The following is a 140,584-nucleotide window of genomic DNA, read 5'->3' as shown; positions in this document are numbered from 1 at the left end:
GAGTCCAACCTATGACTGAACACCACCATGTCAACTAGACCATGGCACTCAGTGCCACATCCAGGCTTTCCTTACATACCTCCAGGGACAGTGATGCCACCACCTCCACTGGCAGCCCATTCCAATGTCTGATCACTCCTGTAAAGAAATTCCTCCTAATGTCCGTCCTGAACACTCGCTGGTGCAGCTTGAAACAATGTCCTCTTGTCCTATCACTGGTTGCCTGGGAGAAGAGATGACCCACACCTGCCTACACCCTTCTTTCAGGGAGTTGAAGAGAGTGATAAGGTCTCCCCTGAGCCTTCTCCAGGCTAAATACCCCCAGCTCCCTCAGCTGCTCCTCATGCCCATCTCTGGACTTGCTCCAGTACCTCAATGTCTGTCCTGAATTGAAGGACCCAGAACTTGGATGCAGGACTTGAAGTATAGCATCACCACTGCTGAGTACAGGAGAATAATCACTTCTGTGAGGCTTGGGGCACTTGGCATCATCTGCAGTGCAGGTTCTGCTGATAACTGGTGAAGGGCAGCCTATTATGCCATATAGGACCAGCTATAAGTGGTTTTGCCCTCCTCTGTATGCTTCCTCTTTCCACCATCACTACAGTATTCATCAACACCACGTAGCACACAATAAGTGTCCTGGATAATAGCTCCATACATCAGCCTTCCAGGGAAGAATAGGCAAGAATTCACCTATCTCCACATCAAGAGCTCTTGCTCCATGTGCCTCTCTTGGATGTGTTTTCCTAGCTTCTGTGTATTTCCTTGGGTAGAATTGTAGAATGGTTTGGGTTGGAAGGAGCATTAAAGATCACGTAGTTCTACCCTTCCTGCTATGAACATTCTCCACTAAACCAGGTTGCTCAAAGCCCCATCCAACCTGACCATGACCATTTCCATGGATGGGGCATCCACAGCTTTTCTGGGCGACCTTTTTCAGTGCCTCACCACCCCTACAGTAAAGAATTTCTTCCTTATATCTTATCTAAGCCGACTCTCTTTCAGCTTGAAGCCATTCCCCCTTGTCCTGTCACTATATGTCACTCTCCATCTTTCTTGTAGGCTCCCTTCAGATACTGGAGAGATGAAATAAGTCCCCCTGGTAGATCAATGCTTTTCCTGCAGTACACTAACAAAATTGCCTCCAAGCTGCTTCAGCTTCTGGAGGGCATGTAACAAATGCCATGGTCTCCTGCCTGACCTTTTGACTACCTGGTCTGATTTAAATCCTGCTGAGATGGCAATCCACTATTTCATATATTTCTGTCATTCTTAATTTATGTTTATTTTCTTTTTCCACTTCACCTTCCTTCACAACTCTTCCAATGTTTCTCTTTCCTGATTGCTGTTGCTGACTTCTCTATTTCACTTAAGCGTCTCATCCTTTCTGTCTCTTAGGATAGTTACATTTTGAAATTAAAATAGACATTCATCTTTCTTGCTATTTGAAATACACAGTTAACTAAAGTTTTCTGCTAACTAAAGTTTCTGAAAATCACAGATACATTAGCTTATACTTAAAATAATAGATAAAAGGTTCTTCCCAGAAATGTACCATTATCAAACTTTTGGAGTTTGTCAACTCCAATGACACTAATGATGAAACCAAACACATTGATCATGTTCTCAGTTAAAATTCCTCAAAATAGCCTATATTAAAGAAACAACATTTTTTAAAATATTATATCTAATTATAATGATTTTATAGACTTAAGGCAAATTTAGCATGATCGGTCACTTACTTGGAGCTATTGTCACATCAGTATCTCTGCAAGTAAAATGATTGTGACCCCCCTCCACAGCTAAATTGCATATTGTGATTCTATTAGTTACACAGAGGCATGTGTAGAAGAGGTTTTTAAACAACTTATCAGTAAGTGTTTGGGTTCGAAGTCCCTTTGCTTTTTACAGTGATTGTGTGCTAGTTCAGGCATTGGAGTTTGAAGCATTAATATATGCACATATCTTTACTTATAAGTTAGTGTAAGAACCCCAAAATACTTTTATTGTCAAAATAGTTTTGAGGTTTATTTGTAAGAGTAATCTGGACATCTTATTATTTTGAGTGAGTAATCTGGACATTTTCTTATTTTAATTGAGTTGCTCTTTTATTATTTGCATCTTTGCAGCAAGAACTCTCTTTATACATTAATGCGGATCACTTGGCTGCAGCAGTTTGTACAAGACACAGAGACTAATACAAGGAGGAAGTTCCCCAGCATGGACTAATCCCACCTATCCAAGTGTCAAACAGTTCTGAAATGTGTTCAATAACTGTACATTTCACTAAATCCATTATATGTCATGTGAAAATGTCACAACATTGCTTACTGGAGAGATGAATGCTTTCCCTGTGGTACAGCATCTCTCTGAAGCTGTTCAGGTCGATAGTCTGGGAATCAGGTTGTTGGGTCTCATTTCCAACTCCTGTACCATAAACATACCTACTTGCTTTGTGCCAGTTCAAAGACTGAGCAGAAATAATAAAAATTACATGACATGTAGCAAATTAATTTCTGCTTCCAAAGATCTACATGTGGAAAAAGACTTTTGCCTCAGAGAGTCCCACTACAAGGTTTCTGTGTTTGACTATGGTATTGTCCTTCCCTCTCCTGATCAGCCCTGAAAATCTCCAGCCCAAGGAGGGATTTTCTGTTCAGAACTTTACTGGTGCCCCTCATGCCAGACTTAGCATCTATTGAGATAAAAAATTAAATTTTTTCAGTGGCTTCTCAATGGCAATTTATTTTATTTGTCTGGAGAATATGCTGTTTGCTACAGGATGAACTGAGGAAAACAATATTCATGCATATTAGTAAGACGTGAGTAACTTTGTAGTCAGTGTACTTTGGGTCAGTGCAACTGATCCAAACAATTTAGACTTTTAGGTCTTTTGGTTTGGAAAGATTTGTATCACAGCATTCCCCAGAGCTCCTATTAGATACACAAAGATGGTTTATGGTGAAATACCCACCAAAATGTATCACTAGTGATACACTTTCGATACAGTAGATTCAGCCTTCAGTACATGAAACACTTGATTCAAGTATCTTGATTTATGTTTTAAACAGAAGAAGGAAAGGACCTTTTTGTCCTGGATTCTTAGGTATTGTACATATTCTTCTCTTTTTAATGTACCTTCTTAGAATTCAGAGTTCTGAATGGCTAAGAGTTAAACTATTCTCCATGTGGTGCCTAATTTTACTGTCTAATTTTATTGTCTGTGAAGAAACTGTTAGATTACATATATTGATATCAAAGGATTCATCCTTTAAGAGATCAGAATTAGAGAAAATCATCATTGTCACAGGAAGGCCAAGTCCAGTGACCCAAGGGGATTGAAGTGCAAGGTTGTTTTGCTGCCCATAACTCTTGGAATCAGACCTAAATTATACATCAATAATACATTATTCTTAGAAAAGACATACTTTTAAAATTTGATATGTGACCAGAAGTATGTGTGTTCATTAGTATTAAAAACCAAAAGGAAATTTATTTGTTTAAGGGCAATACCACTTAAAACTGGTTTCAGTGTCTTTTATCAGCCGTGAACTTACTATTGGTTTCTGAAAACTAGCTGTTACACATGTTGAGACTAATTTCTAAAAATAAATACAACTCATAAACAGATGCAAGGCCTGGCGCTCATCAGGTGGTGAGCCATGTCTACAGTCTACCTGCTTTTGATGTTCTTATTACAGTTAGTGGGTCTCATGTACCACCTGATTTGCATTGAAGTAAGATATATGCTTGGATTATTTATTTTTTTTATTAAAATGTCTTCAAATAACTTTCAGCCTTATAAAGTATGTATTCAGGTCCAGTTTCCATTTTGCATCCGGTTCTCCAAGTTTAGAAAAATGGCCCTGAGGTTATTTGTCATTGCCTTTCTAAATTCTTCCACATACATAATGCTGTGGAGCAGGTTTTACAATCTCTGTCAATATACTCCCTTTACTTGCAGCTCATCAGGAGTTCTGGGAACTTGTTCTATCCTGATTCTTTAGTGTAAGGACAAGTAGATTAGGTCTAGAAATGAATGGGAGATGTTTAAAAATATTTGCTGTTTCAGACTTTAGAACTGGTTTGTTGTTACTGCCTGATTTTTTTCAAAAAGAAGATACCTTTGGAAATAAGGTACTTTATTCCACACAGAAGATTTTGAGAACAGTGTTAACTATTACAAATGAAAGAAGTTGCTTTTCTGCTTTTCTAAAAGCATATGTATTTCCTTTTCATAGAAGCAAAATTTTAGTAGGAATATAGCCATTTTACAGACATTGTACCCATACTTTAGTAAATTTCTGCATGTATGTTCTGTGTTACACTTTACAACCTCTTTACAACTGCAATTTTGAAAAACATCCATTTCATCATGTGCTGGTTTTACCCTCTGTGAAATGGTATCCATATTTCAAAGAACCTACTAGTTCTAGCAGTCTTGTTGGGATTGTTTCTCCATCAAAAGGGCATCCTACATTTAAGGCTATGAGATTTTCCATGGTGAATGTAAAAATCCTTTCCACACAGAGCCAGGTGGCAGACAATTGTAACAACAATGGGGGTTTGTTCTTTTCCTTCTATACAAGGAGAGCACCTTTGCAAGGAGCATTTGTCACGTGAACACTGGATCTAAAGCAATGTGGTTACTCACCAAACTGAGTGTGCAGGCACATCCTAGAAGGGAAAATAATAACTTCTTTCTCAGCAGCCTCCCTAGAGTGTTGTGTCAGCACTGAAATATGCATGGGATCCTGGCTGAAGACATCTACTGTCGCTAAACCTCCTCAGTACAGAATGAATAGTGTCCTTTCCATATCATTCACTATTGCACCAGTTTCCCCCCAGTCTCTCCTTTAAACATTTAATTTGTATGTGTCTAGCAGGGTCCTTGTAAAAGTTGCCCATATTTAAAAAACTGAATTCTTTTCTCTTTCATCCAAATACTTAATGTGATTGAAAAGAGAAAGCAGTCAAAAGAAAGCTGTTAAAGGAAAGTGTTTCCAGTTAAAGGAGCCAAATGAAAGATATTGGAAAAGAGCAACTTTTACTCCTTATCATTTGGCAGATTTCTACAGGAGATTTCATCTCTGCATGTCAAAAGGTGATGAGCCCCCTACCCTTACCCTGCCAGACCTACATGTGTTTGGTAGTTTTCAGAGAGGCATTCATTTACAGAATATACTGAAGGCAGAGTGATTTTTTTTTTATATTTACCTGCCTGAGCAGCTGATTGAATACCACCTCTCTTTAGATTTTAAAACTATCCTTGTTTCTTCCAAAAGAAAAGAATGTCTCTTGCTTGTATGATACTATCAAATAAATCTGATACTGAAATTAAAACTCCTTTTAGATCCTTACAGTATTTAACTGTAAATTCATCTGGTCTTGCTGTCATATTTATTTACAGTTTATTCATAACAATGTCTACATCCTCTTTTATAAATATATTCTCTATAATTTTCTGGAGTCAGGAGGGATGAGATTAAATTTCTTTGTACTTTTTAACACTAACATATTTATTAATAGAATTATTTATATATTGATAGCAACTGCCTTGAAGGCATATATATATATATATATATAAGGCTATATTCAAATTACTTAAAAAAATTATTTGGAATACCTTTGTAGTCCTTCAATTTCTTTTTTTTTAAGCTCTAGAATTTTCATTACTGAAGTCCCAGCTAGTCTGAAAACAGTCTTAACCTCCACTACCCTTATTTACTCAGCTTCTGTCACCCTGGATTCTTGAGCCATTCTCATTGTTCTACCTTTCACTCTTTGTTCTTGCTCCCTGAATGTGGAAGTGCAGTGTAACTTGATGATGAAACAGGATGTTATCCCTTCCTGATAGGATTATTCCTCATTATTCCTTCCTGATTATTCCTCATTATTCCACTGAATAATGCTCTCCATCTGGGAGGGCTGTTAATAGCTACTTCAGGAAACTTCTGGCACATTACTGAATTTGTCAGAAATTGGTTACGAGGTGGGAAGAAGTGCTGAAAGCAAAATTTCACATCTCTCCCATACTCAACCCTCTCTTCTTTTTATATTCCCTGCTTTTAGCTGTATATATAAATGCATCTGTCCTTTTCCTTACAGTTACATTACTTCACTTACAGTTTAGTTTCCATCTTACTGTTTTTTACCTAAATAGTTTTCAGTTATAATCAGTTATGCAAAATTTTTTTTTCCCCCTTCAACCTTTCTTTCTGCATATTTTTTCCTCACCCACAGCAATACAATCCTGCACAATATTGATAGTCATGGGGTTTGTATTCCAGCTTGCCCATTCCTTGTGCTTTGGCACCTTGTCTATTCTGGATTCATGGGTTGTTATTTCACAGACCAACTCTCCCTCTTGGCCAGAATTTGACTCAGCCTGTTCTTTTTGCTGTTTTCCATTAATATCAGTTTCCCAAGGATTTTTTCGCATTCTTTTATTTTTTTTTTCCACAGTGATGTTCTTTGTATGTTAAGATAAATAAAATATAAAACCCCCTCTGTGTCTTATATTTTTTAAGATAGGTATAATCTAGTGTATTTCTTAAATTCTTCTAGAGCAAAAAACACCCCCATGTACTTTCAAATATGCTTCATTTTTTAAAAACAACACTGTTGTGACATTTCTCTGATGTTTCAGTCAGGTATAGGAAGGATATTAAAATACTGTGAGCTCCATCTGTGGTGGCTCTAGGAAGGAATCTGATAATTAAAGGTCTTCCTCTCTATATATAGCTTTGCTTTAATGTGTTTTACAGACTCTCATATCTTCACACTTTCTAATTTTTATGCAATTTTTTTCTGTCCCCTGTCTTATGTTTTTCTCTTTTTTCCCTTCTGAACATCTTGACTTATTTTGAAGATCTACTTCCAACTGCATCACTTTATCCACATTTTTTGTGAGGGATTAGCAAGGGAAGCTGGGATCCATGCATGATCACAAGACAGGCATTGGCCACCTTTACTGGCAAAAACCCCATGCTGCCACCCCAGCCCGGGCAGTGGGCAGGACAGCGGGGTCTGCACCAGCAGCCCACAGCCCATGCAGGGCAGCAATGCAGAGGGACTGCAGCTCTGGCCAGGTCCCGCAGCAGAACCTGGGATGAAGGCAGCTCCCTTGGGACAAGGTTGGCCCTGGCTGTGGCTGCCTTCCAGCAGCTGACCAAGACCCCCACAGCCAAATTCCCATCTCCTTTGATCATTGACCTCACCTATACATCCCCAGCTCATGTGTATTCTTATAAAATCTAGGATAATTCCATCACATTGAGGAGCATAACTTTGTACTTACCTCGGTATACTTGACAGCAGAACTTGATTTCAAAACACAGTGGCATTTTCATTGTACTACACAGAAACCATTCACAGACCCCATTTTTTGAATTTGACAGTAAAATATGTAAAATAGACACAGAACTGAAACTTCTTCTGTTTTCATTGAGACTCTCAAGATGTCAGAGAAGAAGGATGTAGTTTTCCTGTCAGTGTATAAATAATTCCTGAAGAGAAGCTATTACCATCTAAACTTGACGCAGTTAGCAAATGCTAATGACAGTCCTGTAATGTAAAATCAATAAAAGTTATTTGAACTAAACCCATGATTTGAGCAGAGTGGAAATACACTTAATTAACACACATTCAAGTGTTCCAAATAAATGCAATCTCTTTATTTTTGAAACATCATGTTCTGTTCCAGTCATTTTAGCGGCTCTATATTTGGTACAATTTGGCCTAAGCGTACATAGTGCTACAACTTTCTAAGTGGATTCATTGCCAAGTACTTTATTTCTCCCTGTTCCTTTAGGAAAATAAAAAAAACAAAAGTTCAGATCTTACAGTCCTTTAAATTAATCATAAAATGAGTCTGTTATAGACTGGCAGGATGTAATGGATATATGTGCATAAATACAGAGAGATTATTGCATCTTTTGCTATCCATGCATTTTTTCATTGAACTGTCAACTTGTGTGTGCTTTCCACCAAAGTAATTTTCCAGAATTTGTGTCTTTGACAGAGGAGAGAGAATACTCCTGAGTGCATATATCTCTCTTATACTGGAATATGAAATAAAAGGTGAAGAAAAGCAGCACTTTGCATCATTATTCTTCCCATGTGCCTTTTCTTTTAGGCTAAAGCAGTTTTGACTCCCTTATAGAAATAATTAAATCAGGAAGCTATTAGAATGTACAGTCACCTCTCTGACTGAAGGGCTATGTCCTGAATTCTTATCTCTTCTGTACTCCCCAGTAGATCAAAAACCATTTGTGATAAAAGGCAATGCTGATTCTTTGCAAGAACCTAAGCACTGTTGCTACCTGGCTAAGGTAGCAGTCTAGATCTCTTAGCCTGAACAGAAACCAAAATGTTGCAGATTATCTCAGCCTCCTCATCCTCTCATGACCCATGGACTGATGTACTAGGGGGTTTCTTCATGGGAAATGTCTGGGTAGTGCTTCTTTTTATAGGTGTCTTCCAAACGGCTGAGAGACAGTGAGGGCAAGCCTCAGGCACGATCCCTGCAATTCATTAGTAGAGGATGTCATAGAGATAGGAGGAATAGCACTGGAGAGCAAAGCAGGGCTTGCCAGGAGCACACAGTGGGCTCATGCTTGCTTCCCCACATCTCCATCTACAGCTTATCTACAGAGTGAGAACAGAAATTTCTTGTTCCACTCCCCAGTCCATTTCAAGAAGAGTTGTTGCAGCCCTGGTAAAAAGCCTGGGACTAGGGTGGCCAAGAGTGCACCAAATGTGTTTTGTAATGATGGACTTGAAGAACTTAGAGGTCTTTTTCAACCTAAATGCTTCTATGATTCTAGAACTCAAAACCTTTCTCTTGTTTATATTTAATCATAGTACTCTAGCCCCTCAATTGACTGAAGACTTAGGAAAAACAGCTGAGAAAAGGAAACCCAAAAATAGTTTATTGATATTTTTGGTCAGATTATTTATTTGTGTAGTTTGATCTTATTAACTTGGAAGAAAGAGAACACTTTTAATGCAGATCTACAATACTTTACATGGAACCCCTCCAACAAACTCAGAAGCTACCTTTCACATACAACCTTTTTATCAATAAGGGTTTTTCTGATATTGTCAATGTACTGGAAAAACCACATATATATTATTAGATATCCAAATACACTAAATCAAGATGATGCACTCAAAGTGGCAAACCATTGCTTTTTTTGAATGAGGCATAGTGGAAAAGGATGCAGGAAACTGTAAGAACAATAGGTCTGGTCCTCTTTTCCTCTTCTCTTTATATAGAGATTATGAAGGAAGTGAAATGGTTCTGTTTCCTCACATCTGACCCGTGAGAAAAATAGCCTGTGCAGTCAGTTTTAACTTGGGAACATATACAAGCTCTATTTCCCAGTAATGAAATAAAGGATATGTATTCCTCAGAAACTGAGTAAACAAAACAATGCCTTCATTTCTTCTGGTGGGAGATACTAGTCTCAAGCCTTCTGCTTGCCTCTGTGATGGAAACATTTTGATCTGTAGTAACCAGTTAACCAACATACCAAGTCTTTATTGATGACTATTTGCTATATGCAAGCAGTTAATACTGAGCCTTTGTATTTGTTAACACTGTTAACTAATTATTAGTTAACACTGACTCACTTTGCTAGCTCTGTGATACAATCGATTGTTTGAAGAAAAAAAACCAAACCTACCCCTCCAATTTCTGTTTCCTGTTAGCACTGTAATTACAGTTATTTCTGGATTTTAGAGCAGCAATAGAGACACAAATTCTGGAATCATCAGCCTCCTCATCACCCTCATCATTTCTGCCAAATTCACCAATCAACAGAAGCCTACTTTCATGTCATCTAATAATGTTTTACAAGATTCCATTAAAGTCAAAAGGGAGATTAACTGTTCACAGTGGAGTAATGTGCTGGTTCCTAATACACTGCATAGTGATGATGCACTCCAAGTGGCAAACCCTTGCTTTTTTGAATGATGCATTGTGAAAAACGGAGGCAGGAAACTGTAAGAACAAGTTGGTGTAAACTTACTTAAGGAAGGCTTGGATTCAGAGGAAGTGCATTGAGAAGTTTCTGTAACTATTCACAGAGAAAACACTTGCCTGTGTGCAAGACAGCTTTTGTGCATCTTTCAGTAAACATAAAGGAAGTGGGATCCATCTGTGTTATTTGTGTGACAGAGAACAAATAATATTGGCTTCAAAATATGACATCACAATACCTTCAGAGGCAAATATTATTCATGTACATGTAACACAATCACATAGGATAACTATAAACTGAACAAAAGGATGGTCATATATTTTCCTTACCTGTATTTTTAAATCTAAGCTTCTGCTATATGTCAGATATCCTTGGACATAATTTCCTCTAGGAAAATAAGAAAGAATAAGACTTATCCCAGAAGCTTGGGATATACAATTGCAATTCACTTTGCAGATGAAAAATTCATAAAACTTAGGTGTTAGATGCAGGAGAAAATTGTCCCATTTATAATCAAACCATGTGGCATAGATAAAAGCACAAATTAATTTGATATTCTTATAGTACTTCCCTGGTAGATATTTATCTCCTCTCTGAAATCAACACACAGTTTAACCTTCTTCATCATCACAGAAATCCTCCTGGGCTATTAGGTCAATATGCAAGACCGCTGCCAGTGCTTCCTGGGAAACCATGCTGGGAGTCTGATCGTTGTTCTCTCTTGCAGTTTCACACAGCAGGAAATCAAATTATTTAGGATCAAATGACTTGTGGCTGCAGTGCCAGTGAAAATTAATAAAATTTGATGACACGTGAATTTGAACCTCATTTGGATTCCAGTGCTGGCATTGTATCTTGAAGCCAGAAAAGAATTCCTAAAAGGCAGATTGTGCACAGATCTTACCCTAAAAAAAATACACTTCCCCATATGCAGGAAACAATAAAGTGTTTCTGTATGTGACTTAAAAATATAATATAAATTCAGTGCAGTTGCAAATATTATCAGATTCAAATGGTGTGATTTGCACTATAAGCACTGTTTTTCAGCTAAGTACCTGGAATGCAGATAAGCAAAATTACAAACCTTAAAAATGCTTATGAACAGGAATCTTGAATTAAGTGATCATTAACTGTCATGAATCCAGCAATAAAGAAAGTTTTCTTCCCTGTTTTTAGCCAACTGTAAACTTCTGTGAACCATGATTGCATGGTCAGCAGGTCTTGACATTTCACCAATTAAAAAAAACCTGCTGTGATGACTTTTGCCATGACACAATTTCATATGCTAAGTAAATGCATTCTGACAAATGCAAATCCACAAATGCAAATCCACAGTTCCATTTCAATAAGATTTCCTTCAGGAAAAGATTTGATGTACGTCTGTCATGACTCATGATAAATGCCTGAGCTTTAGGAAGGAAATTTATATGAAACCAATAAATAAAGATATTACAACTACAACTGTATTTGATATGAATGTGAACAGTAATTCCATATTAATGTAAGTGTCATCTCTGCTGCCATTATTTGACATCTTTTGTGGAAAGCCTGTATTTTTGGTTTTCTGAAAAACTCCCGAAATATCAGTATATGTATGTATATATGTAGAGGGAAAGGAGAAAGGGAGGTGATTTTTTTCATGATGCATACCAAACAAGAGGACAGAGGGTCTGAATGATTCAGCTGTTCCCATGCTATCTGGAGATCAGGAGATGTGCTGCTGTTTCCTTGCCAGATTTTTTGACACCAGGAATATGAGAAAGTATTTAGTCTTCATGTAGCTCTCTCTCAAATATTCAGCTCTTATAACAAAGAACAATCTAAAGCACAGTACATAAAATCAGCTGTTTATACTTTTTTTTTCTCTTTGTAAACTGTCTCCAAACACTGTTTGATACGCTGCTCTCTCAAAACATTCATGCACATACTCTTTACTTCATGTCTGGTGGTGCAGAAAAGCATCACCCCCTGACTAATTTTGACTCTGTGCCTGTTTAGAAAGGCTTTGGCTCAACCTTACAATTTTCAAGTAACTGCTCTCAGACACATAACTAATGTTGTACAGCTGTCTTTTAGCTTGTATTGATACAGCATCTTTCTGTCATTTCATGCAGAGGTTTACTCTTGGTTTAGGGGTGGAACAAGTAATTTCAGTGATTTACTTCAAGATTTTAACTACTCCTGTTTTCTACTCCACTGTAGTAGAGGTCTACATGCTAAATTTAGGAAGCAGAAGCATTATATTGTTTGAGGCACCTAGTGAATAATAAGAAGGCTGTGACGCACTGAGGCCATTCCTGAAATAACTCCTCTCTCTTGGACAGACATCAGTGAGCTTAAGTGAATCATTCCATCTACCTCAACTGAAGTACTCATTCAAGAACCAACATTGTCAGCAGTCACTGTGTTTATATTTGTAGTTTCTCTTGTTCTAAGGCTGGTCTGGCATATTTGCTTTTACATTAAAAGAAATATTTATGTTTTGCTAAGTTACTTTTTCAACTCATAGAGAGTAAAAAAGATAAAGTGCTGATGTTTTTTTCTATTATTCTCTTTTGATTTGGTCTTTTTTGGTCATTATAGGAAAAGTAAAGTTAAGAGCCTGTACAATTAATATTTCTAAATGTGGCTCTACATGAAAATTCATGGAAAGTTTTCCAGAGCATCACTATTCTTTTCATTTTGGTTAAATTATTTTCTCCCTTGAAACAACTGCTGACTTATGGCAGAGGGAGTAGTCAAGGAAGACAATGATTGGATCAAAAACTATGAAGATGCTTTGGATATGGAGTGCTGTTTTCCTCATTGATTGGCTTGTCTCAAAAAATACGGCCATTCTTCTGACTGCCCCTAATATCCATATTACCTCAGCTTTCTATAACAGCATTGACTTGAATTTTAATTTTGATTGTACCCAAGGACCCTGTCATGTTCAAGAAACAGATATCTTACATTTTCTGTGGGGTTACAAAGTCCACAGGAATAAGGGACGTAGTAGGTCCTCTACCACTTGAAATCTTTAAATCATATGTAGACTTTTAAGACCTGGGCTGATGTAGCTTTTGAGTCATAACCCTACAGCACACCCATGCAATGGGTGCAATACACCCATGGTGAGAAGAGACTCAGGCCAGGTCGATGGCACAGTGACCTGACGGGGCTGGGCTAAGACCGGACACATCCACACGCTCCTGTTTGAATCACAGCACCACAGTTTCCATCCACCTTTGGAGACAGTAAGGAGAATCTGGCACTTTGAAGAGGTACAAGTTACTGGTGTTAAAGCAAAGGGATGGGACACAGGCACATGCAGCAGGAATTGATGTCTCTACTAAATCAACATGTCAAACAAAAATGTGTTCTAAGACGAAAGTAAGACCTGGATTATGTAAGAAGGCTGTTAGGATGATCTCATCTAACAGTGAAATCTGCAATCATGGTGTCAGTCCTGATGGTTTTTAGCTGGGGAGGATCTCCACAGAAAATACTGTGTGTGCACGTGATGCATATGCCTGCCTATGCATAAGCACATATAATACAACAAAAATGAAAAAGAACATTATTATACAAAACAAGAACAGTATGGGTTATCAATATGTACTAGTAAAGTGACACTGTCTAGTTAATATGTGCTGGAAAACAATATAAATGGCCATTACCTAGCAAATGACATTGTAACTTTCCCCTCAATTTTTCAGGCTTGGCCCTAATGGTGTTACACACCTGTCTCTAGACAAACCTGTAACAACAAATATGTTTACCACATGTTTACTGTAAACATTAAGTACTTCTATAAAGCTAATTTCTCATGGGGTGAGAAGCTATTCAGATTCCATTCTGAATCAATGAACAGCTGAAAGGTAGAAGGAGACAAAGAGGTAAAGCTGGTAGTCAACTGATAGTCATGACTGAGAGAGGTTACTAATTACCAGTGTGCTCTTAGTACCATTTCTGTTGAGACCTTCTGTGCTGTTCAAAGCTGCCATTGAAGACATGGGAAAAGAGGTGATGAAGTTTGTGTGATCCTATTTTAAATTACACAGTAAAATACCTGATGGTACTGAAAAATGCAAAGTGGGGAGAGTAATCCTAATTATCTGTAACAGAACAATTAATTACTACCACTCTGGAAATAGCTTTTGAAACCATTGTGCATATTGCTTAGGACTTTTCAAAAAGTCAAGTAAAATGTTGGGAATTTTTATTATTGAGAGTGAGAACAAAACAGAAAACATCCTTACATCTTTTGTATATACTATACTCACATGCTGAGTAATACTGACAGTTCTGCTACTTCAATCCCAGAAACTAACACAGAATTGTTTGAAAAATTATAAAGAGAAACAAGAAGCATCAGCAACATGGAGACACATTCATCCTATATGAGATCAAATTAGAGAGTGTGATGGAGAAAGGAGAAGATAGAATAATTACTTGCTCCAGTAAGTGCCAGGAGCCAGGAGAAAAACCGATAGTTTTCATTGATTGCACTGTTTTCCAAATGCCTTCTCTTGGTCCCTGCTGGAGGCAAAATGTCCAGTTAAATTGATGGTTTGATCAGATGCTGCATGTCTACTGTATTGTTCTCAAGCGATGTTTTTTACGTCGTGCATAATTCCTCTGTTTGGCTGCCTTCATGGGCATCTGGGGGGACAGCAACAATGAAGTGAGATGCCAAGGAAGGTCAAATCAGAATAGTCTGTTTTAAGGCAGAATCTCTTGAGTTTTAGGGAGCACTCTTACACAGCTAAAATGCATAATGAATAATGAGTCGGATGATGACCTTCACCTTCAGTTATATGAAATATGTATGAGCAATATTTCCATGTCTGTCCTGTGAGGTTGTAAAGGACAATTTTGCACTTCTTTCATTTTTAAAACAGCATCAATTTGTGGAAACAGAATGATGAGAAATCACCATCTCCATAATTATCATGTTTCCTGCTCACTGCTGCTGCCCCTGTAATGACACAATCAGTCATTGAGTTCTGATGTTGCCTAGCCAATTTTTGTACTTTGGCAGTATCTGTTACCTTAACTGTCATGGTAACAGATGGTTTTGATTTCTTATCAACCTATTTTAACATTACATGACTAGGAAGGGTCATGACAGAAATAGTAACAAAACTGCTTCAATAATCTCCTGATGCCTGGAGACAAATACTTGGGTATAACACTTCCTTTTCAAAAGACAGTATTAAAAAATATATTAGGCTTACTCAAAAACATGTGCTAAAAGAAAATAAGATGAGGAATTGCAGAGTTTTGTTCATCTTTCTCAGATATAGAGTTGATGCTTCTTATAAATTAGGGTCTATAAGTCAAAACTGAAAAGAATGTTTAATGTAGATTTCATCATCAGTATAATAATGTTACGTTTAGTCTGAAAAGTCACAAACTATTACTTGATTAAACAAATTATCCATAATAAAAATCACATTATGCAAAGGCCTACATTATTTGTGCAAATGTAATGAGGTTTTTTGATGATTAAGAAATCTAGATTATGCGCAACTGAAAGCATGTATTTAACAATAAAACCAGAAGATAAGCACTTTTATTCTATATTGCTAAATAACTGGAATCTTTGATGTATTTGGTAACATACTAATCAGATTCACCTTTAGAAGCTTTATCTCAGATCTACCTTTAAAAACTACTTTTTTTTTTTTTTTACCATAGCATTTAGCATTTAGCAGCCAATTTAGCATTTTGTCAGCCAATATAACAAAGACCTTAGAAAAGCAGTAGGCACATATGGTATCATATGCAAAGAGCATCAGTGCTCTTCAGATACTACATTCTCCTGGGAATTTTCAATGTCTTTCGATCCAATTCAGATAGATTTAAATTTAATTTATTTTCTTAGCAACTTAGGAATGTAACCTTTTAATCTTGTTTTCCTAACTATCAAGGTTTGTTTTTTGCAAAGAGCACCCCTTACTGATGTGAAATCATCATAATATCTAATCTGTTCCAGAAAATATTTTGATGGCATATCGAAACCCGAAAGCAGTATGGTTTTGGGGTTTTTTTTAACTACCAAAGATTCTGTAACTGATCAATAGTGATTATTCAATGGAAGAGTTAATCTTTTAATGAAAACACCATCCAAAAAATCCCTTGGAAAAGAAATGGGCTCGGACTACAATCCCTGGAGTGATAAAAATGTGAACTTCTTGGCACCATTTCCACTGTGCAAATCAATTTATCTAGCTGCAGGTTTGAGCCCTAGCAGTTTTCTGCAGTGGTTTGAGGTGCCATCACCTATTTATTCTTCCTCACTCCTGGGATGGGAGAATGTAATAAGGGACCAGCCCCATATGGCACAGCTCACAGTCTGAGAAAGGATCTGAGCCCCACCTTCAGAAACTAGAGCATGAAAACTGTGAATTGCCAGGGCTGGAAATAGTTTTTTTTATCGAGTCTGCTCTAGGGGCAGTCATGCCTGATGAAGAGGTGGGAGAGACAGCCGGCAACGGCAGTGCCTTCAGCTGTGGCAGTGAGAATTTTTGGGAAAGCCTCGGTAAGAGCCTTAACTCTGGCTGGGGGCTTGACGGCAGCTTCATTGCTTTGTAGGAGTTGGTGCAGCTCTCAGCTTAAATGCCTGAGTCCTTGAGAGAGGACATAAACGCTTCTGTGAGGGAAAGAGAGACAAGAGTAGTAGTGAATGCCATGATACAAGACAGAAAAAATTAAGTGGCATCCTTTCTGCAGCGTAGAGTGCGGGGATATGGGTGCTGAATGGCAACACAGATAGACTGCAGCACAACTTAATCGACGGTAAATTTAGCTCGTCCATTTTCTTTGGAAGGAGAACTAGTTTTCTAGGAGAAAATAAATGTGGGGGGGGGCAGAAGGAATGTGGCATGATGTCACCCGGGGAAGCCAGCGGAGATGGGACGGTGACGGAGAGTGACTGAGGCAACATGCCAAATTACAGAAAGCTGGCCCACGGGAAGAGGAGTACCTGCCGAAGGGGTAGCCTTGGCAGGCTTTTTACCTAGCAAAATCACTAACGTCGGTGCCGCGGGAAGAATTTAACCCCGGCACGGGGAGAGAAGTCCCGGCAGGGCAGAGCAGCACCGCACCGCCCTCACGGCATGCCGGCGGAGCCAAGATGGCCGGGAGCGCCGCCCCGGGGCGGCGGGAGCTCCGCGCGGGAGGCGGGGGGCAGAGCCACCTCCGCCCGCCCCTCGCCGGCCCCGGCCCCGCCCGGCGCTGCCCCACGGCTCCGCCGGCTCCGAGCGGCCTCAGCAGCGGCAGCGGGTGAGTGCCGGCGGGCGGGAGCGGGTCGGGGACAGCCAGCCAGCCAGTCAGTCCGTCCGTTCGTTCGTTCGTTCGTCCGTCCGTCCGTCCGTCCGTCCCTCGGGCCCAGGGAGCCGTCCTTCCCTCCCTCCACGCCGGGGGCAGCGGGTGCGGTGCCGCTCGCCCGGGCGGGGCCCGCTTCCCGGTGCTCCCTGCGCGGGCGGCGGCGGGAGCCGGATCCCGCCGGGATGTGGGAAGTGAGCGGCGCTCTGCCTCCCGGCGCGGTCCGGCCCAGGGGCCATCGGTGCCTGCGAGGGGACAGGCGGCGCGGTGGGTGACAGATGTGTGTGTGCCGGTGTGCTCGCAGCGGTTCGGCGCGCTTCTGCCAAAAAAGGAGAAGTTTAGTTTCCATACCACCAATATATTGCCTTGCGGCAGTGTATTGGCGTCAGGAGTAGCAGAGACTGATAGCTGGCGTGCGCTTTTGAGAGTTGCCGTGTTGAGCGTCTACAGTATAAAGTATTTAAGTTTTGAAATACCGAGCATCCCTACTCCTTGCTCAGCCACGCTCCTCCGATCTCAAAAGTCTTGCCTAATAATGTAGAATGTAACTTTTTTTATTTTAAATAATGCTGTTTATATCGATGATGTGCATGTATGGAAATTATTAGAAATCAACGTGATTTTAAAGAGCTGAAAGTAAAAAAGAGCCTTTAAAGCCATAAGAACGTTTTAAAAGAGAAGATAATGATGCCGTTGTGATGACCAATATCAAAACTGGCAGGCTGACAAATAATGGGAGCGTAAGCTCTCTAAGAGATGGGTCATATTTTCCTTGCTGACATGATCTGTTTAGTGCGGAGTCCAACAAAATCCGGACGTTTGTGGAGTTCACCCAAGGCAGTTGCAGCTGTGCAGCCTTGCTGCCCTGCCCTTCGCAGCGGTGATCCCATGGCACCATGTCCAGTTTCAATGTCACCTGTTGGTCTGCAGCCGATACCCTCTGCAGTGCTGCTGGTACCATGCACTAGGGATGGACCTGTGGTTCACTTGGGGCTTTGCCTGAAACCCATGCTGACAATTGAGCTTGCTCAGTTTTGCATCTTAAAAAGAAACAATTTTTTTGCATGTGAATTTTGGATCTAGAAATCAGACTGCTGCAAAGGTTTTTTTTGCCTCTTGGGTAAATCATAAGGAGTCAGGAAGTGGAACTATGTCACTCTTGCCTATTTTAACTCAATAAAAAAAAGTAAGGAGGGGAAGTTTTTCTCTTAGGCAGAGTTTGTGATGCATTCAGATGTCTATTTTTTAACTCCACTTTCATACTAGTGCAGAAATCCCAGTTTCTTGAACAACAGAGTGGGTCTCAGTGCTCACTGAGCCCTTCTTAGCTCGTGCTCAGCTCCAGAAGCTCTCAGTGGCTTTTGTTCCAGCTGCATTGTTGGCACGCATGGAGGCTGCATTTCATGCTTTGCTTTGTCTGTGATGTGCAGTTTCTTGTGCTTACCTCAATGTCAGTTTTTGCTTAAGGAGTTCAACACCTAAAGGTTTCATTGTGTTGATGCTGCTTTGCACACAAAACACCGTTCAGGCATCTGCAGTTGTTAACCTGGGGTGCTTTGCTTTGTAGCCAGGCAGTGTTGTGTGTGACTGTAGTGCTGCCGTATGCTGTGCCACATATGGCTGAACTGTTGCAAGGCATTGGTACACGTTGGTGCAAATTGCTGCATTTCACAGCAAAGAGGTGCCCTGGATAGGTTTAGCAGTGTAGTAAATTCTCAGGATTATTTTGAATGGCAAAAATGTTGACTGCCTTAGGTCATTTGCATAGTTTGGGTCAGTTCTGCTTTCAGTAGCCAGTATGCAGGAGCTGCTGTCCTTTCAGACACCATGTCTGCAATATCTTCCCAGCATATGTAGAAAGCTGTGGTGTGGTTTAAGAAAGCAAATCTACCACATATTCCAGAGAGAAACTTAAAGGCAGATGTTCCATTTTGATTGAGGCCATCGATGGAAAGTTGCAATGCCCCTGAAGATGTGTGATGTTAGTGAGTTGCTCTGATTCTGTGGCAGCTTAAGCTCATTCCTTAAAAGAAACAACCCTCCTCTTCCTTGACCTTCCCTCATCTGTCATACTTGAGATTGGCTCCTTATATTTGTGTATGGAATGTAACAAGATTGTAACTTCTGTTCTCTTCCCTTCAAAATGCAGAGGTGCAGAGGCTCTTTATCTGTTCTAAACTAAAATCCTAGATTATCCTGTAGTTATGCATTTCCAGGCTACTGGGATTTATGAAGTGTTCTGACATTCCTGAAGAACTGAGAACACGCCAGAATGGTGCAAAGGATTTACAGGATTCCTAATAAGTTTGTAAATTTTTTTTTTCCTTTTAGATCACAATGAATGTGGAACATGAAATTAGCCTCTTAGTTGAGGAGATTCGGCGGCTGGGAACCAAGAGTAAGTACTGTAGTATCTCTGTATGGATGTGGTCACATTGTAGGTGGGTGTATGTACATACATGTCACCATGCATGCATGTCATACACATGTAGTCATGTTACATCAAACTGAGAGCTTGGCAAATTCAAATAAGCAGGTAACCTGAAAACCTGCATATGCACTTCATGTTGGACTGTAAGGTACGGCCTGTGTTCCATCCTTTAAAACAGTTCTGTTATAAAGTTAAACATTTATAAAAATAAAAATGTCTATAAAGTTATAACATTCTGTTATAAAGTTAAACTCTGCCTCTGCAGCAGAGAGGATGTAGGCTTGAAATCCTGCTCCCTGAATCCTAAATCAGCTGCAGGAGTCACCTTTTCTTTAGGCTTTCAATATTCACTACAGTCACCACAGAAGAAAGTTGCACCTTCTCCTTCCACCTCCTTCCTTGGTAACTTCTTTACTTCAGAATTCATGCATTTCCATTCTGTTCGTGATCTTGTTATTTGGAAGAAATTGGTCTATATGCCTAAAACTAATACAGGAGTTATATGTGTAGTTCCAAACTTCCTTACATTTGCTAAGAAGGTACCATTTTCTCTTAAGATTGTCTTTCATTGCTAAAGCTCCTAATTCTTCACAAATATTTGTGCAGTTTGTGGATGTGCTACCTGCTCCTGTATATCAGTTCTGTTGCCATTTGTTCAGTTCCACTTGTTTTTCAAAACCTAAATGCATATGTACATCTTGCATTTTGTATGACTGCATCTGCTTTTTAGGAATAACATAACTTTAACATATATTTTATAATTTTTGCTTTGTGTAAAAATTCACATTGCAGCCTTTTCAATGTGACCCTCAAAGATTAACCAGTGAAAAAAATTGTGAAAAAAATATTTTAATGTATGGTTTAGATTTAGGTTGGAGGAGCAGGGTGTTGTACTTGATCCTTATGGGTCTCCCTCAACTTGAGCTATTCTAGGATTTTAATTATTTAAAATTAATTTCTTCCAAACACTGTGAAGAGGTTCAATAGCCTGTGCTTGTCATAGATTTCAGAAAGCCATCAATAAAAATAAACAGAGCACTTATATGGCCCTTGATACAAGTCTCTGGAAGGAAAGGCAAAGTTAGATTAGGCAGGAGTTCTGCCTGATGTTTGTCATCAGCATTCATAATAAGATCCCAAATAAACTGGGAAACACAGTGGGGTTTGCTTTCAGTGTTCTCTGTGCCGCCTTATCTTCCCAAGAATCTCCTAACTTGAAGGAAATTTATATTATGTCTTTATTTAGATGCTGATGGACAAGTGAGTGTGAAATTTGGTGTGCTGTTTGCTGATGAGAAGTGTGCCAACCTCTTTGAAGCCCTGGTGGGAACGCTTAAGGCGGCAAAACGACGCAAGATCGTCACTTACCAAGGAGAGCTACTTTTACAAGGTGTTCATGACAACGTGGATATCATGCTGCTGCAGGACTGATGCAGTGTTTCAGCTATGGGTTAATGGAATTTCTTGAAACAGTTTGATCAATCAAACAATTGTTTGATTTGCCACATACTCTTAATAAGGCTGATCATTCCAAGGTGTTTTGACGTATTTTCTATACCTTTATAGTCAAAAGAAAACTGTCCTATTTTGGAAAACATTCCCTTTTGTAAGTCTTCCTAAAATGGTACTGTATGTGAGTAATGTAAAAGATGCCAGATCTTTTTCTCTCTTTTCTTTTTTTTTTTTTTATCTCAGGTAATTCTCTCAAATGTCTGTTGAAAATGTATTTTCAACATATGAAGAAGAGGACTGGTAATTTAATGTTTACAAATGAAAATGTGCCATGAAAGTATAAAATAAAAGCACATACTTAAATTTGTGTTATTCTTACTGCTTTGGTTTCTCTTTTTATTTGCAATCTGAAATGAAAGCAAACTGAATTCCTGCAAGGAGCATATTTAGGCAACTGTTCAGAAATCAAAGCACGACAGTGAGATAGAAATAATTTTGCAGCGTGATTCAGTAGAAGAATGACCGCCCTTTGGATTGACCAGATTGTGCACAAAAAGCCATCAATGTTAAATGTACCTCATTCATCTGTGGCAGGGTCATATGCTTTTGTTTTCTTGTCCTCCAGACTTGTGAAGGAAGTGGGTGAGGAGCTCTCTGAATGCATTCATGCAGAGTTAAATGGGAGTTAGTACAGCAGCTTCAGGCTGTGGTTCTTTTCCTCATAGAAGTCCTACTTTCTCTAAATCTCTCCAGACAGAAGGTGGCAGAGGAGGGGAAGAAAAAAGCCCTTTTGATTGTTTTCTAGCTTACTGCCAATTCTTTTTATCAGGTAGAAGTGCACCCCTCAGTAGGGAGAAAGAGTTGCTGCATGAGGAAAGCAGCCGTGGGTAAGCTCCACAGCTTAGCTCACACACTCCACAGCTTAGCTCACACACTCCACAGCTGCAGCTCTTAAAGTTGCAGGACAGGTGAATTTCCCTTAGCAGCCTTTTACAAGTGCAAAATGTTTGAAAAGTGTCTCCTCATTTACAGATCCAGCAAAAGCATGCATTGTTATGGAATCTCTACAAAGCTGTGCAGTTCCAGCTGCTACCCCTTTCGTCTTGTTTTGCTCTGCTTTGTGCAACAGGAAAACAACTTAGATCCTGTGTGCAAATAGATCTGGGCTTCCTCTGCTTGTGCTGGCCCCAGAATCTGGAGAGCAAGGAAGTGATATGCAGAGAAACTTGAGCTGTCTGGGTCCAAGCCAGCTGGAGTGGAGGAGCAGAGCAGGAGCTCAGCACAGCTTACTGGCTCCAGGGTTCTGCCACTCTGGTGCAGCTCTTCTGCTTCCAGACCTGAGCTGGCAAGGGCCTGCACCCCTGTACTCCTCAGGTAGAAGGAAGGGGGACAGAGACCCACGCCTTCTGGCAGAGGGGTGAGACAGCTGTGAGTTGCCAGATAACTACAGCTGGATTTTCTGCTGCTGCTTCTGCTTCTATTTTGCTGCAAGAGTCTGGATTGTCTGGTTCACAGAATAGCCTGACTATGCTGACGGATACCAAGTGCTTTATGATTGTCTGAGATGCCAGTTTTGGTACAGAGGGTATCAACCTATCCCAGGCAGGAAGTAGCTCTCTGTGCAATCTCATGACAGCTCTTTAAGCACTGAAGGGCTCAGCCTTGAAAATTCAGTAAAAACCAAACCAGTAAATGTAAGGCACAGTGCTGAGTTGGAGCCAAGACAGGACCATGAAGAGACCTTTATGTCTCTTACTTTAGATTTATCTTAACAATACTAATAAAAGTGCTCAGGGCTTCTGGGAACACCATGTAGAAAGAGACAGAGAAACTGGGAATTAAAATAAATCTGTAAAATAAATCAGAGGAGAATGTGGCTTGTGTACTGCCTGGGGCAGTTGAGTTTCATTTTCTCTCTGATTCTGAAAGCAAGAGAGGAACAATAGGAACAAGGATGTGTATCTAAGAATTTGCATCCAGAGCAAAGTTTAATCCAGTATCTACTGGCCTGAGAATTGTGTAGGGTTTTCACTTCAGGTTATATACAAGCACTGTTAACTTTCTAATTTATTTTTTCCCCAGAGAAAATCAAATACTAACATTTCTTCCCATGCATGGGACAACACATCTGTTAAGGAAATAATTTCCACAGCAAATGGCCTGGATATGAGACATAGTTCCTGGAGCACTTGATACAATAATAGAAAGCTGGGGGGAGGAATTACCTATTTCTATAAACAGCAAGCAGCACTCCTCTGCAATGGATTTGTGATTGTGCCAGCTATGGCTCTGAAGGAAGTTTGCAGGGCAGCCAGGAGCACCAGTCATTCCAAAACAGAAAGTAATTCTGACTGTGGGGAAGTAGAAAGAATCAGAGATTTTTGACAGCAGTGTAAGAGCTATCGCCAGCTGTCACCTGCCTGCGATAATGCTGGGAAATTAGTGGAAGTGTAGCTTGGCCAACTCAGTCTCCATAAGATCTGAGAGCATGGTGGAAACTTGAAGAGAGGTTGGGTGAGCTCCAGGCAAAGCTAACTGATACAATTTAGGATGTCACCTGTGCATGTCTTCAGCTGGGACTGTTAGAGTAGATGATGGAGTGGAGTGCGTGTACTCACACTCGCGCATCTCAGCTGTTTCCATACAAAATCCAGTGAGTGGAGATAAATGTGCTTTTCAAAGGAGTTTTAACTAAGCTGTGAAGGTGCTGAGGTGCAGGCCTGTATAACCTCTTGTGGGAGGTGGTGACATTTTAAACTTTGCAGCTATTTCTCTTGTGAGCATAGAGGGGTTTTTGTTTGGGTTTTTTTGTTTGTTTTTTTTTAATTTTTGCTAGGAGCATGAGCAAAGTAAGGATTGAAATATATGCAACACTATATTTTATGTGCCTCTCTTTATGGCTTTATGGCTTCATACCAAAACACTAACCCTAAATGACATCTTTGCATCATCTCCACCTAGTATGTAAAACAGTCCTAAAAGTTTGTTCCACAGTCTCCAGCAAAAGTAATGTTCAGCATTACTTGAAAATCCTTTGTCTGATAACATGATAGGAATCATGCTTTCAACTGGCAAAGTTAATAATCTTGCGAAATTCATGTGATCTGCCGTTTCTCTCAGCAGCAAAACCCATACCAGTTTAGATCTCCTAGTGATTTGATTTTCAATGCAAGATATCTTCAGCATTTTGATCTGAAATGGCACTCTCAAAGAAAGTCAAGAGCAAGTTGAAGAGTTGCTTCAGTGCAATGATTTCCAGGATTCTGTATGGTCAGTATTTCCAGGTACCTCTGGTTTAAAAATAAGTCAAATGGGTTATTTGAGGATAAGTGCTTGACAGTGTTTCTGGAAAGCAGTGTTTTTAACAGCTAGTTACATAAACTGCCTAATGTGAAATTATTCTAATAAAGTTTTCCTGAGGGTGGCAGTTCAGTTTAGTTCTGCCACTCTGAGTACAGCTTTAGCCACAAATGCACTGCAGTGCGTATTTAAGCAGTCGAGACCAGTCTGCTGGCACACATTTTGAATAATACTCCAGAAGCAGCATTATCTTCTGGTGTAGCCTAGATGTCATTGCAGATTATGCTTATCTCTGCCAGAGCACCTGAGTGATTCAAATATCAGCCTGGTAACCTAGAGAGGGAGTAGTTCGACCTACAAATGCTCTCCTGAGTCTTGTCAGATCAGATCCAGATCAAAACTCCTTTCAGAGAAATGCTTAGAGTCAGACCTGAGCATTTTCCAGTAGAGCATTTTCACAAATATAGCAGCATTATGTCCATGACCTTGTTCCTTTTTGGAGCTTCTTCCTGCACAACCACTGAAAGCTGAGTGACACTAAGGGTTTTGCTGCCACCTTGCCATGCTTAAAGCTCTTCTCCAGAGAGGACAATGGTAATGCCATGTTATTGTATATGCATACTATGCATGCTTATTGGTACGACAGGTACTCAAAACCTGACCATTTTTTCCCAGTGGGGAAACAAGCAGTAAAATGGCAATTATGTTTGAATGGGAATATAGTGATCTGCATTTTCTGATCTTTGCTAAGTCTGCTAAATGTCACAGAAGATCGTGTTAGTAAAATTGATAGTCTGTATCTTCCAGAATTAGGTATTCTGAAAAGTATTGGTAATAAAAGACATATTACTGCCAGGTCTTTACTAGTCAGGAGGCCTTGGTCCCTCTGCAGCTGATGTTCTAAAAAGCTTCCTTTATAAATTCCTATTTTGGAGCACAGTATGATTTTCTTGGAAATCTGCTTTCAGTTTTCTTAGGGGAAAAAAAGAAGGTTAACAGTTGTTGAAAAGACTCACCACCATTCATCAGGACTTCAGCACCATGAAGCACTTCACACAGAAGCCAAGAAACAAACATGGAAATAACTGTGTTGCAGGTAACTTCAGTGGCATTGGAATATTTAAATTCAAGTATGTGACGTCTGCAAAGTACTCTGGTAGTTCCAAGTCCACCAAAGGTTTCACTGGAAAACTTTGCTGGGAACCTAAAATCATGCCAACCTCCCTATACACAGAGGCATTGCCTCTGAACATTGCCCACTGAACACCAATGTGCCTGTCTCAGACACATGACCACAGGCAATCAAGACACACACACATGCCTAAAGTCAACCAAGGATGTGTGCTGGGAAGCAGGGAAACTGACTAGTCCTTAGCTTTATACAAAAATATCTGTAATTTTCTCCTTAAGCACCCACTCAGACATTTTTCATTATCCTGACATACGGGTTCTGGCCTGAAGGGGTGGGAGCATCAGCAGCAGGTGGGTGCAGGCTGCTGCCAGGCCCCTGCATGGCACGTGGTGTGCCAAAAAACGTCAGCAGGCAAAGAGAAATTGCTATGTGAAAAGCTGTGCCTCAGGCTCCTTGGGAAGCTGGTCTGTGCTTCTGTGTCAAGTAACACTGAGGTTGAACAGTTTGCTCAGTGCCAAGAGTGGATTCCCTAACCTGTGTCTTTGTGTCTGGAAAACAAGGCCCCTCTGTGTGCTCACATTTACATTGTGTTCCACTCCAGCACATCCAGCCAGCTGGCCCCATAGCAGGGAGCTGCTGTAGTGGGACTTCTCAGAATGGTTTTCTTCTCTATGAACACTTTTGGCAGTTTATAAAATTACAGAATGTTCAAATTGGAAGGCACCCATAAGCTTGTGGCACACATTGCTTGGTTCTCTCCTAGACACCTTGCATAGTGAGAAAAAGAGCTCCCAGTCATGCTTGGGACCCCATTCACAGATGTGCACCCTGGTATGGGTCTTGACAGCTTTGTTGACATTACTGAACACATCTTGTCTCAAAGTATAAGAATACGTGGACCAGAGAATGAAGGGTTAAAACATGGCAATACCACAGTCCCACTGCTTTTACTAAGTTTAGGCCTGTACACAACGTGCTTCCCCTACATTTTGAAAGCAGCCAAAACCAGCAGAGTTTGCATTTGGGTGTAAAAGTCAAACCTTCCTCTCTGTGGTCTGCAGCCCGAGTGCTGGCAGGATGTTGTGGTGGGTGACAGCCAGGGGTGAAACCCTTCTGCAGAAAAGAAAACAAAACCAGCTCATGTCAGCAGAAGCAAGAGGGAGTAAATGGTATAAACACAGCAAACTAAATGATACTGCGAATTTTTGCTTTATGGCAATCCAGACTACTCGTGATCATGCAAGCACATATTTTAAATTGCTACGTTTTGAACAAAAAAAGAAACATCACTAAAACTGTCTAGAAAACTCCTGACTTGAGCTGTTCCTTGCAAGTTGAATGTGCTGCTGTCAAGTCTTATGACAATCTCCTTTAAATTTAAGAAACAAAACTAATCATCTTTGCATTGTTAGTTACAGACTATGGCAATAACCTTGGCCAGTTAATGATGTCTTTAGGGTAAAATGCAGACAGTTGGCATTTTATCCATTTATAATTATTTTTTTAAATGGCAGTGCCATCCCTTCTCTCCCCCTCTGCCTCTCCCACACACACTCAGTATTTTATGAGTCAGGCTGCAAGAATATCAAGAGGCTGATGCAAAAATTAGATTTTGGAAAGTTCTTTTTTAAAGAGTGCTTGAGATGCTTTTTCTTTGCCTTCCTTACTTTTCTGGTCATATTTCCAAGCTGCTGTCTGCAGTACAAGAGTAATGTTTTCATTAATCTAAAATCTTGAGGGTATTGTATGGCTAAGGTGAGGCCACAAAAGAAATACATTCTCTTTGCATCAAATTTCTAAGAATGCTTGTGTACCTTATAGAATCTTCATTTTTGCAAGCATCTAGGAGCCAGTGGGGCAGTTCACATGAGATCAAACCATGTATTAGGCTGTGGACATAGAAGCAAAGAAGCAATCAGCGTGAAAATCATGAGTTTTATTACTGCACTCCCTATCTAAGCACGTTCCCATCCTCAGCACAGGTAGTGTGTGAGCCACCCATGTGTTACATCATGATCCTGTGCCTTCACAACCACAGTAGTTAGGGTTACCACACCACTAAACCAGATGGTACCAAGGCCACAGCTTGGACATAAAATCATACTCTAGGCATATCTGTCTCATGAAGATGGTTTGTATTACCAGCTTAACCCATTACCATCACCATTTAAAAAAACCTACCTGCCATGAGTTGTGTTTCAGGTTTAAAGGTTCACTGGGGTGGTACAGCTGTGAAGGCTGCTGGGTGATCTGGTCATCTGGCTGCTGGAAGGCAGCAAGCCTGGGGCAGAAGCCCGGGATGAAACTTCTGAGAAAATCTGAGGTTCTACCGGATGCTCTGCCCAGGCTTGCCCATGGTTATGAGAAGAGGCTCTGCTCTGGAGACACTGTTGTCTCTACCATGGATACAGCTATATAGCTCCTTCTTATCTGGAGGTCCACAGTCTGAGGGGTGAGCATGGTACTTCCACCTCCCAACCTGAGATGTGCCTTTTGGGGTGACTATCCAATGGGGTGACTATCTCTGCCCTTGCTGGGGAAGGTAAGGTGTGAATTTGTGCCTTTATAACACCAGCAGGTACCTATTATCTTCTGTTTTAGTTTGTATCTCTAGGGTATGCCCCAGCAACATAACTGTACCTGTTATGTTACAAAATATCTCCATCTTTGCATAAGGGGTAGACAAAACCTTTTGAATTCTTAGCCCATAAGTCCCAGAAGATGTTCTCATTAAGGCATCTGATCACAGATCCTATCCCTATGGCTTTTCTGGTAGCACCAGGGCTTTTTGGTGGAAAATCTCCAGAGTAAGTATTATTCCTTTGAATTTGTCCAATTATGCACCACAAAGCCACTCCTGACTGGAACATCTGTTTTACTGATGTAATGGTGCAAAGGACAGTATCATCTAGACTTTCATTTAGCTGATTTACAAATATTTTTTTGTCAGACATTTTTTCCGCTATTACAGCAAAAAGCTTTTTAAAAATCCATGTAAGACATCGTTTTGCACTGGGCTGGTGATAAGGTGAGAGAGAGAGAGATGAAGAGAAATACAGTGCAGGGCTCTTTCTGGATTTCAGAAAGAATGGCTGAAAACAAGTAGATTAATAAAATAGCCATTTGAATAAGAGGATAAAGAGAGAAACACAGTAAGTAATTCTTAAGTCCTCACAGAATCAGACAGACCCCATATGTATTTTCTCAGGGCAGAACCTTCTAAGGAATGGTTCTTCCTTTATGGTCCTTTGAGCTAGTAAATAATTTCCTTATAGAAAACCCAACTCTTTTCCTGAAGTATGTTTTCACGAGAGCTTCTCACAGCACTTTCAGATGAGGCCAAGGCCAAACGGGATGGTGTAATTGCTGGTACCAAGTGCAAGCTGCCCACAGGCTCCTCTTTGAATAATGAGGTGGCCAAGTTTGTCCCATGGTCAAGGGGTCAATCGGTGCAGCACAGCTGAGGCTGAGGGCCCTGCTGGATGTGCAACGTGGCACAGCACAGGCCTGGAACTGCTCAGGTTTGCTGTGGAGGGTGATTGATTCCTTGATGCACAGCATCCTTCTGGCCAGGATCACTACACAGATGAATTTTAGTTGATTCCTTCTAATACTCCTATTTGTCTCACTTCTGAAATGAAGTCATTTAATGTACCAGTGAAAATGGGAAGAAAAATTGGGGAAGTACATTCTGATGTTGTTTTCAAGTAGAGTAACTGGTCTTCATGAGAACTTACGAGTGTTTCATGTGTTGGAGTGGACTTTAAAAATTGTCCCAATGGGAATTTTGCCAAATAGACATTTCCTATAATGTAAGAACTACATTGTATCACATAGGATGTTAAAACGTACCTAATTTTGCTTGGTCTCATGTGGTGTTTCTGGGCCTTCCTCTCACAAAATTTTGGGCTTTTCTGATTTCCAGAGCTGCCAGGTAATGTTAGCCTATTTTATACAGACCCAGACACTTCTTCTCCACCCTGTCATGTCTAAATGGTAAATTCACCACCCATGGACCAGACTGAGGGAGCTGTGGTTACAGTCAGGGAGGAAGTGTGCAGCAGTAGCAGGGTTTAATTTTGTAATATTCACTTGCTTTATTCCAAAAGACATGCTCTCTCCTTTAGTTTCCTGCCTTTATTTTCCACAAAAATTTAATTTCTTACATGGTGGAACAAGTGAAGCAAGGAGCCTCGTTAATTCCCAAACTTGCTTCTTTTTCTTATCATTGTTCTCCCTGTATGACAAGATACTTGTAGGAAAAAAAAAAGAATAATGGGTTATCTTCCATTGTACATACACTAGGATCCAAATTAAGGCTTTATGGAAGATGCTTTTTATAATTCTAGAGTGTTTAACCTCATTAAAGCATATCATGTATGTGCTGTATGATGAATCTATGTGCTCACGGATAAGCATTATCTCCATGTTGATAAGCATTTCTACATATAAATCCTTCAGGAGGAAGAAGGAAAGCAGGGTCTCACTCTGGATCTGTGTTATGAGTTATTGGTAGCCCACTCTGTTCCACCCCTCCACAAAGGCTTGTGCTCCATTATTTTGGGAGGATTTTGATGGGGCAAATGCAGATGGCCAAAGGACTGTAGCAACCTGGAAAATGCTTGTAATCCAGGCTTGAATGGAGCTCCATGGGAGGCAAGGCAGTGCCCATATCACCACTCCCTGCTCCAGACTTGCAAAGGCCTGCCACAAGGCAGAGTTGGCAACTGAGCTCCTCCAGAAAAGGCCAGATATCTTTTGCAATAGCAAAAACTAATCAAGCTAAATATGTAACTCCTCACAACCTGCACTTACAAGTTCAGTTTGCTCTCTCATGTCATTCTTATTGTTAAATTAAGTCATGGCAAAAGGCAGGGAAACTTCTTCAGAAGAATGATTTTGGTGTGCTTATAATTTGGTAAACTTATAAATGTGTTTTATTCCTTTTTTTTCTGTGGATACACAATGGCTTTTAGAAGCAAGTGTAATCTTCAAACACACCCTGTCTGATCCCGTGTCACTAATGACATCTTACTGAGCATCACCAATTGACAGCTGTTTGTTCTCAATCCTTTTTTAGAGATTTCCTTTCTTAGCATTTCATATTAGCACAGTACAAGATCTCAGAGAATGCAAGACTTTTATAAATAATATGTAAACTGGATGAAAGGTGTGTTTTCCCTCCAGTCCTCGAGACTGCCTATGAGCAAGGTCAGAGGATGAGATGGTGAAGATTATAGTTTTCCTACACTCTGGCTGATGTTGCTTATAGGAATGAAGCTGCTGTGCTCCCACTTTTTTTCCTCTTCCATTCCATGTAACTTACACAATTTTGTAAGTGTGCTTCATCTTTCCATATTTTTTTCTACTTATTACAGCAGGGCAGTCTTGTGCAAGCAAGAATGTTGTCTCTCCAGCTTCTTTTCCCTTGCAGAACAAAGCACTCCCCCATTGTGGCTTTGCATTTCACACAGATGGCAAAATGATGTACAATATTACTAGATCAGAAAAGGTGTTTGAGCTCAGTTTGCACAACAGCAGGTGATTACATCAAATGCAAACTGCTGTATGATTAAACCCAGTATTTCTAAACATATGCTGATCTAGAAAGGGTAAGTTTTATTGGAAGTTTTCCAGAAGAAAATATTTGATTTTGCAGCTTGTATTTTGATGTTTATTGAAAATATCTCAATCAGAGTTTTAAGATTGGGCTCAGTATATTCAAAGTGGTTTGAATCTTTCAAGATCATGTATTTTTTCCATTTCCAAACCCAATGGCTTCAAATCATCACATTCCACCACAGCTGAAGTGATTTATATGTCTTAGCAGTGCTGCAAATTGCAGTCTTCTATCCTGGAACTCTCTCCACAAAGTATTAACGTTCCCCAAAGATTTCAAACCACTTCACACACTATAAAAAGGGCTAGGTGATTAACACTCTTAAAAACTCCTTATGCTTGGCAGAGATTTACATTTATATCCTAGGCATGTAGAAAACCAGGTTGATACTAACCAAAAGATGTATTATTTTGTACCTTTGAATGTAAAAGGTATTTCCTAAGCTTCTTTGCTCTGCTAGTCAGCTAAATGTGTCAGAGTCTGTAAAATTACACTCTGCCTCTCAACTTCAGCAAGTTCTCATAAAAAAAGCCAAGAAAACTGGTGGGATTTTTTTGGCATAAAATGCAAACTCTACCACGATTAAATTATATTTCCCTAAGCTAAATACTCTTTATCACTACCCTTTCTTCTCTCCTTTTTCTTCTCCATGAGCTGTAGAGAATCTCCTGCTCAGCATGGGATATTGTTTATGTAAATAAGGGGATGGCTCTGAGACCATACAAAGCAGATCCAAAGCTGCCATTCAAGGATTAGAGTAAATCCACTGGATTTCTCCCTCCTCCTCCCTTTCTATGATCTGGTAAAATGAGGGGACACAGAATAAGTGCATGTGAGGTGGGATCAGTGGGTGTTGATGTGTTGGCTAGAAGCAGATGGACCTCCCAGATTTGTTGCCAATGGATACAAAAGTATTTGCACAGGTGGAGTAAGAACAGTCCACTGTGGCAATTCTCCTCCTTTTTTTTTTTTTTTTTTTTTTTTTTTTTTTTTTTTTTTTTTTTTTTTTTAATTGCAGAACAAGATATCTTTTCACTTTCTGGAAAGGAAAAGGCAGAGCTTATTGCCTTCCCTAACCAGCTTTGAGCACACATAAAATCTGCCCCCTCTGTCCTCGTGCACATAAATAAAACCTTCACTCGTGCTGGTTCTGTCTTGGAGATGAACTCCTCCGGTTGGTTCAAATTATTTTCTCTTCCTTATTTTCCTTTTGCTCTACCACACTTTTTGGTGTTAGCCCTTCCTGAATGGAAGTGCCAAAATCTGTGAGTTTGCCTTATCTCATCAGGCAAACTGGAGCTAAATTCACATTGCTGCCACTATGGTCAGTCCCATCCAAGGCTATAATGAAGGGCAGTATCAGGCACATACAACACTTGCAGTGCAAAGTGCAAAGCTTCTTGATGAAAGGATTCCTTCCTGAGTATGTGGCTAGGGGATTTCAGGCTAGCAGCAACCCTGAGAGCAAACAAGCTGAACCATATATTTCCTTTGTAGCACAGAGAATTACTGATGTTTTAGTAGGGAAAATCAAATGTCAGCCCCTCCAGAGCACTAGGTTTGTCCAAGCATCTTATTTTCTTTGCTAAGTTTGAAGGTTTATTTATTTATTTATTTGTATTGCCTTTCTTTGTCCTGTAGGGAGATGAAAATTCTGCAAACTGAACCACATCTGCATGTGTATATCAAGACAGGCAATCTCATGGTCCTACAAACAGAGAGTCTGTAGGATGAACTGAGCTATAAAAACAGGAGCAAGAAGCCTGTGTTGGCCTGCCTTTGAAAAAAAATAGTCAGCTATGGGATCTGTGAAGATCTCACCGTGATGCCTCTTAGATTAAGGAAATTCCAGGCTGTTGGTTTTATTTTTTAATGGGAAGCTTTTAATCTTCATCTGTGTTTTGGATGCACACATAGGAAACTTGGAAAATTAGATGGAAACGAAACATTAGCTGGTCTTCAAAGTTTGTCACTGTTACTTTTTTGTGTCTGCTATTTTGCCACTATAGAAGTAATCCCCCTAGAACTACTGCATGGGGCTCCTCATTTCCTCTCAGCGCAAAACAAGTTACAAGTATCCAAAAGTTAGGAAGTGCCATCTGTTCCTCCCAGAGAGGGTGCAAGGGATACCATGACAGGTGGGCTGCCACTTTCCCCTGCTCTAGAGGAGCTAACTTGAGTTTGACTCTGATGGAGATCAGTTGTTTTGCCTGAGGGAAGCAGGATGAAAGCTAGTGCACTTGAGAGCCTGGATAGCTATTTCCTGGTCCTGGCACCAGCCCCAGCTCTTTCTGTGACAGCTTGATGACTCGTTTTTCCTGTATGCAAGATGAATGTTTCAGTATTTACTTGGCAAAGAGAAAAGATGATTAATTTGTCTTGGTTTTTGCAGTCTGATGTACAGAGTGTGATTAGCTGCAATGTGTGCACACATCACCCCCAGCAGCATGAACAGGAACCTCAGCAGGAGCAGCTGCTTTCAACTCCTCCTCAACCATGGAGGGAGGTGCCTGGATTTTCCCTTCCTTGGGTGCACAAAAAGGTTGTGGTTTGTCTTTTATCTGAAGGTTTAGTGGAGTTATGGGTGTTTTGAAATCCCATGGTTAACCATTCCCCAACTTCTGGGCTGGCCCTATGCGTGGTGATGAAGATGCAGTGAATGTCATCTGGCAGTCTTAAGGGGCCAATTGTATTACAGATTGTCCTCATCCTTCTGTCAGGGTAATCCCTCCCATGAAGACAAATTTCAACCTAATTGTAACAATATTCTTTGAGTACAATGAGAAATGATACAAGAAGTTTGTGATGACAACAATATAAATCAGCACAGCAGTCAGCGGGAACACCCCACAGGCCATTCATCCATACACTTCCATTAACTGCTGTTCATTCTGGGACTTCATTATTTTTCCCTGCTTTACTGCAAAGGATTTACAGGTCTGGACATTAAATCTATCTGACTTCCCTAACAGAGTAGTAAACAACACTGCAATCTAAATTTAAACTCAATATCTGAGAGACCTACTCTTTCAGATTAGAGATAAGGGAATTTAGGGGGAAAAAAAAAGCTCAGCTCTTCCAAGACTCTTAATCTCATCTCAGCGTTTCCAAAGACTAAATATCACCTTCACACTTTCCTCCCTTTTCATCATGTGCCTGGAGCTCCATAAATTTCATATGGATTCACTAGAATTGCTTGTGGTTCCAATACCAGCTTTTCCTTTCTGTAATGCTGAGGCCTGTATCACATAAAAGAGAGAAGGAGCCCAAATTATCTGCTCCAGAGCCCTCAGTCTTACTCAGAGATATCAAGGGATGATGGCAAACTAGAGAATAAAAAAGACATCTTAATTTCTTTTCCAGTGTCTCCTTTCTGGTTGGTAGCAGATTTTTTCTGCTGGAAATTACATATATACTACAATTTCATTATTATCATTTACAGTGATTTCATGCACATTCCCTGGTGTGAAACTCTGTGATATCCAACACACTCTTCTTTTGGAAGTTGAAAAAGACTTGTTACAGAAAGAGAGACCTTTCAGCCTGTGACAGGAACAGCGATGGCTGTGCCAAGTGGAGATGCTGATGGCATTTGTGTACCACCTTTGTGTTATTTATGACTTTTACCCATCCTCATCCTGCTCAAGTCATCCCAAATACTTCTTGTGCCAGAAGGGTACTGAATTGTTACCTAATGGAGTCTGCTCCTGAAAAAGCACAAACCTCAGATATTCAAAGCAGCAACCAGGCCCAGAGTAACGAATACCCTCATATTAAAGGTGTGTTTCTGTGGCAAAGCAAGTACATTGGGCGTCCTCTTCTCCCTTTTGAGTTTTCAGGTTGCCATGCAAGCTTCTTTTTCAACTTTTCACCAAAATTATCTGCAGTGGCCTCTTCCATCTTAATGCTGTGCCCAGCAGTGGGGGCTTTGAGAGAGGCCTCGGTTTGCAGCACCCACTGCCTGGATTGTGTCTCCATGCAAGCAGCCCAGGGGGAGCCAGGACGGAGGGCGTCAAGCCAAACATAAGCTACAGTGTGAACAAGCACAGGGAAGATGGTGCTGAGAAAATCTCCTGGGATCTTGCTGTTCTGAGTGCTGGCGGGTGGCCATGCCAGACCCCCTTCTGAGAAGCTGTCTCCAGCTTGCTGGTTTTGCCTTGCTGAAGGAAGTAAAGTTTTGTACGTTATTTGTAAACAAGTGGAGCTCTGTCAAAACCACCCACTTCTCTGATCATTACTCTTCTTACCAGAAAATTACTACAGAACCTTGAATTTTGGCTAGGCATGGAGGTTAATACACAAAAAGAAGATAAATACTAATTTAAATACACAAGGTTTGCTTGGTTCTCTTCAGGCATCCTGCAAAACTAATTTTCTTTTCCTCCTTACCCCCTGCCTGAGGCACTCATTGTCTATAATTCAGGATTCACTTGGGAATGTCATTTCTCTGGGAAGCCATCCTTCCTTGTTATTATTTTTTTTCCCCTGGAACTTGCCATTTGTGGGAAATACTAATGATTTCTGAGTTTGATATAATTTGGGCCAAAGCTGGAAAATGAAAAAGAGAAAAAAAATATTGTCCTTGAACTGGGAATATGGCATTTTCAGACAGCTTCATGTAACTAGGACACTCCTGAATTACTGTATACATTTTTGTGTAATTTCAGGATAGCATTCTGAGAAGGTCCTCTGTAAATGCATAATGCATTTATTGGTGATTTTTCAGTGTAAGGCTTGATTTTAGCCATGGATTTCAAGGAATTTTACAAAGAATATCCATATAATGGCCCTCATTCTAAGGAATGTGAGATTTTAAACTCATGTGAGAGGATGATTTGCTCAACATCATACCATTGACGTGTGGAATTGTTGGGAAGAGAAGGAGGATCTCCTGTAAGGAAAGTCAATAATTCACAGAACATAATGCAACAGACCCCATCCCCATGTTAGCATGAACTGATGGGTAATTTGCTATGTACACCATTTTGAGTCACTAATACGGAGTCTATTGGAATTGAAGCTATTTCTGAATGACCTCTTTCAAAGCTTGCAGTTCCACCTATTCATTAATTTTAGTTGTTTAGATGTTTAGATGTTTACAGCATCCCATTTGTCTTGTTCTGCTGGCCTGTAAAAGAACAAAATGTACTATTCTTCAGACCTGAGTCTATATAAAGAATGATGTCCTATTGGCATATAAAACTGGAAAAATGTGAAATAACTAAGCTGCTTTTGGCATCTACTGATTCAAGTTGGATTAGTAGAAACAGAAAGGTCAAAGTACCGGCAAATTTCTTCTCTCATTTGGAGGGAAGTGAGCAGAAATCTCAGAGGCAGAAAGTACACTCTTCGATGTGGGATTTTGACTGATAATATAACAGACTGAGCTGAGAATGTGGGGGAGGAAAATCCAATCAATTTAAGTAAAATGTAACAGACATAGCTATGAGTAGGTTTTGTCTCTATTTAATAATAATAATGCAAAAAGTTTTAAAGTAAAGCAATTAGTTGAAAATTACTAATTTAAAGATAATTAGTTGCAAGAGATCTGTGAATGACATCATCAAGGCTAAGAAAATATTTCTGAGTTTATTTTCTCTTTTTTTTTTTTTTTACATTGTTTTCATACAGCTGCAAATTATATCTCTTCCTTTGCTACAACACATCTTGTTCAAAGCCATTTTTAAAAATGTCACAGTTAATGTTTTGGTGAACAGTAGGACTTGAAACCAGAATCAGAAACTCCCTGAAAACTCAGACGGTCTTGTTCACTTTTTAAATGGGAAATGATGGATTTCATGCTTCGGAAAGCAAATGACTAGGACATGGATCCTCAGTCCAGGCTTCAGAGGCCTCACAACTTTTAGTATGCAAATTTTCTGTTTTTTCCTATGCCATCAGTTCATTATGAACCTCTCCTCTCCTCTCCTCTCCTCTCCTCTCCTCTCCTCTCCTCTCCTCTCCTCTCCTCTCCTCTCCTCTCCTCTCCTCTCCTCTCCTCTCCTCTCCTCTCCTCTCCTCTCCTCTCCTGTAGTAAAAACCCATAATCAGCACTGTCCTAAGACCTCCAAGCTGCCTGGTGCAGACCAGTTCCTGTGGTCACAAGCAGACCCAATGGAATGGGCTCCCTGCTGGTTCCAGGATCTTTGTAGGCCTGAAATATACTGTGGGCTCCTTTTTGGCATCCATACATTTTTTATCAGGCACTGGCTATTGCTGGTGCAGTCAGTCACTATTTGACCTATGTGCTGGAACACAGATTTTTGTGGATGCTGATGGCAGGGCAGTGATTCAATACCTGGCATTATCTGACTGCACCAGTCAGCAACTCCCATGAGTCTGGGGGAAAAAACCCTAAAAGTTCACCCAGAGCTATAAGCTATTCTGTGACAGATTTAAAGCCTGGAACATGTCTTTCTACAAAATATACTTACCCCTCGCTACACTTAGGCATGCTCTCAGAACAATCACTCGGGATTAGCTCTTGAAATAAAATTAGAGCTGCAGCAGCAGCCATACCAGGGCTGTTACCAGCAGGACCCAGACTGGGTGCATGCTGAGGGTAACAGCTGGTGCAGAGGAATGAATGGCCAGCCATTGTCCCTGCACCTGGCCGGTACCATCTCCCACAGCCAGAGACGACAAACAGGGAAGCCATGGAGACGATGGGTGTATTCTTCTGGAGAGAAATGAATTAAATGGTAATTGTGCCAGAAGCATATGATGTGTAGGAATTATGTATAAATGAGATGCGATGAACAAGACCTTCCACTTTCCCCCATCAATGAAGGCATTTCAGCTCTCTTGTCTTAGGAACGGAACAGAAAGACCTTGGGGACAGGGTCCTTTCACAAAATGGAAAAGAAGGGAATCGCCAGACCAGCAATGCAAATGAGCCTTCCCGCACTCTGGATGAGACTCTAATCCTCATTATTCCTTGCGGGGGCAGTGGAGATTTGGATTGTTGCTTTTGTTAGCTAAACGCAACCGAGACATGACTTGTACAGGAGGGCCATCTGTTTATAAGGATGAGGATGTGGGAGAACGGCAAGTGCTGAGCTCAGCCTGCCCTGCTGCTTGCAGAGGTGGGCATGCACAACTGCTACAAACCTCCGTGATGTTTTCAGACATGGAATGTGGAATGGCTGACTGTTATCAGCACAAAGGGCTTTGCCTGGCGACTGGGAAGGGACAGGTAAGCCTGCTGCAAGGGCTGTGGTTAGGAGGCTGGAGGAAGAAACCTTGTCCCTGTGCTGCAGCTGCCCTGGTCCCATCACCAGGAAATAAGGTCTGGGTGAGTGGGACTGAGTTTCAGCACAAGGAGAACATCATGCTCATGCTTTGCTTTGGAGTTAGGACCCTCACCTTTGATCACAAGTGCTCAAACTCCCTTGAGTTCAAGGGACTCCATACAGCACCACTTCCCAAATTTCATGTACAGCTCTGCAGTGCTTTACAGCATCCCTACCACAGATATCTAAACCAATCTTCCCATTCAATTGATTAGCAGCAATTAGCAATAGCAGAACCCATCTCCTGAGATCTCATTATAAATCCCCAAACCCAGGCGTTTACACATAATTAGTGATAGCAGGAGAGACTAATCCCCTGCCTGTTGCTCATCCCAGGGATGACAAATGTTTCCCTACTGGATTTTTGGAAACTCAATTGATTTTTTCAAAAGTAAACACCACAAAAGTGAAATAAAGACTTTCCCATCCCTTCTCCTTCAACAACTGTTGCTATATCACCTTCCTACATTTGCAGAGAAAACTTGCCCATGTGTGTCTTGGAGCCTTTGCACAAAATAGCATCCATTATTCAAAGAATGAGTAACAGCTGACACATTACACGCTGTGTTTCCTTTTCCTTTTCTTAAGAAATAGCAGGAAGAAATGCTAACTATCAACTTCTTTGTAGTAAACACTCATGGAGAACTGGGAAAATTTCCAGGTTATGAATAATTTTGTGTTTTGCAGCTTCCCAAAAATCAGGTGTTTTTCACAGGCACGTGATACTCTCATGGAAAATCTGTGCCCTGCCTGTAATTTCAGCAAGAACTACATGAGATTGATATATTTTTCTTCAGCTTCATCACCTACCAACTTCTGAACAGCAGCAGTGAAGGTGAGAAATGCCACCAATTTTCCCTCAGTAGTTGCAAAAGCCACTGTGATGATCTGGAAGCAAAGCTCCCAAGACTTGAAAAATACTTGGGGCTTCACAAGAGTCTACATTCAGTCTGTTGTCACAAATTACTTCTGAGCTGAGAAGTTCACATTTTCCCTGACAAACTTCATTGGCCAACTGCAACGAGCCTGTCTGCCACTATTCCACACTAGGGAACTCTAGAGAAAGATGCTTCAGGAAACCCAGCTTTTATTGTCTTCAAGGTTGGAAGGCTTCACGTAACACTACTTAATAAAAATGGTAAGTGACTTCTAGGACCAAAACTACTTACTGAGACTGGGTTGAAGAACCAAAGTCACCTCACCTATTGATTTTGGAGTTTGGGCCAAAGCCATTGAGGAGAGGGGAGCTGCAGCACAGATATGTCCAGGCACTCAGCGAGGGGCTTCACTAACAGGGGATGGGAGGTGAAAGTGGCACCAGTGGAAATCACAGATGGGGGTGACAGAGTGAGAGGTTGAGGGACTCATTTCTCTTCAGGACAGGTATTTGTGAATGGCAACTAACTGGAGGCGAGATGTGAGTTTTTAGTCATCTCAAGGAGCTGGGTGAGCAGTAATCTTTTATCTGGAGAGGTGACAGTAATAGCTAGCAATAAATCAACCAAAGTACTCCATTTTATCTCCCACAAAGGATGTTTTACTTTTATTTCTTTGTTATAGGTAGTTCTATTTGATCAGCTTGAACCTGGATGTGAATGAACATTTGTTGTTCAATTCATTGTTAGGAGAACTGCAGAGGTCTGAGCTGAGTCTTCACTATTTTAATCTAATAATTTCTTTTTAAACTTATGCTTACAAAAAAGCACCTACATAGAAAGTTTAGAATACAGGGTTTTTGTACTAAATATTTCTGAGAGGAAGATTCCAAAATGATTCACAACATCTTCCCATTAGCTCTCTCTCACACTTTTTGACAGCCATGGAGTGGACTATGTCTCTCTGTCAGCACTTTAAGTAGAATGGCACTATTTTATCTTCTCCCATTTCTTGTCGATTGACCCTGATTTCAAGTGTCTTGTTTGTGTCTATTGAGAAAGTCTTGTTTTTTCCTATACCATCATGCTGATTAGGTGCAGTAATTTATTTCTGTTATTGATGTTTTCAAGCTCATTTTTTAACCTCAAAGGAGATTACACCAAGAATGAAATATCGGCCAATACCTGTAAACCTAAAATATATTGCTTTGGGGAATTTTTATTCTCTGTAGAAAACAGACTTGGCACATTCTCTCAGCCTCTTGATTCTTTCTATGTGCAGCTCTTTTGAAGTGTACAAATGTGATGCTGTTTACACAGCTGCAGCTGCATCTTAAGGTGTCTTCTATGTTCTAAATCAAAATTCAGTGAGATTTAACAATTTATGAATGGCTGCAAATCAAGTATGCTAAGGTCAGCTTTCTGGGAGTGTTGCTAGGTATTTGTATAAAGAAATAAAATATAAAAAATTACAAAGAATAAAATGCAGTGAAAGGTGGGATGTTTTGCTAACATTTTTCTTGTTTACTTACTGAAGAGATCATATCTATTCTGATAAAAGAACTTCTGAGGAAGTCTGGTAAATGGAAAAGATCTAAGTGTGAACAGAAATCAGAAATCTGGTTAAGTTTTCCAAAATGTGTGTGGATGATATAATGAATTACCTGTTTTTTAAAATACCTAATTTCAGAGTGAACTGGTCACAACTACTCTTTTTCTACTCTATAGAAAGAAGAAGAGATACTTATAATTGAGTTATAGAAAAAAAGGCTTCTGCAAGGGATTGGGTTGTGGAGACATAATTTGCTGATAATTTGCAGCACAGGCTGGCATCAGAAAGATGCATCTCCAGGACAAGTCCTGGCTGATGATGTGCAGTAAGGACTTGCAGACCCAAGCAAAGCCACCTCACTTCCATGGGACAGAGAAGGGGAAGGCCTCTGTGGAGAGGCTGGTGGAGACCCCTGATGTGTAGGGATCCTCATTACCCCACAACCACCATGGGTGTAAGCAGGACAAGTTCCAGGGGGACCGTGCCAATCTCGTTCCCCTACCGGACCAGGCAGGGAAATCAGGCAGCATACGTGGTAGCATCAGTACTTGCCAGCCAGTGGAAGAATTTTTTCAGCCCCAGAACATTACAGCAGGTCTCTGTGACTACTGAAACTGCCAGGAATGACTTGATCTCTGTGCTTGATGTCTGTGATGTCACTCTGAGAAGGTCTTCCCCGTACATGGCATGACCCTTGCAAGGGCGTAAAGGCCGGCTAGACAGCACCAAGATTTGACCTTCCAAACCAGGAAGCTTAAATTTTGCAAAACTGATGCTTGAGATATTACACTCCTGTACCCAGCCACAGATGTTACTCCTCCAGCTACTCTGAATCACAGTAAGGAGCTACTGTCTTGGCTCAAACAGAACCATTTAGTCTGACACTCCACACCTACTCTGGACATGTGAATCAGGCCCCTATTTGACATCCATGGAGTTTTCACCATTTTATAGGAACTTGAAGACTTGAAAAGTTTTTCTTGGAGGTCTGACCCCCTGTTACAGCAGGCAAGCACATTTATGTGCCTGTGAAATAGTAGAAACGTTCTTTTTTCTTTCTTTTTTTTTTTTTTTTTTCCTCGTAAACCTACAGGTATAAAATTTGCTCTTGCCAAAACAGGCTGAAGACCTGCAACTCAGGTAGCTGGAATCAGGATTTGCCCAGACTTGTGACCTTAGAAACTGGCCACTATGTCTGCATTTCTCTAGTTTCCAGATAGAAAGGCAATTTAGAAGCTTCAAAACTGTGAACTAAGGTAGGCAGGGCATTTAACTACAGGAATGCAAGACACTGGAAAGCATATAATTTCAGAGCATTTCCACCAACACAAGGAATTTTTTAAAGATATCTCTGAAATGCTGACATCTGCAGGCAAAGAAACTATGCTATTTCACTTGAAAACTTCTTGTGATAGCTGCTTCAAGAGTATTTGAAAATACAGCTGCTAATTTTGTTGGGAAGCCAAAGCCCTGGCTACAGGTACAAGATGATACAGAATGCATGCCATTTTTAAAAGGAAAAGATTTGGGAACTGTTCCCGTCAAACAATTTGCCCAGTTACTTCAGACAAAATTGTTATTTACAAAATGTGGCAGATTCCTATCAGAGAGATCTCACTTATTTTTACCCATCCACTTTGATTTGATCTCTAGAGCCCAAACAGCTCAGGCATGGTTATGTCCTGCCAGCCACAGACCAGTAACAAAACTGCTCAATTTCTTGCTTGCCTGTCTACTTCTTCAGCAAAAAAGCCATGGAAACCTAACCTCCAGGATCTGGATGAGAAGGGCAAAAAGTTAATTTATGTGCAAGGAAAAGCTTGCCAAGCTCATCCTGGGAGCTGGTATAATGTTCCTATGATAGGCTGCAGTTTTTTATTCCCAGATTGGATAAACTGGTAGGTACAACGTGAGCATACGGGCAGATGACACCAATGAGCAGCGAGCTGCTGCTCGCCAGCCAGGAAAAGGCATGCCACCAGCGCTGCTGTTTTGCAGCTGACGGGCAGCATGTCGCGTCGCTGGGCGCAGGAATCCCCGCGATTATCAGTTCCCCATTTTCCGCAGTGCCTCCCACCGAGCCCGGACCCCTGGAGGAGATGAGGCTGCTGCTCCTGACAACGCCTCTGCCGAGGCACGGCGCTTCCAGCTCTGCTCCAGAGGAGCGCAGCAGTTTGGGTCTTCCTGTAACTCGTATCCTAGAGGCTCGCCCCCGTAGTCCGTCACCCCCGGAGCTACCCCCAGCAGGACCCACATGAGCTGAGAAATCCAAAGTCAGGGCTGTGCAGCTGTAAGGTTTTCTGCTCCCTAACCCGCCCCCATTCCCCACGAGACCGCATTGTTTTGGTTTCCTTCCCTCTACTTTTTATTCCTGTACGTTCAGGTGACATTTTCCAAGCGTTCCCCGCTGCTTGGACACTCACAGCGCCCGGGACACCGCTGCGGGAGCGCGGCCCGAGGCGCACGGCCGAGACCGGAGCGGGGGCTGCGGCGAGGGCCGCGCACGGCGACCCCCGGCCCCGCTCGCCCGTCACCCCGCCCCGGCCGCGGGGGCACCGGCTACAGCTCCAGCTCCCGGCGGCAGAGAGCGACCTCCCCTTCCCGGGAGACGCAAATGCCACCCACCCGTGCCGGCGGGAGCAGGGCTTTCCCTCTCCCGATAAGCCCCTCCCGCCGCCCGCGCCTGGCTCGGCCCCAGCCCCCCCGCGCCGCGCACGCCGCTTCCCGCTGCCGCCCGCGCCTGCTCCGGGAGGAAGAGGGGCGGCGGCAGCAGGCGGCCGAGAGGGACCCGCCTTTCACCCTCCCCGGCCCGGCCCCCCGGGCCCCGCCGCCCACCGCGGGCGCGGCGCAGCGCAGCGCGGCCGCCGCCGCCCCGCCATGAGCCGGAGGTAGCGGCGGCGGCGCCTTCCGCAGCCGCCGCCGCCCGCCCGCCCCGCCGCGGCGGCGGCCGGGCCCGCGATGCCGAACCAGAAGGGCGGCAAGGGCAAGAAGAACAAGCGCGCCAACAGCAGCGGCGACGAGCAGGAAAACGGGGCGGCGGCGGGCGGCGGAGCCGCGGCGGCGGCGGGCGGCGGTGCCGCGGGCGGCGGCGGAGCCGGAGCGGCGGCCGCGGGCGGCGGCGGCGGAGCGGGCGGCGGAGCGGGCGGCGCGGCGGCCGCGGGCGGCTCGGCGCCCGGAGACGTCAAGAGCGGTGAGCGGCGGGCCGGGCCCCGCGGCCTCCCGCCGTGGCGCAGGCGGCGGCGGGGACCGGGGGGGCGGCGCGGGGGCACCCGCGGGGCGGCGGCGCGCCCGGAGAGAGGGGCTGTGCGGGCGGCTGCCCGGGGCCGCGGGGGGGTGTCGACCGGGCCCTGCGCGGCTGCCGCCGGCGGGATCTCCCCGAAACACCCGGCGGGGCGGGGGCTGCGGGCCGGGTGTCCCCGCCCGGTGACCCGCCGGAGGGCGGTGGTGCTGAGAGCGGCGGGAGCCCGCGGCACCCGGGTGCCCTGGCTGCGGGCGGCCCAGGGGCAGAGCGCATCCCCGGCGGGCGGGAAGCGCGGCGCTCGCTGGCAGCGGCTGATTCGGAGCTCCGTTGAAAAATGCCCGCTTTATTCCGTCACGATTAAAAATGGAGTCCTGCTTCTCGGTCAGTTTTGTTTGCCGTTGTACGGCACTTTGTCAGGCAACGTGCTCACTTCGCATCAACCATTTTATGCTGCCTTTGGTCGGTGGGTTGGGTTTTGGTTCGCAGCGGTTTTGGTAAGGTGGTGCCGTGGAGAAACTTGAATTGCTATTCGTGTTTGTTTCGCTGCAAAAGCATGTGTCAGGCTAAAACTAAAGGCAGGCAAAGATTTTATTACAGTTTTGCAAAGCCAAAACCCCCCACCTCTTAGTTCTGCTGCTGGGTTTGCAAACTGCTGTGCAGAGTTCCTGCTCTTGACTTTTTTGCTCTCCCAAGTTCGATTTCAGCTTTTTACTCTCCATGCTTTTCAAAAAGTGGGAGGGTGGCTACAACTGATATTATGCTTTGTGACCGTAGTTTTGCCTATGGCTGTTAAAAAGGCACTTCCAGCTGTCTTAGTTTAGTTTTCAAGATGTCTGATTCCCGTGTATTATTTAATGGAAATTTTCCTTGGAAATATTATCAATTTATTACGAATCACTTTAGCAAGCAAGGTCTTTGCCAGACTGCTTTTCTGAGAGTATTACTCCAGAGAATCATGGACAATGATTAGAATTTCCTTTTTGGGTTTGTTTCAGGTTTTTTCTTTACTATTTGCCTCAAGTGAGTGAACAAGGAAAAAAACAAAAAAGAGAGGTTAACAGGAATTATAATATTGCTATAGTATTTTTATCATGCCTTCAGCATGGTAATATAATATGTCCCACATTGCAGGTGGTGGCTTACGCGTTGGCTTTTCTCTGGATAGGGAGAAACAATATTTTGAATTTTTGTTTTGCTCAAGCACAAGTGGCAGCAGTGCTGCGTTTCTGGTGTGGCTGTATTACCTGTGGATGATGAGGTGGTGTTTCATCTGCAGGTGCCACAGGAGGTGATGCCAGTGAGTGCTGGTGGTGGTACAGCTCGCTAGCTTGCACTGGTTATCAGTCTTCTTCTGCTGTAGGGCTGTGTGTCCCACATGCTTGGCATAGCCTTCCCCTGTGCTGGCCAGCTTCCTCAGAAGCTGAGGCTGCCTTTCTGATATCTAAGCTAAGGTGCTCCTTTTTTCTCTCTCTCTGCTTCTGTATGACTTCAGTGGTCAGAAGCATCCCTTGACTCTTTCGCCAAATCCCTCACTTCGCTTTTTTTTGCTCTCTCACCACAGAGGTGCAGCCTTGGCTTCAACATTTGCTGTACGCTGCCTGGTCAGCACACCTGATCTTTGCCTTGACAGGATCATTGCATCTCATCATACCCTTATTTTCAGATGAGCATAAAGGCTGGAGGGGTAGATAAGATTGCTAGCTTTATTTTACACTTGCTACTGCCCATCAGATAATCCTGAGCTGTAAGTTTCGTAAATTGTATTCTGTCTGGTAAGTGCAAAGCTTTCAACAGTTTTGGTTCAGGTTGTGCTGCAGAACTGGGGATCTGACACATGTGTAGGGAGAAGATTAGACAATGATAACGGATTCCCTCAAGTCTTTAAGCCAAATGAATCTGAAATGAAGCTCTGTACTGTAACCACAGCCCTGGAGGCAACTAGCCCATTACTAGACTCCAGACATTTGTAAGAGGCTGTGCACTCGAGGGTTGCTTGATCACTAAGCAGTTTATGGAGGATGTGGCCTGCTGCAGTGAGTGGTGGGGTTAATAGAGTTCTGCTGTGCACAGTCAAGTCTTGACTGTTTGTGGGAGACTGTCTGGGTTGTGGATGAAGTCTGCTGGGCAGCAGGAAAGCTACTAGCTGTGCTGCTTTTGCACTGTGCAGCAGCATGCTGTGACTCGTGCTGCCCAGGCTCACTGGTCCTGTGAGACCCCAGGCTCTCTCTCCTCTTCTGCATTGTCACCATGTGCTGCTCGAGCGTAATTTGTGTGTGTCTGGTGTCGCTGCTCTCCTACTCCACCTGTACCCTGGGAATGCAGTGCATGATCATAATGACATAACCTGCTTGCTTTCATTAATGTGGCAAGACAGAAGTATGCAGAGATGAAAGCAGCAGATGTAGCAGTTGAAAATGTCTGTGCAGACCTTGGCTTTGCATTGTGATGTCAGTATGATGGTCTAATCACACAGTCACATCAGGACCCTACTTTGCTCGTGAAGAGACAGTGATTCAGATATGTTGTTTTTTTTTTAAGTCTTCACAGTTCATTGTGTGGTCCATGTATTGTTTCTGCCCCTCATCCATGTGGCCTAATGAAACAGAATTTTTAATTTCCTCTGGGCTTCTCTGTGCAGCCCTGACTAGCTGTGCCGTGTGATTGGGAGCTGCCATTACAGCATCCCTTTATCGTGGAAAGTTCTTGTTCACTTTTACATTTTGATAAATTCTACCTCAATCAATCCCTGCACAATTTTTTCCTTTAAACTATCAGCCAATTTTTGGCATTATGACTGAGAAGTGTCAGCAGACTTTTCCCCTGCCCCAACAGGGCGTTTGTTTATGGTGGTTTGGTGGTGTTTCAATTTTTGTATGTTCAGAACTCAAACTGCTTTTGGAGGGTTCGAGACTCCCACAGGGGAATTGGGAAGGCAGAGAGCATAACCACTGACCAGATGGGATGGCTTTTCTTGCCTTGCACTCTCAATTTCTCAGCAGGTATTGGGATGATGCTTACAAGGGGGATTCACATTCTCTAGCTATGTCCTCTGTTCCTATATCTTCCATCAGACCATATGATAGATTAATCTTTCTTGATGAAAGTGCATCTGTTTTCTGCACTAAGTGCACAGGTCATGGAGAGGGCGTTATAGGGTGTGGGTGGACTGGTTTAACAGTATCACAGTGCACAGGGAAAGTGAGATGTGATGTCACAGAAAGTCTCATTTCTTAGGTTACCTCTCTTCAGAGTGATGCTTCTATAAAAGATTTTATTTTTCTGATTTTCTAGCTAGTGTTCTGGGTTTACTTTGCATAAAATCTGAGCTGTGCTCGTGTAAAATTATACCAGCAACTGCATGAGATTTTGCACTTGCCCCATTGATGGCAGTGTTCCTGATGGCAGTAGATGGTTACCTTCATCTGAAGGCATAAACGAGTGTAACATTTTGTGGACACTTTGCCCCATCATCAGAAGAGGAAAATCCACAGAGTTTACTTTTAGATCTGGGGCTCTGAGGAACAAATTCCTATTCTGTCTCTGCCTTGCTGAGGCTGGACACTTTCAGACTCTGCTCCAGCTGTTTTACCCCTTTATCCTCTAAAAGTCTTGCTCTAGTTATGACAGAGTTGTTTCTGCCCCTAATATTCCTTATTCTATCCATTTTCTTTGCCTTGTTTCCCTTCTTCATCTCATTGTCCAGTAGAGCGAAGTCCTGTTTTTTATGGCTTGGTGATCCCTGTCTTAACATCTTGCTGCTTCATCCCCTTGTCATTGTCACTCTGTTCTCTCCAGCACTGTTGGTGTGGGAAGACTAGAGAAAAGAAAAAGCTGTGTCTCCTTAGCTGTGGTTTTTCCCTTTAACATGTAATTCAGTAAAGCCAGCCAAATGAAACTAAAAATATCCGCACAGCATAACTGTCTCTAAATCACTGTCCTACTGGCCACCTGTTTTAAGATCTTTTTTTTTTCCTCCCCCTGCCATAGGTGAGCCCTTAAGATGTACAAGTGGCAGGGCTGGTGAGTTGCTTGGTTGGCAGGTGGAGCTGCTGGCAGTCAGATTTGTGTGCTTTTGAACACTTTGCCTGGGTTTCACAAATTTGTAAGACTGATTTACTTTCAAATAAAAATGCTAATGTAGGAAAAGTACATGGAGAGGGAAATCAGTAAGCACAACAGTGACTAATGTGTTGAACAGTGTGGCCAACAATTATGATTTATTAAAAAAGAAATAATTATATACTGGATGTGGATAGTTAAAGATGGACATAAAATTCATCAATGCAATGTTTAATTTAAAAATGTGTTTTCAGAGGGTGAATTGTTCTAGTATTTAAGCTTGGATTAATATTTGCTGTTAAATGTTCCCTGCTGCATATAACATCCAGGTCCAGTTTGGCACTCTAGTGATGTTCAATATTGGCACCTTCTGATTATTTAGCCTGAAGGAGTCCCATTGGTATCAGTGAGACCACCTGGAAAATTAAGTTTCTATTCTGTTACAGTGACTACAAAATTTAATACCTATTAATTTACTAAGGGAAAATAATTTTGCCTTATACTACCATTGTGTTCTTCTAACTGCAGAAATCAATTGAATGCAAATTTCACTGTCTCTGTCAATGCAAATCAGGTTCAAAAGGACTTTCATGTTAGTTTTAGGATTTGAAAACTATGCAATTACATGCTTTGGTAGCAAATGCAGTTCATGTTTTGCAAATCTTTGCAAATGGAATCATGTTCATGGTGTTACTGAGTAAAATATTATCCTTTCGTGCAAGCAAGTACACACCCATTTAAGTTTGGGTTTTTAAGTTATTTGCTATCAAAATGGTTATCAGTGCCCTGACAGCATTCTGTGTTCATGTGATTAGTTATTGCTCTAGTGTAGTGCTTTCATGAGTAAGGATTAGGTTTGATGTTTGCTCTGTTTCATACAAGGAAATACAGTTTTTGAACTCACTGCTTTGCTTTCTCTTTACTCATCCCGTATCTTACTCACAGTGATCTAACAAGTAGTGACAAAATGATTTCTAGCCCTTGGAGACATTTGTAAGTTTTCTTCAGCCTTGCTTACAGCCTTGCATATTGAGACATCCTTTGATATTAAAGTACTGTCATGGCTGGCAGAAGTCCATCCTTCTCTGCTTTTCTTCCTGCAGCATGTGTAAGGGAAAAAAACAGAGGAAAACCTTGCATTCAGCTCAGAGTAAAATACTACAGCTAATCTTCAAGGTGTCTAAATTATAACAGGATTAATAGAGCATGGGCTTTCTTTAAACTCTTTTGATGGAAATTCAAATAATTTCAAAGAGGCCTCTTGAAGCAGTAATCTAGTTACTGGAGTGGGTAATTCCATTTTGAAAGCTTGTGGGATTTTGAGTGGAGCACTGGCATTTCCTGGTAGACTTCAGTGACATTTTCTTGAGAGCATTCACTTCAACCTTAATGCCTTTCTGTCTGTCTCTCAGAGTCTATCAGTCCTCCTTCCTGGCCTTGAGAGGGATATTGCTGCTGTTCCTGTCTCTCAGGATGCCTGCTGGGAGAGGAGGTAGCTTCTTTTGGAGCCTGGCTATTGAGTGTGCCTGGCAGCCCCCATCTCCCCTTGTGTGCTGCCAATATCCTCAGTATCCATTATGGGAGCAGTGTTCAGCTGAGGTCCCTGTGTGCCACACAGATGCCAGGGATGGTACATGACAGGGCTAGGAGCCAGCCTGGCATCTTGAGGGAGATGTCTGTGGGAACCAACAACTTCACATCAGGAGCTGCTGTCTTGAAGAGATGCTGGGTACTGCATCTCCTGTTTCCCACTGAGTTTCTACCAGCTTCTTTAGCCATTAAAATAAATTAAAAAAAAATACAGTCTGGAAAATAAAAATACAGTGGAGAATAAAATACAGTCTGTTGCACTGAAACTTGAGAAGGATAGACCAATGACACAAATACCCCTAGACTTGAAAATATAAGAGGTGTTGGTACCCCTTGATTCAACCTGCTTTCCTTTCTCTCTTGCCTTCTTGTGCTTTTGGACTGGGTGTGGTGGCTAGCTGGCTCTCAATCTGAGCGAGTCCAGCCTGCAGTGTTTACATCTGTGCTTGGCATTAGGGCATCTACTGCATGCCATAGTTATCTCTGTTTCCAGCATGAGTTGGGGTTTGCCTCTGAAAACTTGCTAAGGTAGGTACAGTAGAATCTGCTTTGGTTATTATTAGAATGACTCTTTCTTGAAGCACCAAGGTTAGTTCTCTGTAGCAGTTCAAGTTATTAGAAGCCCTTGGAAGGCTAAAGTGAGAGTATTTAATGGTTGTGGTACTTTTCTTTAGGGACAATTCATGTGCAAACTAAGCAACGGCTGTGTTTCAAACACATTAAGGCCCACCAGTCTTGAGAGTCATTAATCTCTGCATTCACCATGATAGAAATCATCAGAAAAATCCACATGATGCTAAGGAGTCTTCCTAGCTGGGGCATGATTGCTTGTGGCGCAGAGAACCAGTTGTCTTCTGACCTGGTTAAACCAAATCAGAGTTCACAAGGGAGTATTGGGAGTGCATAGTTGCCCTGGTACTGATACAGGTAGAGGTTTAGGTCTGTTCTCTGGGGATATTTCCAGTTGGATTCAGATGTCACAGCACAAGCTAGGGCAAGATTTCTCCTATACAGAGAGGGTCTACACATCCCAAGCAAAAGTCAAAGCTTTTGTTTGTGATTGTTTTCTGTATTTGTACAACACATATTAAATGGAAAGAAACTGGCTAAGTTGGCTAGATGATAATTGTACAAATGATGGTGATTTCTACAAGACCATATGAATTCTTGTGTTGGGTTTCAGCAGTGTAGGCAGTGGGTTCATCTTGGAGCACAGATGGCTGTGTAAACAAGCTACAAAATTATTGTGCACATGTAAATGCCTATCTTTCTTAGTTTGTGCAGTTTCAGTCTTGATTTTCTGCCTTACTTTGGTGAGGTGATGGTTGAGCTGGGAGTGGGTGGTTGAATGAGAGCTGTAGATAACTGTATCACATGCTGGTTGCTGATTTCATAAACAGGCATTAGCTCAGACTGTGCTGTTAGTTAGAAGGTGTTAATGTGGCAGGTATGAGTTAAGCCTTCATGATTTCCATGGTATTTTCCTGCTGCTGGGAAGTTGCTAGGTGTGTTTTTTAAAATTTATTTTTTATTGTGAAGAGATTGCCTTGGAAGTCAGATATGAAGTTAGCGTGAGTGAAGTGCATGGAGATGCTTCTAGTAGCTACTGAGCCCTCTGGGAGTTTCATCACCTACATTCTCATCTGAATCAGGGTTTAGCAGCTCCAGATTACTGGAAATCTTTTCTAGGGGAAGGTGATCACTTCATGATACTACTCACTTAATAGAATTAGTGACATCTTGCACATGGAGTAAAGCATGAGGGAAGGGGCTGCTTATGGCTTTGTTCTCCTTAAATCCCTTCTGAGTAGGTGTTGTCTGCAGCTGCGTGGTCCTTGGGGGCAGGATTGAGCTCTGGATTGGCAGCTGCTGACAGTGTCAATCTGTAGGTGCATAACAGAGGTACAGCTATCAGCCAGACTGCAGACAGCTCCTCATTGCAGTGGCACTGGCTCTCTCTGTTGCTTACTGTGAATGGACTGCTGGCCTTCGCTTCTCTTTCCAAGAGCCTGAGGAAGTCTTATGCCACAGAAAAAAGCCTGTGATGAGTGGCTTACCAGGTGCTGCTGTCGTGTTTTTTTTCCCCTTCCCTCCCGGAAGCTTTCATCTTGATCATTCAGCAAAGATTGCTTAAGAAGTTTTGAAGAGATATCAGTCATCATCAGTGAGTGCTACCAGTATAAGCCCCGAGCTGAGCTGTTTTAAAAGACTTCTCTTACTGTTTGTCAGCTGCTATTTGTTGTTGCCGCTGCACTGAAGATCCAAGCCTGCCTTTTGGATCAACTTTTGAAACGTTTTTTCTTATTGCATTCTTCTGCTGCACTTAGGCTCTTAGGGAAGTGGCCAGTCATTTCTGTATTGCCATATAATTTTTACTATTTAACCAGTTATGTGTATGACAATACCATTTTTTGTCACATCTTGGTAATCTTTGGAATATTAAATTGTGCATTACAAGGTTCAAAGCAAATACATCAGACAATTCAAGTTTTTTCTTTCTGTCTGTTTTGTTGTTGTGGTGGTGGTTTATTTTCTACAGCTGCATTACAGCATTACTGCAGTAACATTGTATGACTTCAATTAAAATAAAGCTATGCTGATGGCAGAGGAAATTCAGAAGATTCATGCAGATGGTTGGTAGGGAGTGGCCTTCCCCAGGAGTGACTCAGCTCTGGTTCAGGCTGGCAGGGTGAACAATTCCTGGCTGTGTGAGGTTGTGAAGAGAGCAGTGTTCATGGGAAAGCAGGGTAGAGGTTGAAGTGCTTGGTTTGCAAGGTATGTGTCCCACAGGAACCCTTCTGGCCTAGGTAATGTGCTGGCAACTACTGTGTCCTTGGCACAGGTGAAGAGATGCTAGAGTAACAGCAGACCAAGAGCAAGCCACAGCAAGTGTTTTGCAACCAATCCAGTGCCAAGACCTTTCCCTTTTTTGGGGATAATTTCTTTTTCCAGATCCCTAACAACCTCCTGTTGCCTGACAGTTGTTTTAAGATGACAGTAGGGCTGTCTCGTCCAGCCGCCACCGCACTTCCCTCTCCCTCTGCCCCCAGCCTCACATGTTTAACACCTCCCCTGAGTTTTACCAGAGATGGCAGATCTGTGCAGTGAGCTGAAACCTATGCTGACGAGTAGGGGAAATAATTATCTGTTTCTGTCCATTGGCTGAAAAACTCTGGTGCTTAACACAGTCGGTAATGTGGGAGCGGAGCAGGGGAAGAGCGAATTTTGCTTTAGGCACCTGCATTGAGGGCCTGGAACAAATGAGAGCAGTCACGAAACTGAAGCCATGGAATCATTGCATTTGGCTTGCTGGGTGCATCTTTGGTTTTATGATGGGTGTGTAAACAGAAGTAAACAACGTTCTCCTTAATATACTGCACCAGAGGGGGGTTCCTCAGGCAGCTGTTGTTCTGCTGCTTTCATTTGGGTCATAAAATGGGGAGGATGGTCTTCATATACTGCCTTTCCTTTTTATTAAAAGGTAGAACTAGTTCGTGTGGGAGGATTTTTTTTGTTTTGGTTGAAAGAGGTATTTCTCAGATGTTTTGTTTCTATTCCTGTTCCTGGCTTTTATGGATGTTTATAAACCTGAACAGAAAAAAATGAGAAAAAGCCAGAAAAACCAATCCAGGTTCCTTGCAGTCTTCTGTCATATTCTTATTTTCAAAAGATAAGTTAATTTTTTGGTGACTCTGTCAAACATAAAACTCAACCTTGTTTAAACAGTCAGCTATCTTTGCACAAATGTATGTGTGTTTGGAATGTCATATGTTATTTCTGCTTTAGAAGACATTTATGTACTGCTCCTTCCAACTATTTTCAAAATCACTGTTCCAAATCACTACAGAGGAATATGAGAAAACATTTATTTTTTAATGTGGAAACATAATGTATTGAAAGAAGCAGGACACGCTTGTAGTTGCAGCTTGACAGCCTACGTTGAAGCTGTTCTGCTCCACAAAACTGCACACTGTCTTATTTTGTTCTCTTAGGCTGTGAAACCCATCTTGAAACTGAGAGTTAAATAGAAATTCTTTTATCGTTATTTTGGCATTCTTTTGAAAGGAGCTGCTGGGAGATTAGATGTTGCTCTGATACCGTGTAATCTTTCATTTTCCCTGGAGTTCAGTTTCATAGCTTTGGAAACCAGAATCTTGTTGAGCTGTTAGCTACTTGGAAGCAAATTATATTTAGGTGAAAAACCATCTTGGGGCTATAGGTGTGGATGGGCAGTTTGGCCATGTAATTTCTGTTTACTTCCCATCATAATCTCTCTTGACAGTACTTGTTAACACCGTCACCACAAAACATTAGGACAGTGATTCTAGCTCTGACCTTTTGAAGAATATCTTAAAATTTATTTCTAATTATGGGAAGTAAAAGGGCTTGATACCAAGAATTTTTAAAGTCTTCTAATACTGAAAAGAAGTGCTCTATCTCATTTATAAAATGGTGATTAAATAACCCAGACCATTTTCAAGGGTGTGAATTGATGGGAAGAGCTCTTCACATTACCTAAAAGGAGGCTCCCATGATCTCAATGCTGCCTCTTTTGCTTCTAAGGCATATCTGTTGCCATGAACCGGGAAAGTTGCACAAAAATTGCTGTTTTCTGTTTCTCATTTATTCTTTATGGAGGAACATGTGGCATGGTTATGTTTGGCAGGAGACATGAGTACAGAGAAGTCTGCAAGGGATGTTCGGTCCTGCACAGTCTGTTTTGTACAAATAATTTGAAGTGTGTGGCAAAACCAAATGCTGGCTTGAGGTTTTCATATGCTTTTCAGGTAGTGGAATTTTCTGCTTTCTTAAATACAGGAAAACTACAGAAAATAACAGAACTTTCTGCTGAGACAACTTAAATTGGCCATGCTGGGCATCTCAGTTTCTGTTGTGGAAATACTGCAGCAGTTTCATCAAGGCCTTCTCCAAAGCAGCAGACTTGATAAAGCAAATTTGCATCAGTGAAAGCACGTGCTTAGACTAGCATGGCATAACCTGTGCTGTGGAGCCTGGCAGCATGGCAGTGAGAGCTCTTAGCTTTCTGGAGTATTTCCTGTGCAGCTGCAGTGACAGTAGTGAAATGTCAGATGAGTCCCCAGAAGAGGTGAGTAGACACCAGCTTCTTCTCTTAGCAATGATGTTTTCCAAAGCAATCTCAGTGCTACCATTTAACAGTTTATTGGGGTCTCTTGCATGATGGAAGGCTTTTGTTAATTCTGTTGCTGTGTTCCAGCTGCTCTGGGCCTGCTTTTGCTGTGTTGATTATGTGACCAGCCAATTCACACTGTGTGGATAGCAGATCAGATGAGGGAATGTGTGAAAACTTTGTAATCATCTAGTTAACTTAAATATTGAAGAAGACATGTCTGTCCAGAACTTGCAGCTTTGCCTTTTCTTGCCCATAGTTCTGCTGTGTGGGAAGTTCCTCAGGTAATCTGGTGTCTGTAAATTCTTAAGGAGAAGCTGTAGAAGATCTTATTCCACAGTATTTCCATTGATTGACTAGGAAAAGGGGAAAAAAGTGTCTTGAAAGTCGCCTTTATTTTAGCCTCTAGACACTCAGTACATGATCATAATTAAGTAATTGCAGACATCGTCTGTGGAGATAGTTTTTGTATTTCAGTCACTTATTTTATTAATGTCATTTTTTGTCCACGTAGTGAAGAAGAGTCTGTAAACTTCTCAAGGAACTAGAGATCATATGTTTTTGCATACTAACTCAAAAACGTGTTCAAAGGGTGATCAAGGAAACACTTTCCTTTTTTAGTCAGGTAACTATGTCGGTGTGGATGAACAAGTATAGTGTCTGTATTCAATTCTAGACTTGTCTGTGTAGTACTTTCTCAGCTGTCAGCTATAATTATACCTGCAACTGTTGGAACATTTACTCTCTGAAACACAGTGAGAGCGTAAGTGGATTTTTGGCCTACCTTTTTGGATTTTGCTACCTTCTTGTGATGGTGGAAAGGGATGTCTACCAAAATAGATGAATAAAGGAAATGTGTAAGTGAAAATTGTTCATATTGGTGCCTCTGGTACCTTGCCTCACACATGACTTCTGACAATTTGCCTTTCATGGGTTCAGTTTAACTGGCCTCTCTGAGGTCAATTGCATAAGGATGCTGTAATTGTGAACTATACTTTCAGACCTTAAATATGATGAAGGAAAGACTGACAAGGAAAAAAAGCTTTTCAGAGATGCTTGCTGTGGGAGTGTGACTTGAATCGAAGTCTGGGAGAATGGGTGGGAAAACTCTCTGAACTGGTAAACTGACAGATTTTGTTTCAGAGCAGGTAAGTTATCGCTTACTTCTGCTCTTGGCCAGCAACATTATAGTAAATAATAGCAACATTATACTTAATAACACTCAGTGAAAGAATGAAGAAAAATTAGTCACTGGTATCGGGCTTTTCAGAGACGCGAGACAGCCAATAACAAAATATTTGTCACATTATAGAAGGAGCTTCCAAAGAGTCTCCAGGAAAAACCTGTCTTGTCTCTCTTCTCTCCAATTTGGTAATTTGTTTTTAATGACTGAAAAGTCCATATTTTGAAATGAAAATTTTTCTTTCCCTTTTTCTTCTTTGAAGGAAAGCTTTTGGGAGTTTGTTTTGCTTGCAATTTATAGGCCACTCTCTGAAGGAAAGGTATTGCAGAAGAACTCTTTTGCAAATATGCCACTTTTGGCATTAGAAACAGAGACAGAGAAATTAAGTGAAGGATGTGGCATCTTCCAGAGAATGGCTCAGGAAAGTTTTTCTGTGCAAATTGTGGCTCTTTCTTTGGTATAAGAAAGTCTTAAGAACTTCAGAAATCTTGTATTTACTGAGAGTAGCTTTGAACATTTTGTTTGTTTATAGGTTTTTCCAAAAACTTGCTGGGAAGGGGACCACTAGCACAGCAGAGATCTGTTGTTGCAGAGCATTTGATTTGTGTGTTACTGGTGTAGGACAGGTGATGATGGATAGAGTGTCTCATACTGAGAGTTGGAGTCAAAGTACATCTAGGAGTATAATACCTCTCATTCTACTGCAAATTATGAAGTGTTATTTGTGCAAGCAGTGATAAAAATGGGATTAAAAACAATGCAACAAAGTGGTGGTTTTTTACCTGCTCATCAGATAGAAATTTGAAGTTTTAAGGGGAGGAAATTTCAGTCATGGCAGTCTCTCTCCTCAAGGCTCTGTGCACCTCTGCCACAAGTCCTGGGGCTCTGGCTGAGACTTGAGTGGAACTTCAGGAAGCTGATTGCTGTGTTTTAGATAGGGTGAGGCAGCACTTGACCATGGAAGACCTGGAAGAAGCCTGCTAATATTTGAAAGCAGCCATACAGAGGTTAGAAGGCAGCCTGACTGCCCTGTTGGAGCAGTACTTTCTGATGAAGTGGAAGAATTAGGAAGATAGAAATACAGAGAAGAAGTGTTTGTAATACTTGAGTAAGCATCTGTGGTGGGGGTTAACCTGCTACAGCATCTAAAAAGTTCTTACAAAAACTCCAGTAGAAAATATTCAATCTCTTTTGAGCCTCCCAGCTGCAACAGAGCAGCCAGCAATGGGAGTCATATGTGGTCTGTGGTACTTTGATGAGGAACTGGAAAATGTCATTCGTTCATAAATGCAGAAAATTCTTTTGTAGGGCATTTTTTTGTGTAGAAGCTGATATTGTTGCTGTGAGATAATTGAAGTAAACTGTTCTTTGCTCAAGGATATAGCAAAGCTGCTACTTTGCTAATAAAATATCACGTTGCATTTGGATTTTTTCACCTGTCTGTGGTGCAGAACTGTTTGGTTTGTGAAATTTAGCTATCCAGAAGGTCAGTGGTGGTGATATAGTCTCTATTTGCCTAAGCAATGTAATGAAGGCCCTCCTTTCTGTACCAGGAACATAAGCTCTTTGTCGTGCTTTTCAAAGTTCTCTGCTCACTCCTTTTCTCCCTAGCTGTTGTCTCTTGCTCAGACCCAAAAAAGAAATTTCTTTTCCCTCAGAAAAGATCAATTCCTGCCTCTCCTCATGATTGCAAAGCTGGGTGTACTTGCTTACTTACTTGTATTTCTTACTTGTTTTTCAAACAGGCATCTCTGTGTGTTCTCCCCATGTTGCCTCTCAGGCTTCAAAGCAGCTCTCCAGAAACATTCACAAAGCTTTCTCCTTGCTTCTTAATGCCTTGTAACGGCATTCACAAATACTTGAGGAGGGCTAATTTTTCTGAGGTGCTTTGGTTTGAACATTACACAGCCTGTAGTGTCATCTTGTATCTTTATTTATGCATTTCCTTATCTCCTTTCACGTGATTATCTCTTTTTGGCAAATACTGCTTTTTTGCACTGACTCAGAGCTGGTGCTTGTGGTCCTTTAGCGATACAGGTTGTTAGTAAGAGCTTGGGTGTGTTTGTCACAGTGTTTAAAGAAAGCACTGCAATAAATGGGCCATGAAGTTATTAATGTACCTGTTTTACCTTCCACAGAAGCCCCTTGTGCTACTCCACTGATCTGTAGCTTTGGGAGGCCGGTGGACCTGGAGAAGGATGACTACCAGAAGGTTATATGCAACAACGAGCACTGTCCCTACAGCACTTGGATGCACCTTCAGTGCTTCTATGAGTGGGAAAGCAGCATCCTCGTCCAGTTCAATTGCATTGGCAGAGCCAGGAGCTGGAACGAAAAGCAGTGTCGCCAAAACATGTGGACCAAGAAGGGATACGACCTGGCTTTTCGCTTTTGCTCCTGTCGCTGTGGGCAGGGCCACTTAAAGAAGGACACGGACTGGTACCAGGTGAAGCGAATGCAGGATGACAAGAAGAAGAAATCAGTGTTGGAGAAGAGTACGGGCAGGTCTGTGACAGAGTCAGCAGAGGAGGCCAAAAAAGGCAGGCCGGCCAACAAGCCGCAGAAAGGCTTGAGCAATGACCTGCAGCGAAGGCACTCCATGGACAGGCAGAACTCCCAGGAGAAGGGTGTCATGGGTGGCAGCTACGCCGTGCGCTCGCCTTGCGTCTCTCCCGGCCAGTCCCCGCCCACCGGCTACTCCATCCTCGCCCCCACGCATTTCAGCGGCCCTCGTTCCTCGCGGTACTTGGGAGAGTTTTTGAAGAATGCCATTCACCTGGAGCCCCATAAGAAGAACATGGCTGGGGGGGGCATGTACAGGAATGCACATTTTGATTACGGGGCAGCTGGCTTGCAAGCACATAGATCAGGACACTTCGATACCCCAGTGCAGTTTCTGAGAAGGCTCGATCTATCCGAGCTGCTCACTCACATCCCCAGGCACAAATTGAATACTTTCCACGTGCGGATGGAAGATGATGCCCAGGTGGGCCAAGGGGAGGACCTTCGGAAGTTCATCCTTGCTGCTCTCAGTGCCAGCCACAGGAACGTTGTAAACTGTGCTCTGTGCCACAGGGCGCTGCCAGTGTTTGAACAGTTTCCGCTGGTGGATGGGACCCTGTTCCTTAGCCCTTCGAGACATGATGAGATTGAATATGATGTTCCCTGTCACCTTCAAGGTACAGGTTGTCTGTCAGTCATGCTAGGTTTCATTAAATGATGGAACTGCCTTCTGTGCCCTGTCCCTGCCATTACAGATTTTCATCCCAGTTCCGCATTTTTAAGCAATTCTGTAAAGCTTGAAGTAATGTCCAAAATACTCACGTGGATCAGATTGAAGCACTTAGAAGGAATTAAAAAAGATGCTGTATAGAAAGATCCATGCCTGGTGTTTGGGCTTACAACTAAACAAGTTCTGATCCGATTTCTAGGTAGACCGTGGGAAGGTTTTCCAGCCAATCTGTTCTGGAGCTTATGCATGCTCATTTATCTCTTGGAAACATTACTCCAAGATGCACACCAACCTTTTAAACCGCCTTTTCAATTTAAGCATGCTATGCTGCAGCCTGGCTGGAAGCTGTGTTTGTACCACTGGTGAGGGTGAGGTACCTCTCATCTGCTTTCAGACTACAGAATATCAGTTTTGTTTTATAGCAAAGTATTATTTCTTAAATACAGAAAAGGCTGTAGTCTGGCCTGTGTTAACACAGCCTGGAGAGGGTGGATGTAGTAAGCGTAAGCTTTTAATATGGTGTGTTAAAGCAGCAGTGTAACAGTGAAGGTTTTATACTTACTTCCAAACTTGCACATGTTTGAGCTATGTCTTGATTATGTCCTAGCTCTCAGATGAATTGAGACCAAAGCACGTGTTTCTTTTTTCCCTCTTAGAGAAACAAATGAATGTCGGCCAGCAAGAGCTTCAGCTCTTCCTTAAAGCTGTGGCCCAAAATTAAGTGACTGGGGTGGTACATGGCTGGATGTGCCTGTCCTGCAGCCTGCTAGCAGGCAGCATGGCTAAAATCAGTCTGAGAAAGTATTCCTCGTCTGGAGGTCAAAAGCATAGAATTATGTGTTGAAAAGTGTGTTGGTAAGGGATTAACGGGAGGTATTTTAACATTAAAGTTACTCACCTTTCAATAAAATACATTGTATCCTATGCATGGTCATAGTATATGTTTTGTAACATACCTTTGCTCAGTAAACTTTGTATTTTATTTTTTTCGTTCCTTAAATCACTACTCACTAAGTCACTAAACTGTATTCATGCTAACATTATTGTTCCTGTCTTGCCTAATGTACTTTAAGGAGAAGAAGCAATAGGCAAATATATAAGCCAGAAAAGTTCCAGGATAAACAGAATATACCTATGTGAGATAACTATGCTTATTTGCTTTGATGGGAAGTCACACAATGTGCTTGTGATTTTATCAGTACAAAAAGCTGGTTTAGTAATAATAGTGAAACTCTTTGTTTGTTAACATTTGCCTCTAAGAATGAAACTGTGAAATGATTTTTTTTAAACCTTAATTATTTCTTAACTGTTGGATGATATATCTGAAAAACTTGTTCAGACGAGTTGCTGTGAATAATTAATGGTTAAATTTTTCCTTCCTTGTCCTGGGTAAGATGGTTTCTTACCAGGAGTACTCTCTGAAATGAAATTAAGCTGTAAGGTGCTATTCCAGGCTGTTATTTTCTTTTCAGTACAGAAAATCACTTATATTACTTCAGGCATGTTTAAGATACAAGTGCCTCATTTCCAATACGAAAAGTATCCTGAAAATGAAATGGTGGGGGAATGTAGTATTTTGAAGTGCAGAAACAGTGCAGAACTTCAGATGGGGAAAAATATTTATCTTCCTGCTCAACACAACTGCTGTGCATGGAGTTGTGTGAACATCACCAATCTTGAGTGTTCGTTCACTTTAGGAACAGAGTTTGTTATATATGTTATATGTATATGATACACATTTTAGTTTCATCCCATCATGTTTTCTAGAGCTGAACATGCCAGTGTAGAATAACTCAGTTTTTACCAGCCCACACCAGTAAGTGAATTTTGTACGTGTATTTTAAGAAGAGTCTGTTTTTTCTTGTTTTTCTAAAATAGTTGGTTTAAAAACCAAAACAAGTAGAAACACAGACTATTAATTTTGTAAGTTTCTGGTATAGACTAATCATAAATTACTAATATTTTGGTCCCATTTTTGTAGAAGAGTTACAAGATGTGTATCTGTTGAATTACAGTTTGTGATGTGTTCAGTGCTTTGATGCTAAAGAGCACAAATTGCAATCCAAGGTGAGCACATGTTGAGCACAGACCTGAACACAGTTTCGTGGCTGATCTGTAACTTCACTACTGCTTAGCTCTGTCTTACATAGCAGTGCAAAATCTGGTATGTTACAGGATTAGTACTCGGTGTCAGGCCACTTCTATTAAACTGCAAATCAGTTTAGTCACTAAAAGGCATAATCTAAATACCAGATCTTTATAGTTTTTGTAGGAATTCTATTTTTTTATGAAAGTCAGTCTCAGATTTTGCATTGGTTAGTTCAGCCACATGTATGTAGTGAAAATATTTGATTTCTAAGTCTGAGCCACTTGTTTTTTATGGACATAAATGTAACTCAGGTTTTGAAAGCCATTGTGCATACAGATCCTAAGGTGATGATAGAGCTCATTATATTCATAGTTCTGAATGGCATGTTAAAGTCTTTCTATGTGCAATATATAATGTAAATATACTTGTTAATGAACAGTCAGAAGAAAGTACATGCAAAAAACTTGCTCTTCTGGCTGTTGCTTTTTTTTTCCCATGGGGACTCTTAATTAGGTTGTTGGTTCCCTCTTTGCTGGAAGATGCCAGCAAGTTGTTAAATGAATTTATACTAAGTTTGCTAATAAGCTTCATCACTTCTCCACTTCTTATATCAGGTGGGGATGAAGCTAGGGCAATATTCTGGTTTTGGAAGCACAGCAGCTGATCTTACAGCTTAACCTGGCATCTCTTCTTGGAGGTTTAGCAACTCCTTTTATAAAATATTCTGCTAAGACCTACCAGCAGATGATGTAAGGGAGAGTGGGCAGGGTGATGACTAATTCCTGAGTTCTGCATAGCTTCAGTCAAGCCCTGTGTATTTCCTGTAGAGAAGTACTTTTCACTTTATCATTCACTCTTTATAAAGAAAAAAAAAAAACAAGATGTGATTTGTATCACTAAAGGTCAGATACTACATTGTAGAAAATGTCTGTTTTAATCTTCTCTTTTTGGCTCCTTAAGATGTGTCTTTTCTGTCCACAGGAAGGCTTATGCACCTCTATGCTGTTTGTGTAGACTGCTTAGAAGGGGTTCACAAAATTATCTGCATTAAGTGCAAGTCCCGATGGGATGGAAGCTGGCATCAGCTGGGAACTATGTATACCTACGATATTCTGGCAGCATCTCCCTGTTGTCAGGTTAGTACCACCCATAAGAAAGACTCATAAGGTGAAATTCCAACTGATCAGATAGTCAAGGTTGTGCATCTTTTCTCCCTTTCCTCCTTCCATCCGTCTTTTCCAGCCTGTACCTATGAGTGCAATACAAGAGGGCTGACGGGTCTCTGTCCCTTTGTTTTCAGAGGTACAATGGCCTTTAACTAGACTGAAGTCGTTGCAAGGGTCACTGGTTAATACACGTAGGTTTTTAAATAAAGCCCCCTTTGAGAGCATTGGTAATTAAATCTGATGCTTCATTACTAGTGTCAGGAGTAGTTGCACCTTTTGAGCAGATGTTTCATGTTTCCAGGGTTTTTTAGTTCATAAGTTGCGTTTTATCATAATTGTAGCAAAAAAGTGCCAAGGGAACAGGAAGGTCCCAAGTGTCTTTGTGCTTGGAGATTACTCAGCTCTCCTTAATCTTTGTTGTGGCTGACCCTGGTGAGGGCACTCACCCACCGCAGCCTGAAGCAACTTCGAGTTCATTAAACACTCACCTAATCTATGCCTTGAGAGAGGAAGATCCAAGGCTTGCGGCTACTCCAGAGTGTGTCTGAGACAGCAGGATTGTTTGCATTCCAGAGAATTAATTGTCCATGTGATAGACAGAGCACTTGTGCTGTGCAGGTAGGGGTAGACAGCTGTGGGAAAAACATCTGTCTGGGAATGACTCAGTGCTCTGGTGCAGGTGCTCAGACACACAGGTGGTGGTGGTAGGTCAGGGCAGAAGCCTTGCAGAGATACACCCATTCAAGCTGGGATCTCTTCATGGTAGTGTGCAGACTTTAAAGCCATCCGAAACACCAGTTTGTCAATATGCAAAATGACAGTTTATTTTAAATTTAATGTATTTACCAAAATGTGTTGCTCAAAAGCCAAGTGGTGTTGCTGCTGCTGGTTAAGGTGACATTGGTAGCAGTTATAACTACCGGCTGATACATTACCTCCAAATTTAGTGTCTCTTGAGGCTGTAACTATTTTTTAAAAATAGCAACTTTTAAAGGTAAGGAAAGCATTGATACTAACTTGCTGCCTTTGTAAAAGTCAGCAGCTTCAAATCTGAGTTGTTTCTGTTGAATGTACAAGAAAAGATTTAAGAGCTCATTATACAAGAGCCTTAATTACATGATTAATGGACAGTGTGACAGAACATGGTATAAGAACTCGCTGTAAAAGCGTTAGCTGCAGTGACTGTGATTGCCAGATAATAAGCATTATTGTTTCAGCATGATTGTTACAGATGATTCTGTGCATACAGAAGAATGACATTTAAATATGGTATATAATAGAATTCCAAATTGCCTTTCTGGATTTATTTTGAATAATTTCATGCCGTACTTCAAAATATTTAATTCTACATAATCACAAATTTGCATGTAGAATAACAAACTGCAGCCATTGTCAGATTACTAACTCTTAGCTGATGTGCTGGACAGTAGTAAAGGAGAAAACACTTTGGTTAAGGGCTCCATAAAAATTCATAACCTAGTAGATTGTATTAAAATTTCTGCTTTTCAAGCAGAGCAGTGTTGATTTGTTTCCTTTTGAGTCTGATCTCAACAGGGATAGTACTTCAATAATTTCCTCCTCTCCTCATCCAGGAAAATCCCTTAAATCAAGATGCTTAGACAATTCTTTTTGTTCTTTTCAGTGGAGAGCTGAAGCTTTCATTAGTGTACTGGGCTGTGAGGTTAAACTATGGTGCAGCTCAGGCCCTCGCTGCTCATTTGCCATTTTTACTCTTCTTTACAGTCTCAAATCCTTTCTGCTTCTCTTGATTATTCCAAAGGGCTTGCTGAGCTTTCATGCTGCCTGTTGCTTTGTTTGTATCAGATGGGCTGTGTTTCTCAGCTAGATTTCTTCTGAAGTCTCGCTTTTTTGCAACAGCTGAATATTAATAGCTCTGTCCGTCCTCACCTATGACCTTGAATTATTTCTCATATCCACCCAGTTAATGTTGTTTCTTTTTCAGTTGGATTTTGTAGAATAGTTTGTGTGTTGAAGTGATATTTAGTTTGTATAACCTGATATGTACTATAAATGTTTAAATAGACACTTAAAGTGACACGATACCATGTTGTGCTGATAAAGTAGATCAAGTTATACATTTGTTAAGCCAAAAGATTAAAATGCTGATATATTTCTTAGACAGATGATGTTCAAACGTCAACCTAAATGGTTGAATTGCTGTGGCACAAATAGGAAATTTCTCTCTTAGCTTTGATGCTTTATTAATGATTTATTGAGACACCTCTTCTTGTGCTGGGAAATGAGGAACTGATTCAGAGATTAGGCAGCACAAAATAAACCTCGATATTCTCTACCTTCCATCAGTCAGGGTGGGAGGTGACCCACTCCCCAGAATTTGGTGGTGGTCTTTAATCTGAAAGGCATGGTGTGGGTGTGTGTGTGAGTTCCCAGTCCAGGTGAGGAATGTCCCTACCAGCACATCCCACTACTGCCAGCTTCCTGACTGACCCCTTCTGCTGCTGGGGAGGACAGGGGACTGCCTCTGGCACCTTGTTTTCCAGAGGTGAGAAACTGAGGGGGAGTATGGTTATTTCAAAAAGGTCTTTTTGTTTGTTTGTTTGTTACAGGCTCGACTGAACTGTAAGCACTGTGGGAAGCCAGTAATAGATGTGCGGATTGGCATGCAGTATTTCTCTGAATACAGCAACGTCCAGCAATGTCCTCACTGTGGAAATCTAGACTACCACTTTGTGAAGCCATTTTCTTCATTTAAAGTTTTGGAGGCTTATTGACGAAAGCTTTGCTTTAGTAATAGCTATTTTATGGGTATTTCAACTTTATTACATATCTTTTTATAGGATTCATTCTGTGATGAAATCTAATTTCTTTTCTAACTGAAAGAGCAGCTTCTTTGTCAGTGTACATATTAATATGTATATATACATGTTGTTAAAACCAGAATCCTCCTGACAAGATCTCTGTGAAGGTTGGAGGTGAGCCAACTGAATGGCCTTTCAATATATCCCATGTGTGGGGTAAAGTTCAGCTAAAAATGACTTGGGTTTATATTTTCTATAGTTGTAATACAGTTTATAGGAAGGGTGTGGGGAGACATAAAGGACAGAGAAATATGTCCAGTTGGAAAATAGGTAATTGCATAGGGTTGTTCCTCCAGCTTGGTGGAAATGGGAAATTCTTGGAAAGAAATGATTCTGTTGCTGTTGAATTCATTCAGCCTTTTGCATTGGTTCCCAGGGGTGCAGGAGCTGGCCATCTGTTGCCAGTCCCCTCAGCAGGCTTTCTTTCAGATTTCCCATGACCAGGGTAAACTGAGGTATCATGACAAGTGAATGTAAATGTGTGCCAGAAAATGCAATCTTGAATGAATTCCTTTGGCATTGTGTCTTCCTGCTATGTGTGTTTGATGTGCATTGCCCTCACTGAGTTATAGTGCAGGCAATAGTGCTGCTTCCAACAGGGCTGTCATGTGCCCAGCTGGGTCATCTGCTCATACCAAAACAAGCTGGAGATCTTAAAATGCTTTATTTAAAGGTGTTTCTTTACAGACATTTTAGGGAAGGAACTGGTTGAGCCGAATGGGGATGTGATTGTATGTGCCTGCTGGGACTGAGGCTTTGCTGTCTGCTGCAGGCTTGGGTTGCTGGTGTGGAAGGAGAACCATGAAGTGAGGTCTGGGCCCTCAGACCTGTATGAGCTGAGAGGTACTGAGTACAAAACATGTCATCACTTTTAAAAACAATTAATTACTGCACTTTTGTCTTTCAAAATTGTGTTCAGTCTAGGATCTAAAAACAAGGAGATGTTTTAAGAAAGCAAACTTAGCATATTTACTTTCTGCATACCTCTGTGCTGTACATAATAGACTGCATTAAGCAGTGAATTTGTATCAGAGAGCTTGGCCCTGTAGACTCTGCCGTTGTTGTTTCTTGACTCCCATTTCGCCCTTCCTTAAATAAATTTTTCAAAATAGGTCATTCATCTTTTGCTTGATTTCTCAAATCAGTTGAGATTTAAAGGGATGTTTGGTTTTTTTGCTTTTCTCAATAGTGTATTTATGAAGTGTTTGTCCAGTGGAGAAGTGTGGGGTTCGTTTCTGTTTACATGGTGGGATTATTTTTTTGTTCCTTCTAAAGTCTTTTGTTTTTCCAAATTAGAATCTTTTTAGAGTGCATCTGTTGAAATCACAGTCTTGAAAATGGCCCTGATAGTCTGCCACCCTGGGGAAGAAAACAAAGAAGTCAGAAGCCAAAATAGAGTTTTTTCCTATGTTGGACTGAGAGTTACACTTTCTGCCAAATTAAGAAATTATCGTGCACATAAAAGTCAAGCTGAATGCCCACGTTTCTTTGTGTGTAAAAATGCCAAGTTTAGAGTTTTATTTCCTGGCTGTTCCACTGCAGAATTAGCTCCTTTTAGCATCAGCTACCCTTCAGGTTATACCCAAGCTGCACAGAGTGTTGGCACAGTTTGAGTAGCAATGTCCTTGGGTGCCCCCCAGCTCATGTGGTCCAGCACTGGTCTGAACAGCTGTGTTAGCAGGCTGTGGTAGCCTTCACCACTGGTGCTCCTCTCCTTCTGTGCAAGTTCCCGGGCTTGGTTTTGGGTCTGGAGCACATTCTTGGGGTTTTGTGCAGTTGTCCTCCTTGCATCAGTTTTGGGAAAACCTGTTTCTTCTTCTGGGAGAATTATGGGAAAGACTTTGAGAGACTTCTAACACTATCCTTTCATGGCTACCACAAAGTTACACCAAGCCCAGCTGCAGTGGAACCAGCACTGCTCCCTTGGTCCATAGGAGCAGGACCTGGTCTGGGCATACCTGGGCAGGAAGAAGGTTTCTAGCAGATAAAACCTAATTAGCTGTGCAGTGTAGACCCCTTGTGAAGGGCAATTGAATTATAATTTGGATTAACTCCTCCAGAAGGATGAGCCCTTCAGCTTTGATGGTGTGTTGAGCAACCTGTTGGAGTTAGGTTGGTTGACAAGGTTGGAGTTGTGTTGCCTGGCAGGACCATGAGAACCACACCAGACAGAAAGCAGAGGCTGTCGCAGCAGCCTGAAATCACGCAGCAGAGACAAAGCTCCTGTAATTAAGCAATTAAAGAGAGCAATTAAAGCATACGTTTCTTACTGTAGGCTCAGCCTTCAGTGCCAGTCACATCATGAGTCCAGGGTATCAGTTCCCACCTAGGATACATGGCATTGTGTGCTGTTTTTTGTGCAGTATTGGGAGGAGGTGTCACTGTGGCACATGGTAGGGGAGAAGTGGGATCTGGAGTTGTCCTAGATACTTGTTTGCTTGCTTCACTTAGAATAGCTTAATTTATAATTCTGCCCTTTAAGTTCTTGGATGCCTCTCTAGACCTGTATGTGTGATAATCAAAAATGAGTAGACATGGAATAAAGGAAATATGGTCAGCTTTAAAAAGAAGTATTTGAGAGATTGTATAATACATCCAAGTCAAAACCAGAAATGGAGCAGACTGAGAAAATGGGAAGGGAAAAGCACATTTAAAGTCTTAACACTGACAAGGAATTATGTACAAATCTATCTAAGAAAGCAGTTTAGTTCTTTGCCAGCTTTTCCTTTTAATTCTGCTGTTGAGTCTTACCCACTGCTTGGGGAATGCCTATTTTCTTGTAAAACACATCTCTCAACTGGAGGCTAGCAGCATACAGAGCACTGTAAAAATGATCCTCAGTGGAAACCAGCTGAGCTGCAGAAAGGTTCTTCTGAACTTTCACTCCAAAGTAAATTATCCTTAATTTGTAAAGGCTTTCCCTGCTTCTTGTTGGTACTGAAAGCTGCTCTTGGGTCGCTGGAAAATGCACGATTTTCTCTAACATGCAGATTCCAGTCAAGCAGTCAGTCCTTACCTTTGGGCAGGAGAGTTTCCTGGGCTTTGCCAAAGTAGAAGTGCAAATGCAACTTCTTTGGGACCTAATGGCTACTTTGGCAGTTGCTCTGCTTCCTGTCTTGACAAGCACTGGAAGTATTCATGAGCTTACAAATGCATCATAAGGGAAATTACCTCCCAAGCTAGGGAGCTGCTTGTTTTGTTTATTTGGCTAGTTTATTCTTCATTACCTTTCCTTTCTCTGATGCTATGTGTTCCTTTTAAGCTGGCCCATGGTCAGGATAAATTTGCCTGCAATATTTTGTAAATGAGAATGCCGTCCTCTGAATTTGGGGGTTCATTCTGCTCTTAAGTGCACGATACTCCTTGTGATAGTAATAGGAGTTGCATGTGCAAATGCTTTTCTTTCCAGTAGTGAACTCTCCTTTCCATAGGAGAGGCTTGCATTTAGGTAGGCTTCACATTTTGGATGTGTAAAACTGAATTCATCCATCAGTAAGATGTCTACAAATAAATTTTGATAACCATAACTAACAAAATTGACATCTTTTACACACTGATGTGTAATTTGACATCTACCAACACAAACAGCTTGAAATTGTTGTTCTGTCTAATGCTGCAGAGTCATTAAAACTACAGTGTTTTATAACCAGACCATAGACTATCCTATAGTCTATTTACATTAACATCTCCAGTAATGAGCAGTATATTCATAATGAGTTTAATTGGAAAAATAGGGAGTATTCCTACAAGGGAGGCATCTAGCCCAATATTTTTCTTTTTTCCTTTTTTTCCCCCCTCCCATGTGTTCCTCGTTTTGCTGTACCAAGTAACCAAGGACAAACACGTTGTAAGGCCACTGGTGAGAAAACCCCTCAACAATATACTTGTCCATAGAGGTTTCTTGTTGAGACATTCTTGGATTGCACTTTTGCAGATGGAAGAATATGTACATAGCAAATGAATGTTGATGAAATTAAAATAATTGGTTATGATATCATTTATGTGTGTTGTTAGAGAATATTTTGTTGTGAGTTCTCTGTATTAAAAAGTAATAAATACCAGACAGCTAATGGTGTGGGTTCTTCTTTCCCTGTTCTCTGGAGCAGTTTCTTACACCTGCTCTTTATCGAATTACTCCAGTTGCCTTAAATTTAAAGAGCACAGTAAAACCAGGTTTTTGGTGTCAGTTACAATGGAGCTTCGTTGTTGTTTTGAAGATTGTTGTGCTGCAGGAGTCATGGTGGGGTGTGTGTGATGTGTCACCTTGCCAAACTGAAGTCCTGTTCACTTTGTTGATGTCAGAAATGCTCCTTCTGTAGCACAGACAGTCCTGCAGGAGCAGTTTCAGGAATGCCCGTCTGCCGTGTCAGCTGCTGCCTGTGGGGCTGAGTGGAGGACAGAGTGCTGAATCCTTCACTTCTGGTGGAGCCTGTTAATGGAAAAGTACCCTGTGATGCCTGTGAGATATCAGAAGAGCTTCTGGAGGGGAGAGCACAACAGGATAGCTCCTCGGGCAGAAGGGCTTCCCACGTTATGACAGAACACTTCATCTCTGAAACCCAGCTGCAAATCTTTGCTTCCTGTCTAAGGTTTCTCAGTAGTCTTAACTAATCATGAAATCATCCATTTTAGCAAACCTTGCACCATATGCTCATAGCATGATTTTTCAGCCTTTATGTATTACTACAGAGATGTTCAGGAAGGATGCAAGGCTATCTGAACATACGAAAGGTAAAGCAAATATTTCTGGGAGGGAAGGAGTGCCACAGTTCAGGAGGTATGAGGTGGGATTTGGAGATTTGGAAACACTCTCTAAAGAGCCCACTTTAGCTGTGCAGGTTTAATTTTGGAAGCAGATGCTGCGGCTGGTTTGAATAACCTTGAAACTGACAACCTGCATGTTAATTGTGAAAAGCCTTCTGGATAACTGCTGCTTAAAATACGAGTATCTGCACATGGGATGGGAATGTAAATAAACTGGTATCAGCTAAATTGCAAGTGACTGCAGTGATTCCATATTGGTATTTTGCTGAAGGGTCTTAGGTCATGGTTTAAGCCGTAAGCCAATGTGAGAAAACTAAATGAGAACTAATGTTTTGTAGGGACTGTTCGCCTGGCATAATTACTGCAGTCTTTGGTACTGAGCACTAAACTGCAGAATTTCAGGTTTGATCTGCTGTGTTATTGTGTTGCTAAAAGAAATGGAGTAGCATTGTGAGAGTGTAGAGGAAGGAAAAAGTCACGGAAATAGAAAGATTTTCAAGCCAGTACATGATACAGTATGTAGTTTAAATAGGGGTGGCACAGGCAGATGGGGTTAAGAGCATGCCTGGACTAATTTTCCTCTTGAAGGCATCCCTCATTGTGTCAGAGGAGGGGAATGCACTATTCAGGCTGCATATATGTGTGGGTGTGTGCACCTAAAATACATGCCCAGGTTTCTCACAGATACGTTTGTATTTGATTTCTATTCTGACAGTATTCTGTGAAGCAATTTCTGTTTGTTCTGAACCTGACCATATAAAACAAAACTGCTGCTGCTGCAGTATTTTAGGTACATGAATATTTTTTGGCCTTAAATACATCTGTTAGTCACTGAGCTTCCTGCACGTTTGCTTTTCATTCAGTAATGTCCAGGTCCAGCCAAGATCACTGCGCTGTGGAGAGAAGCTAAAGCAGCTGGTCTAGCTCCTTAATCCACAGACCACCTGATCTGAAACTCACATGGGGTAGTTTGCAGAGCCATACCAGCTGTGGTGGCATCCAGGAGGGACTCTCCAGTCATGTTTCAAGAAGATATTTTCTCCTTCCTCACATGAAGAAAATACTTTCCTTCTTGTACCTTTCCTAGTGTACCTCCCTGATGTGCTGTATATTCAAGAGTTTGCATTCAGCTCCATCATATAATGCCACCCTGGAGCTACTCCCTTTTGTTAAACATGCACTGTACTTGTGTTCTTGTGAGAAAAACGCTGTGCAGATCACATCCATCTTACAGTTCTGTGTCCCATTTTCCTGGCTACATACTCATTTCATAGGCAGCTGAAAAAAGTAAAAGGCTATGGCTGAATCTTTTCAAAACAAATTCTCCCTGATTATCCAGACGGAGCTACAGAATAACAAATCAATGTTGCCTTTGTGTGATGCCTGCATGACTCTTACTAATACGAGAGTCATAACTGTGGAATCGAGTCTGTGGACATGGAAGATAATCCAGCCATAGTATCAAGGGACCTTAATGTATATTGCCAATTGCCAAATACTTCAGCTTTTCCCCCTTAATTTTCTTTTTTTTTTTTTCAGTGCCTGAGCTTATAAATGAATCTGGCTCCAACTGAAGTAATAGTTTGTGTTTGCAATGTGATTAATGTAGGCTCAGTTTAATTGCCTGAGACTTGTTCTGAGAAACATCCCTGCTAGCTGATTACTTCTTTAATGTTTGCAAACCTCCCAATCCCCATATGACAACCTGATCCTTTTGTATTTATATATTTAGGAAGCATCATTCTATTGGCACAAGACACAAGTACTAGCTGAGGATACTTGGTGCCTCTGAGCCAAGCTCTTCCTTTTCCATGTATTTTGTAAGACCTGGAGGCAGGCAGCACCTCTTGAGGTCAGAAGTGAGGAAGACTGAGAAACTGAATCAGAATCTAAAATCAATATTTTAGGTAACGAAGGAATGTTTTCTTTAAAGCTTTGTTTAAGTGATTGTTATGGTTACAAGCCCTGTAACATGGATATTCCAGTTATACAAATAATTGAATTTAGCCTGCTTTTAAATCTCTGTTCTGCCAAAGAATATATTGAACTGTGTGGAAGTCTCTCCTTGCCATTGGTCAGCCTCTCCGTTTGGTGCAGTCATGGCTAGTTTGGCTGCCAGGTTGGTGGCAAAAGGGGATCAGGCTGCAGACCTCGGCATACAGCCAGGTGGAACATGGAAACCAAATGGTTGGGAGCACAGTAACACACAAAGTGTAATCCACTGCTTGAGGCAGTGCAGCAGCCAGGTTGGTTGGAGTAAAAAGTGCTAAGTAAGGGCCATTTCCAGACATAAGTTTTATGGCAATTCTTCCTTTTGATTTTGTATTCAGTTCCTCACTTAAAATTTGGCAATGCTTGTGCCTTGTTGAATTTAACTTCCTCTGCCTCTGGCTGGAAGAGCCCCTGTTCCTTACCTCTGCTGTCCCACCCATGCTGGAGTTGAAGGGATGCTCACAGCTGGGGGGATCATGGACCTGGCTCCTTGCAGACCCACTTACCTGGCTCTGTGCACCTTAGTGCTTGCAGGTATAAGATGTAGTGCAGGGAGTTGGAAGCCTTGGAGAGGGCCAGCGTGGACATGGCTGAGCTGAATTGTTTTGCTTTTGCATTCTGCCTCCGACATCTCTAATATGCTTGTGATCTTCTGAGAACTATTTATCTAAAAGACTGTCATGGAAAAGCAATGCAAAAAGCAGCAGCACTTAGCCGCCCCTGTTGCTACGTGTCAGTGATGTGACACCTGTTACACAGGGAACCCATAGCATCATGAGCCTGCTCAAGTTCCCTGCACCACGCAGGTGGAGAGGGTCTGGAGAGGGTCCTTGCTTTGTTAGTCATGCACTCGGAAGATGGGTGGGAGCACGCTGTCACTACCATGGTGTGTGTGACTGCTCAGTGCTCATGGAGAGGGGGCGGCCCAGCTCCGCAGCAGGTGGAGCAGGATTGCCCACCCACCTTTCTGCTCTGTGGGAAGATCCTAATAGAAGCAGGTTTCAGCAGCTGCCTGTTTGTGGCTAGGAAAAGTGAGAAATGAGTAGCTTGCAGCAGATCTAGAAGCCAAGACAGGATTTTGGCATGTAGTTGTCCTCTGTCTCCTGGAGGAGAGGACAGTGAAAGTCTGTGAAAATGGGGTTGTGCCTGTTTATGCCAGATTTGTACTAGTGCTTTGGATAATTGATGGACACCAGAACTTCAGAGTACAGGTATTGCTGAGAACAAGCACTGTACAAATTAGCCTAGTCATGTGTTTGGCAGATCTCTCATTAGCAAGGAATTCTTAATAAGAATTATAGTATTAATGAGGGTTTATCTGCTAAATCCCTTTCACAGGAAGAAAAGAATCAGAAATCTGACTCAAACGGTAAGGTGGGGACATTTGGCTGAAGGCATGAAAGAGGTGATGGGAGAACTAACATTGCAGTTCCTCTCTGGATTGTGTACAGCAGAGCAGGGCTGGAGGGAGAGACATTCTGACTCAACAAACTGGGGGAGAGGTGGAATTAGCACTTTGGTGAAGACTAAGAGAGCTTCACTCAAGCTGTTTGATGACTCATTTCGTTTATTCGCAATATAAAGTTTAGTTGGTGAGAAACTGCATTCAGATACAAAGGGTCTGTCTTGTCATTAAGGTCACTAGAGCTGGTGGGAGTCACCACCCATAGCACTGGTCACAGCCCAATGCAAAGACACTGTGGGATGGGAGTTTGTGTGTTGCAGTCAGCTTTTGATAAGGATGGTGTCTGCATGCTGGCACTTGCAGTGTTGTCCTGGCCTTACTGGAGTTCTGTTATTTGTGTAGATTTTGATGGGCTTCATGTCTGGCCTCTGATGAAAATGTGCTGCAGGAGAGGAGTGCTGGAGGGCCCAGCCCTGCTCTGCTCCTGGGTTAGAGCAAGGCTGCCCTGTTGTCCCATGGCCACTCAGCTGCCACCTCGGCACAAGCACACACCTACACGTAAAGCAGCCGGACTTTCTAGTTCAGATTACTGCTGAATCCTCTCCTCCCTCTGTGCTCAGCTGCTGAGTAGTGGAAATGTAGTTCTGTGAGGTAAGCCAGAGAGAGTAAGCCAAGTTTTAAACTACATGTGTATAATCTTCAGAAAAAATACTGTGTAATGGTGAACTTTCATTTTCTTCTGATTATTTTGATGGCTGCCAAGGCACGATAAATGTGCATGTGGGAACTTACACTGGCTTGACCGTGTCAATTTGAAAATGTACAGGACCCAGAAATGTCAGTATCTCACCTTTGGAAACCTGTAGTGTGGCAGCGAGGTCCCCAAAATAAGTGTGACTTTCCTTTGCAGTACTGTTGCTCCCTCTGACTGCTGCAGGTGCACACTGCAGCGGCACAGGGGAAAATATTTCAGACAGGCTTCTTTGAGTCCTGGAGTCAGTAGTGCTAGGGCACAGACCATATGAGAGCTTCATCATATTGACTTAACCTTGCCTCTGTCGTTTGAGAGCAAGCTGATGCCTCACAAGTCCTTGCAGTTACGTAGTTCATCAGCCGTGACTGTTAGCTAAGTTGTTTCAGCAGTTTTTAAAATAAAAGTACACATCCAACAGGCTTCAAAAGGGTTATCACACGTATATTGTTCAGACTTTGGTGGTTGGAGAACCTCTGGGAGATGCCCTGTAGGGTATGCTTCTGTTTAATATACTTAAAATGATCTGGATGCAGCAGTTGAGTGCCCCGTGTGCAGGTTTGCTGATAGTACTCAACTGGGAGGTGCTGATGACTGTGGAGGGAGTAGAGGCCTTGCAGAGGGATCTAGATAGATTGGAGTACTGGGCAATGATTCATGGGATGAAATTCAACAAATCCAAATGCTGGATTCTGCGCCTGGGACAGAGTAACATCAGGTACAAGTATAAATTGGGAGAGTCAGGAGAACAGCTGTGCCGAGAGGGATCTGGCACAGCAGCTGGTGGGCAGCAGCTCAGTGTTGGTTAGCAGTGTGTGCCCAGATAGCCAGGAGGGCAAACTGTACCCTGGGGTGCATCAGACACAGCATCACCAGCCTCATCTTGAGCACTGTGAGCAGTTCTGGAGCCCACAAGTTAAGGAGGATGTGAAGGTCCTTGAGTGCATCCAGAGGAGGGCAACAAAGCTGGTGGAAGGGCTGGAAGGCATGTCCTGGGAAGAGTGGAGGAGGACTTTGGGCTTGTCTAGTTTGCAGAAAAAGAGGCTGAATTTTTGACCTTGTTGCTCTCTGTAGCTGCCTGGGGAGGGGACATGGAGAGGGAGGTGCTGATCTCTTCTCACTGGAATCCAGTGACAGGATGCACAGGAATGGTTCAAAAATGCAACAGAGACTGGGTATTAGAAAGCTTTTTTTTTAGCAATAGGGTGGTCAAACTCTGGAACAAGCTTCCTAGAGGAGTGCTTGATGGCACAAGACTGTCAGTATCTAAGAGGCATTTGGACAGTGCTGTTAACAAAGTGCTTTAATTTTTCATCATCTCTGAAGTGGCCAGGCAGTTAGGCTAGATGATCATTGTAGGTCCCTTCCAACTGAACTGTTCTATTCCATGCTATTCTACTCTAGTCTAAAGTGGCTTCTCAGTAACAGGATGGTGCGACAAGATAAAATGTCTTTACAAAACTGACTTAAGCTTCTTAACCTTTAAGGATTAGAAAAGACTTTTGCTTGTTTTGCTTTCTCTGTTTGAACATAGCACATGTGGGTGTGCTTTAACTAAGTGCTTGTGCTGCTGCATTTTTCTTCTTCTTGATCCTTGTAACATTTTGCTTGGCAAGCAGGAACAGTATGTGTGGAAAGTTCATACACCTGTGTAAATGTTATTGTTAACAATTACTGCTCTGCTGAGGACTCAGAAAGTTTTGACAAAACCTCAGGAGAGAAACTATCAAGCACAGGAGCCTGAGCCTATGGGAATTAGTGCTTAAGTAGCTGTTGCTGTGCCACTCATCTGGTGGGAGCTGCAACCACAGAGGGATGAGGATTTTGCATTCCCAATGGACCTGGATGAACCCACCTGTTGGCCAACAGTTTTTTCTCTGCTCATCTGGCGCAGCTGCCTACAGAGTCATCCCTTGAGCAAAGCCAATTCAAAATGATTTGATTTGCTTGAGCATTTTTATAACAATCTAAAGCTGCCTGAGGCATTTTCACCAGGTTGGGCTAGAAAATGATCACGTGAGCTGCCATGCTGGAAAAATAGTTGAGGGTTTCCACTGTGATGGAGTTCATGGTGAAGTACTGGGAAGACTAGTGTATGAATGGGGAGTGGTGGCTGCTTTACTTGGATAGCAGCAGTGTGAACAGGCAGGGACTGCACTGCTGCAGTTAAACATCTACATGGGTTCTCTTGCTATGGAATGAGAATGTGCCGTGCCATCTCAAGGGCGGGTTTTGTCCAGCTTGGAGGAGGTTCAGAGGGAATCTTAAACTAATGATGGGAGGCTCTAGAGAAGACAGTCATGCATAATGGCAAGGAGAGAGGCCAAGGACATGGGCTGCACCAAGGAAGATTAGGTAGAAGGAAAAAAAATTCACTGTGAAGAAAAATCAAATACGGGAGCAAGTATCCAGAGACATGCAGTCTCTATCCCTGGAAATACTCAAAACTGACAGGACCTGAGCACCCTGATGTAGTTTCAAAATTGATCCTGCTTCCCTTAGGAAGGGGAGGTGATCTCTAAAGTTCCCTACCAATATAAGATATTACATGGTTATAACTTTTAATGGCATCTTAAATTAGATGAAAGCAATTAGTCTTACTGTAGAGTAAATGTTACTTGCACTCAAAATAATTCACAACCACATTCACTACCCATATTTTACATGCAGCAATATGGGGCAGAAAGGTCATTCACTTGTGTGAGATGTCTCTCAAGAGCAGAGATCATAGTGCAAAATTTGCAGGGGTTCCAGGTGCACCACCACCTGGTGTCTGCATTCTATGCCTCCCCCTGTTATCCGCTGGTACCTGTGGGATTCTCCAGGGTGCAGCAAGAAACCCAGGTCCTTTCTGGAGTAGAAGGGCACCAAGCAGAGCAGCAGTGTCCCTGCAGCTGTGTTGTTGCAAGGCTTACACCACTAAAATGTCTCACTACAGCTCTGCAGGTCTGTAACAAAACAACTGCATCATTCGATATGTTACATTACTACATAATGAGGATGTCAGTATGGTATCTGTCAATTCACCCGTAACTGTGGCTTAAGCTGTGCTTCATTAAGAATCTTTATTGTTATGTGTGTAACAGAGACATAGATAACAGCAAACATAATAAACTAAAGATATGGAAGTCCTGGGTGGGTTGTCAGCTGCTGTTCTGCAGGCACAAGGTCACTGTGATCTTTTACAGAAGGAGAAGTTCAATCTTCTTTTATCCTAGCTTTGTCTGGAATGGGGTTAATTTTCTTCCTAGTAGCTGGTACAATGCTGTGTTTTGGATTCAGTATAAAATAATGTTTATATAAACTGATGCTTTAGTTTTTGCTCTCTAGGTCTTGTTCTAAGTCAAGGAATCTTCAGGTTTCCATGCTCTGTCAGCGAGCAAATGCACAAGAAGACAGGAGGGAACATGCCCAGGACAGCTGACACAAACTGTCCAAAGGATTATTTCACACCACAGAGTGAAATGTGCAGTATATGAACTGTGGGGAGTTGGCCAGGAGCTGCTGATTGCTGCTCAGGGACAGGCTGGGCATCAGTCAGTGGATGGTGAGCAACTGAATTGTGCATCACTCATCTTTCTTCGGTTTTATTCCTCTCTCACTCTTTGTTATATCCTATTTCATTGCTATTATTATTATTATTGTTGTATTTTAATCTATTTCAGTTGTTAAACTTCTTATCTCAGTCCATGTGTTTTACCTTTTCTGATTTTCCTCTCCATCCCTCTGTGGAGATGAGGGTAGTGAAGGGGTGGTTACGTGGTATTTAATTGCCAGCTGGGGCTAAACCATGACACCTTTCTGAGGAGCCAGCTGAACTTACCATGCTGTTGTGAACCATGCTTGTAAACTGCAGTTATTTTCATCTAAGGTGTTATGGGTGTAGTTCATGATGCAGAAAATGCCAGATGAGATAAATGGATTGACCAAGGCAAGTGCAGAGATCTGCTGCTAAGACATCTCTCATGGTGGCAGGTCCATCTCTTTCCAACTCTGTGTCAAGCTGCTTTTTCTGTTATCAAGACTTTTCTGAAACGCCTTTCTAGCTGTGCAGAATAGCACCAGTTAGAGGTGTGGGTTTGTGCAATGGTCTGGCAGTCTAGCAATGGTCTAGAAGCACAAACTTAAAATCAAAACTGTCTTCAGTTGATGTAATTCAAATGTGACCTTGGATTTTAGGAGGTAACACTGCATTACCAACCCACAAATAGAGGCTGCTTCTAGTAAAAATGACACGGACTTCTTCACTGTTTCTCTTCTTTCTGTGGAAAAAAAAGCCTCTTTTTTTGGACATTACATTCAGCCTCCAGTGTAACAGAAGCAGAGTCTTGTGTTCTGAGATGCTGTGGTCTATAAACTTTGATTTAATAACATTTTGTAAGAAGAGAAGAGAAAAGGGAGAAACTCAGTACATGCGTACTGCTGAGTCATTTTGCCAATTAGCCTCTACCACAGCGACTGGGAGCAGAGATGTGATCCTTGAAGTTTGAGTGATCACCCTGCTGCTGGCACTTGACCTGTTCTCCTGTATGAGATCCCAGGTGTCTGTATGGAAGTGTGAGAGCTTTCTTTGTGTGCAGAAGATGTAACACACAGTTCCAAAGGCTGCAGCTGGTCATTACCGATGTGCATTGGATATTGTGTCTTCCCTGTCTTTTGTGTGGGGGTCAGACTGAGATTTAAAATACAACTTTCCAAATTCTGTACTTGGTCCAGGAGATGGCTGTTAAAATAGTCAATGGAAAGGCTGCCATTAACTCTGAGAACAGCATTATACTCCAGAGTTAACATCCAAATGTGTGGATTTCTTTATGAACAAAGGATGGGTGGAGTTCAATTAGCAGTTATGGTGACCAGAATTGAGGTCATGTTTCCCTAGATACCATCAGAACAAAAACCCAGTGGGATCACTGCAATGAGCTGATTTAAAATTAGCTCTTCTTGGTGATTGTGGTGGTGTATTTTTAACCTGAATTGTTTGAGTGACCCAATTCAAATGCAGCCATGCACACTGGTGAGGGCAGTGGGTGCAGCATTTGAGTGGGAGTGATGCCTTGAATGGGGGCACAGGGGGCAAGATGTAACTCACATTTCTGCCAGAGATGGCATTTTATTTTTATTTCTCTGGAAACTGGTGGGAAACACATGAGAAGAGATAGCATAATGACTAGCAGCACTTGACACTTGGAGCTTAAAGGTTCTTTTCTGTATAGGATTGGCTGTGACACTGGAGGTGTGTTCAGCTTGCAACTTTGTTTTTCAGAACCAGAACTAGCTGGCAGTGTGCAGGCTGAAGCTTTCCAGTTCAGCCATAGGCCACGTGGACCACCTAACCTGAGAAAACAGAAATTCCAGAAACCAAATGAATGTCAGCAGATGCTGATTTTAAAAAAGCTATTGCTTCTTAGCTATTCAAAGCTATTGCTTCTTAGTAAGGAAGAAATAGCTGCCATCACCACCTCTCCTCACCCTCAAATCTGTGCCTGGTGATAAGGGAATAATTGTGTGAATTAAAAGCAAGACTGAAGGCGGCAACCACAGAACACACCAGGGCTGATGAGACTGCCAGATCAGAATAATGACGATAACAATGAACACCAGGGAAGCAGGTCTCACTGCCACCTGCTGCCTCTAAATGAGTGTTGAAACCCACAGAAGTGTGGGTTTGTCCTTTGAGTGCAGAGGCACGTGAGGAAGTGCAGCAGAGCTGTTGTGCAGACTGCCATCCCAAAGGCTTTTCACAAGGATACTGTGCATGGTCAGTTTTATATTGGGTGCCAGTGGAAGAAAAGAGCAAGGGAGTCCAGGAATTTATGTTGAAGAAGAATGAGAGAATCTAGGTTAGAACACAGAAATCTGTGATGGTGATTTAATCTTCCAGTCTGATGCAGTGGATGATAAAGAGATGCTTGGTTAAATTTTACAGATTTTCCACTTCTACTGAGGGTACTTCAGCTTTCCACAGCTCTACAGGCCATGAGATTACACATAAACCATCTCCATAGTTTGACTCTAAATACTCTATGCAGCTTGGGATCAGCCAGAATTTTCCCTACAAGTCTCATCTCTTGTAAACACATGAAGCCAAATCCTGAAGCTAAAAGCTATGGAGGTCACTCTCCTGTGCTTTTAGTACTGTATGTGTGCATACATACTTAGGAAACTGCTGGGATAACATACAGTTGATACATGAGAAAGGAAGAGAAGCAACAGGCATGTGAGAGAAACCCATAGTAACAGGAGCTGCGAGTATTTGAGTGTTAGAATTTTGCAGTGTTAGAATTTCAAGGGCAAAAATGAGGAAGGTGGAATAGAGTGGGAGTAATTTTCCCAGAAGGCTGTGTATTTATTCATGAGGAATGATGCTGTAAGAATAAATCATAACTATGTAGGAAGTTTTTATCTGCAGGATCCTTGTCTCCCTGCTTGCTGAAGCTGGAAGGTATGAGACATGAATTACATAATTAAAGATGTGACCATAATGATTATGTAAAATGGAACCGACCTAAAGTTGCAAGACCATTATTATTGCATTAAATATTTGAATGTATAAGAAAACATCAACAACTGAAGGCTATTTGAAGAAAAAGAAGGGCGTATTTAAAGAAAAAGAAGTTGGTTTCATGCAGGTGGTTACTAAAATGGCAACAGAATCAAACAAGATCAAGAATTAAAACCCCCAAAACCTTAACAAGGATATAATTTGCATTAATTTTAAAAGTCACCCTGATAACAAACAAAACTTGTAACAGAAACTATATTTCTACCAACTTAAGTCAATGGAAACTAAAAGAAGTGTATCAGGTGAGTATAACTTTTTATCTTAGGATACAGATTTGTTATAGAATAATGTTTTGACAGGCACATAACTGGCTTGGTTTTCAGAGATGGTCATTCACTTAGGGCTTTGAATCTGAATATTTGATGGAATTCATGTTGCCTAATTTAGATATCTAACAATAGACATATTAAATTTAAATTAGTTGTCTTAGGCTGGCTCTAGCATCTGAAGAGAAGGATCATCTTCAGAGAGAAAGTAATTCCTTCTGACTTGGATGCCAGTCTTATCATGGGATAACTTGTCCTCAAAAGATGCTTTTCCTTCTCCACTGTTTATAAAAGGAGCTTAAGATAACTAAGACTCAAATTATCTACTTTCACATGATTAAAGACATGAGATAAATCCTGTCGGTCTTGTTATCTAACATAAGGCATTCACAATTGAAAACTGTAGTCATGATAGCTACAGGCCATATCCAAACACACTTTTGTAGTTTATGCTCTGTATACTCCAAGGGTCAGCTCTGTAACCTAGCAGTTTACAGACATATTTAAGCAGGGTATGGACCATGTTGGCAGTAAGCAAGGATTCAAACCCCCTTTTTGGAGGGTGATATGCTGGAAGGACTCTGTGGCCATTGTTTCCCACAGTGTGTCAAAGATGACATCTTTCCTCTTGGCTCACATGTATTTCAGCTTTGGCTTGAAAGAGTCGCTTTGTCTTTGGGGTCTTCTTGGGATTTGTCTATAAACATGGATTTCTTTGATTGTAAGATTTCCCTTTCCAACCTCTAAACATCTTGTTTAATTGCCTTTTTCAAATTCTTAAGCTATCCAGCTAAGACTCTGAAAGGCCTGGATGGAATTCAGAGGAAGGAGATGAGAAACAAGGAATGTCCCCCAGGATTATTTTAACCTTCTTTCAAAAAGCCTACTCTCCTTGCTTGAGACTGTAGAGCTGTCTGGGTAGGTATCCTCTCTTGCCTCCTTCCTTCTTCATCTCTGTTCTTGGCACCAGAATAAACCAGTTTCTGACAAGGTGGCTACATCATTAAGCAATAGCTGTTGGCAGACAGATGGGAAGAGCTGGTTAGACAAGAAAGGGGATGGGAATGTATCCAGCCCCTGGAGGTGTCTGTGAGAGGGATTTCTGCTTTCCTGGTTCCTCTTTGCTTCTGGCTTATTGACTTGTGCTCTGCTTCCAGAATGGGGTGACAGGTGAGTCCTCATCCTTCTCTGGGAGCATGTGCACATGCAGCAGTGCCAGGAGGAAGCTGTAGTTCATGTGGCTGTAACTGGGAGGGACAGCACCATCCAGAAGCATGATCTCAAGATTATTCTTCTGTATTCTTCTGGAATACATCCTGGTACCTTCCACTCTGCTTTCTGCTCCTTGCCTAGAAACTGGGATCTGCAACCAACTTCAGAACTTCTAACCTTGTTTGTGAGCTGGAAACAGGCATGATCCCCACTGTCAGTCTTGTGATTCCAAATAGTAGGATAATGTAGTTTTCTGTTGGATGTAGAAAGAGAATTGTGACCCCTACCTTGGGAATTGCCATCAATTTGGAAATTGCTGTTTTCAATTATTTTATGTGAATCTAGAAAAGATCTTTTCCCTTTACCTGTAGTTCTGTTGAAAACAAAACCTATTCTAGAATACTGAGCAGAAAAGACCAATGGAAGGTAAGGCTGAAAGCTTGTGGGTGTTTAGGTTACAGTGCTGAGTGGTCATTTCCTTGCCCAAAAATTCACCTCTGGTTGTTGCACCACTCCTTGGATATGGCTGACCACATTTATGGTTTCACTATTTTAGTTTGTAATTACAGATTCCTTTCACCTCATTTATTAAAATCACAGTGTGTCCAAGTAGGTCACCTTTTATGCAATGTCAAAATAAATAGTTAGAATTAATTGACTCTTTAAATATATGCATGAGAATTGCATTGCTTTTTGAAACATGGAAGTGCAACACTAAAATTATTTTCCTGAATGAGATGACTCATCATGCCTGGGAAAAAGAGATCCTGTGATTTCATTGTATTTCCATGTCATTAAGAAAGTATTATACTTCAAGCACATGAAGGACTGCAAAATTTGCAGACCCATTATTACTGGATAGTGGTAGCAAAGAGAAGCGCATTACATTTGCATACAAATACATGAGTGTGTTTTAGGAACCAATTTTTGTATCTTAAAAAAAAAAGAAAAAGGTATCCATTTAGAGGACAAAGCAGAGCTCTGGACACATGGTGTCTTCAATCCACTGCTTCCATGTCTGTGTCCCCTGTTTGCTTCCCAGACTGACCCTGGACAGATCTATTTGCTGGGTCATCCACACATTCTGCAGCTTTTGGTAGACCCTGAATGGGTACTGGCATATTCCCAAGGGAGATGGGTGTATTTTGTGTGGGGGTTGGCATGCTTTCAGGGTTTGCTGGCATGCTTTCAGTGGGTATTGGCATATTCCCAGTGGATACAAGCACGCTTTCAGGAGGCATTGGCACACTTTCTGTGGGTGCTGGCACCCTGTCTGGAAGTGAGGGTGTGCTTTTGGTGGGCTCTGACACGTTGTCAGTGGGTGCTGTCATACTTTCAGTGGGTGCTGGTGTGTTTTCAGTGGGTGTTGGTGTGCTCCTGCTGGACTGCTCACAGTTTTTCCCAGACTCTGAATGTGGAGTGAGAGGAGCAGGAGGTTCTGGCACCAGGATGGCATTACATGTTTGAGTGTCACAGGTTTCTGGATTGCTGCTGTTGCCTGGGAGGGACTCCTCTGCCTTGTGGGACACCCTGAAAGCTTCAGCCAGCTGCTTCAGCATCCTCTTGTCACTCTCATGCAGCTCAATGCTTGCCTGCTCAGAGGGGGAAGGGGTTGTTTTAGTATCATCTTCTTCGTCATCTTCTTCTTCTTCTTCTAAGAGGCCATTTCCATTCACCTCTTCTGGGAACTGTGCTTGCTTTATTTTTTTGTACAGTTCATTTCTCTCTTCCTGCAGAGCACGGCAGAGGTTCTCTAGTCTCTGGATTTTCAGCATGAAGCACTCATATTCCTTGGACCTCATGGCTTTCTGTAGTCAAAGACATCAGGCAAAGGTACAGGCTCAGTTTGGGTGCATGCAATTCATTAGTGGAACTGGCAATTAGGAAATTATTTGAGCAGCCTTCAGAGGATGCTGCCAGGTGGCTGGCTTTCACCAACTGCTCTTCAATAACTATGGTGTTTTGGACCACAGCTTCAAAGGAAATTCATCCCTGTAACTACAATGTATTAACATTCTGGATAAATATTCAGATCAATTTCACTCAAGTATATTTGCAGGAATACCTGCTGATGATCTGGAGAGATGGAAAAGCATAGTGGATGTCCATACAGATAAGCAAGCAAAAGCCTGCTTAGACTTTTAGTTGGTGTGGGTGTGAATTTGGAGGCAAACAAGCTGCTTTATTTTTTTTTTTTTTGTTTATCTTGCTTCTGGGCTCTGTAAGAGCATCCTGAATTGGAACATTTTCTACACCCAGTGAGGAAACAAGAGATACAGAAATCCATAAAAATAGAAATAGCAATAGCACAGAGCTACAAAGCTAACCAGAAAGATCTGGTCCAAGTTCAGCTTATGTTTGGGGTGAAACTTCAGGCAGCCTCTTATCTTCTTTGAATGAGTTCCAATGTGCTTATGAACTTCCTTTGCAATGCCCCTGGGACAGCACATTTATAAGTATGGTGAGACACAGTACTTGCTTTTGACTCTTAGAGTCTGACTACACAGGAAGTTAATGAAAGGCATGGTTTTAAAGTTCATTAGCTAGAACACATTAATTCCCTGGGTGGATGCTCTTATGCAGAAAGTAGCATGAAGTGAACTAATGCCAATTTGCTTCTATGGGAGAGCATTGAGAATCACCCATTTTTAGAGCACTTAAAATTCAGAGTTACATAATTCAGTTTCTCATGGATGTAGTGGATGCCTGCACAATCTAAAAGCCCTACCAGCTGGGATTGTCTTTTTCTCTCTAAAGACATCCAATTATCAAGGTAGCTTGAAAGAAAGACCCTTAGATTCAAGAAGAAATTTTTCACTGACTTCTGGGATTATCTCATCTCCTAGTTAATGCTTTACGCGGGGAAAAGTATTCATCTTGAGATAGGAAAGACTGCTCACCTCTTCAATCATGTCCAGTAATGCTCTGTTACAGTTCTCAAACCTGGATTTCCATGTAGCAGTATCCTTTTCTAACTTCTTCATTTTCTTTGTCATCTATAGAATCAGGAAGAAAAGCTTAATCACAACAGAAATTCCATGCTAAAGATGAAATTAAGGTAGCCCTTTATTAAGTCTTTGGCCCTACTCAGAGCTCTGCTACCAGTGGCTGTAGTAAGTAATAATAATACTTAGTCTGTGCTAAGTAATAATTTATGTCAAGGGATGGATTTCATTTGAAGTAGCTGCTATATAATTTTCAGCCTCTAGTCTGTAGTCCCAACAGTAGGACCAGTTAATTATAGCCAACTTCCAGCATACAAACTACCACAAAAACAAAAGGCAAAGAATTTGGTGGAATCTGTTTGTCTCTTTACCAGACTACAGTGTTAGACTGCTGGGAAGTTAAAGACGGGCTCTTCTGAGCCCTCGAGGCCAAGAAAATTCCCCCTGGACTAGTCACCCTTCTATACTACCTCCAGAACACACCACTAACTAAATAGCACCATTTTTCCTGTTGGTTTTCTGCAGGCAGAACTCTCTGTGAAGAGTAATTAGGTGCTGCCTGGATCAGGGCATGAGGATTTTGAGCCTTGGTGGCAGAGCAGAACATTGTTTAGTATGAAAGCAGGTACAATAAGTAGATGTGTTTGATTTTTAACTCCCATTCATTACAGGAAATAAGAACCCCTGCTGCAAGGAAACAGTCTCTTGGACTGTTTCCACATGGTGTAAAGGGGTTGGTGGGCTTCAACTCTGCCCACACACTCCAGTAAAAGATGTGTAGCCTATGTCAAACTCTCCGTACCAGTGTCAGTCACCCAGAAGGTTCTGTGCACTCCTGGGAACATGGCCTGATAAATGTGGCTCCAGACTCTCCCTCTGATACGTCTTAGGGATCTGTACCCAACCACGACATTATATTTCAGGTAAAATATTTATTCTTCCAGGCATTTTCAGTTTTAGCTGAAATGGAGAGCTTTCTACTGTCCTTTCTCCTGTTCAGCTTGCAAAGCTGAAATCTAACCTGCTGTCAGTCATGGCTGAGTGTGTCCTAAATCTTATTTGAATGTTGTTGAAATTATTCTTCAAAATGTGCAGAGATGGTCCCATCTCAGGTAGAATTATTAGAGTGAGAAATACCAAAATCTAAAAGGAAACTATCAATTACAGAGTTCAGGCATGAGCTCCTACTCACTTTTTCCATTTCCTGTTTGAATGTGGCAAACACTTCATTGCTTTTGGCTAATGTTTTCTGAAATTCTTCAAATCTTTCAGAGTAGAGAGTGATCTGAATTAACAGAGAGAAAAAAAAAAAAAAACAACAAACCAACAAAACCTCACTAATTTCAGAACATCCAGGATAGTGAACTTCTACTTTGGTAGAAGATAATAAAATAAGTATTGTGTTTGGGCATAGAAATTAGTTTCTGTTTGGAGACCATGAAAGCACAAACATCAGGGAACAGAAACTCTTTGCAATTTTTTATGGTTGCAAACTATTATGATTCCTCCATTGCAGAAAGATAAACTGAGTAAGAATACAAAAAGCCAGGCAAGGGATTTTAAAAATACCTAGTATGGATGCCCTACTCTCCTGACTGTTGCAGCTGTGGTATCCCTATAGAGGGTGTCCAGAAGAAAAGTAATTCTGTAGTTATCAAGACTTCTGAAAACATTTGCCTTGCTTTGATCCCTGGCCCATCTCCATGGGCAAGGACTAACCTGAACTGGTCCAACCACTGATGCTGTGCAGGACCATTCAGTGTGATTAACTCAAGGCGAGAGCCAGCGTGAGCAGAGCTGTGTCTGAGCTCTAAACCTTGCTTCACCATGCAGATGTCACCAAACCCCAGCTTTAACCTGGGGGTTTCAGCCATGACAGAGGAGGTCAATACTGCGTGGCTGCCTGGCTGTTCATCTGCCTTGTGGATTTCTCAGAGTACTCTTCCAGCCAGGCTGGGACCTAGGTGCTACCCTGGCTAGGATGCTTTTGATGTCCAAGTGAGCTGGGAGAGAGGCATCCCCACACCATGCTGCAGTCATGGCTTTCTTTCTTCCATCTTTCCACCTGGTGGCTCAGGCTGTGGCCAGGAGCTGCATAGGCAGTGCTTGATGTGCTTCACTGCACTCCCCTGTTGAAGAGGAGTGTCACTGCTCACTTTCTATGTTACCTGGCATGTAAACAAAGCCCACCCTTCACTTTCACACCGCCGTGATTGTGCACTGGATTCCTTCAGGATGCATCCCTGCACCACAGCTTGAGCAAGCTGAGAGGGCACCTTGTCAGCTCTGTTTTGGGCTGCAGCTGTAGGCAAGGCTGACAAAGACAGAGCAAGCCATCCCCAGCCAGCCTTTTCTGCCAGTTTCCCTTCACTCTGTGAAGCAGAGCAGAAGAACATTCTGTTGCAATGTGCCAGATTTCAGACTACCAGGGCTCTATATTTTGGTATCAGTTTTTACCTGGCAGTCATGTGAAAGTTTATCTGTAGCTGTATTTTTTCATTATTACAATTTTTTTAAAAATCTAAAATCATCAGATGGTTTTGGGGGAAAAAATGTTCTAAAGATCTGAAGTTAGTTTTTCTATAAGATTTTCTTATTTTTGGCCTTTCCGGCATGGTTTGGTTTTTGGTTTTGTTTTGTTTGTTTGTTTGCTTGCTGTGTTTTTTTTCCCTTTGAAAAGAAGACCAGCTCCAGCTTGTTCTGTTCGTTCTGGTGCCAGAACATCCCCAGCAGTGCTTAGGTCATCAGACATTTCATCTGTCCAGTGTGGCAGCTGTTAGGAAAAGTGATGGTGTCACACATGGTGGCTGAGGCAGGGTGTCTGCAAAGAACTGGGAGGGTCAGAGCAGCCTGCAGCATTCCAGGGGTGGAATACTGGGTGGAAGCTGGTTGCCCTCTCTCTCCACACCAGATGGGAGCTGAAAAAAGGATTATATAGGAGCTTTTCTTTAGTGTAGTGCCAGCCAACTCACCCCTCCCCTGATACTACTGTGAAGATACTGAGGAAAAGAAGATTTAGAAAATGTTGCTAATAGTGGGGTGGGTTTCATTCTGATTTTGAAATTAAGTACAGTTATATTATGCATCATGCTTATTCAAGCTAGTTGCTATGGTGACCCTTGCCAAAGCCACAAATGCAGGGCTCCAGCCAGGTATAACCTGAGCTGTAAGGGCTTTGGAGGCTGAGAGGAGGGTACAGACTGCAGCTCTTCCCCATGGAGCTGGGTGAAGACACAGGAGGCTAACCCATACAGAGAGCTCCATGGTGCCAGTATCAGAGCTAGCTGACATGAAGCTTGCATGTTTGTACTTATACAAGGCTGTAGCCAGAGCTGTGATCTACGCCCAAACAAAAAGAGGGATTTGTTTTAGCAGCCCAAGTTCCACAGCCTAGGTGGGACATTGATACCAGGTGTAGTAGTGGAATGTTGACATTTGGAAGAGATGTCACAGCTCTAAGGAGAAATGCCAAAGTCAGGTGATGGAGCAGAGGTGGGAGTCAGAGAACTGAGGCTCCTAGCCCAGATCTGTTTTAAAAAAGCTCACCTCAATTCTGTCTCTGTTTTCCCTTCCAATTTTTGCATATTGTTTAATTAGGTCAAAAACATTTCACATTTGAACAGGGCAAGCTCTGACCTCAGCTGGGTCCCTAAGCAGCACCACAGCACTAAGAATAGCTTCTGCAATTTAAACTGAATAATAAATGAATGTTTTCACAGTGGCTGGGAACAGGCTGTGAGAGATGTCACTCACTGGGAGCATGCACTTGTGCTCCAAGATCAGGGAGACGAGGACTGCCTTGCTGCATCCAGCAGGACTGTGTAGGAAGGGAGGGCAGAGGCAGCACTGCTGTGAATGCAAGGCCTTGGGAAGTGGGGGCTCCTCAGCACTGCCATGATGAGAGGCTGCTACGATGGGGACACCCCTTTGGCCTTGTTATGTTCTTCTTGGTTGCCATAGTTTAGTGGTTGCCCTGTGCTGGCTACCAAACATTAAAGGTCTTGGCTGGCTTCTATCTTTTTATTTGGTTTCAATGCATGAAGCTAAAATAGTCTGCCTAAGCATCCTGCCTGGGGAGAGCATGGGGAGAGCATCCTGCCTGGGGAGAGCATGCAGCATCCTGGGAAGCACCACCACAGTTGGGGTGTGCCTCCTCAGCTGATTCTATTCAGCCAGATCCCTGTCACCATTTGGAGTGCCAGATTTGGCTGTCTCTGGCACATTGTGCCATCCAGAGACCGGTTGGCATGAATATGATGTCCCCAGTTCCTTCCAGCTCAAGGAAGATGTGGGTGTTCATCACCTCCTCTGAAACAGAGTGATATCTCACTGTGAAGGTTATATTATGGCTTCTCCCTGTCTCACTGACCCAACATCTTCTCATAAATTTCCATTCAGCTGTTCCTCTGTTAATCACACAATCATAGAAAGACTTGTGTTAGAAGGGACTCCAAAGACTGGCAGGGACATCTTCCTCTAGACCAGGTTGCTCAAAGTCCCATTCAACCTGTCCTGGAACACTTCCAGGGATGGGGCATAATATCTATTTCTTGCTTTGTGTTGTTTGTATCAAAGAGCTCTTTATGCTCTTTCTGTTCTGCACTTGCACAACACCTTGCATTACTGCATCTGATCCATGAGGGAGGTCCTTTGGTGCTACCATACTGGAAATAATAAAAATTTTAAAAAATAATATTAATAATGTTATTATTCCCAGTAATTCCAAAAAGAGGCTGGTATGTAAGTAACAGAGCTCTCACACTTGAGCAACACATCTACATATTTCATTTCAGGAAGCGAATCACCTAATTTTTGTCTACATAAGCCTGGGAGGAGCACATGTATTCTCACTGCTTTTGCAGACTTGACTGTTGTTTTCTAAAAACACCTTTTCTGTTTCAAATGTTCTAGTTTTTTACCAATAACTCCAGTTTCATTAAGCTGGCTATGGAGGTCTGCCTGCATAATTTTTTTCTTCTGGTTGAACATAAAAGTTTAATTAAAACCAATCTGAGAAAATCGGGAGCAGGTTTGCAGTCAGGATAGACTCAATTGGAGACCTTGGAGGTTTCATTGCAAAACCTGTCAAACTATTTTCAGCAGCAGTTTGTATGATGTTCTTCGGTGTGCCACTGGCTTATCTCAGCCTCTGAAAAAACACACAAAAAATTAAACCCCTCTTAGCATGTGTCCAGGTTATTAGTTTAACAGTGAAATTTCTTGATGGATCAAGAGGCAGCAATTAGACCATCTGCAAGGAAAAAGCTGGGACAACTGGCCTGTATGATTAACTGTGAGCAAGAGCTGGGAGGCACTTCCTGAGGGGTGAGGAGATTGGCAGCTGCAAGAGCGGCTGACAGACTGACATCACCCCCCTCAAGGTTCTGCTTGGGGGGAGTCTTTCTCACAGACAGGTCAAAGAATCTATTTAATTGTTTCTTAAATCTAGAAATACCAACTGATAGTCTCTCTTTTTGATGTCTTCTAGTGTTCTCACTCATTGATTCAAGGTCTCACTTGACTATTCAAGGTAATTACTGCATTGCTCGCAAAGTGTAGTGTATTCTGCCTATATTTTGGTTTTACTGCCTTTCACTCTAGCTTGACTCCTGGTGTAATTTTGTCAAGTAATTTTATTTTATTGAAAGTTTCAAATTACAGTTAAGCACTGAAATCCTAGAGACCCCTCTCTATAAGCCCTTAGTAAACAGAATTCCTGTTAAAGTTAATGAAAATGCTGCCTTTGCACCCCAGTTCAGAAAAGCATATGGGCACAGCAGCTCCAGTTTGGTAAACTTGTTTCCTGATATGTATGTACTCCTGTGCTTTGCTGTATCAAAAACCTGCCTGAAGGGTAGTGATGGTGAATAATCAAGGCACACACATTGTTCTGTGGTTGAGCACTGTAAAAACTCATAAATCAGCACTTTGAAATTATTATGGTCAGAAGGGACCTTTAAAGATCACATAGTCCAATCCTTCTGCCTTAGGCTGGGACACTTCCCACTGACCAGGTTACTTCAAACCCCATCCAGCCAGCCTTGAACACTACCAGGCACAGGGCATCCACAGCTTCTCTGGGCACCTTTTCCAGTGTCTCACCATCCTCACAGCAAAGCATTTATTCCTCATATGTAAAAGAAGTCTCTCCTCTTTCACTTTAAAACTGTTACCCTTTGTCCTATCACATGCCCTGGCAAAAAAATCTCTCTCCATCTTTATAAACCTCTTTTAAATACCAAAACATTTGCAAAAATGGCTTCTTCTCTTCTTTAGACAAAACAACCCGCATGCCAGAGTATGATTTGCAGTATGGGCATTACCTTACAATTGGCTTGAAAATAACCTGCTTCTTTTGCAATAGTCTATGGGATGTAAAATGAGGCTAGAAGGAATACACAGAAAGTAGTTTGGTTACTTTACCTGGGATGTGTCTCATGGGTTAAAAACTGGCAAACAAAGGCACACCATGCAATCACCTCTCCTACGTCACCTGTGCCTGTAGGACAGTCTCTTGCTCCTTTAACATTTTGGCCTGGAGCTTCCATTCTGCAGCTTGGTTCAGGAGCTGTGTTTTGGGCAACAGAGAAAAAATTGTTAGGTCCCTAGATTATCAGCTGGAAATCCTCATCCTCCAGCTACTCATGTTACTGTGATAAGGAGTGGTCTAACTTTCAGGTGAATATAGTTAGAGCAGTTAGGTAAGGCAGACTATTCAGTGTTGTCCTGAGACATGGGACGGGCTATTTTGCATTCCATAGGCATATTTGAATAGGAGTTCAAAACCTACTTGGAATTAAGTGTGCGGTACAGTGGGCTATAAAAAGTGTGGTATTTAACTACATCTTCACCAGACTTCTAGAGAATGGTTATGATACTCTCTGGCACATTCATTTCAGCACAGCTCCAGCCAAATTCCTGCTCTCCAGTGAATGGCAAACTTCCTTTCACATTAACGACCATGAGTTAGCATGTGGGGATAGTCACAGTGAGACCTGCATCAAAAAATCTGGGAGTTTTCAGAAAGCCAGTGCATAGCAAATGTCATACATTTACTGCTGTCTGTTATCTTTGGGCTCTGTTTGCACTGGCAAGTGGAGAATTCCAGCTCAGGGTGATAAATGTCTCAGGTTAAGTAGGCAGCCCAGGAGGAGCTTGACTGCAATTTCTTTCCTGGCATCTCCTGGGAAGGTGTGCTTCCCTACTCCAAGGTGGTTGGCAAAATCCCATTCTGGAGGGTGCAGATAAAACAGGTGGAGGACTGGTCAAGGCTGAACGAACTGTAGGAATGAGGTTTGCAGAGACCTTTCCTGGCTACAGTTCTGAGTTAGCACTTCCAAAGTACACAGTAATATTTTAGCAATTGGTTTAATCTAAAAGCAGGAAACATTTACCAGGGTGTTAAAGAAATGTCCCTGTCGTCTACCAAACATTTATAAAGTGTTTTATTAGTCAGGCCAAATATATTTTAGAAAAAGAATGCTAATGATAGCTTGAGAAATGAGACATAAAGAAGTTATTTTACCTCAGGATTTTGCTCTGTTGGATTAAATTGAACTTAAATTGTACTGTAAATTGTATTTAAAATAGCTGGGCTCTGAAAATATATTGATAATTAAAAGGACTGCGTATGTCAGGGGATCTTATACTGGAAGTGAAAGGCAAGTAGAAGCACATGCTGAAAATGTATTTGATCCCCAGTAAAAACTTTTATTCTGACCATTTTATTGGAAATAACACATGTAAATTATGCAAATACCACCTGGTAAAAAAGCTGAGGATGAACCCTAAAATGCTGACGGTCTCCAGCTGTTTGTGGCACAGAGACTATCTGAATTAGATTTGCTGCATATGTAAACATATGTATATTGGCTCTAGAAAAATATTTCTTCCATCTATTCGGCCCTTTCATTTGGACCCACTGAATTTTTTATCATCTAAAGTTTCCTAGACAAAAATGCTTTACAGCTCAATTATGAAGAAATTAAGTGTTGTACTTATTTTTTATCTGCCTATTAATATTTATTTTGAGAATTTAATTTGATGTTTGATTCCATGCAGATAAATCAAGTTGTTTAATTCAGGTCTTGTTGATTAAAATTTCAAATAGGATATGCCATGGCCAGTAAAAAGAGTTGGCATGGGTTAAATGAGCATCAGTTTGTGCATTTATTTTCTCAGAAGAGGGTATGCTTTTCATGTACAAAAAAAAAAAAATCCATTTTTTAAAAGTCTGGATGAAATCTGGATTTTTAAGTTTCACCTTTCTTTGATATCTACTTTTTTAGAATGTCTTTTAGAATTTATAGGGTTTGAATGATTTAATGAAATGCGCTTTGAAAGCCTTCAGAGCTACCCAGTCCCTAGGCCACTCATTACTTTTAAGGACTGGACTTTTTTCTGAATTGCTTTAATCTCAGCTAGGATCACCTCCATACCCAATGTGACTGGGATAATGAAAAAGTCCCACCTCCTGGACCATGTCTCTGGCCACAGCACAACAGATGGACAGAGAAGGCAAAGAAAAGTTGCTTCTTTTGCCTCTTAATGAAATCCCTCTTTATTATTGACCCACATAACTTCTGCAGTCAACAAAAACCCAAGAGTTAATAAACTCTTCTGTAATGGAAGCAAGCCACAGAGAGGCTTGCTCAAATTAGCACATGTTCTTATGCAGCCTGAGGTCATCTGCAAACACCAAGCTGGGAGAAAATGAATCAGAACTGATAGATTTATTAATAGACTATGAAGTGGTAACAAGGAGGCTGAAGTATTAAGAAATGAATAAATATTGCATGTGGTGTTTACAGAGCAGCACTTTAGTGAAGGGTGGTGATGCTACACTCTATTATTAGAGTTATGATAGCTGCTGGAGGCCCAGACAGTCACAGGGGCTGGCTTAGTGAAAATTAAGCTTCTCTTTTTGCTGTCAGACTCTGTAAATTCCAATTATGTAGTGCTGACCAGTTGTGGGATGGTGATAAAATTGCATCCTTAGGTCAAGCTGCCCTTTGTGGAAACCACACATTAGGAACTACAGCGGCTTCAATAGGGAATTGCATTCTTTGATGCATGTGTAGAGTGAACTGTGCAAGCAATGAGATGACCTCCTTTTGAAGTGTACACGCTCTACAAGAGGGAACACCTCTCATTCTCTGAGGTAAAGAAGTTTTGCATAGGGGTGAAGATTCTGACATGGAAGAAGTGCATGGGAAGGCACCAAAGAGTAATCAAATAGATAAAAGCATACAACAATTTTCATTTAAGAACACTTGCAAAATCCTGCAGCAAAGGTCATGCACAGGGATGAGAAAATTCTATGGACAGAAAGGTTCTGAAAGCTGTTCTAACTTTGCACATTTCTGAGCTGGAGAGAGTTACAGCTAAGTGAGAGAACTCCATCAAAAGCACCTTGATTTCATACATACATGTATATACATTACTCCCACAGACACTAGTACAATAGCTGGGTGGGTGGGACTAAGAGCACATCAATAGGATGGAGGTGGGAGCCAAGTGTAGGCCAGCTCTCTGGGTGCTGGGCTACCCGTGATGAATCGTGACATGCCTTATTATGCCTTGACTCATTGCATGGCTTTTGGCTTTAATTTCTGCAGCTAAATCTACCTTGCTTGGAGGTGATGTTAGCCCCATATCATCAGCCTACCTCAAGGACAGGATTTTTAAGCATTCATTTGGATGATGGGAAAAATATTCTTTGTACACTGTGCATACCATTATACACCCACTGTGTAAAGCTTTTGTAGCTTGTTTTCAAACCTGTTATTTCTTACACACAGCAAAGCCCAAAAGAAAATCTTCCACTCCCAATTGTAGACAGTGATGATTTTCTGTGCTTTAAAAGAAATTAAAATACCAAATATGTGCATACCAGTTCTGAATAATACGTACAAAGAAATTTTGGCTAAAACAGGGACAGTCACAGATGACAAGCAGCCCCAAAATTCATGTTCTGAGAGGTGCAGCATGAAAGGTCATTGACACAAGGCTGTATATGCCAGTTTTCCATAGAGCTGATGCCTGGTCTTTTATATCTTCTGTTCTGAGTTTTTTTTCCCCTCTCAGTATTTGAAATCTGTTACTCATTAGCAGAACTCCCAGTGACATCAGTAAAGTAAGCCCATATTTGCTTTGCCATTGTAAGTGATTTCTTGGACATCTGGAGATTTTTGGAGTTTAAATCTGCCAAGAATCAATGGTCATGAATGAAATTTTGGGGTTTGGCTTTATGTAGGTTTCAGAGTGAAGGAGAATAAGTCAGCTGGACTACAAATTGCCATGCAGTGATATGCAGGTTTGCACAGAGAAGCCCCAGCTCGTTTTCACCCTCACTCTTTAGCAGGGAGTAAAGCTGAGCAGGAGTGGGTGTTCTAGCTGCAAGAAAAGTGCAGAGAAAGAGGATAAATGTCCTTATGGGCTGTTTTTGGTAAGAGGTGTATGCTGTGTTTCCCTTGTGCTCTAACAACAAGTCTTAGAGCCCCATATTTTCATTTTGAAAAATGAAAAGCCCTATTTTGAGTATTTTAAGATACCCATTAGAGCCATGCTTGTGCTAATATATCTGTTTCCAGATATGGGGAAGGGATAAATGTCCTCTCTTTATAGAAATCTCTCATGCTGCTTCTAAGTTAGCTGGAGGACTGGTGAAAACTAAAGTTTTCTTCCAGCTGGTGAGAGCCTGTAACTCTCTCTGAGAGCTGCTGCCTCCACTGAGAAGAGGGACCACAAGCCTGCATTGAACTCTGATCCTTTGTAGATGTGAAGATTGCTGTGAAAATACCAGGCAGTCTGAGAAAATTAATTTTAGTCTGATTGAGTCACAAAATGTGTGATACTACAGATGGAGGAGTGTCCTCCTTCCATCCCAGCTGTGCCTGCAGAGGACATGCCTCCTACTTTACCCTGTCCCCCTGCTAGAGATGTCCCTGACTCCAGAAAGGGAGGAAGAGCAGACAAAGCTCCTAAATGGATCCAGACCCTGCTTGCCTGAAAGAGGCACTGGCAAACCAGTATGAGGAGGGAAATAGTGAAGGGAAGGCTTTGTAAGAGCAAGTGGCTCCTGTGGATTCCTCCATGGCAAAAGTGGATCCATAGCAGAATGCCTGGGGAGCCTGGCACCTGGGGGAATAGCAGCCTTCAGCCATTTCACTTCAATCCCACATTCTTGGTCTCCTCTCTGAGGGTTTAGATGTGTGCATTCATTGTGTAGGGAGATGGAGTATCAAGTACCAGAGACAACTGAAAACCAGTGGCATCACCTGACCCAACATCACCATGCACCAACTGCACAGTAACAGTGAGTTACCTGAAACAGTCTGGGCTCTAACCCACTGCTCTGCAGCGTGTCTCTAAAACTGTAAATGCCAATGAAAGCAGCCTTTCAGAGGCTGTTCCTTTCCACTGAGAACTGATGGTAGCTAAAAAAAACTTCTCTACTACTGTACCCCAGATTGGACCTGAATATATTAGTGAAATAGCATGCAGGGCTTGTTTTGGCCTAAAGCTAGATAAAAGACAGACAAATTAGAAGGATAGGTACATACATATTCCTTCTCTTTCTGGTGTCGCTCCTCGGCTTCCTTCATCATTTCCTGAGACTGTTCCAACTTGGCATCCACCAGTTTCTGTTGAAGTTCTCTGTGCTTAAATATTTTGTCAAGGTGCTGTAAAAAAAAAAAATCTGCTGAATGTGCAGGTTTAATTATCTATGTAGACCTTCATGCTTGTACATGTACAGCTATTTACTGGAACATTTAAAAGACAAAATCATGGCAAAACAAGAAGACACTCCTATTGCAATTACTAAAAAGTTACAGCTCTGATTAGAATAAACTGTGCCAGAATTAGCATGGCAAGGAAAACTGGTGCACATTATCAATTTTGATTCATTGGAAGAAAAAAAAAGCCTTAGCATCTTTGCCACTTCTAAGGTCTATGTATGCTGTCATCAGTACAATCTAGTATGACTGAAGATCAAATAATTGCTCATCAATAATAAATATGTTAGGAACACATTTTTTTTTAGCTGTTAAATGGCCACAGCATGGATAATGGTATAGACACATTGCACCTGCAGTACCTGGGAGCATGTGCACAGCCTGTGACATCCTCTGTGTAAATACAAGCCCAGCACATCCCCTTTGGTCTGGACACATGTGCATAATGGAAGGCCTGGGTGACAGGTCATGAGTGAGGATCTGGAGATAAGACCAAACAAAAGAGAGGTCTCCTCTAGCCTGTAAAATTCTGCCTCCATGGTGACTTTCAGGAGATAAATGTTGCTGATAGCCTTCTTCACTCTTAATTCACTTCGATAAAATTCATAGGAGCAATTATTGTGTGTGTCCCTCTGGTTTACATTTTCTTCTCATAGACACCACAAGAGAAGAGTGTGCATTTCCTTCATTCAGTATAGGAATTCATACATGATTCAACAGATTTGGAAAAGCAGGTATTGTATCAGTCACTCCAAATTGTAAAGATAGATAACTTATGTTTTATTCAGTATGATAATGTTGTCTGATTGCACAGAGGCTCACAGTAAATGTATTTAGAAACTATAAAAAGACCCATTGTGATATCTGTTGGTGTTTGTCATAAAATAAAAAAAAGTAGTTTGGGATTTTACTGGAGGATTTTTTTCTGGTGTCAAAATTAAAAAAAATAGTCTATTTAAATTCAAAGGGTCTCCTTTATCTGTCATCCTAATTTTCTGCTTTTGGGAAAGGGTCAAATAGTTTACATCAGAGTCCTTCTCAGCAACCTGCTTCTGGAGGGAACAAAACATATTTGCTGTCACCTGCAGAACAGGCCGCCTAATGGAAAGGGAGCTGGGATGTACCCAGTGGGAGCTAAGTGGGAAGGAGGAAGGGGATGCTGGGGGAGGTCCCCAGGGATCTGGGGGAGCTGTGAAGGGGTTGGGCAAGCTCAGCAGACAGCTGGCACGTCTGGCTGCTTGGGTGCCTCAATCCCTCTCCCCACAGCGGCAAGGCTGCCGTGGCTGCCCCAGGCAGGGCGCTGTCCCTCGCAGTTCCATACCGCAGAGAGCGGAGGGTTTGCTGCAGGCACGGCGCTGCTCAGAGGGCAAAGCAGGGTGGGGGCTACCCTGTGAGACAGCCGAATGCTGGCCAGGCTGCTGGCAGTGCTTCCTGCGTCCCCTGGGACAGCCGGCTGCGCTGCCCGTCCCAGCCAGCAGCCAGGGCACTGCTCACCTCTTCCCGCAGCTCGTACTGGTCAATGATGCTCTTCAGCTTCTCCGCCAGCTCCGTGTTCTCCTGGCAGAGCTTCATGTTCCTCTCACTCTGCTGCTCGATCTGAGCCTGGATTTCAGTCAGTGTGCCCTGGAAGTGATTAGTTATTTCTTTCCTCTTCTCATCTTCCTCCCGTGCCCGCTGGATTGTTTCCTCCTGTTATTAAATGGGCGAGAACACAGTAAGTGAGAGGCATAATAAGCAGTTCCAGAAAAATACTGTTTCAGAGTAGCATAAGGCTTCCCTTTGAAGGATTATACGTGTTTGCATTCCTCTTTGGAGATTTTCTTGCTTTCATCTGCTCCAGCATTAAGCATGATTCTAAATTTACAGAGCCAATTACACAGGGGCCTTGAAAAAATTAGGGAACTAAGACTTTGCATTTATAAAGATGGATGTAGAGCAGAGCTTGAGGTCAAAGCAAGCCTGAAGGAGAGGACATACATGCATGTCTTGATTAATGATACTGCATCACACCTTTTTCTTTGGAAAAAGATATTTAATGGAAACAGTCAAGAGCTCTTTTATCAAATTTCTCTTTGACTAAATTAAGAAATCACCTTTTACAATGCCTTGTTTTAACAAGGAATCTTCATATCAAATTCATAGCCTTTGGGATTTAAATTTTTAAGAGAAATCCATCACTTGCTGAAGAATCCCTTCCAATTCCTCAGTTTTCCTTCCCTAATTTTTTAATTGACATAAACATTTGCACCAATTTACTAGCTAGTGAATTCAAGGAAAGCTTTTAAGTTGTGTCCTACAGAATTAAAGCAGACATTTAGATTTAAATTTTTTTCCCTATTATTGAACTTATGTTTTAGATTTGTTTATATAAAAGAAAATGCAGAAAGAATCTGGATTAATTGCTTTGAATCCAGTAATACAGACTATTTTTATTCCTTTCTCATTTTCTTCCAGGGCAGTCTGCCCTTCTGGTAATCCTGATATAGAATTGCTAGACCAAATCTGCTGTAGTTACAAATCAGGCCAGGACCACGGTAAAAACTCACTCCACAGCATGCAAATGGCATACTCTAATAAGGTTTCAACTATCATAGTAATTTGCATAAAAATCTCTGGTAACACTGCATATGGATATTTTCTATAAATATACTTGAATAAAGCCTTAGCTGACTCTAATAAGGTATAATTTGTATCATGAATGTGGCATAGCAGGTGTTGATTTGGGCCCTGCTCATAAAGTAAGGTGAATACCAAATGACCCAATTCCTGCTTAGCATGCACAACACGAGCCTGATCTAGGACAGCTGCTGTTCAAGGTAGGGCATGTTTGTCCTTTTGCTCTCCGGGGAGCGATAGGGATGCCAACGCCTTGGATGATGGGAGGAAGGCAATGGAGTCACTTGTAATACCCTGGTGTGCAAAAATTAATAATACCCTGGTGCATGGAGCCCTGCTGTGCTCTGCAGTTCACACAAGAACCTGTGTGTGTATTCATAAAGAGTAATACAAAGTGTGAACCTAGAAGGACTCTCTCTCCTAATAGGAAGGAAAAGTTTCACATACAGAAATACAGAAAATTTGCATCAAGATGAAAGAGAAGCTCTCCAATTTTTTTTTCTTAGTTGGTGAGAATGATTTTGAAACATTTTGCTTAACCAGCAATAGAGCTGTTTGTAGGCATTTTTTGTTTAAATGCTTTTAGCAGAAGAATGACCTTCCGAAGTAGAGTTAAAAACGCTGCTCAGAAGGTGGTTTAGATCTATTGATTTAGCATTCCCAAAAGGAAACATTTAATTTTCTTTCGAAAGGGCATGTTTACAAACAATGACATTCTGTTTATTTCTATTTGAAACTTTTTCCAAATTTGACTTGAATTCTTAGGTAGTTTGGATTAAGTCAGAATTTCATTTTATGTCTAATACACTGTTTAAAAAACTCCTCATGCCTCTTAGTTCTCCATTACATAGGTGCAGCCCTGAGCAGGCAGAAGAGTGTAGGTGCTTCACTTCCAGAACTCAGAGTGAGAAATTGAACTTGCATGTCTGAAGTTGTCTTTCTGTAGCTTCTAAACATCCTTCCTCAAAATCATTTTATGGTTATAATGCTGGTAGCCTTATAACATGTCACTACTGTGATTTAAAGGTCTCCAGAGTAATAAGTCCATGTGAATATAAATCAAAAAAGGTGGATTGTGCCGATGTCACACCAAACAGTTCTGTTACAAGGTGAAACAAGACATCTTGAGACTACCATCATGCAAATGTAAAAAACCCAACCCTCTGCATAAGTGTTACTCAGAAGACCTTATTTCCTGCTCTTCTGAGGTAGAAAAATGCCACAATACAACACACAGAGACAATAAAAAGATTCATGGTAAAAGACACTGAGCCAGCAAGCATTTATTTGCAGGATGCAGGATTGCTCTGTATCTGTTCTGCTTTGGAGAAAAATATACTTGAGAAGGATATTTGCTTGGGGATGGGGGCTGGTATCTGTCCTGGGGAGCTCCTCAGAGGCCCTCATTTGTTAAATCCTTGAGATCCCAGTCACAGATTAAAGGGAACCGGCTGAGCAGAAGGACAACAGCATGGCTACAGCACTGAGCAGAGACCAGCCTTAAACTCTTGTTCTCTTTTCTCTGCCCTTTCTGAACCTTTGCACTCCCCGTTTACCCTTTCAAACATATGTTCTTGTCCTAGTGCAATACTGCTTTTGCTCTCATGTTTTGCTGCCAAGAATGTAAGAATGCATTGAATAAAACCTTGTTAAAATTAAGACAGGATATTTTGCAGTTTGGGATTTAGCACAGGAATGTGAGATCATTTGTGAACAGAAGAGTGGGATTGATGCTGGAGTTGTTCTCGTGCCTCTCTGGGGCAGTTCCAGAAGACTATTGGTCTGCTGAAGTCATATCAGCCAAGATGATAGGAGTGAGGAATCCTTTTTTCAATGAACTGTGCTCTTCATTCCCAGGCACCCTGGTCTGAGCCAGTTTGGAGCTGAGCCCATAATGAAAGCTGTTGGCTTTTGTGACATTTGTATGAAAGTCATTGCTTAATGCCTGGTGGCAGGGAGGACGAGGGACCTGAGATGTTCATGTCACTACAAGATGCTAAGTAGCTACCAAACTGTCAGATAATTGGCAGAACATGAACTCCATGCAGAGAAATGAGTTGCTGTTGCTCTTAGCAGAGCTGCTCTTTATTGCAGTGGGAACACATTCCGCTATTTCACAAACCTTTATCCTGCTTTTCTTGGAGGGAGAATTAAACATCTGTGTAACTGCAAGGAAATAATCAGAGTAGCTGGACTGTATGTAAGTGAGAACTTGAGGCTGGTATCCAATACTAACCAGAAATTTTTCTTCTCTGATCTGCCCTGTGGATTTTCAATGCAGCTCTGCATTGCATATTCATCACCACTTGGCTGCACGGGTGTGCAGTTAATGGGAATTCCACACACCAGATGAGTGAAGATGACATTTATATGACATGATGTGCATATAATGTACCACATGGTAAGTCAGAGGGGGTTTCTGATCTGGGCAGGCCAGCTTTCTCCTTTGCTATTGAAATGACACAATCTCCTAGCTTCTATTTTCCACGTTTTGAAACAATCAAACTGCTAATCCCAAGCACTAAAACATTATGAATCTCTGTCCACCCAAAACAAAAAAAAAAATTTACGCATAAGATTTTAAAAATACCATCTGATGGATTTTCTGGTTTTGGGCCCTCTCAGTACAGTCATAAGTGAAAGAAAATTGCACTCATTTAAATAAATAGAACATGAGTTTCTGGATATTCACAGATTTCCAGGAGCTAAAGCATAAAAACTAATATTCCAAGAACTATGGTAAAATTCTTAGAGAGACAAAACTGGATAAAGATAATGAATGCCTTTGTTTATTACTTTATTTCTCATGCATTCTGCAAGTGTATTTTGTCTTACTGTCTTATTTAATTTTGGTTTTTTTCTACACTGATAGCATGGGAACCAGAGGAAAGATAGTATTCTGGGTTTCTTAAAAGGTCCCAAAATTCTTAGAAAGACGTGGTGAAAATTTGAACACTTCTTCCTAACACCAGACCACCTCAGGCATATTCCCTGGCTCACCTGGCAAAGATACACTTTAAAAATAAGAACTGAGCCTGAAATTTGTAGGTTATTTAGAGAACCTAATCACAAAGTAAAGCGGTCCAACAGGTAAAAATATGTTGAAAACAGACTTTCCTAATTGTAAAGATGAAATGTGTAAGGAAATATTTATATACAAAGAGAATGGAAAAATCATGCTCTCTAGTAGGAAGATTAATAAGCATAAAGTAGCTGGGAAACTGTATGAGGAATTAAACAAAATTTGTTCCAAATATGTTTTCCAAATAGAATTAGTTTTTCTAAATGCCCCAGTCTTCACTGATTTGTTCCACTGATAAGATTTGCTTAGAAATATCAGTTAAGGCTATGCAAAGCACTGTACACTGTATCCTTAATTCACTTCAAAACTGGCTTGTATTTCTTTTGAAAGATTTTACCACAGGTGGCCTGGCAAATCACTGTGGATCAATATTGAGGAATAGCTGAGGTCTAATACAAATGACAGGCACAAATTTAATTTTCACTAGCAGTTCTGTGCGACTATACCTGAGCACAGAGAGATTTGCTTCTACTTCCCTATGTGTTAACTGCTTTTATCCTTCTACCAGGGCATACAGTAGTTTGAGTGTATGTGTGACTATTCCCTCTCCCAGCTGTATTCTTACCAGCACACAATGAAAGTCAGAGCAAGACCCTGAAGGCCCACTCCTGAGCCTGTGGAAATGAACGAAAATGCATTACCTGTAATAGAGGTTATATCAGGTGGAATTCTTGCTGCTGACAATTCCTATGGGTAATTCTATACATAACTATATCCTCATAAAGAAAGGGCTTGAATAGATCAAAGCAGAGGCCTTTTGTATACTAATACCAACACTATCACTAACATGCACTCAGAAAAAAAAGGATGATCACAACAGAAATATTCTTCTTGAACATACATTTTTTTTCACAGAGCATAATCATATTATAAATTTCACATTTAAATGGAGTGATGCACCAACCAATTGGCAGACATGGTGTATGGATCCCAGCATTTTGACACTCCTGAAAATCTTTTCTTTTAACTGATTCTCATAATCCAAACAACTTCCACAAATAATGCTGGCATTCTTCCTGTCTTGATGTTTTGAGTCTTTAGACAAATGTCCTGATTGACTGATCCTCACAAACCACTTGAAAAAGTCCAAGTGCTTGAATTACATGAAAACACCCATCACCCATCAGTCCACAAAGCTGGTGTTCCTGTGGCTCTGTCCATGCATGTGCATTTGCATCTGCACTCTGAGGGACATGGTCTGTTAGCCCCACTGCTCTGCTCTGCACCGAGCTCCCTAATAATGCAAGGAGGGCTTAGAGCTAGTGTGGGCAAACCCAGTGTCCAAAAGGGTTGGGATATTTCCAAGTGTGGGCAAACCCAGTGTCCAAAAGTGCTGGGATATTTCCAAATGAGAAACAAAGGGGTCTTGCTGTAAACGGACCTCAAGATCAGAGCATATATATAATTATTATATATTGTATGTGCAGATGCAAAAGTCCCTTTGATTTGGTACTAGAGGGAGATGGCAAGGTGTCATCATCTTTCCCCTCACTGCTGGGTACTGTGATAAGGCTCCCACTCACCTTGAGGTTCTTGTTGTGCCTCTGGAGCTCCCGGCACAGGCTCTCGAGCTTGCTGCGGGCGAGGATGGCTCGGCTGTGCTCACTCTGCAGCTGGTCCTTCTCCTTGGTGATCTGGGCCTGTCTCTTCTGTAGATACTTCAGCTTTTTCTGCTCAGCACGATGTTCTTCAAGCTGGGCAAAACAGGGATTAAAACAGGGAAACATTGATTAAAATGAAACAAAGAGGGATAGAAAAGAAAAGAAAATGAGCTCTTTTGGTTTGGGGAAGTCTTCACACTTTCTTAACCTCTTAGGAAATCTCTTGTATTTACCAGCACTAATGTGATAGGAGGGAAGAACATGGAGATTCCCAAGCCTGCTTGCTGCAACAGTCCCATGTGTGCTGCACTGTGGGTGGGTGAACTTAATTTTTAACATTCTTGTCACACCATTTTGGCTCTTCCTTCTTTGGTTTGAATTTCTTTGAAGGACATCTGTGAGGTTTTTATTTTTGTTTCAACATTTGGAACTAGAGCAGTCAGTAGTGCTTTATGTCGTGAGATTTCTCCTGATCATGAGGTGATACAGTAGTTGCTAATTCTATTTTATTTTTCAGTTTCCTGAAAAAGAAGCAATTTCCTAAATATCCAGAAACCTGCTGGACAAAACAACAGAAGAGGAACTGGAGACCAGGAATGCTGTTCATGTGGGGGCTGTGCTGCTGATGGAGGAGAATTCTCTTCAGAGAAGAGTTTCCCATAATGCCATGTGGCACTCCTCTTGCCAGGCTCTTCTGGCTCACAGGACCATATAAGAGTGTCTGTCAGTTGTGCTTCTTAAGGTCCTGTCATCAGTGGGGGTGGGTCATGGTGCATCAAACCTCTTTTGGGCTCTTTGTCTCCATATAATTCCTGGAGGAAACACAGACAGTCCCTGATGTTCCCTTGGGAGCCTGCTGTTCTGTGGGTGCATGACTCCTGCCTTCCCTAGAAGGCTGGTAGGGAGCAGGGTGTATTTGGAGGGGGCAAGTAGGATCAGCAACATAATTGCAAATAGTAACACCTGCACAGTATGGTTATTTCTTTTGATGCATGTCCATCATTGGATGTTTGGAAAAAAATTCCTGTACTGTAAATTAACATCCTAACAGTGAGGTCAAAGAAGTCTTTCACCTCTGAAGCTTTTAATGATTTCATCTCCTGTTCCAACACACAATAACCCTCCTCACTGTATCACAGATGTGCATACATTGCAAGGTATTTCTGAAATCCAGGTGTTTTCTGATTGAAAAACAGTAGCACATGAGCTTAAACCTGTGAACCTTAATAATAACAGTTGCTGTTAGGACTACATTATCTAATAACATGCTACCACTTGTACTAATTAACCCCAGTATGACTGGGAAAGCCTGTGAGCACTAGGGAACAATGTGCAGCTCAAACAAGACAGTCAACAGCATCATATTTTACACTTTCATCTGTTTTCTGCAGATGTTCAGTAACTTATGCTTACAGTTGAGAGCTCTATGTATTATTAATGAAATCACAGCTAAGTATACCACAAAACAATGCTCTCACCAGCTTGGAGTATATTTACAGTTTATGTACAACTTTTAACACGTGTAATATCTATTTTTCCTCCTGTAGATCACAATATGGGTTTTTGCATCTAATCAAGCTGCACTAGCTGAAATAATTTTTCTAGTATTGTAGGAAAAGAAATTTCTTTTCTGTAATTAAGGGCGAGATCTTTTTCCTTCATAAGTTTGTTTTGTTCCCTTCCTCTTTTGGCTGAAAAGCATAAAAAGTGTTCTTTTTGCTTCACATTTTGCATGCACAGCCTGTGCTCAGTGGATAACAATTTATCCAAATTTCACAATTCACTCAAACTGTGATAGATAGGGGGGGTCAGAATAAAGTTGGTCTTAATCATGATATGAGAAGTCTTCCATGCATTTTTTTGCTTTTTTCACCCTACATTAATATTACTTGCACTAGAAACTTATATCTCAAAGTTCTCAGGAATATCCAAGACATGGTATTCCTTTTGCAATGAAAAAGGCAATTCACTGGTAAACAGGAATGATAAAATGGTCCCCAATGATAAATTTTTACAAATAATTAATGAAATAGAAGTTAAATTAACTGCAAATAGAAGCAATTTTGACTTTTGAAAGCTGTCGCAGAGAAACAGTCAATTTAGGAAGGAAAAGTTTTATCTTGATCCCACTGCAGACAATGTCAGAGCTTGTATTTATTTTGTAGCATATTGTTCTTGCACCCAGCACTTGTGAGACTTTCAGGACCTCTGAAAATAATCCAGTTATAAACAATTCTGTGACAGCTGTATGTAAGCAAAAGCTGTTGTAAACCACAGTCTGCTTTGCTAACCCAACACACCGGATTTAGTGAATGAGATGTCCTCTGTTGGTGCGTAGCGTGGCAGAGCTTGTGCCCTAATGCCTGTCCCACTTACCCATCCCCCCTGGTGAGGCTTCTACCCTCACCAGCCCATGCTCCAGCCTGCTGTGTACCCACAGTCGTACAGACTGTGCCAGGGCATGGGCTGGCAGGGACATAACATTGCTGGGAGGCCTCTTCAGCTACAGCCAGCCCCAGCACTACTTAAAGCAGGGGAAGCACTGCCAAGCACCTAGCTCCATCATATGGCTACACCTTCCCTGAGCTGTGCTGCAACAAGTGTTTGTGTCACCACACGGCTCACCAGACCAGGGAGCTGATCTGGCTGGAAAACAATTCAGCAAAAGCAAGACGTGATCCGAAGTGTGTGATGGGGATGGACAAGAGGGAGCAGGGAGAGCGGTCACAGCTACAGCCAACTGCTGACAAGCCATTAATCACCATCCGCCCCTCAGCCACTTCAAGTGAGCAGGGTAAGGCTGTCGCCAACAAGGTTTTTGTTGTATTTAAGGAATGATTTATTTCAGTGACATTGCACAGTATGTCAGAAACAAGTGTTCAGTACTTTTGTTTTAGCACCTTTCCCTTTCTCCTGCATGGGCTACTGGCAACACAGCCCCTGTTTTATACAGTGCTGCAATGCCATTTGAATGCAGTGGAGAGTACTTTGTAGAGGAAGAAGACCTATTTCAGTTAATCCGTGAGCATGAAGTCCCTTTAAGCATGAGATAAACTATGAACAGCCTGAACCCAATTTATGAAATCAGAGGATTTTACATGAAAAATGTGAATCTAAATTTCACTTCACATTACGATGAGACATGGACACCTGTGCATAAAACCAATTAAAAAGGCAATGTTCTGCTTCACACATTTTTCAGCACTCCACAAAGCGTAAAATGCTGCAGCCTTGTCATTTGTAAGATTTCCACAGCTTATGGTCATACAGTCCTTTGACTACAAAGGAAAATATCTCTTCATCTGAAAATAACCCATCTTAAGTGTGGAAAGAACAGTCAGGCAGGTGGCATTGTTACAGGAGTAACATTATGGTGGCAGGGGCTTTGACTCTTCATTTTATTGTGCTGTGGCTTCTCTTACAATTAGTCTCAGTTGTCTATTATCTGCTTCCTAACACAGGAAGTTTTATACTAAATCCTGTATTATTTTCATTGTGATGAAATTACCTATGCATAATTTAAAACAATACCTGCAACAGAAACATGCAAAACTCCTTGCAGGATGTGAAGACAGGAGCCTAGACACCAGTCTCCAGTGTGGGTCAGTTTGGTAGATTTGCCTTTAAGTACAAATATTCTGCCTCATCAACTTTCTGGCCCAAATCTTGTTTTCCTAATTTTTTTCTTTTTTCTCTTTTTTACCCATAATTATCTGACCATGCCAACTGTATTGGGATTCACTTATCAGGACAGACATTACTATATGAGGCTTGACCATGCTGCATGTCATGTATTTTTTATACCTTCTTGTGTAGGCAGTTTGTACAGAAAAGAGCCAACATTCTACTCACCAGCTCAGCATACTTCTTAAACAACAGGTCCAGCTTCTCTTCTGGAGTATTCAGCTTATTCAAACTTTGCATCAGTAGGGTGGCTTCTTTTCCTTAGAAAAATAGGAAGCAGAGATTGGATGCTAGAGGTAGTTTGTAGTTGATGTACTGTTATGAAATTAGTTGTTTGATGCATGGGTCTGTAAAAATGCAGGATGAAATGAGGCATTTTGGAAGGAAAGGAATAATTTTTGCTGTAAATTTCTGAGTTTTTCTTTACCCCATAAGAACAAACATGCTAGGACTTTCCTCCATTTCAGACCTCATTAATGCACTTTTTTCTAACAAAAGCATTGTCTGTGAAACGTGTTTGTCCCGTGTAGTCTGATTTTCATTCAATGTCTTTGCAACATGATTAGGTCAGACACAGGGCACATTTGACTGAAATAGGACAGAAAGGGCCTGGACCCCAAAGGCTCAGGAACAGCTCTTTTTGCAAGTGAAAGTGGATCAAGTCTGGTGTATTCAGCTCCTTTGCTGATCAACCCACACAAGACATCAAGAATATTAATTCAGATATAGAGACTATGGTGTGGAAGTAAACAATTAAACAATCAGAGAGTGGTAGGTGCTGCAAGCCAGGTCTGGGCTACGTGATACTCGTGTAAATCAGTTCCCTGACTTGATGGAGAAACTTGTATTCCAGAGAGAGTCCAATAACTCCCTGGGCATGCAAAGCTAAATCACTGCACAGCCATTTAGGTATTGCTTCTCTTCTGATACCTCTTGGTTTTCATCTCAGCCCCAGGTATGAGCTGGAGCTTGAACACGGCTTGTTCATCAAACACAAAGTGTCCCTGACAACCCTGGAGATAAGGTTGCCTGTGGTCCCAGGGGCTTGGACATGCTTTTCTAAATGCTCCTCCTTCCTGGGACTGTTAGACAAAATCTGCTTTCTGCTTTGGGCTGGACATTTTTTACTTTTTCAGTTCTAGTGCAGACCAGGAGTACTGTCTCTGGAGAAAATTCTTTATTTCATACTAAATTCTCTCTACAGCATCAGCATAAATAAGTGGAAGTGTGCTAAAATCAAATCCTGGTGTGAACTGTCACAAGGGCAGATGGAGAACTGTGTGTTGGCAGGGTTTTCACTGAGCTTGCTGAGGTACCAGCAACAGCACCAAAGCCAAGGCAGTAGAAACTGAGGAATTTTCTTCTGGACATTCAAAGAATTTCTGAGGAAAAAAGTCCATGCCATGTCCTATGTTTAGTCCCTTAAGAATGTCCTGTGGTGATTCATTTACAGGCTTAGTCTGCATTTGGGTTTGGAGTCTCATGCAAAGGAGAGGCTTGAAGATTGGCTGGAGTTAAATGTAGGAAGGGAAATAATTTACATCTATATTACATTAGAATGTAACTACATTGCTCTCTAGTGGCTGCCCAGCAGAAAGTACATGTATACAAAAACTTGCTGAGACTTCTTTCTAGCTCAGCTGACAGCCCTGCCAGGGCTGAGGTGTTAGAGAACAAATGTATTGGCTCATTTCATATATATTATATGATGAGTCCAGCGGTTTACTAAATGAAAAAAAAACAAAACAGGGCATGACAGTAAATTTATTCTGCAGGTCCCCATGTCACATAGTAGCACCATTATTACTGTCGTGATCAGTGAGTAGTCATATCTGAGCAGACAGGAGAAGAAAACATTCACCAAGGCTAGGTTTTCCTTCTTCTAAGTGACTTTGTGCAGTGTGTCATTGGACTGACAGCTTTGGCTAACCAATGTGGGCAGCCCAGTAGTATATCACTACTAAAAAAAGTATATATACTTTTTTTTTTTGAAAGGACTAATATCTGATATAGCCTACATGTTGGGTAGAGCCAAAAATAATCAGTTGTAGAAAAGTTGTAATGGACACTATCATTTTCAGTGGTAGCTGGAGGTCCCTATCATCTATACTAGAAACTTAACACGGTAAAGAGCAAGGACCAGGGAGTTCTCACTTGTGTTTGCAGAAGGGCTGTGTATATAAATACTTACCTAGTCCCTTCAGGATTTTCTTCTCCAGCTTCTGCTCCTTGTTGGCGCTGGGCTCCTTTGTTTTGGAAGCATCCCCAGGAGCCAGCTTCTCTTTCTCACTCTCTTCATTTCCATCTTCATACTCTGCATCCTCCAGGCTGCCTGGCTCTCCCTTCTCAGGCCTGTCTGTTCCTGTAGCAGTGCTCTCCTTCTCCATCAGGCTGGTGGCAGACCCGTAGGTTTTAATGATGTCCTCCAGCTGCCGGCTCAGCTCCTCTGAGATGTCACACACGGTTGCTTCGGGCCAGATACTTGGCTGCTCCATGGGGACTGGAGCAGGGGATAGCAGGCCAGGGGCAGGTTTGTCCCCAGTCTGCCCCTGGATGTCCTGCCCAGGTGAGGTGGAAGACTGGTCGTTCTCCATGCTTAGTGCAGCACCTGACAGAAAAACAAATGGAGGGTTAATTTAGAGGCATAGAACTAGCCATATAAAGAATTAGCCATCAAGCTGTTCCCAAAGCTTGGTCAGCATGTGAGTGATTTTGTGTGAAATTTGGGATGGCAGCTTATCCATTGGTTCTGGCTTGACAAATATGTCACACTTAGATAAATAACCCAGGTGATTTGCCTGCAAGGAGAAAGGCAAATTATATACTTTCCAAGAGAAAAACCTACCCAAATCTAACACTTAAAAATGAAAACCTCTCATTCCCACTGCCAGCAATGACACATGAAATGACACCCCAGTCACTTATACCATTTTCCTCCTTGAATAAAATATTTGCCACATGTTTACTTTTCTTGGTCTGTTTACCTGCAACACTGGCTTCCGATATGGGCAGCTTCACTTCAGAGCTGCATTAGTTTCATTTCCTGTTTCTCTCCTGTTGACACATCTTAAATCAATAATCACAAAAATATTTTAATATTTTTAATATTTTAATATTTACATTTTCAGTGCAACTGAAAATTGCACTGTGCCCTTGGAAAGCCCAGCATGGTGCTTGATCTACAAGAGACGTGGTTTGGTACTGTCACAATAACAGCAAAGAATAAGATTAACATCTATAAACCACCCTTCTCTTGTACTTGCTGCTGACAGCTTCTTTGACAAAGTACAAACTAAAGAATAAATCACAATGAAATGAGCCCAACCACACATAACATAGTTTGATGGTCCATGGTGTTTTGCAGGGTGAATTTCAGCTAATTTATTTCCAGTTTGCAAAGGGAAGCTTTTGTTTTCTCAGGTTTTTGAGCAGCTGCACTCAGCCAGGCAAATACAGAGCCCCCAAGATACCTGTGTTCCTGCTCTGGCTTACCCAGGACCTGGTAATGAGGTTGTCAGCAAGAGCATCCTGGGCAGCAGGAAAACTCAGAGTAGTGAAGGCCCATTCCCTCTTAGAGGGAGAGGCTGCTAGCACCTCTGAGTTGCCCTCATGAAGTAATGCAGAGGTGTGGGGTGCACAGCTGAACCTTGATCTGAAACTAACCCTCACTACTGCTTGACTGCAGACTCTGTACTCTTTCCAGCCATGAGTCCTTCCTCTCTCTTTTCCAGATTGATTTTTGTTCCTCTCCTTAGTACTATGATTTATAATGGTGCCAGTGGGGAAGACGGGAAGAAGCTTACTTGGTTGGTTCTTTCCAGCATGTGAAGTGATTGCTTTCTTATTTTTAAAACATTTTGAAAACATGGAGCTAACTAGGAATTATTTTGTTCCCTGTTCAAACAGGCTGCAACATATGATTTCTATAGTGTCTAAATTTCTACAGCTTTCAAAACTGAAAATAACAGGACCAAAGGCATTACACGATAAGAGAGATGTCATTTACTGTAATAAATGACTCAGTGTTCTTAAATTCTCCCCAGTCAAAGTGATGTTTGGAAGTGCAGTGATGGCCATCACTAAGGCAACATTTTTGAAGATTTGATTTTCTAGCTATATGACCTGGCTTGCAGATCAAATAGTCAAATGAGTTATCATCTCTCAAGCAAATAATTGAAAGCTTTGAGTAGGCTCAGGAAGCGCTTGAAAACTGTTAGCTATAAATCCATGCCCCTGCAGTCTACCCATAGGTACAACTTGCCAGCAGAAATGGCTCAGGAATGCATCTGGACCTGGTGTCACAGACCTGTCACACAATCGTGTCCCATACTTTCCTTATACTTTGTGGCATAGTCAGTATGCCAGTGCAAAATGATTGTAAAATTATAGCGATCTGATTTGATGTCATATCGAGATTGACATTGAAAAATTAGACCCTATATGTGCAATTTAAGTAAATAATTCCAGATAGCACAAATGTTAGCCTCCTGTTTGTGATCTTTTTAAACTAGAGTTAATTTACTGCCAACTAATTCAAGGTCAGTAGGAGTATTGTTAAGGCTAAGCTAGACACTCCACAAAATATGTGTTTATCTCTGACATGTTCAGGCTAGTGTTTACTGTTGCAATCATTAATTTGAGCTAATTGGCAGTTGGCAATCAATCAGCTAGAAAACCCAGGACTACCAGCTCTTGTTTAGGCAGAATAAAACTCTCAGAAAGTATATCCCAGTTCAAAATAGCTATTTTTGTAATATATTCATCACAGAGGGAGAGCAGGACTGCAAAATACTCCATTTCCAAATATTGCTTTCTTTTCTATCTATCTCCTCTGCTTTGTAAGAAGGCTAAAGCCAATGCTCTCTCTGTACCCTGACGGTCTCCCTTGGCTGCCTCCCAACTTCATTACTCATGTGGTAGCACTCTCTGGCTAAAGGTTTCCTCTTATGTGAATCACAAAGCATGTCTCCAAATACTGTAGGCTTTAAATACACTGTGGCAATTGATCTGTGCGTGATGTGTCTCAGTAACAAGAGAAAAACATGGGTGAATGACAGAGAAATTGGATGATTAGAATCAAGGACACAAGATGCTTACAAGCTGGTCTTGCAGGAAATCTTCCTTAAAATACATTCCTGGCTAGAAAGGGATTAGTTATAATCAGTCTGAAAGCATGGCAATTCACAACTGCTGAGTTTTCATCCACCAGCCCAGAATGGTGAGCAGGAAGGAACCCCAGAAATACACAGCAATGAACTTATAACCCAGAGGTGCCCACCCACTGGGTCATATTAGCAGTTGTATTTATATACAGAAATAAATATCCTAAATAAATATCCTAGTTCTTTCTCAGACTAAACCAGAGGTCTGATAACTGCTTTCCAGCACAACAAACATAATGCCTGTGAAGACTTCTGTACCTTGTTTTGTGCATCAGCTTCCATAGCGCTGCAGTTTATACTGAGGGAGTCACAGCATCTGAGAGTTGCCTGCTTACAGCCTTTGATGCTGAGAGTTTTTACTGTAGTCGGCCCCAGCTCTCCCTTGTACCCCAGGCTGCTTAACCTTGATGTACACAAGGAATTCTCCCATAAAAGACTTTCAGTGCAAATTTCAGCAAGACCCAAAATGTTTACATTATCCTCTATCTTAAACACAGTAATGCCTAAAAATTAGGTGACAAAGTCCAGAAGAGGAATTCCTTGGTTTTTCAGACTTGCCCAATTTTAGACTGGCCACCTCTTCAGTTTTGCAACTCCTGCTAGCATTACTGTTGCTTCCAGGCACCTGAATTTCCAACACAGCCTTATCCTGTTTTATGGCAAGGGGGAGGACTGGCCAGTCTGACTGAGTCTGAGCATCGCATCTTGTTTACTCTTTTTCTTCTGCATTCCCAAATCCTGGACCTGTTCCATGGCTGTGAGATCAGCACCTTTCTTGGCCCTGGTGTTTTGGATGGAAACTTGACACTTGTGGTTGCTGCCTAGAAATAGTCACTGTGGTCCTGCTCTCCTTCAGTGGGGAACACCCCCAAGAGCCAGAGGGTGCTGCTGCCTCCCCACTGTGAGAAAGACTCTTCATTTTCTGTCCTCTATTAAGAACTTGAGAAGACTCAGGACAGAAATGGAGCTTTCAGCAGAGCTGAGCACACAGCATAGCCACAGTTTTACCCAGAAGCAACAGCAAAAGGTGTGTGCCTCAAAACAGTCTGGTTACATGCTGAGTTTGTTTGTCTGCAATTATATCCCTCAATATTTCACATTTACAGCACAATTTGCCTTCACTGTGCTTTGAAAACAGCCAGTATTTTCAAAGTAAAAGGTCAGCAGGCAAGGGCCAATGACTGATTTAGCAGAGCTGCAATAGTCATCCCACTGCTGCTGGGAAAACTGTTCCTGTGCTGGGGTGTGCCAGCCCACCTCTCACACTGCTGGGAGCTGACACTGCTGCCCAGACACCCTCCTGGCATGGCCAAAACACAAATTAAACATCATCTTCTTAGCTTGTCTTGCAGGCTGCCTTGAAGACTGTCACAGAGTTTTGTTTATCTTTTATAAACAGTGTGCTTCCCCTTCCTTCTCATAGGATTTGCTTCCTGATTTCCTTCTTGCAGTTTGAACTTCTAGAGGGTTTACAGACTGGTCTATATTTAGCTTTTGCATCCCCATATATTCAGCAGAAAGACACATGGCACCTGCTCTGCAGCCAGGAGCTATTTTAAGCTTTTCTAAAATGGGTGATGGTATTTAGCACTTTATGCTCAAAGTTCACATACACACACATTTCTCTAAAACAAAGCTTTACATATATTTGCAGCAGCCAACACATGCTGATAAAATCTGATTTTTTATCTTTATATAACACCAGAGTGGTCTGCAGTGACACCTCAGAGCAGCAAACATTAAACTCTGGAATTGCCCCTGCTACTGTAGCTCTGATCACCCTCCAGAAATATACAAGTACCTTTTTACAGTCTAGATAGACAGTGCCCTATGTGTTACTTTAGAAAGCAGAGATAAGCTGTATCAGCTACCCACTGCATTTGAATACCTTTATGATTTACGTGTAACCTCCTGGTACAAAACTGAACAAAAGTTTGGAGGTTTCGTGGCAGCTTTCCATACAGGCTCAGAACCAGACTTGGAGACTTTCTGAAGCCTCCTGCCTCACCTCTCATACGGCACCTGAACCTTGACCACTTTTGTAGCAGACCACTCACAGCCCCCAATCTCAATTCAACACAAGCACTACCAAAGTAATCTTAAATTTCTCTGATCACCCCTGAGACAAAAATTTCTTACTTTTGCTAACAGCCTTGGATACCTCCCTGTTTTCCTCAGATGTCACATGGTGCCCAGACTTTCCTAGGGCTGTTCCTAGAAATGCAGGTTGACGCTCCCAAAGGGAAGTACTTACATTGAAGCCCTTGTGCCATGTCACCGTGACAGCAAGGAAGCTGTTCATCAGACTTACCAGAGCAAAGAGAAGATCTGAGCAGAGGAAAAAAGCCAGGCAGAAAGCTCAGACAAGGGCACACCAGCAACAGGTTCTGTAATCCTGCCTCTGAGGAAAGAGAGACAGGAAGACGGAGTGAGGCGGGAAGGACAGAGTGACACAGGAGGAGCAAACAGTGCAGCGACGGAGTGCGCACTGTGGAGGGACCGTCTCTGATAGGCGCAGGGGAAGCTGCCTGCTGGCTGGCAGCATGAGCCAGCTATGTTGGCTATTCCCTGCTCTGACAGAGATAGCACGAGAGATTAGAGACCTGGGCCCTTAGAAAGAGAAAAGAAAGGAAGGATACTTGCACAGCTGCTACCCTTCGAATTTAAGCCTTAATCCCTCAATGACTTGAGGCGTTGTGCTCTGTGAAATTTGTCTGTATTGACAATGGATTGGTCGAACTTGGTTGAATTTTTCTGCGTCTACCACAAAGACTGGGATGGATTTCCATAATGTGAACTCCCAGCTGTGACTGCCCTTTGCAGCCTGGGATTTGGGCAGGATTTGTTAAAAACAGACTGATTCTTAATCATAGACTCACTGGCTAGAAGAGAAGACACCACAGGATGTCTTTAGTTTAAGCTCTTGCTTGAAGGAAGCTCAGCTGTGATCTGAGACGAGATCTCTCAGGGCTTTAAATTGGTCTTTAAAACCTCCATGGATGAAGACTGCATGACCTCCCTGGGAAGCCTGTTATCTGGCTTGACTGTCATGGCACTGAAAAAGTTTCTCTTTCTACCTAGCCTTAATTTCCCTTGTTCCAGCTTGTGCCTATTACCTCTTGTCTTCCTGCTATACACTCCTATAAAGACTGTCTCTAACTTCTTGATAATCTCCTCCAAAGCTGTCCCTTTTCCAGGCTGAACATCCAACTTCTCCTGACAGGACAAGTGCTCTAGTGCTAGCCACCATGGTGCTCCCCTGTTAAATTGATCAACTTTTCCATTAAGGCAGCAATGCTAAAAGAGGTGAGTGGTGTAGATACCCCCAATCCCAGCAGCTCCCAAACAAATACTGTAGCCAAGATAACCTGCCTGACCTACTTTCTGCATGTGACCCTGCTGGCTCAAATTGGCCCAAAGTTGTTGATACAAGCAGAGTGCTCCCCAGGGAGCTCAGCTGCATGCTGCTTATGTAGCAACCAGCATTTTCCACTTCTGTGACCCACAAGCCACTCAAGCACCATCTTGAGATGCCATATCACCTGAGCTCCATCTGCTACCCACTCCCTAGAAGGAGATGCAGGTCAGCTTAATGCACAGATATGCAAACAATGGCGAAACGATAGGCTGGTACTGAAGTGGCAGCCAGGGCTATGAGTAGAGAAATGGCACTTGGTCTCTAGGGAAAAACAAAGAGGCTCAGAACAAAAGGTGGCAAAACAAATGTATACTGTAATGACTTGGAGTAAGCTTCACACTGATCCATGGCAACAGAATAAGCAGAAATGCTTGGTGCCTGATTTAAAAGGGATGTCAGAGAAAGCAGTACTGGGCAGCTCAGTATCAAGAACTACCAGCTCAGAAATAGTCTGTATGTCAGCAGCATCTCAGAATTTTACTGGAGAGGACTAAAGGTCTTGCTATATTTCTGGAGATGTTGGGGCAAAAAGTTCATGCTTGAGGTGGTTTCTCATTAGTCTTATTTCTCTACTTTGAAAAGGCAGCTCCTACAATCTGGGGATGTATGGGCATTGTGGCTTCAGGGAAAATCAGTTCTTCCATTTTTCTTCAGACACTGGTGGTGGCTTCATAGTATTCCTAAGGAAGTCACTGATTTAGGGGTAATGAAAAGGAGTGAGCTTGCAAGGTCAGGGGCTTCTGTAGAAAATCTTTTGGAGAGGGTTGCAAACTGGCTGGATATATTTTGAGAGAAGATAAAATTCTGGGGATGTTTGTGACAGGGCAGTGTGAGAGATCACAATACCAGTGAAAATAAGAGTGTTTGTATGGGCTCTTTGTGTTCCTTCTGATCTGAAGAATTCTCCTGTTCCAGTCCCTGTTCATTTTTCTTTTGAAATAAAATCAGCTCTGAAATCAAAATGCACAACTGAGCTACCAAGGAGCTAAGTAACAGCTGAGCCATAGAAACTCACTCTGGCATATTCTCACTCCTTGGCAAACACAAGGCAAGACAGGTTCAGCTTTGCTCTCTTTCACTGGGATTAAAGCTATTACATGTCAGCTCGTTTTTGCAACAGCCTCACAACATGTATGGGAACCCTTATCACAGCTCAAATGAAATTATGGGACCCACTGGGCACTGGGAACTTGGTCATGTCCCTGAGACATTAGAGTGCGCTGATAATGGGAAATTAGTTGGGGTCATCATTATAAAAATCAGCTACAAGTAGTACAAAGCCACATATTCTGAGTTGTTCCTAAATATGCAAGTAAATAAAGCAGTCTGTGGTAGAGTCAGGAAATAGAAAAGCACAGACAAAATCAGTATTACTAAGTTTGTGGGGAGTATGTGGGTGTAGCTTCAGAAGATTAAAAAGGATCTGCTGGATTTTGGGCTGTGAATTGAAATTCCAACTGTCTTGGAAATGGAAAGGGAAACTCAGACAAAGGAATTTAGAGGAGTGTGTTGAAACTGCCATGCAGGCAATTTACACGCTGAGGACAACCAACTGACTGGCATATGGATTCTGCATGCTGGGATGGTTACATCTGGCGAGCTCAGAAGAGAGTGGACTGAAAGTGCTTTCTGTGGAGTCTGCACAGTGTTTGAGGTCTCAGCTTTTGCAATGTTTTAGGCATTTCATGTCCCTGTTTAGGGGGAAGAGAAAGAAATCATTCCCTAATTCATGAGAAAGAGGAGAAATGTACCTTCCTCACATTAAAGCTAGATGATTCCTTGAGAATTTGCAGGAACAAAACTGAGTTTATTTTACAGATGTGTTCAGCTATGAGCTGGATTGCATATCAATAACCCTAAGCTCTCTTTGTTGCACATTGGCATTTTCATGGAGGTCATAGGGATTATCACAAACAAACTGTCTATTTCTGGATTGAACATAATCATCATCAGCATAAATCTATTGAAGGATAGACTTCCCAGGGGAGGAAAAAAACTTCTATCTGTATTGGTCATTTGCTCTATATAATACAGAATGTGTTCAGCCTTATCAAATGGAAGGACAAGTTCATCATTAAGTCAATGTTACTGAAGCTTTTGGGTTTCTTTCCTATCTTCCTCTGACATAACTTCTCCCTTCTTTGCCTAGGCCATTTTCCACAGCTTCAACATTCAGCTCTCACCTGTTCCCTCCTCTCCTCGCTCCCTCCAGTGATAATATTGCTATTGGGAGTTTTGTGTGCTCTTTCTGTGTTCCATGGGATAGTTTACATGAAAGGCTGATGGTTCATGTTTAGAGTCTCTCTCTCAAATGCTCAAAGGCTTTAAAAAGGGCCGACAATGAAGGCAATACTGTGGTGGATAAAACCACTTGAAAAAGTTTTGAGGGTTTATTTTTCACCACAAACAATGGCAAACCTTAGTTGTTCTACCATCTAAATGAACACTTTGTTTCTGCAGAAGCCCTAATATCCCCTGGAAGCCATACAGACTGATTTGTCCTGCAGGCCAGTCTTTTGGCAGAAGGCAAAGAGCGTGCAGAGGTTCTCCTGCCTTCTGCACTGGCAAGGAAAGGGCTGTCTGCACCCTTCTGCAAATTGTAGCTGTGCTCCTCCATGACCCTGCTAGCCAGCAGCAGAAGGAAATTTGGAGACTATCATTTCCAGTCCTGTCACACACAGGGATGCAGACGTCAGTGGGCTGCCATGGTCTGCTACTTCAGTGCCAGTTCTGTATCAGTGAGAGTATAATTTTTTATTCTTGTGCAGGAACTTCTCTAAGAATCTAAATGAGTTTTTCATGGCTTTCCTCCTGAACAGTTTTTGGTTTATTTTTTGACAGATACAGGTTTTTCAAATTATAGTGTGCAGGGACAGAACCACTTGCTGTAATACCACTATTTCAGTCAATTATATTATAAACATCATTAGAAGGCCAAACACATCCTGGACTGCATCAAAAGCAGCATGGCCAGCAGGTCAAGGAAGGTGATTCTCCTCTATTCTGCCCTCATGACACCCCATCTGCCCAGCTCAGCACAAAAAAGGTGTGGACCTGTTGGAGCAAGTCCAGAGCAGGGCCACAAAAAAGTGGGAGGACCTCTCCTATGAAAAAAAATATTAAGAGAATTAGGGTTGTTCAGCTTGGAGAAGGGAAGATCTGGGGAAACCTTATAGCAACCTTCCAGTATTTAAAGGGAGCTTACAAATGAGAAAGAGCGACTTTTTACATGGACAGATAGTGATAGGACAAGAGGCAATTACTTTGAACTGAGAGATGGTAAATTCAGATAAGATATGAGGAAGAAATTCTTTAGTGTGAGGTTGGTGAGGCATTGGAACAGGTTGCCCAGAGAAGTTGTAAATGCCCCATTCCTGGAAGTGTTCAAGGCCAGTCTGGATGGGATTTTCAGCAACCTAATCTAGTGGAAGGTGTCCCTGCCTGTGCCAGGGAGGTTGGAACTAGATGGCCCCTTTTGACCTGAACCATAGATTATTAATCATAATTCTATGATTATATGATTCTGTGATTCTGTGAAATAACACTGATCTGTTCTGTTTAAATATGACCACAATATACCTATGTCATTACATAATAATATAATATACTTATAACATGATAATATACAGTAACAAGCAGGTATGTAAAATACATAATGAAAGTATAGTGTCGATGAAGAATTTAGAAATGCCTATAAACATGAAACATATAATTTGAATTTAAAAAGAACCCTCATAACGGATCTTGAGACACAGAAGCACGGTGACATGTGAAGAGTGGTCTAGAAGTCAGAAGGCTGCTGAATCTGGCAGTGTTTTTCTGCCATTGGCACCTACAACTAAATCAGTATAGGGAGAGTCCTATGATTTTCCAATGAAAAGTTTGTCAAGACCAATCTCCACTGGGTTTAATTTACTTGGAGAGAAACGTTGTAAACACCAGGACCAACAGGACATTTTTCATGGTGGACTCTTGGGAATAATTTCTCTCCTGTTTAGTCCTGTGTTAATGTGAAAAAAAGGAGGGGAGGAAGAGTAATATATTTGCATTCCACACTGTATCAATTTTCTACAGATTTCCTAGCTCCACATCAATCTCAAAAAGGTGGAAGGTTGTGATTTGCCTTCTAATAAGATTTTATGGCCTGAAGAGTTTGACATATACCTAATGTTTGCCACTTTTTTTCTTCCAGAGCTCAAAGATCCTGGCTACCAATGGCACTTAATAATGCAGCCAAATTAGCTGACACAGAAAACCCCAATAGGCAACAGGCTTAACTATTTTAAGCAAATAATTTCATTCTTAATCTACATCAGTAAGAATATAATTTCTGCAGTGTAGCAAGGAAACCACTCTTAAGAATCTGGAGGGAATCCCCATGGTCTGCTACCGAACAGTTTTTGATTTATTCTTGGAAGGATTCAAGGCTTTTGAAACTTTAAGAGCTAGCAAAATCAATTATCAGGGTTTCAATTTTCTCCGGGCAATTTCCACCGCTTCAGCTTGCCCAAGAGACAGACTCTACATAAATACATTATGCTATGTGCTACTTGGAGAATTTGGCAGAGTCAAGAAGAGCTCCACTTGAAAAATCACACAAAAGGTAAAGAAAACCCTCAGGTGAGGCATGCAGTCACACCTGAATGCATATTAGGAGTTTGAAAATAACTCTTCTCCATATATAAAGGTAATTTATTGGGAAGGGAAAGAGCAGTATTAGCTGTTTCTAGTTATTCTGGTACTGCAGTGAAGTTACTGCTGATTTACACCATTAAAAGTGAGCACAAATCTAGCATGAAACTTCAAAAAGGTACTGAATCCTGAAACAATCTATTTTTGTCATGTAATTTAATTTTAAAATGATACTCCTCCAGCTTGAAATCATCTTCTATCAACACACAATGGGAACAGAGTTGGGCCAAGTCAACCATCAACCCCAGACATTTTCTGAGCCTGCCAGGGGAAATCTCTGGGCCTAATTCAGATGTGATCATGCTGTAAATCGCATATCAAATGTAATTGGGAAGTCTTCTAAATGCCAGTGGTATGTTGGTCAAGGGTGAGTTACAGAGAAGAAATTATCTATTCCAGCATGATAATGTAGACAATTATTTTGTAAACCGTACTTCTCTTTGTTTTTTCCTCCCTTTTCTAAATCCTTTCATTTGCTAGTAATGTTCACTGGCATCAGTTTCATTATCAATATGTATATTTTAGATTGCTGCTAGAACTGGCTTATAAAAATTAGAAATGGGAAAGACTCATTAAAGGCTCAGTCCTGCAGCTGCTTCGTGTGTGGAGCTGTCATTGATTTCCCAAACAGCACTTGCTCGAGAGCAGCAGAGAGAATAAAGCAAATTAGAAATTGAAGGCTTGAATCTTTCAGCTGTATGAGCTGTATATGGGCAGAAAGCATCTCATAATTGGAGCCAAGCATCTTTCTCTGGAAAGGTCCAAATTCTGCTGATAATCATAAGGAAACTGAGGGGGGCAGGGGGCTGAACCACACTGAGGTTATGACTAACCTGTCTAGGAATACTGGAGGAAAGATTAGGGCCTGACACAATGAAAATGACACAGATTGAGATAAATGATAATCGGAAATCAGGGAAACACTTGTCGTGAAAGATAAAGATCTGTAGAAAGAAGCGGGAAAATAAGAGACAGTGATGGTGAAATAGGGAAATAGTCCAATAGGGGATCTTATTTTATAGGATAATGAGAGGGTGGACAATGAACTGTTAGTTCAGAAGGAATGATCCTGTGATCAGCAGAACTGGCAGCACTACCCTGTGATGTCTAAAACTGCTGCTGATGTAAACACCAATGACCTATTTTAAGGCATGCATGGAAGGAGAATCACTACATGGAGAACGCAAAAGGATGCAAGAGGTATATTGGCACTGGCAGATCAGAACTGTGAAATGGTGGCAACTGGATTTTTTATAAGGGTTTTCTAGCTATGCAGAAGAACATTATTAAACATAACATTTGTGGGACCAAATTAATAAAGAAGAAAAGAGAACCCAAGAGATGAAAGGATGAATAAAGAAAAGATCAGGTGAGAGTGAGCTTCATATTTTACTAAGCTGAAAGACAAATACAGGAGGTGGTATCAATGTCCCCAACTTGTTAGTATATATCAAATCTTCATTCTGTGTACATAAAAAGCCTATGCAAGTCATATTTATTGGGAAAGGCAATTTGGTCTTTAATTTAAATCCTGGACTTGAATAGGAGTATACAGAGAGATACATACATAATATTTAGCCTTAAGTCTCTTCAGATGTGTCTCCAAAACTCTATTACTATGAATTTAAAGAGTGTTTTTCCTCTAACAGCATGCTAAAGGAGAGGGTGGGTCAGATCTTAGTGCTTTCCAATAGCCTCAGAGCAGTTATGTAATTTGAGACTCTCAAACTATTTGGAGCACTGCTGAACTAAGGGAAGAAAATTAACTATTTAGCCCCCCACCTGGAATCAGAGAGAACAATTCTAGTTCACGTGGAAACTCAGCATCAGGCAATCTGTACCATTGTCTGTGTTTCTATAGCATTGCAAGATATACCACTAATTACTGTTTGCTTCTGTGGCTTCCAGTGTTTTCCAGTTGTGTAATAGCTCGCATGCAAGATTGTAATATAACCTATTAAGTAACTTCAACATCAAGCAGCAGTGAACTGCAAAAAGCACATTGCACTCATTATTTGAAAGGGTAAACTGAGACATAAAATGTTACACATAAAATGTTACATGTTGATGCACAATAAATAAGGGCTTACCCAAGGTCATCCAGATGGGAACAAGATGTGCTCAGCTTCTTTTCTACTTCAATTGTGGCATGTTTGCTTAATACAGGAGGAGCAAAATTGCATACTTAGAGTGAAAGGGAAGTCCACCTCACAAAAATGTTCTGTGTCTTTGTGGGCTTTACGTGCTTTCACCTTCTGCAAAGGGTTTACATAGGTTGAAAAATTCATGTGACCTGTCCAGTCAGCTTAAGCAAAGATGGTCTAAAACCCACACTGCTTTTAACAAAGGAGGCCTGTTAGGTAAATATAGGGCCTAAATGTTAACCAATGGAATCTATTCCTGTATGAAGGAATTATAGTCCACATGACCAGGGAAATGCGTAATTTTGATTGTCATTAAATTTAAAAAAAAATCTGTGAGATCTCAGACAAATTTCAGAGGTTGTGACTATGACAACCCACACAGGAGAATGCAAATAAAATCACAGGCCTGAAATATCATTATTCTAATGACTAATAAATATTACCTTTTCTCGGTTTGTTTTCCTTCCCCCCCATCATTTGATCTTTCATCTGTCTTCCCTGTCTTGTAAAATAGACAGTGAGTAAATCACCAGAGCCACCATTCTGTTATATGATTGTGCTTTCCTGGTGCAGCAGGCTCCTCCTGTCTGGTTGCACCTCCAGGCTTCTCAGTGTTGGCTTCTGTGCCATAATCTTTTCTCTCTAGATCATCTAGCAGAGCAGGCAAGAAGGATAGCTACAATTCATACGACTGTGGACTGTTTTACCAACCACAAAATAGAAAAAAAATAAAGCCAGTCTTTAGTCCTATCCTTTCTCACTTATTTGCCAGTCACAAAGAGGAAAAGCTTTTGGAGGACACACTAGTCAGTAAGGCCCCCAGAAAGCTCCTATGTGCCAGCCAACAGCAAGCAAGGAGAAAATACAGGTTTTTTGAGTCTGGTTTTCTCTGTATTCTCTTTCCTTTTATGTCACCAACTAAGGTTTGTCTAGCTGGGTCCTTGTGAGGCTCTATCAATTTTTAAGTCCTGTTCCATGACCCGGTTCCTTCATAGACCATCAGGTGTCAAGGATATCCACAGATCATCAATCTTCCACATAACCTTCATCAACAAAGTGGAAGAAGAAAGTCGCGCAGCATTTCAGCATGACCACCGACCTCAGGCAGCTAACACTGAGGAGTCATGAATCTGCTAACTCCTGGCACAAGCAGGTGTAAGCGGGGAATTTTCCTTTCTAAAGGAAAGTACAAAATCTCCCTGATAACAATGGATGCTTTACTGGCAGTGTGAATTGGTTTGGATATTAAACATTATATACATCTATGTCTTTACTTTTTTAGCAGAACAACTGAAAAACAGAAGTGTCTATACCCCATAGATGTGACACACATGAAAGTGATTCATGAATGTACTTAAGCTTCCTTAAAAAGCAACATGCAATTTCCACACAATGAAAGAGGCTGACCAAAGCCACTGACAAACACTTTGGAGCAGCTCATTTTTGTGAGGGAGGAAAAAAAATTAGGAAAATGTTAGTCAATCACATTTCCATCTACTTTCCTTTCCTTCTCAGTAGTTAAAGACCACCTGCTACCAGGATGATACAAAACCCTCAAAACTAAGAAGGAAGACATTTTCAAGTTTTTTCACTTTAGGCGGAGGAAAAGGCTAATCATAAGGTCACAGTAGTTCTTTATCAGAATGATTTTAACAGTAATAAACCCCAGTAAGTTAATGTCAGAGCAAAGCATGGATCAGAACGTACTCTAATCCATTCTTGATCCAAACAACACTTTTAGATTATACTCAAATATGTGACACTATATTTGAATTAAGTTAATGAGAATATCAGACAGACTCTCAGTAATCATAGTGATTGTGAATTCTGATCTAATCCAATCTGAAATTACCACTGTTACACAAGGTGTTGCGGTTAGAGAGGATGATTCATGTCTGCATCTGCAGTGCTGTGCTCAATCCACACTTTAACTTGATACAGCAGTGTCTCCAGCAACACCACTCTAGACTCTGAAGGACTGAAAAGGCCCAAGAGTAATTTACACCACTATGGTATAACCTGACCAAGCAACATATAGTCCTCCTAAAATGAATAACATGTTCTGAGCACTTTTAGGCCCACTGATTTTGGTGGGGTGACTTCAGGGGAGCTGAAGTAACTGCATTAGACTAAGAATATGCTATGCAGTTTTGGCATTAAGTACTGCTTGCTCTCCAAAAAGGATCCCAAGGTTATGGCTATACTGGATAAGCCATCAGTCAGGCCTTGATTCCTGACTTGGACTTCACTGACCAAACAGTTACCTAGGTCAGAACTGGACCCAAAGATCACTGATCTAGATTTTGGTTATAAAGCATATCTGGAAAAAAAACACAGGTGAATAAAAAGTTAAGTCCTGCTAATCTTTACAATTCAAGACCACTGTCTTTTGAAAGCTAAGCATAAAACCCCCAAAACCCCAAACCAAAATCAACTACAAACAAAAATACCAAACCAAACCAAACAAACAAACCCCAAACCAAATTAAAAACCCACCCAAAACCCTCAAAAACCCACAAAAAAAACCCCAAAAAACCAAAATAGAGAGAATAGAATGTAACTCCTGAACTTTGCCTTATCTACAATCACAGTTATGAAAATGCCATTCAGAGCCATGCTGTTATGTACAGTAGAGCTGGAGAGATCTGAAAAAGAGGCAAGGAAGAAAAGTAGTCTCCATTCCTTCCTCAGGCCAAAATACTGAGAGCTCAGCTTTGGAATTTAGAAGTGCTCTGCTTCACTGATTCCTCTGGAGCCAATCTCACCCTTTAAACACACACCTTGGTAACAGAGCTTGGGCGAAAAAAACACAGCCCTCTAATAAAGGACTTCATTGCTTGCAATATTTACGTGCAAAACCATGTCAAAAAGACCCCTGGACTAAGAGGTTTGGGCTAAAGGAATCAGTCTAGTAGAGTCGCTGTGTGTATTAATCTAATTTTTGTGAAGGCATTGTGGAATTGCCAAGAAGCTATTCTTACACTAGGTAAAGTCTCTACTCCGTAAGCATCCATCACTACTCATTCTAACTATGTTCATTCAGTTAAAATGTATACGATAAATCAAATTAAAAGACTGCTCTTTTAAATACTTTAATCAATAAGAAAGGCAGGGCTTCAGCTACACCTAGCTACGAGCTCCCAGTACTGCAGCCTCTCTGCAGCACTCTGACAGCGAGGCTTTATCTGTCATGGTAAATGACTACTGCTCTGCTTCAATACAGAAACTGAGAATTGAAACTAAGCATCTCCAAGTAGGCATCAGCAATTTAAACAGCTCCTTGTAAAAATCTGTCTGATTATCTGTGCACTGGCATCTTTCACGGAAAGTGCTTAATTAAAAATGTCAGGCAAGGTCTCAAAAGGCGACAGCTCAGATGGAGACCAAGAAGTGACACGATGGAATGAGGGCTGCCCTGCAGCAGGTCCCCCTCTGCGAAGCCCGTGGCAGGGCAAGATGGGATTTCAGGAGAGAAGGTGGTTTTTAGAAGCAGCACTGAGCACAGGCTTCAAGTCCATCCTTTGTCACAAGTTTCCAGTGTGACAACTGAAGGGAATGGGACAACTGATGGGAATAGGACTGCTCCCTACTCACAGTCCAGCAGCAGGGACACGCATCCTGTGTCCACCCTCAAGAGCAGAGAAGCTGGTGCTCAAAACTGCAGGCTTTGTTGGCTCCATCCAGCAGCAGCTTTGCTCACTTACATTCACCTAAGAAAATTCAGGTTTTTCTTGTAAATAATGGTCTGTGAAGAAGGTTAACATGTCAATACCTCATGTTTTCTTGAATTTTCCACTTTTCTGGCATACAGTGTTATGCCCTGTCAGACCTGATGAGCAAAACTAACCCGTCCTGACCACTCCACTGATAGGCACCAGTTCATAGCATGTAGTTAAGGCTTTACTGGTCTTCAGACCTTTTCCCTAAAACTTTCTGTGTGACGGTCACTAATTTTTTTCAGCCTGCTACTTAGAAAGACTTTGTATTCATCCCCATACCTGTATTTGAACATTGCCCTTCACATCCTTGTTGGATCACACACTAGCCTTAGTGCAGCCTGCTGATAAGCAATCCAAAATATAACTATATAACCCTTATAATCCTATAAGGAACCTAAAATATAACTATTTCGTTTCTGTACAAAGCAGATGCGTGCAGAAGCTTGGTGTCTTTCCCCAACATTGGGAAATCCTAGGAATTTGTTTCTGCCTTCAAATATGTACTCCACTTCATATAAAGTTGATGGAGGGCATATAACTGTATGAGGTTTGTCGACAGAGATAATATCTCTTATTAGACCAAATAATGTAACTTGAAGTAAATAGAAAAGATTTGGAGTATCAAGCCTTTAAATACGTATCCTGGCAGAGAGAGAGAGAGAAGTCTGAAATACTCTGTGTTACTTGTGTTTGAATAGCAGCAGATAAGACATTTTATATACTCTCAGAAGTGTCCCCATCTCCTGCACAGTGCACTAGTGCTAGCAAAGCAGCCTGCAGCAGAAAACTCACAGGGCAATTCTTAGGAGGCTCTTGGTCAAAACTGCCCTCAGCATCTTATTGCAAAAGCATCTGCTCAATAATTAGCTTTTGAGCTTGAGAAGTGCTGTGTACTGGCACTAATGACTTCAGACACAGTTTTAGGAACTTCACAATTCTGAAAGTTTCTTTTATTTTACTTTACTGCTTATAAAATAGGCAATATGTTGCCAAATGAACACTCCAATAGGGAGAGACAACAAAATAGTCCAGTGAAAGAAAAAGGTGTAAAAAATTGGTTAGCATTTCATGAAGCCTGAAAAGGTAGAAAATGTTTTGCTTGGTTTTAATATGGTAAATAAGTCTTTCAAAATCTGTTTCAGGCCTGTGATCAAATTGGCCCTCTGTAATTTTTTTAAGAGGGGGAAAGGCACAGCAGATGGAAAGGGACTGAACCAACTCTATTAAAAACCTGGTGTTGCATTTTTTCTAAAATGAGGCAAAGAGAATAACAGAGAACCTACTGTAACAGCAGCTCATCTGTTCAGTCACTTGATGTATCTCTTTATTGTTGCAGTCACTGAGACTCAGCTTTATCTTGCGCGTGAGCACAATAGTGACACCATATTGAAATGTGTAAATATATTTTCATAAACTATGTAAAACACCTCCTCTTTACTGACAAAATGATGCACTTAGAATACATGAAATCCTGAGAAAATGCTGCTGCCTTGGGTTCCAAATTCCTCTGATTCCTCATCTGAGTTTTATTGCACGTGCACTGTTATCTGACAAATATATCTGCCAGACTATTTAAAAAATACTTTGTCTTATCATTTAAACAGCTCCTGTCAATGTTACCTAGTCCTTGCTCACACTGCTTTCCCTATGAGTGATGATACAGAAATAGATCTGGCTAAGGTTGGTGTGTGTAGCCCAGATCCATAACACTGGCATTTCTTATTCCTGTCTGCAGTAAACCCAAAGTATTTTTGAATAAATGAAGGCTTCAAAAGGGACAGCTGTAGGGTCAGGGACAAGAACTGCTTTTTCTGACTTCATTTCCCTCCACTCAGTGCTTGTGACCCATGATTTTGCTGGGGTTCCTGATACAAGGGTGTATTGTCCCCTTGGGTAACAGCTCACACATTAAGCCCTGATGTGCCATGCAGTCAGGAGAGGCAGGAGGAAGAGGGCAGGAACAAGGTTAGAATAGGTGCAGAAGTCACTGATGTCCTGATGAACTACTTCTGTGGGGCTCCACAGACACAAGCCTTTGGCTGAACACCAGCGATACACAGGGCTTTGCATCCAACTGAGCACGGAAAACATCTCCCTAGGGAAAAAGTAAAAAAAAAAAAGAAAAAAAAGAAAAGTGACTAAAAAATGAAACAAATGAAAGGAACTCCGCAAATCCAGATGTTGGAATTTTCCAATCCCCCTAGCAAGACAAGATAAGCAGGGGATAATCCTTGTTTATATAACTTTTCTTTTTTTACTTTTTAAATTTTTTTCTTTTCTTTTTTTTCTTTTCTTTTTTTTTTTTTTAATAAAACCTGAGACCGACAGGCATGTTTTCACCGGGTTTGTGTGCTTCTTTTCCAAATCTGCGTCCAGAGATTTCGCTAGCGCCCGCACCCACCTCAGGCCGGGTGCTGGGGAGGGTCTCCGTCGGCGGGCACGGCTCTCCCTCCACGGCTCTCCAGGGGTCCCACGGGCAGGGCAGTGACGAGCACTCACACTCAGCGACCGACTGCCCTGGCTGAGAGCCGGGCCCCTCCTGTGTTGATCCTTGTTGAGGCTCCCCGGCCCCGCAGAGCCCCTGGCCGCGGTGCGGAAGGAGGTTCCCGGCTCGGGGGCGGCTCCCGGCCCCCCGCCCTCAGCGGGCCGGCGGCAGAGCGCGCGGCCGCCGCCGGGGGGCGCGCTGGCGCCGCGGCCGCCCCGCGCAGGTGGCTGAGGGGCCGGGCCGGGCCGGGGCTCCCGCGGCGCCCACGGCCCCGGCGGGCAGCGCCCTAGCGCTTCGGTGAGCGGGCAGCCGCCCCTCCTGCGGCCTCCAGCCCAGCGCCCACCCCTGGATTCTTGACTCCGGGGAACAAGGACGAGGACGGCGTCAATCTGTGCCTAATTTCCCACCGAGCGCGCGTTGCGTGGCGGGCCGGCTTAGGGCTGATCTCCCGTCCAAATAAAGCAGCGCGTCTATTTATGGCCGTGGCTTAAAGAGGAGCAGATCTCATGTACCATGTCGGAAGTTCTTGAAAAACAGCCAGCGTACAGAGGTCAAGTTTCCTGTACTGACAGCAACTTAGCGGGATGCGAGACGGCAGTGTCCTTCGTGGGGAGCTGGAGAACTGGGTCACTGTGCATCCTTCACTAATCGCTGGGTTCCAATTATAAATCACTTTAGTCTATTTGGAAGCAGTGTGGAGGAGAGAGAGAGAATCTACTTGAAAGCCTGTTACTGCCTCAGCCATGGGAGCCAGTGGGAGCATTGCCAGGGGGTTCGTGTCAGCAAGATGAGGGTCAGGCCCCCAATATTGCTCAGTAGATGATATAATGAATAAAAAAAATATACACTTGTGGTATCCACTGGGATCTGACTCTTCATTAAAAATTAAGGGACAAGGCAGACAATATGATTGTTTGGCAAATTTCCCCAGGGTCTACTTTTAAGAAATCATAAAACCCCTCAGCGATGCCTTGCCCAAAGCCAGTGCTTTCTGTAGCTGCTGTTACTCAGAGGCAGCAGCTCTCAGTTTTGCACGGAGTTCTACACACATAGACTCTACCAGTATGCCCATGGAACTGCCTACTCTTGGAAAATCTTGCATGGAAGGATTTAATGTTGACAGACTTAAGTAGTGATGTCTCAACTGTGAAGAATCTGTTGTTTAACCAACTTTATGAAGCAAAAGTGCCTGTCATTAAAGTGAGAGTATTCCCTTTGGTTTTAGAAGATCATTGAGGCTTTAAACATCTATGCAATTTGGTATGCACATAATTTGATAGTCTGTTTTACAAGTAGTTGATTAGAATCAGAAAAATCACCCTCCCTAACTCCCGCAGAAGAGGGCAATGAAATGTGCACAGATCAAACAGCCTTAAAATGGAAAAAGGATTTATATAGTGGCAAATTGGGCAATGGCTCTTAAAACTACAGCTGTATTCTTCTAAACACTCTTTTACTTTATTGGTGAGTTGGTAAGTTATGATTTACTGTCATTTGATGTAAAATTTACTGTCACAAAACATTAGCAATCACTGGCTGAAACCAGAAGGCTGCTTTTTTAAAATTCTTGGTATTGAGTTTTCTAGGAATGGACTGTCACTGCCTGCAGAGTGTGTTTTTGTCATCTCAGTTTTTCCCAGAAGCATACACTTCCTTCTTTTTACCTTTGCTAATACTTTAATATTTACTTTTTTTTTTTTGGTCCATAAACATGTTAGCTGCTTTGTGTCTGTAAGGCAAAGAAGGACAAGTATCACTTTTCTCACCAGCTGGGGCAATCTTAGAAATAGTAATCACTTTAATTTCCCAGCTTGATTCAAAACACTGCTATTTACACTCCCATTGTGTGGTGATATCCTCCTGTTTACGTGACCAGGTTTAAAATTTAACTGCATCCACCATGCTGTTTTTCTTCCTAATTCAGAAGACAAGGATTAAAAAGTAAGCAAAAAGAAGGCTCAGTGGTACCGCTCCTCTGTCGAACTTGGGAAGCATGGCTAAACAGGATTACATGTATTATTAGGGTCCTGATCCCACAGCCCTCACCAAACTAATAACTTGTGCAGGAGCTTTGCCAAAGGCCGAGTGAGGGCAGAAGGCAGCAACAGTTGGCACTAAATGTCAGCTGCCTTAAAATAATGGGCATTTTTTTCCAAAATATTTTAAGTAGACCTGTATGGATTTGTGTCAGTGGCTTCAGTTGGCAGCAGTTTCTGGGGGAGGGGGGATCAGAGATGTCCCACTGTGGAATACTTCAACGATATATTCCCCTTCTCCTAAGCCATTGGAAATGAAACTGGTTCCAGTGTCACGCAGATCTGGATTGATGCAGCAATATCCTGTGTTACCCTGTGAGGTAAGAGAGAGGCAGAGGGTGACACCCACCACCCTCCCTTCCCACGTTACACTTTTTACATAGCTCTTCCAGGTGAGATAACAAATGTACAAAAGAACAAAGTCTACTATATAAATGAAAGCAGATTTATAAAATTACAAGTTTAATAGATAAATATAATAAATACTTTATGCATCATAACTCTGGACAACTACATTTAAAGCAAGTATGTTGGCAAGTCACAAAAAAAGTTGCGCCCTCGGCAACTTTATTTTTCAGAAAACCACACTGACAGGCATATTACAATGTAACGCATGAGGCTTTATGCTGTAAGTATGTTCAAATCCCGCTCACCTACCGAGTTCACCATGACATAGATATGGGTGTAGTGTACTTTCTATCTTGGAATGTCTTTTTGCGCACCAACACGGTTGTACAAATAGATGTTTTATGTTCTACTTACCAGGGACAGTGGGGAAGAGTTTTGAAGAAAAATACTGGTAAATGACTTCTAGAAAAACTAAAGCATTTCTTAACTTTTTATTGACATTGGCAAATTAAAATAGAATAAATTAACAATATTTTCTCAAAAAAATGTTTTGTACAAAAATACTGTCAAAATTTCCTGAAAAGCTTTCAACACAGTAGTATCTTTTCATGTACTGAATAAACTATATTAGCACAGTGTCAAAACGCTGAAGACAGAAACAAATTTAAAAAAAAAAAAAATCTGTGAAATGTTTGCCACTAGTCAACATTCCATCCACACCATATTATTGTCTGTACATATGGGGGAGGGGGACTGGGTAGCAGACTTTTTAGGTAACAGTATTACTTTTCCTGATCTGGAAAGGTTTGGCCCACATCTGTTAAGCTTCCAGTTTAGCGTATTCAGAAAAAAAAAAAATTAGTCTGCACTGCAATGCATAGTTAAAAATTAAGCAAGATGGCAGCTTTTGTGCAGTAGTATCTGCCCTTCAAAGTTCATGCAACCAACTAATGCAATTTTTTTCCCTGTTCACTCAGAATTTGAATGCAGTTCAAGTCACTGGAAATCATAGTTTACAAAATCCACAAGATTAAGCAATTTGCCAAGATTAATATCTAACAGTCCGGCACTGTGGGAATTCTGGGCATGTTACTGTGAGGAAATTAAGAGAGGGAGGTCGGGAGGGGGGCAACCAACATAAAAAGGCAGAGTTCGCTAGATATTATTACTACAGGAGGGGAGGTGAGTGACAAAGCTACAAAAAGAAAAAAAAATGTGGCAGCGAATTAAAAAAAAAAAAAATTATACAAGCGCATAGTTGACTCTGCTTTCCAGATTCTCACCTTTTCAAGCCCTGAAAAGTGAGACACCGTGTCTAGGGGAATGTTTTCATTCGCACCGATAAAAGTCCTTTGTTTGTTTTAAATGAATCAGCAGCTCACCCTGCTGGGCTGCTGTTTGCAAACGAAGTCTGTCATGAAGTCAAACTCGTTCTGTCCCAACCACAGCTCGGGAAGCTCCTTGATGCGATCCAGCCCCATTTCGATGACTAAGGACATGAGGACCTCCTCGTCGATGAAGTCCGTGTCTATGACATTGGGCGGCAGCATTGCCGCGGGGACGTGGGGGACGGCGGGCGGCAAGCCGCTGCCGCCGCCGCCGCCGTGCTTGGGGTTGCAGTCCCTGAAATGCTGCTGGCTGCCGCCGTTCAGCTGGTGGCTACCGGGGTGCAAGTCCGGCATGTAGTGGCTGTGGGGGTAGGGGTGGTGGCTGAAGTACTGGTTGTTCAGCTTCTGGAGCTGCATGCTGGCGCTCAGCTGTCCTCCCGGGCTGGCGACGGGGGGGGCCATGAACTGGGAGCCGCTGAAGCGGGCGGGGGGCGGCATGCTGCCTGCCGGGTGCCCTCCGCTCACGCTGCCCGGCCCCATGGCGTGCCTCACCCCGCTGCTCGCGTTCATACTCCCAGCTCCGTAATGTATATGGTCGCCCATCAGGGCGCTGAAGGCGTGCTGCTGCGGCGGCTGCTGCTGCTGGTGGTGGTGATGGGGGGTGGGAAACTGCCCCATGCCCATCCGATGCGCAGGGTGGTGGTGGAGCCCGCCGGATCCGTCGGGGAATCGCCCGTGGTTCATGGCCATCATGTGGTCTGCCATGGCTCACCTGGAAAGTTAGCGTGTGAATGTATTAGGAAAATACACCCTCCTCGGACATCCAGCCGCCCTCTCCCGGACCAGCTGCATCTGCCTGGCCCTGGCAGAAATTACTTCGCTCGTCCTGCAGTCCTCTCTCCTTCCCGGTGGAGGGACTAATAATAATAATAATAATCTCCCAAAAATCTACAGTGGCTCCACCATGGAGTACAAAAGGAAAAATAAAAGGAGAGCCCGCGGAACGAAAATCCCGGTCCCCTCCGCTAATCCGGCGGGCAGCACGCATTCCCACTCCAAGTCGCGCATACCTATCGGCGGGGAGCGTCGCATTCGGCCACCGCCGCCGCCTCCCCGCACGCTCTGGAGCCGCCCAAGCCCCCCGGCTTCGCCCTCGAAGGCAGCGGATTCCCACGGCACTCTCGCTAACTTGAGCGGAACAAGCAAAGAATTGGCAAGTCCCACCTAGCCGCTGTCAGCAACTTTTGGAATTAAGTCCCAATTATTTTGGTGAAAATACGGTAATGAACAGATAAGGACGTGAAGCCAAGCTGCCGAAAAAACACCTTTCCTCGCGTGTTTATACAGTCACGTTTTTCCTGTTGCACACAAAAGGGACACCCGGCACCAGCCACGAGAACCGCCGCACTCACCTCCCGGCTTCTTTCTTCTTCTCCTTCAAAGGTGGCGGTGGAATCAGTCAGCGAGAGTCACCCAGCATAGAGAGGGCTTCTCCGGCTCCCTCTCCCCGGCGCTGACGTGACCGGCGCCGCGATCGCTGCCGCAGCCCCGGAGCTGGTTCTCGCCCCTCCGCGAGGCGCATCGGCACTTGCCAACAATGAGCTGTGTTCCTTACACGGCTTTGGCCGCGGCTAATATAGGATTTCAGAAGGGAGGAGCAAAACCCTTACAGGCAACCAGAAGTAAAACCTGGAGCAAGCGGGGCGGGGGGGGGGGGGGAGGGAGGGAGGGGGAGGGAAAAGGGGGGGAAGAAAAGGAAAAAAAAACCAAACCAAAACCCGAACACCCATCACCCAGCGCGCGCGCGCAGGCAGCAGGGCACACGCGTGTTCGGAGACACGCGGGAAGCGGCCAGGCGGCTCGGGAAGGCACCCGCGCACCCCGCGCTCAGCGCCTCCCCCGGGAACAAAGCGGCACCCCGCGCACCCCCCGCACCCCGCAGCCGCTCTCCCGCCGCCTACGGCCCCGTCCCGCCCCGCGCCCGGGCATCGCCGCTGCCCCTTGCGCCCCGTCCGCTCGTGTCGCCGACACGCGTGGGACTGAGCGCTCCGGCAGCGCTGCCCGGGCAGGGCGAGGTCCGTCCCTCCGGCGCCGCCGTGGTGCAGGTGCCCGGATCCGCCGGCGTGAGGCCACAGAACCCGCGTGGGCGTCCATGGGGCCGGCCCCTCCCCCGGAGCCGAGATCCAAAATCCACCTTTTTCCACAAACACGGGAGCCGTATGCGGGAGGTGTATGTGGGGATACCGACACGGTCCCCACTTCCCACGTATCTCCATCTCCTGGTTTTTGCCCGCTGTCACCCGGGCTGTGCGGGGCGAGTGCCCACCCACTCTTGCCCTTGGCCGGTGTTGTGGGGTTTATTACAGTTATTTACGATTGTTTCCATTGGAATGGCAAAAAAACACGGAACATGCGGGCTTCGGGTGGGCACACTCTTTGCACGGGCAATCGCCCTGGCTGGGCACGTCCCCTATCGCTCCCCCTGCCTGGCAGAGCCGTGCCTCGCTGCACAGCCCCGGCAAGGGCCACGCGTACCCAAGCTGCCCCCCCAGCCCTGAGGCCGTCGCTCCTGCTTTTTGCTCCAGATCCAGCTCCTTTCTGAAGGACGGCCGTGCTGTCCTTCAAGTAGCAGGGAAGAGCTGAGGGGCTGAGGGAGGCATGCCACAGGGAAGTACTGGATGGTGGCCCACTTTTCCCACAGTGCCTTTGCCTGGCTTTCTGCTTCCGTGTTTGTCTTTCTTCTTGGAGCCGTGTACGGGCACACAGAGAGGACAGTGATAGGCAGGACACTCCCCCGGCACAAAGAATTGTGAATATGAGGTCAAGACGGCCATTGTGTAGGCTGGGATGGGGTTTCTGCTCCTCCACGTGCTTTGCAAGGATGCAGCTCAGTGCAGGAGGGCCTCCCTGGGGAGGCACAGGTGAGGCAAATGGGATGCTTCAAGAGGCTGGCTCTCCATGTGGCAGCATCTTGCCCCCTTTTGGGTGGGCCAGGTTCTTACTTGGCTGCAGTGACTTCTAAAACCTAAAGGATGGTTAGCTCTGCCTCCATCTCAAGGAGAGACAAGGCAGAGCTGGGCTCCTGGATGCACTGAGGTGATGGATGAGTGTCTGTGTGTGGCTGGTGCAATCCTTTGGCAAAGCCACATGGGCAGGTGGCAGTGGTTGGGCAGACATGGGATACCAGGAAAATACCTGGCTGATGTGTCAGCTGTGAGGGACAAAAGGGGTGAAATCAAAGCACTGGGAGGACAGGAAGCTTTAAAATTGTGAGTTACTTCAAGGAAGTTACCTTATCCTGGAGCTCCCTTTCCTGCAGCAGTTAAGTAGGGTGCCCACCATGATTTCACCTTTTGGTCTTCAAATGTATGTCAGGAGATGGATGGGGGAATTGCCACTGAACAAGGATGTCCAACACAGCCAGAGATGGTCAGAAAAGTGAGAGTACCTTTCTGGATTTTTTTTTTCTCATTGGTGTGCAGGTTTAGCAGGACAAAACAATGAATAATATGAAGATCCTGTTCCATTTGGCAAGTAGTCAGCTGTGTATCATGACAAGTGGTTTGTTTAATGTCACATATCCATGGTGATACTGGTATGCCTTTTTGCTCTCTGCTGCTTTAAATTTGTGATCCTTTTTAAAGCCAAGCACACATCGTATCACTACCCTGCAAATGCCCTTTCCTATTTTCGGCTTTCAGGTGCTGGAAACTGCCAGCTTGCCAAAGTGAGTTATGGACAATTGGTGCAAGACTGCCAGAAGCAATAGTAGGGAAGTCACAGCCTCCATGACACTTCACTCATACAAAACATATCTTCAGGTATTTACAGTCCACATACAAAGAACTAGGCGGGATGGTGCTTTCTCCATCAGGGGCTGCAGTGGGATCGAGATAAGGCTCAGCAGAGCGGTGCCAGACAAGGCAAGTCTGTCATTGTTTATGGCCATAGCAAAGTGGGAACACAGTCAGTTGGTTGCTTTCCAGGAATTGGCTGGAAGACTTGTGACTGGCAGCTAAGGGAATGCAGGACAAAGCATGAGCCCATCACCAGTGAGCTCTTAGGAAACCCCGAATCTCATTTGTTTGCTACTCCTGATCTAAGCCATGGTTATTTAAAGAAATCTTCTCACTCATACTCTTCAAAGTCTTTTGCATATGATTTGGTTCCTCAGTCAGACAGCAAGAAAGCAGGTTACTGCATATCAGGAGAGAGCCGGAGATGGCCAGGGCTGGGAATGAAACCAGCAGGATTCAGAGTTGCTTCTCAAGTGACGAATCAGAGTGGAGTTGAAAGCAGAATGTGACTGAAGGGCCCATCTAGGACAAATCACTGAGAAATATCAAACACAACAATGGAAAAGAAAGACAAAAGTGGATCCTCAGTTGAATATTAACATTTTGGATTGGAAGGCTGGCTTGCAGATGCAGCCCTGCTTACTCCTTCCAGAGTGGAATGTCTGCTGATCGTGGTGAAAGGAAGGAAAGGAAAATCACAAAGGAGAATCCCAGATGGTGTGTTTTCAGATATTTACTGGAAATGTTTAAGCATGCTGAGTATTGTAATATATCCCTGGAACAAGATACCCAGGGCAACAAATTTCAGGGGGACTTGGATCTTCAAGCCCTTCTTTTGCAACTTTGAAAATGTAATCCCTAACTCTCTGTAACTTGTCTGTCCCAGATGATGGTGGAGGTGAGTTTCTCTGTGTTCCCTCCCACGCTGACACAAAGCAGTCAGGAAAATCCAGGTCAGGACAGCTGCTAGGGTTATCTGATAGGAAATTTTATATTAGAATGATATCCTGGAAATAAATGCCCTTTCTGTAGAAATGACACTCTGCTATTGAGAAGACAAGCCATGATTTTCTGGCTGCTCTCACATCTGACCTCTTCAAAGCTACCTTCACCTAAGCTACTCACCTTTCTCAGAGGCACCTAGCAGTTGGGATGGACGAGGGATCTGTGGTGCAGGATGTCCCCAGCTCTTTGCTGGATGGCTGTCCCTAGTTTCACTCAGCCCACCCTGAGGAAAAATGATGAGTTTGTTCCAGATGGGCACCCAGGAAGCAGAGAAATCTGTTTTGGTCTCTCAACATGCCTTTTTATTACCCCTGGAATCCCCTTTGTGAGAAGAACAGTTATGGTTTTTATTGCTGTTGGAGTTTTGATTAACAGGGAACTCCATTTTCTGGGTTACTGAGAGAGCTGTTGTTCTTATGGGATTGAGGGGAAAGATTGGACACAAGATTAACCATGGGTCTAGTTATGAGATCCTCTGTGTTTCCAGGTGGGAAGGAATTACCATGGCAAGTCTGGCTATTCAAACGGCCCCAAAGTCCAGACTATGGCAGAACACATAGGATTAACTCAGTTTACTTAGTTCAATATCAGACACGAGTTTCCTAAATCCATCCCTGCTCCCCTCTGTTGGTCCAGGCATTCCCCAGAGCTGAGCATCTAGACTCCTGTTTCAACAACCTGCTATTCCAGGGAAGGCCACTCTTCAGAGAGGTAGTGCACCTGACATACAGGTGGGCAGCCCAAGTGTGGGTGAGATGACCCACTGGGGATTTCTTTCAGTGGTGGCCTGTGTTACCAGGAGTTACTGGAGTGATGTCAAAGCAAATTTGTATTGTATTCCTAAGAACTGGCTAGTAGGAGAAAGTCAGTGGAAATGCAGAAAGAGACATAGAATGTGCTATCTCAATTAGTCTGTATGGGATTAATTTTTTCTTTGACAGATTTGACAGGATAAACCATCTCTGTGCTGGTTGCAAGTGGTTGCATTGCTAAGAATTGGGCTTACAGGTGTGCTTTATTGGCAGCAAATAATTCTGAAAGGAGTTACCTAGGGCAAGGAACTTCCTTGAAGCATTCGGGGATATGTTAGAGGGTTTCATGTGCTTGCATCTCTTGATATGCCAGGAACCAAAGATGTACACGTAAAATTGGTGGTCAAAATTAAGGAACAAAGGCTATGTAAAGTGTGCTACTCTCTTCCCACACACTTTTTTTGTTTGTTTTGTTAGATGGATCAAAATCTAACAAGTACAAAAATCTAAGTACAATAATGTGCCAGTATATTGTACTTTGATAACAATGAATGTGGCTTTGCACCCTTTATCTCCATGATCTTATTCATGTGAGAATATCTTGGCAAGCTCCATTTTTTACCCTTATATGCCCTTTTTGTGCAGTCTTTCAAACTTGTGTGATCACAACTGAGAGTATTCCTTAAGTGTAATTTCACTGCAAGGTATCTTTTTTGGAAAAGTAACTCTGCAAAAATGGGAAAATTTATTAAGAACATTATTTCCTGAAGAGGCACGAGAGGATGAAAATATACTAAAATAAACACACACATAAGCAAGTAATGAATCAAGCATCATTCCATTTGTACTTTGTCACACAGAACCCCAACACAGACCTTTTCACAACTCTTTATGTTTTGGTATCAGTGGGAACCAGAAATAACAAAAGGAAACATTCAGGTGCTTTTGACAAAGCAGTGGCAGCTCTGTAGTAAACTGAATAACACAAGCTTCAAATAGAGCACAGAGGTGGAAAGCGGTCACCAGGGCTAGGCTGTATGAACAAATATTTTTTTCATTCGGAGAACAAGCCACGTACTAATACTACTCATTTAAGTCAAGAAAGCCTTCAATTTTTTTTTTAGAATGAGATGATTTATTTAATTAAAAATTATTAAAAGCAGTGTGCATACTTCTAAGTATGTATTAGACCTGGATGAGTACACCTAAAGCATTTGTTGCATACATTCTGTAATTAATTGAACTGGTAGTTGACAAGCAATTTATTTGAAGTCCACTGAATAATTGAAATTTATTATTAGAATGAACTGGAATGCTAAAAAAAAAAGATTTATGATTACAAATATAGGGCTCAGTACAGATACATTTGTACACATGATTAACAGTCACGTTTTTTGGACAGATCACACAGTACCCTACTCTCTTGTATCTGCATACAAACATTCTATTTTAAGTGGGTGAGGCTATGCAGGAAGTAAGATTCTTCTCAGTATGAATAAGCTTGACAAAATCTTAACTTCTCAGACCACCAACCAATCAAATTGACACAACTTATATCCAGCAACTGTCTGTACTTG

The 140,584-nt window shown here is 42.2% G+C and overlaps 5 protein-coding genes across 6 annotated transcripts; 2 read left to right on the top strand and 3 right to left on the bottom strand.

Annotated features, from left to right (window-relative positions):
- The first annotated feature begins 17,164 nt into the window (after positions 1-17,164).
- ABRACL (ABRA C-terminal like) lies at positions 17,165-21,561 on the top strand. 2 transcript variants are annotated; one of them, XM_038134046.1, is made up of 3 exons: positions 17,165-17,258; positions 19,632-19,698; positions 20,978-21,561. In XM_038134046.1, the coding sequence occupies exons 2-3, from the start codon at positions 19,638-19,640 to the stop codon at positions 21,160-21,162; spliced, it is 246 nt and encodes an 81-aa protein (XP_037989974.1). In that variant the 5' UTR covers positions 17,165-17,258; positions 19,632-19,637; the 3' UTR covers positions 21,163-21,561. The 2 variants fall into 2 exon arrangements, with proteins under 2 accessions (XP_037989974.1, XP_037989975.1); XM_038134047.1 differs by lacking the exon at positions 17,165-17,258 and adding an exon at positions 17,351-17,567.
- A 22,223-nt stretch (positions 21,562-43,784) lies between these two features.
- On the top strand, positions 43,785-69,573 carry HECA (hdc homolog, cell cycle regulator). The gene is made up of 4 exons (XM_038130802.1): positions 43,785-44,144; positions 58,315-59,355; positions 62,479-62,633; positions 65,252-69,573. Exons 1-4 carry the CDS (start codon positions 43,913-43,915, stop codon positions 65,414-65,416), a joined length of 1,593 nt encoding a protein of 530 aa, XP_037986730.1. The 5' UTR covers positions 43,785-43,912; the 3' UTR covers positions 65,417-69,573.
- Positions 69,574-71,790: 2,217 nt separating this feature from the next.
- On the bottom strand, positions 71,791-115,791 carry TXLNB (taxilin beta). The gene is made up of 10 exons (XM_038130801.1): positions 115,595-115,791; positions 110,313-110,729; positions 108,290-108,381; positions 104,360-104,530; positions 98,633-98,827; positions 96,965-97,084; positions 91,894-91,968; positions 86,593-86,685; positions 85,356-85,451; positions 71,791-84,263 (listed from the first exon to the last, which is right to left on the bottom strand). Exons 2-10 carry the CDS (start codon positions 110,713-110,715, stop codon positions 83,454-83,456), a joined length of 2,055 nt encoding a protein of 684 aa, XP_037986729.1. The 5' UTR covers positions 110,716-110,729; positions 115,595-115,791; the 3' UTR covers positions 71,791-83,453.
- An 8,634-nt stretch (positions 115,792-124,425) lies between these two features.
- Positions 124,426-132,446, bottom strand: LOC119699114 (translation initiation factor IF-2-like). Its single transcript, XM_038132158.1, has 3 exons — positions 132,435-132,446; positions 129,658-130,136; positions 124,426-129,351 (listed from the first exon to the last, which is right to left on the bottom strand). The coding sequence occupies exons 1-3, from the start codon at positions 132,444-132,446 to the stop codon at positions 129,165-129,167; spliced, it is 678 nt and encodes a 225-aa protein (XP_037988086.1). The 3' UTR covers positions 124,426-129,164.
- On the bottom strand, positions 132,223-135,099 carry CITED2 (Cbp/p300 interacting transactivator with Glu/Asp rich carboxy-terminal domain 2). Its single transcript, XM_038133666.1, has 2 exons — positions 134,866-135,099; positions 132,223-134,225 (listed from the first exon to the last, which is right to left on the bottom strand). Exon 2 carries the CDS (start codon positions 134,216-134,218, stop codon positions 133,496-133,498), a length of 723 nt encoding a protein of 240 aa, XP_037989594.1. The 5' UTR covers positions 134,219-134,225; positions 134,866-135,099; the 3' UTR covers positions 132,223-133,495.
- Between the last annotated feature and the right edge of the window lie 5,485 nt (positions 135,100-140,584).

This window comes from Motacilla alba, chromosome 3 (genome assembly GCF_015832195.1).
Source record: "Motacilla alba alba isolate MOTALB_02 chromosome 3, Motacilla_alba_V1.0_pri, whole genome shotgun sequence".
NCBI lineage: Eukaryota > Metazoa > Chordata > Aves > Passeriformes > Motacillidae > Motacilla > Motacilla alba.
This window is presented reverse-complemented; position numbering and strand designations above follow the sequence as displayed.

What these genes read in the sequence shown, in the direction of transcription:
- ABRACL (XM_038134046.1), top strand. Translation starts at nt 19,638, where the DNA reads ATGAATGTGGAACATGAAATTAGCCTCTTAGTTGAGGAGATTCGGCGG. An exon ending in TCGGCGGCTGGGAACCAAGA is followed by an intron (nt 19,699 to 20,977) that starts GTAAGTACTGTA and finishes GTCTTTATTTAG; the next exon opens with ATGCTGATGGACAAGTGAGT.
- HECA (XM_038130802.1), top strand. Translation starts at nt 43,913, where the DNA reads ATGCCGAACCAGAAGGGCGGCAAGGGCAAGAAGAACAAGCGCGCCAAC. An exon ending in GCCCGGAGACGTCAAGAGCG is followed by an intron (nt 44,145 to 58,314) that starts GTGAGCGGCGGG and finishes TACCTTCCACAG; the next exon opens with AAGCCCCTTGTGCTACTCCA. An exon ending in TGTTCCCTGTCACCTTCAAG is followed by an intron (nt 59,356 to 62,478) that starts GTACAGGTTGTC and finishes TTCTGTCCACAG; the next exon opens with GAAGGCTTATGCACCTCTAT.
- TXLNB (XM_038130801.1), bottom strand. Translation starts at nt 110,715, where the DNA reads ATGGAGAACGACCAGTCTTCCACCTCACCTGGGCAGGACATCCAGGGG. An exon ending in GGCACAACAAGAACCTCAAG is followed by an intron (nt 98,828 to 104,359) that starts GTGAGTGGGAGC and finishes ATTTAATAACAG; the next exon opens with GAGGAAACAATCCAGCGGGC. An exon ending in AGTACGAGCTGCGGGAAGAG is followed by an intron (nt 97,085 to 98,632) that starts GTGAGCAGTGCC and finishes TTTTTTTTACAG; the next exon opens with CACCTTGACAAAATATTTAA.
- LOC119699114 (XM_038132158.1), bottom strand. An exon ending in TCCCCAGCACCCGGCCTGAG is followed by an intron (nt 129,352 to 129,657) that starts GTGGGTGCGGGC and finishes CTTTTTCCCTAG; the next exon opens with GGAGATGTTTTCCGTGCTCA.
- CITED2 (XM_038133666.1), bottom strand. Translation starts at nt 134,218, where the DNA reads ATGGCAGACCACATGATGGCCATGAACCACGGGCGATTCCCCGACGGA.